Source organism: Platalea leucorodia (assembly GCF_965183815.1).
Source record: "Platalea leucorodia genome assembly, chromosome: 24".
Classification (NCBI taxonomy): domain Eukaryota; kingdom Metazoa; phylum Chordata; class Aves; order Pelecaniformes; family Threskiornithidae; genus Platalea; species Platalea leucorodia.
In genome coordinates this window covers 3,025,451-3,162,523 of record NC_138846.1, presented here as the reverse complement: position 1 = coordinate 3,162,523, position 137,073 = coordinate 3,025,451, and the positions used below count along the sequence as shown (strand labels likewise).

Below are 137,073 nucleotides of genomic sequence, written 5' to 3'. Positions count from 1 at the left end.
GCAGTTTTCCTCTTCAGGGAGATTTCGCTCTCGCTGCTCCTGAGGGCGTCAGAGGGGGGGAAGCGTTTGGGGACGGGGGAACAGAGCGGGGGGACGGCCGAGCCTGGGGTGCGGGAACACCCCCAGCACTTTGCCGCTCACTCCCCCAAAATCCCGAGCACCGGCTGGCTACAGGGGCACCCCCGCACCCAAATCACCCCGCAGCATCCCACCCGCAGCTGCCGGTGCTTCGGGGAAGGGGCAGGGAGCGACGGGGGCACGCGGGGGCCTTGGGGGCTCACCCCTCCTTCAGGATGCTGTAGATGAGCTCCTTGGGGTGCTCGCTGCTGCCGGGCTGGGTGACCTCCCGCTGGTCACGCAGCAGGTCCGGGGTGGATTTGAGCTGCTGTGAGAGATGAAAAAGCTCAGCTCCGGCAAGGACACGAGCCGTCCCGCAGGTCCCACCGCTCCGGAGGACGCTGGCGCTCGCCTTGGTGCCGGTGCCCCCCTCGCTTACGGAGCTGGTGACCCTTGTGATCCCAGCAGGATCCGGTCCCCCGGTACCTGCAGCTCCGCCCGGGCTTTGCTCTGCAGCCGCTCAGTCGCGGGCTCCTCCACACCCCGGTTCGCCCGCTGGCTCCTCGTCCCCCCGTCCTCCATCCCTCCGGCTCCACTTGGGCGGCTCAGGCTGCCGGTGGGCACCGAGGGCTGGGGGCGAACGCCGCTGGCCCGGCGCTGGACACCGCTCAGCTCCCTGGCATCTGGCACGTCACGGTGGGAGACGCGGCCGTCCAGGCTCTGCGAGCGTTTTCTCTCCTCCGAGGGGATCCGGCCCCTCCTGGCCGCCCGGCCTCGCTGCTGCACCTTCCCGTCGAACTTGCTGATGAGCGAATCCACCGAGGAGAGGGGTTTGGTGTCCACATCGCAGCCGCCGGCGTCCACTGTGGCCTCCGTGTCCGAGCAGGGGTCCTTGGCCATGGCCCTCGAGCTGGAGGCTTTGCTCCGCTCCGGTGCGATGTTCAACGTGCTGCTGCTTTTGCCGCCGGCCAGAGCCCGGTGCTGCCGGCTGCCGCTGGCCCGGGGAGCGCCAGCGGCAAAGGGCTCGTCCACGGCGGCACCGAGCAGATCCCCATGGGACTGTGTCCTCCGCAGCTCCTCCCCGAGCGGCCGCTTGCCCGGCAGAGGTTTGGGCTCATGCCGAGAGGTCGCCGGGACGCCGCTCACCTCCTCGTCCGAGGTGCTGTAGGACGAGCCATGCCGGGGCTGCCGGCTGGCGTAGGGGTTTTCTGGCAGGTCCGAGTCGGAGCTGACAGAGCCGGAGGGCTGGGGGCCGGTGGGGGCGTTCGGGTAGGAGCCCTCGCTCTTGATCTGCACCCCGAAGGAGTCGCCGCCCTTCTCGCCGCTGTTGAGGACGACGAAGGGCTGCCCGGCGATGCCCTGCACCCGCACCGCCACCCCGTAGGAGCTGGGCTTGCCCCGCGCCTTGGGGGGTCTCCGGGGCTCCTGCAGGTCGTTGATGAAGCGGATCTGGACGCCGTAGTCCACGGGGCTCTGCTTCTCCGCCATGGCCGTGCTCACCGGCCACTCCATCCCCGGGGCTCAGCGCCGTGGTCCTGAGGGAGGGAGAAAGGGGGGAGAGTCATCCTCCGATCAGAGGGGGTGCTCGGTGAAGGTCCGGCAGCGCTTTCCCGCGAGGACGGGTGCCAGAGGACAGCCGGTGCCAGTGCTGCAGCGTCCCCAGGACAGGACGGGGACGAGGCTTTGCTGCGCCAGCACCGGCATCGCCCGGCTGCTCCTGGGGGGACGCTGGGGAGGGCAGGGGGAGCAAAGCCCCCCCACCCTGCATGCAGCATCGGCAGCCGGACCCTCACCGCGTCTCCTGCCGCTCGCGGGACCCAGGGATGCGGAGAGCAGGCAGAGATCCCAGCTGGGCTCCGCAGCTGGGCTGCGCTCCCGCTGCCTCCCAGACGCCTGCGGAACGCCGCAGCCTCGCTGCAGCCGGAGCTCCGGCGTCCCTCAGCATCACCCCCAGCGCCCGGCGTCCCCGCGGCCGGGGCAGCTGCCCGGGTCCTTTGGGGAGGGGACAGATATGAGCAGTGACATATTGGGAACAGCGTGATGCAACCCTCCCCCTCGGTCCCGCGGCACCCGGGGCGATGCTGCCTGGCAGGAGACTGGCAGGAGCGGAGGACACGGCGGGGGCCGAGCTCCCCGATGGGCACCTCGGGGGCGAAGTGACAGAAAAGCCCCGCATCAGCCCCTGAGCCCCGCGGCATCGGGCTTTCACCCCCCAGCGCACCGGGAGCGGCAGCGGCTTCTTTCTCTGCTGTAAATAAACTGGATGCCGGGAGCGACGCGAGGTGCCGAGCGCTCAGCTTGCGCCCGCGTCCCCGGGAGGGCGACCCTGGGGGACCCCGGGACCCAAGGGGACCCCGAGCCAGGTGGGGGGGTGCTTAAACACCTCCACCATGGAGGAAACCAAAAAAGCAAACCCAAACCCCCATGCTTTCAGCTCAGGTGCAGACATCGCTCCCAGAGCTGCCCCGGCCCGGAGCGGGGGCAGGCGGGGATGGAGCACGGATGCGGATGGAGCAGCGGGACGCCCGGCACAGCTGGGCTCTCCCACGTCCTCGCATCAACCCTGAGCCCACGTCTCATCCCGTGCCCACCCCAGGGAAGAAGCCGGAGCCCCGCTGCCGTGGGACCCAGCTCTCTGCAGAGAGACGGGGGGCACCGGAGATGCCGGGCCCGGAGCAGCAGCGTGGGCCGGAGGCGGCAGCGGGCACCGTGCAGACCCGGCCGGGCAGTGCCAGGAAGGACGAGCCGTTTGCTTCCCCTGGCCCTGCCAGCTCCCCACCGCCGCCGTCTGCTCCCGTCCCCCGGCCAAACTCGGCAGGGGCGGCTCCTGCAGCTCCTCCGTTTTGCCGGAGTCCCGACGAGCCCTTCGGGTCTCCTGCACCCCTCCCCAGACCCAGCGGCGAGGGCAGCAACCAGGAGCTGCAGGCAGCAGCAGGCAAGGGACTGGCTCGTTACTTCGCAGGTGAAGGAGCCCGGGAGCCAGCACAGGGGATGGGAGAAGAGCCCTCGTCTCATGAGCTCGTTATCCCTGCACGGCGTACAGCTAACGAGATCAGCGGCAGACACCAGCCTCTGTAAATACTCCCCGAGCCCAACGCCTGCGGCGAGAGCCCCTACAGCAAATCCCATCAGTCCGGTCCCTCGGGTGCCGCAGCGTCCCCTCCAAGCCGCGGGGACGGGGGCCTGGGGGGAGCAGGACGGCCACCAACCTGCAGCAGCGAAGCGAGGGAGGGCAACCAGCTTCGGCAGCAAAATTCAGAATTTTCCACAGCTGCCAGTGTCCAAAGTGCGGCCGGTGATGAGGCACGGCCCGGGCAGGGAGAGGGCTTGGCCCTGGCTGCTATCGGGGTGGGAACCACGGGCCCTGGGCGCAGCACCCGCCTCGGCAAGACCTTTGGATGGGTGGCAAGGGGGGGTGCAGCATTGTGGCTTCATGGCGGCACGGCATCCTCCACGGCATTGCCAGCGGGGCAGGGGCTCGCCGAGCAAAGCGCCGGCTGTGCCGGCATCACCGCCGCCGGCAAAGGACACGGCTCTGCCGCACCACCTGCCCCCGCCCTGGCAAAGCGGGAACCAGGTGGCGGATAACCGCGGGGGTCGGATGCGGTTGGGGACATGGCTGGGCTCAAACCCAGCTGGCACAGGACCGGACCGGGGAGAGGAGGGTTTGCTCTTCCCAAGGGAGCGCCGGCTGGAGATGCACGGCTTCGCTCCCGGCGTTGGGGGGCTCCGGCGCACGAGCCGGCGTTTGGGGAGCAGGTGAGGCAGGCCCGGTAAGCTCCCAGGAATGCCTCCCTCCTCCTGGAAGGGCTCCAGCTCGCAGATAAAGGGCTGGAGCCGGATCGCATTCCTGTGTGGGAGAGCAACACCCAGCCCCGGGCTGGAAACAGCCCCAGGAGGGGATTTCACTGGAGAGGCAGGGAAGGAGCCTGGAAGCAGGAGGGATGGAGAATCAGGGCTAAGAATAGGCTGGCTGCTGTCCCCGGGGCGCGCGTTGTGCTCCAACACACCTTAACCCTGCCCCGGCTCGGGCTGGCAGCGGCGGCACCGAGCGGCGGGGGTCCTGCGCCCGGCCAAGGCGAGAGCGGAGCGGGCAGGAGCGGGCAGGCAGCGAACCGGCAGGAGAGGTCTCTTGCCGGTGGTCACGCACCTCCGGCATCATGCTGCCGGCCGGCAGTGCTGGGATGGCGGGCGGCCAGCTCCGCTCGCCCGTATCAGCGGCACAATAAGCCCTTTGTGCCGACGACGTTAACCCAGAAAGTTGTTTTGCAATTTGCAGGCGGTGCTGGAAAAGGCTCCTACGCCGAGCGGGGCTCTGCGCCGCCGCGGCTCCCAGCTCCCAGCACCAAAAACGCCTGGGTGGGAAAGGCGAAGGCTGCCAGGTCGGGCTGATCCTCCTCCGCCAAGGTCAGCCAGGTAATCTGACCGCAGGCAGTCGCACACCAGGACGCCGGCGAGGAGCCGGCACCGTTTTGCGGCGAAGCCGGAGCCTATCTCCGAGCCGCCTCGGTGCGAACCAAGCGGGTCGGGTCGTGCGGCTGCAACCCCGAGCACGGCGAGCAAAAGCTGTCCGATTATCCCAGAGCACTTCGTGTCCAGACCGACGCCGCGGGGAAGGGGCCAGCAGAGATACACGAGCCTGGCAGTTCTCCCATCCCCTGTTTTGTGGCTCCCGGCGCGGTTTAGGCCATTTCCACCCAGGGTTTCCCCAAAGCTTTGCTCACCTGCAAGGCTGCTTGCTCAACCGTGTTTGTACACAGCCCTGGTTTTGCTCGGGGCCAAAGTCCGGGCCTGATTTCAGGCGCAGGCAGCACACGCCGTGCCTGCGCCCTGCCTGTCACCGGGCCAGCCCGCGCCGACACCGGTGGAGACCGGCTGTTCCTGCTCTCCCGCAAACTCCGGAGCACGAAACCCCGATAAATCCTCAGCCGAGCACGTGAACCACGCGCTGCCGGCCAGGTCAGAGGAACCCGAAACCGGGGCACCCGCGGCTGCGTCACGCAACAGGGACGGGCTCATCACGACGCTGGCCGGCATCGCGCCGGGGGGCTGGAAGAGGAACGATGCCGGGGGGATGAGGGTCGCCCTGCAGGCGATGTCCCCTGGGGCTCCCACCAGAGCTGATAAGAACCGAATTCCTTCGCGCCCCAGCCCGGCGGCGGGCAGAGCCCTCAGGTTAATCATCAACCCAGATACTGGAAAATCCCGTTCCCTGCCGCTCCCAGGGCTCCGTTTCGGAAACCGAAAGCCCCGTCCCCTCCTGCGGGACCCCGCGTAGGGTCAGACCCGTAACCAAACCGCTCTCTCCGTCGTCACGCCGAGGGCAGCGCTCCACCGCGGCGCCCCGAGACCACCGGCACGGCACAAGCCAGGCCATAAGGTGTTTACCGCAGCACCGATCAGATCGGTTTACTGGTTTCCAAGCAAGTCATGCCTTTGAAACCAGAATTATTTCGATCCACATGCTCGTGGGGATAAATATTTCCCGGGGGACGCTGGCAGGGAGCGAGGAAGAGCTCCGGGGGCATAATGCAGATCCGCACAAGCCGGCGGGTCTCCAGGGCTGCCCGGGTCGGATGCTCTGGTCTCACCCCAAAGCGGGGACCCCCGTCTGCTCCCCCCCATCGCTGGGATCCCCCGGGCAGGACGGGCAGCGCCAACACGAGACCCAGCGTGCAAACACAGGGACATCGCGCTAACCCCCGGGGACGGCAAAGCCTCCAGCCCGGGCAGCGCCCTCGGGGGCGACGCTGCAGCCCCCACCCCCCAAAAGGAAGGCGCTGAGGGGAGATGCCGCGAGTGCCGCAGCGGCAAACGGCACCGTATCTCGGGGATGGAGAGGGAAACCCAGCCCGACTCCAAACCAGCCCGACTGGTCGGAAAGCCAGCCCCGAGCAAGCCGCAAACGCCCTCCCCAACAGCAGCTTGCGACAGCGGGCAGGGGACGGGGGTGGGCTAGCGAGGCCCGCGCAGCCGGGACCTCGGCAAGTCTCGAGGCAGCGATAAGTCAGATGGCAGCAGGGACGGCACCCAAGCCCTAGATTTTTCTTTCTTATTTACACAGGCTGCTAAAAATACCGCCCCGGAGCCCGGCGAAGTAGGGCAGCTCCACGCAGTCAAGTTTCAGGAGGCGCGGCGTTACGGAGGGCAGGGCCCCGGCCCGCAGCACCGCATCGCCGCCGCGCCGGCACGACGCTTCCCGCGAACCGCCGGGTCCAAAGGCTCCCCCCCCCCGGTACCTCGCCCTCCCCGACTCGCGGCCCCGGGCGGGACAAGGCTGGGGGTCGTTACCTCAATATTAACGAGAAGCAGCGGCAGCCGCCCCTATAGAGGGCCCTATGGAGGGATGCTATAGGGTCCCTGTATGGGACCCCTCCTCAAAGGGCAAGAGCACCTGCAGATGCAGCTTCCATAGGGAAGCGCAGATCCCTTATGGAACAAGGGGGCAGGTAAAGGCAGCTCCCATAGGGGCTATAGGGGACAGCAGATCCCTGACGGAGGAGAGCCGGTGGAACGGGGACAACCCCGGTCCCTCACCGGGGGAGCAGCCCGCGGCTCCCTATGGGATCTGCTATAGGGCAGGTCACACCCTGGGGAGAGGAACGCCTATGGGGACTGCTATAGGGTGGAGCACACACCAAGGACAAGGACCCCGTAGAGGCAGCCCCTATGGGATCTTCTGCAGGGCAAGGCTCCCCCCACAAAGGAAAGCCCCCAGAGGCCCAGCCCCTATAGCTTCCACCATAGGGCAGGGCATGCCCCAGAAGGACAGCCCCTACAGCCCAACCCCTATAGGCTCTGCCATAGGGCAGGGCACACGCCAGAAAAGTCAGCACCTACAGCCCAACCCCTATAGGCTTTGCCATAGGGCAGGGCACACGCCAGAGATAACAGCCCCTATAGCGCCAGCCCCCATAGGCTCTGCCAGAGGGCAGGGCACACGCCAGGAAGGACAACACCTACAGACCCAGCCCCTATAGGCGCTGCCGTAGGGCAGGACATGCTCCTGGGACAGCAGCCCCTATGGCCCCGGCCCCTATAGGTGCTGCCATAGGGTGGGACACCCTCCCGGAACAGGGGCCCCTATAGCCCCAGCCCCTATAGGCGCTGCCCTAAGGCAGGACATGCTCCCAAGACAGCAGCCCCTATGGCCCCGGCCCCTATAGGCGCTGCCATAGGGTGGGACAGCCTCCCAGGACAGCAGCCCCTATAGCCGCAGCCCCTATAGGCGCTGCCCTGGGGCAGGACCCCCTCCCGGGACAGCAGCCCCTATAGCCGCAGCCCCTATAGGCGCTGCCCTGGGGCAGGACCCCCTCCCGGGACAGCAGCCCCTATGGCCCCGGCCCCTATAGGCGCTGCCCTGGGGCAGGACCCCCTCCCGGGACAGCAGCCCCTATGGCCCCGGCCCCTATAGGCGCTGCCCTGGGGCAGGACCCCCTCCCGGGACAGCAGCCCCTATGGCCCCGGCCCCTATAGGCGCTGCCCTGGGGCAGGACCCCCTCCCGGGACAGCAGCCCCTATAGCCCCGGCCCCTATAGGCGCTGCCCTGGGGCAGGACCCCCTCCCGGGACAGCAGCCCCTATGGCCCCGGCCCCTATAGGCGCTGCCATAGGGTGGGACAGCCTCCCAGGACAGCAGCCCCTATAGCCGCAGCCCCTATAGGCGCTGCCCTGGGGCAGGACCCCCTCCCGGGACAGCAGCCCCTATGGCCCCGGCCCCTATAGGCGCTGCCCTGGGGCAGGACCCCCTCCCGGGACAGCCGCCCCTATGGCCCCGGCCCCTATAGGCGCTGCCCTGGGGCAGGACCCCCTCCCGGGACAGCAGCCCCTATGGCCCCGGCCCCTATAGGCGCTGCCCTGGGGCAGGACCCCCTCCCGGGACAGCCGCCCCTATGGCCCCGGCCCCTATAGGCGCTGCCCTGGGGCAGGACCCCCTCCCGGGACAGCAGCCCCCGCGGCCCCGGGCAGAGCCCCCCGCGCTCGCCGCTCGCCACTCGCCGCTCACCGCTCGCCGCCGGCTCCGCTCCCGCCGCTGCCCACCGCAACCTGTTACCTTCGCCAGGCCCCGCCCCCGGCGCCGCCCATTGGACCGCGCCGCGCCCTGCCCCGCCCCGGGGCGGGGACTGAGCCGTTCCGCCCCGCCCACTGACCACGCCCCTCCGAGTGGCGGCCCGCCCCGGGAGGGCGGGCACGTGACGCAGGTGCCGCCGCGGGCAGGGCGCCGCCATCTTGGGGAGGGAGCCGCGTCCGTGGCGGCGGCACCCTCGTGCTGCTGAGCCCGCCCCCAGCGCACGGTGCGGCGGGGACGGGCCCGGGCCCCCGCGGCCCCCGCCCCTCCAGGGGCAGCGGAGGGGCCCCCGGGCCTGCGGCGGGGCGCGGGGCGGGGCCATACCCAGCCCCCGCGGCAGAGTTCCGCCACGCACAAGATGGCGCCCGGCCCCGCCCTCCCACGCGCAAGGTGGTGCCGCCTCGGCTCGGCCTACGGCGGCCGGGAGCGGCCGGGCTTCCGCCGCGCCTGCGCAGCGCGGGCCGCACCGTGACTAAGATGGAGGCCGCGGGAGCGCGGGCGCCGCCGCCGTTCTGGGCCGGGGGCCCGGCGCCGGGGCAGGCCTACATCCCCGGCGGGCCCGGCCCCGCCGCCGGCCTCCTGCCCTTCACCCGGACGCTGTGAGGGCGGGAGGGGCTGAGGGGACCGGGGACGGAGGGGATGCGGGGGCCGGGGCGGGGAGGGCCCGGGGCGGCTGGAGACCCTGGGGAGCGGAGCGGGGCCGGGCGTGGGGAGCGGAGAGGGGCTGGGGTGGAAGGGGTGGGGCCGGGGGTGTCGGGGGCCCGGGGGAGGCCGGGGCCGCGCTGAGGTTTCCCCCCTCAGGACCCCGATGGTGACGGGCACCTCGGTGCTGGGAGCCAAGTTCGACGGCGGGGTGATCATCGCCGCGGACATGGTGGGCTCCTACGGCTCCCTCGCCCGCTTCCGCAGCATCTCCAGGCTGCTGAAGGTGAACGACACCACCATGCTGGGCGCCTCCGGCGACTACGCCGACTTCCAGTACCTCAAGCAGATCATCGACCAGATGGTGTAAGTTCTGCCCCGGGCTGAGGCCGGGCAAGCCCTGACCGTGCCGCGGTTCCTGCTGCGCTGCTCTCTTCTCCCAGTCCTCAAAGGACCGAAGCGTAATTAAACGCATTCGCTGAGCAGGGACAAAACTGAGCTGAAATGCCCCTTGTCCTTTGACAATCCCTTTGGTACAAGTGTCTTGTCCACATCCTCTGCCGAGCGCTGCAGAGAGCCGGTTTCAGGTGTTCTTTGTGGCCTTTGGCTGATTCACCGCTTGTAAGGTTTTCTTTCAAAACGGCCTGCGGGAGGGCGCGCTGTCCCGCTGGCGCTGCAGCTGGAGCGGGGCTGCTGCTCTCTTCCCCGGGGGGTTTCCAGCTTTTCTTAGTTGGGTGGAATTTCTGCCTGATTTAGAATCGACGAGGAGCTGTTGGGAGACGGTCACAGTTACAGCCCGAAAGCCATCCACTCCTGGCTGACAAGAGTCATGTACAACCGGAGGTCCAAGATAAATCCGCTCTGGAACACCGTTGTCATTGGAGGCTACTACAACGGCGAGAGGTGAGCGCGGACGAGCGACGCGGAGCGCGCGATGGGTGCTGCGCGTCCCTCCCTGGGGCTGTTTCTCGCGGCGGGGGATGCAGAGGGGTCTCTGGCTGGGTGTAGCTGCTCAAAGCCCGAGCCCCTCCCTGCCGCGGCCCTGCCTGTGCAGCCGCCGCGCTCACGGATCCCTCCCTTCAGCTTCCTAGGTTACGTGGACATGCTCGGCGTGGCCTACGAAGCCCCTACGCTTGCTACGGGTTACGGAGCGTACCTAGCTCAGGTGAGCGTTCGCGTGGAGTGCGCTCTTGCTCAGCCGCCGCAGGGACCTCAGCGCGGGCGGCTGAGCCGTCGAGCTGTTGGACTTTGTTTTTTCCCCAGCCACTGATGAGAGAAGTCTTGGATAAGAAGCCCAGCCTGACGAAGGAGGAGGCCCGTGACCTGATTGAGCGTTGCATGAAAATTTTGTATTACAGAGATGCTCGATCGTTCAACAGGGTGAGCGCCCAGCTTCCGCTTCTCCCCTTGACTTGGGGCTGGGGTTCCGGGTCCCCCCGGGCCGTCCTCTGTCTCTGGTCTCGGGACGCCTCGCAGTAACCCCTGCTTTGGCAGAGGGATCCCCTTAGCAAAGCTCCTCCAGGGCCAGTCTCCCCTTGTGTCCTGCGCCTCAGGAGAGCGGTTGGAGCCTGAGCGCTGCTCTCATCTGGCGTTTTCTTAGACCTGGTGGTACTTCTCCCGTCGCTGCAGCTGTAGCATCCAGAGGCTGCAATCTTTTAGCTCTGGAAGCGTTTCTTTTTACCACTGCTGTCTCAACTTGCCCACCAAGGAAAAAGTAAAAACGTTACTGAAAGCAAAGCGACGTTAAAACAAACGTGTTTAAAGGACAGCTCTTCCTCCTGGCTCTCACTGATGAGAGCTTTCACAGGGCCCATCTTAGATTCAGGTCTGGAAGCCGGGCTTTATCGAGAATTCCGATGTTTTCTCTCCTCAGTATGAAGTAGCTATCGCAACGGAGAAAGGCGTGGAGGTGGAAGGACCCCTGACCCTGGAAGCCAACTGGGAGATCGCGCACCTGGTCAGGTAACGCCCGTGGACTACGCACGCGTTGAGCTTGGCCCGCGAGTCGGCGGCCCGGCAGAGCCCGGAGGCACAAATAAAGGGCTTTTGCGGGCAGGGGGACGCGCGGCCCCCGCGGGGTAAGGGCCCTGCCCCGTGTTCGGATGTGGGGGATCGCGGCCAGCAGGAGGAAGCACCGGCCCCGTGTTCTGCCTGGCCGCTCTCCCCGTTGGAGCCGAGGCCGGGAGGCGTTGGCGCGCGTCCCTTCGGGAACGGGAGAGCGCTTTGTCGACGCGCCGTCTGCTTTGCTGCCGCCGTGCTTCCCCGGGGCGGGCGTCCCTGACGGGCAGCGCCTGATAGAAGCGAAAACGCCGACGTTGTTAGCGCAGATGTTGGCCGCGTCCGGGCCGCGTGGTATCCTCACCTCGTCAAAATGTCTTCTTGCAGTGGCTTTGAATGATCTCCGAAGAGCTGCTCCAGGCTGTCGTGTCCAGGTTACCGCCCTTTGTACGTGCTGTAAATCCGCTACTCCTTTTGAAGCTCCGACCTGACTTGTTTTGGAAACGAAATAAACCTGTTCAGAGGAGCCTGTGTCTTTGTGCTAGGGCTGGGATTGAGCCTGGGGGGTGCTCCAGGCCTGCCCGCTCGGGAAGCCTCCCGCTTTCAGCGCGTGAAGGTTTTAACACCTGCAAGTCCTTATTTTCGCTGGAGAAAGGGCAGCAAAAAAACCAAAAAATTGCTTTTTTTGTGTTCTTGCCTGGGGTTCTGGTACATTAAACGTGTCAATACCCCGTCGGGCTCGCGGCAGCCCCTGGGGCAGCGGGGGCTGGAGCGTGGGTGCGGGACTTCACCCTGGGACTCCAGGATCAGCGCTGGTCCTGGCCGGTGCCCGTTGCGAAGCCTTGAGGTAAACACGCAGTTAAGGTTTGCCCTGACGAAAGAAAAATCTGCTGAACCGTGACGTCCGCGCCGGGAGCCCGGGGGGCGTTTCGGCAACCCAGACGCGCGTGCGGCACCTCCCGCCTTCCTCCTGCGAGCGCGTGTAATCCAGGCAACCGAGAATTCCCATCCGGATGGGTAAAAAGCCTCCGTTAACCTTTCGGAGCCACCTGCGGACAGAAGGAAAACGCATCTTTTAAGATGTTTTCTGTTTAAAAAAAAAAAAGCCTTTGTGAGCAGCGCACTGCGTAAGGGAAGAATCGGCCGAGCGCTGGGTCGCGGGCACGCGGAGGGGGAGCAGCGCGGCGCTCCCTCGGCCCCTCGGCCTGCGCCGCGGGCGAGCGCCGGCGCAGGGCAGCGCTTCCAGGCTGGGATTTCGGATCGATCCAGCCGCTGGTTCCTGCGCCGCTCTCCTCGCAGGCCACAAGCGTTGGGCGGCCGCGGGGGCTCCTCCGGCTCCGGGATCCCCTCGGGTGCCGCGCGCCGGGTCGCTCCGGCAGCGCGTTCTCAGGGTTTGGTTATCCTCCGCTCTCGGCGCCTATTACGTGCTCGCTGGAAAGCACAGAGGGGAAAAACGGGATTTCAGTTTCTTTAGTTGTCTCTCGTCACCAAGAGCAGAGTAACGACGCTCTCCCCATTTAAACCCCTACCGACGGCGGGGATGCTGGGCTACGAGGGCTCCGCTCAGCCCACGGCTCCCCGCGCGCGGCCGGAGACGCTGCGCCGCCGGCACGACCCCGGCTGCCGCAGGGTGGTAACAGGAGGGGCGCGGCGGCCGCGCTAGGGCCCAAGCGGGCAGTTCTTAACCTCATAGGAAATAAATATAATATCGAGTGGTATTTACTACTACCCGAGATAAACAACAGCAAAAATACTTATTCAGGAGAGTATTTTATTAATGATTTTTCAGACTTTTATTTAAAAAAAACCCAAAACGTCGCGGGGCGAGCAGGCCGCTCGGCCGAGCCTCCTGCATCCTCGGGGGGCAGGGAGGGGCTGCAGGAGGGCGGACGGGGCAGAGCCCGGCCCCACGCGGGCTCCTGGGCGCGCGCCCCGGTACCCGAGCCCAGCCCGCGCGGGGCGAGTTCATGCTGCGCTTCCCATCGGGCGTTACGAGATCACAAGACTTAAATAGTTCTTCGTAATAAAAACACATGTTTATAAATCCATTTCCCTGGTTTTATTAAATGTTCCACTTATGTACATTTTAAAGATGAACCATTTACAGGTCTGCACATGCTGCCTCCTGCTTTCCTTCGGTAATAGGGAAGGTTCACAAAACCTCTATGGAAACAGAAAGGTGCAGGTGCTTCTGAATTCTGTATGTCAAAATGCTTTCCGTTTATACCATAATACATACAATTAAAAAACCCTCAAACATGCAAATTGTAGAAAAATTTAAGCTGGCAGTGAAAAATAAAAACAAACGTCTTCTTTTTGTGCACGTCACAGTTTGTTTCATTAAATCAGATTTCTAATTCTAAGGAACGTAGTGTCTGATGCCACTGGTTAAAGCAGGTTTATCAACTACTAGTAGTTAAAAGGTCAACGTTTAATGGTCCGTACAGTCTTAACTCCCACCTACTGCACAGGAAGATCAAGACAGACTTGACGTTCCTCTTCCACCGGGTACCCTCTGTCAGTAACTCTTTGGAGCAAGGTGGGTGCCGGGGGGTTCCCGGCTGGAGGAGAGGAACCACCGCACCGCGCCGGGAAGTCAACGGGAAACCGAGGCCTGGGTCGGCACCGCCCCGGCTCCCCGACCGCGGCCTCGCTTCAGCCCCGGCTCAGCGGCGTGGCTCCCCAGAAGCGCTGCTGGCACTGAACAGGCAAAATGCTTTCGCTCGTGTTTCTACTCCGTGTCCAAATTCACAAGCAAAATAATGACTCTTCTTTAAAAAAAAAAAAAAAAAAGAAACAAAACAAAAAACCCAAACCAAACCCAAATCTTAATGGCCAATTATAGAAGGTTCACACATTAAAGCAGTAACTCATATCTAAATTTTCCACAGAAACCTAAATCTCTGGGTCAAGTGTTAAAAAACGGGGGGGAAAATCTGTGTTAAGACAACCAAAAGGATTTATATACTGGTTCATTAGCTACATATTTTTTTCTTTTCTTTAGAAATGGTCACATTGACAATGTATAATTCAAAACATTTCTGCACAATAAAAACAGAAAACTATGATACAGTGAGGTAAAGAAAACGCAAAAATATTCACCCACAATATATTTTCAGAAAATACCAACACAGTGATTTTTCTTTTAAAAAAGCACAAAACTTATAAATGAACAGCATAAATGGCTATTTATCTGAGTGATCGCCTACGAATTTCCTAAACCCACAAATCCACAGGGAAGTGTAATGGTCTCATCCAACATTTATTTAAAAAATAACCCTTTCCGGATCACGATTCGCAGATCAGTGCTCAGATTTCCATCAGATCCAAATCAGCATCTTCAAAGCCATAAAACGATTCAGTCTCACTTTCCCCTTCGAAGAGCTGATGGAGGATTTCCGGGTCTGCAGATTCCTCGGCCTGGGTCCGATCCTGGGCCTCGGCCGCCGCCGCCTCCTGCTGCTCATCGCTCAGCTTCAGCTGCTCCTCCAGGGAGGCAATCAGCTCCTCCTGCATGTCGGCGTTGCGCGTGGGCGAGTTGGCCGTGCCGTCCGGACCGGGCAGCACGCTGGCCACCAGGAAGGACTGCTGCACAAGTTCAGGAGAGTCACTAATGACCTCCAGGACCTCCGCCAGCCAGCATAAAACCAGCTGGAGGAGAATGTCCGAGTCGCACGTGGAGTCCGCCATCTCCTTGGCTTGCTCTTTCCATTTTTTATGCAAGAAATTTTTCACAGTCCTTTTTATACAAACATCTAGAGGTTGGATTTTGGAGCTGCAGCCAGCAGGGACGACGGCCGGCAGAGTGCTGGACGCACTCAGCAAGGAAAGTACTTCTTCCGATAGGTGTGTTCGGTGACAATCCAGCACGAGCATGCCCTTGCTGTTCTGACACTCCGTGTGCTTCTGCCACACTCTGGACGACCACAACTCCATGACTTCGTCGTCGCTGTATCCGTTCTCCTTTGCTTCCAACATGATCGATTCCGGCACGTTGGCGGGCTGCTGTACGTGACCCCTGTAGAAGACCAGCGTTGGGAGAACGCTGCCGTCGGCGAGGATCGTGAGGACAACGTCGCACCAGGGCTCCCCGGTTCCCACCGTCTGCAAAGCGTTCTCCTTCCTGTCATCGCTGCTCAGCACCTCCACGTCGAGGAAGAGAGAGATTTCGTCGATGGCCGCGATCATGGAGAGAGGCAGGTCTTGAGTGTGGATTTGCCGCTGCACAAACTCGATGAAGCAGCTGGCGTTGTCCTCTACGTCTTTGGGGAGGGGGTGAGCCACCGCCCTTCGAGTATGCGTGCTGAGGTTGTGCCGCAGCATGAACCGCACCGCCCACTCGTAGGAGATCTTGAAGCCACCTTCGAGGGATCGGCCGATCTTGGTGGCTTTCTGGAAGAGAGTCTCCTCGTTCACAGGCAGCTGCTGCTCCCTCTGCGTGAGGACCCATTCCGCTAGTTTCTCTTCAGCCTCTAAGCTGAGGTACTTGCCCTCCGACAGGGACGCCAAGTTCTCTTCTTGGAAAGCTTGAAACCTTCGTAGCCAGCGCTTGATCCGCCTCTGAGGATTTCGGAAGTGCTCTGCAGCCTGTTCAGTGTTGCAGCACAAAGCAAACAGTACGACTCGCAGCTTTTTTACCGACAGCTGCTCCTTTTTGCTTGCAGGTTCAGGCTCCTTCACTGGCTGCTCGTCTTCTTGAGCATCAATATTTAAGCACTCTTCCTCCTGGCAGACCAGAGCTCTGTTGTAGGCTGCTGGTGCCAGTTCAGGCTCCAGGTCATCTTTCGCAGGTAACATAGACTTTGTTTTCACAGTAGCAGCTTTACTTGGGGAATAGGTAGGGCATGTATTCTTCATGCTTTTGTCCTGGGGCTGAATGTGCCTTGAAGGGAGAGAACACAGGACCTTCTTAAAACCGAGAAAATAAAGCTGTGGAGGGAAAACAAACAAAGGAAACGACAAAAACCAACCCCAAACAGAACCAGATGATGGCAGATAGGAGTTTACAAACAGTTTACCTGGAATGTGATATCCAAGTAGGCCCTGTTAAGAAAAACAAAACAACAAAACCATTTGTAGCTTAACAAACAAACACACACACACTAAGTCAGTGCAAACAAACCAGCTCTCCTACAGAGAGGAGGAGCAGTGTCCCTCTGCTGCCTGTGACTCCGAAGCATCCCAATACACCGTAGGCACGGCTAATACTCAGCCATCCCTTCAAACTCCCACCTCCTCCCACATCCAAGGCCACATCCAGACTAACTAGTGAGGACTGCTCAGCGGGGAGAGCCGCTCAGCAGCAATTGTTAGAGACCAACAGCAAACACCCTGTGTCCGGCTGAAATAACAAAAAGCGTTTGGTTAGGAAAGCTGGCTTCGGCCAGATCCCTGCAGGCAACGCCCCTAAGTTTTGCAAGTTGGGGTAATTCACAGCGAAGGGCTGGAATGCCACTTTTAGGCTCTATTCAAATCCCAGCATCAGCAGCTGCTGAAGGCCTCCTGGTGTCATGGAGGTACAATGATGTCTCAGAGGAACAGAGGAACCCGCTGAAGCCCTCGGCATTGTCTCTCCCTGGGAAGATCTCATGAGAACAGCATTACCAGCGACACAGCTGAGCTCCAGGCAGAGCTGCCTCACTTAAAGCTTAACTCTCCGATCTCCATAACAATGACGACTCATTCAGGCAGTTACAGAAGGTCCCTAACGCCACATCTTGGACTCGGTAAGTGCTCAGCCCAATGCTAAACAAAGATGTATTTGACCTGGCATCTATGAACTGACATATTACGTCCCGCATTAATTTTTTTTGCAACTTTTCTGCTCCTTTTCAAACTCTTACCTCGGAAAATAATGTTACTAAACTCGTGGGATGGATTGAAGACCAGATGTTTGGCCATCGCATCACCCTCAGATGTTACAAAGAGACAAGAGGAACAGGACAGCTTTACACCACTGGAAGGGGGGAAAGAAAAAGAACAAAGAGACGTGAGCTTAGCATCAGTATCAGATATGAAAATACGTACATCCCCTCACTAACAATTAGGAAAAAAAGTCACCCTCCAGTGCACACAGGCAGTGTCCCTGCCCCGAAACATTAACTCCCGCTAGAAGGCGATGGGAGTCACAACATATCGCCCTTAATTCAACGTATTTTCCTGCGTGGCAAAAAATAAACAGAGCTTCTTCAGAAGATCATGAAAGAACAGAACTGGAGGACCAGAAAGTGAATGCACATTGGAGTCCCAGGTGATGAAAACAAGACGACAAGTTTTCCCTTACCAGGCAGTGTAGTTTTTAAACAAAGCCAAGTATTTTGGACTCTTCCGAGGAACATGGTTACTGTAAGACAAAAGAGTTTATTAAATGTCAGAATTATTCTGGGTATTTAAAGAGCTATAAAGCCATGCGAAATAAAGCACATTTACAAAGACAGACCCAATCCTGAGTTTAATAAGATTTTGTCTGCCAGTCTTGTATTCAAGGAAACGAAAACTCTGCGTCTAAATAAAAAACCCTGTACAATAACATTTAAAAATGCCCAGATTCTGGAGTAACCGTTCTGCCATCCTGTTCTGCGGTCTATCCATGACCCTGTACAGACCACAGGCTTGTAGAAGCATGGCTTTTTTTTTTTTTTTTTTTTTTTTTTAAATTTTAAATTATTAAATCTGAGACTTTTGCAAGAAATCCCAGGAGCACTTTGAGTTTTCTGCAGCAGCGTGCAGTACACGTCCTTAGCCACAGTACTGACAGTTCGGAATGAATCTCCACTCTTGCGCTCTTTTCTCAGCTCATTTGAAAGCCGTCACCCATGCCTGTGCTGATACAGAACACACGTCCAGGGTCCTACAAACCACTGCGCTGAACTGGAACTTCCCGATACCCCTTTCTCACAGGGCAGACAGACAGACAGACAGAGGTGCTACGGCATTCGGGCAGGAGGTATTTCTACTACAGCGTTCACAGAACCGCACGTACTTGATCATGTGGTTGGCGTAAGCTCTGGAGCAGCAAGTGCTGTAGCGACATAGCGAACAGTGCACATAGGTGGGAAAGTGGTTTGGGAAGTCGGGGATTTCGAAGCTGCACTCCAGACAAGTCTGCCTCCCCAAGACGCTCCTGAAGGGAAGAGGGATGTTTTCATCAGTGCCTGAACAGGTATCTCTGGAGTTGTAACAATCATCAGGACAGAGAAGAATTTAACGACAGGTAAACTTTCAGAAGTCTGCAGTCAAACTAGTCTCATCTTGCACCCTAGCTTCCCAGGGTGCCTCAGTGCCAGGCTAAACATTTCCCACTTGCTGCAGTCGGGAGTGTACAATTTAAGAGTGGATAATAAATAAATAAATACATAAATATTTTTAAAAACGCACAAAAATTGAAGACAAGGTAGCAGGACACAGGATGGGCAGAAAGCCCTTATGCTGATGAAATGCCACTGTTTCTATAAAAGCGCCTAGCTGATTCTGTATTTCGCAGTTTCACCTTAAGGGCTTTCATAACATGACTTAATCCTGGTTTTGTGGGAAGCTGGATTCTCCTGGCATAAAGTTTCCTTGGCAACTGGTAAGACAGAGCTGTCCAGTGCCGAGGATCGCATTACCCATCACTGTGGCATTAAAAAGCTAACTACATTTCCTTTCAAAATCTTTTTTAATCTGCAATTTAGCAAAACGTTCTGACATTTTTTTGACCGCTCTCTTCTGGACGTTCCTCTGGACAGGCGGGTACAGGAAGATGGGCTGGGGATCGGTAGAAGACGACAGCGCAGTGGTTTCCTGCCCGGTGCCCTGCGGCATGTCATTTGAAGATATTGGCACTGTCCGTGGCTGTCCTCTAGACGCCCTGATTGTAACCTGCAGCAAAGAGAGACACCCATAGCTCCTAAAACACCAGGATCTATCCAAATTCAGGCTCCTCTGTTTGGAGCAGTCTTTCAGGCTCTTAGCAGAGAACACGGGTGCTCCTAGGACACGACTGTCCTCCCCCCAGGGCAGCAGTAGCCTAAAAGAGGGCACAGGACTTGAGCCCCAGAAGTGCCCGTTTGTCCCCAGTGACTACAGAGGGCGTCCAGATGGCTAGTGCAGACACCCGAGTCAGGAGAGTTTAACCTCTGGCGTGCCACTTTCACCTCTCCCTTATCGTTTCTATGAAGTATCTGATTAACTGAACACACACAACAGGGACAGAATACAAAGTGTTTTTCCGCCCCAGTGAGTGTGGTTTAAGCGATGCAGACGAAGCAAACATCAGTCTTGCAGCACTTAATAAATACACACCAATACAGACGCTATGGGTGTTTCCTGAGGAAACGGAGGGCAGAGGCCTGCTGTTAACTTGGATTTCTTACCTTCGTTCCAGGTTTCAATCCTTCTAACTGTTTGGGCTTCCGGAAAGTTTTGTGGTGCTGCAGCTTGTGTTCAATTTTATCCTTGGCAAATAGGAACTGGAGTCTGCACTTGTTGCAATGATAAACACTCTTCTTCTAAAGCAAATGCAAATGAAATATATTTCATTTTAGAGAAATAGAAGTCACAACACAGCAGGGTTTTTTGTTTAAAAAAAGAAAAAGAAAACCACACTTTTCCCCTCTTTGGAACCAAATGCAGCCCCATTTTTCTTTAGCATCTGGAAGTCCCTCCCCGCCAAACCCCCGTATCTTGTGCGTTTTGGTTTTAAATTTTTTTGTTTGTTTTGTTGTTGTTGTTTTGTTTGTTTGTTTGTTTTGGTTTTTTTTAATTAAAATCATCAGGCTCTGCAGACACCAGACCTGGAAGTGCCATGGAACAAGTCTTACCTAGCTTGTTTAAGCCAAAGTAAGGCAGACTAGCAGAGCAGCGTGGGGCAACATTATCTGAAAAGTTGCCTTGCCTCTGCCTCTTACAGGAGTCAGCGAAGGACTTCGGGGCAAATCAATTCAGGCGCTGGGTAAGAGCGCTACATTTCTATATTCTGAAAGTACACTTCAGCTACACCCACATAAAATATGTTGTCAATACAGCCAACATATATGGAAACAGAACAGTGAGCTACAGAAATTACATTCGTGTGCATACAGTATTATTTACTTATTTATTACCTGGAGACAAAAAATTTAAACCCCAAATGAACATAGAGCCCACTGCTGGTTAATCATCACGAGGCACACACAGTCCAGCCAAACATGCTTTTTTCTGCTAAGTTACAACAATCTGTGCCGCTCCCAAAGGAGCACTGCCTCTTGTCTTCAGCACAATCCCTACGAAAGGTCTGGAATGACAGCATGCAAATTGCATTTGTTATGGACTGCGTACAACATCTCCTAAAACCCTTCTTTCAACCGAGTTTTCTTCCTTGCTGTTTTTATTCCGAGCAAATGCTCAACTAATCACATGCTTACTGTCCTCTGAATCTCTGCGGAGAGGGAACCGCCCTAAACAGAGAGAGGCTACAGCCCTGACATAGTACCTGATGCCTCATGAAGTGCTGTTGGAACGCATTGCCGTTCTTGAAGACTTTGAGACAGTAAGGACAGAGCAGGTGCCGCGTGTCTTCGTGGATCATTCGGAAATGGCTGTCCACTTCAGAATAGAGCGATGAACGATACTGACAGACCTACAGGAGCGGACGGAAACAATTAACAGTGGAATAACATCGGATTCTATCTCACATCCGCCACTGCAACATGGGGATCTTAACAGCAATGCCCAGATTCCCAAAGATACTTATCAGTGGAGTTTAGGAACCAGGTCCTGAAGAACCTGCTAGCTTATTCCAACTGTGAGATACTAAATCGAGCAGTGTGTGTTCAGAATAGTTTGGAGAAACAGATTTGAAGTACTTGTATAAAAAGAAAGGAGTGACAATTCAAGCTCCAGGTCCAAAGGAAAAAAAAAAAAAGAAAAAAAAAAAAAAAAAGGGAGAGACAGTCAATGCAAAGCAGTTGGAATATATTAAAGAGCAGTTTCTTCAGGGTCTATGTAAAATGCAGGATTTGGAACATAATCTGTTTTAACATGACATATTTTAGAAGGTTCTTCTCTGTTTTTTCTTTTTGGAGGGACAGTGTTAGGACCTCTGGGTGGAGATGACACGTTCAGAATCGATGCAAGCACAAATCTCATGGCAACAGAGTGTCAAGAAAAGGTATCACACAAGCAACATAATCTCATCTGCTCCAGAGTGACAACTTCTCTTTATGGCACAGCAATTTGCCTGCAGGCCCTGGGAGGAAAAAAAAAATTAGGCTCTGAATGCCACTGGGCCTAAACAAACGTCTATCAAGCTGATCCAGCTTCAGAGTGCTGGGAACCGGTGGCAAGTGTTCAGCTACTCGTGCTGCCCTAAAAGCCACCGGACTTCTCTAAGTCCACACCTGGAAAAAAACGCAATGGGCTCCACAGCACCGTTCCATCGCCCAAGTCTGGTTTGGACCCCTAGGAGCCACACACTTTGCTGGAAAGTGCCAGATCTCCTCTCATTCTCTAGTATGCATTTACAAAGTCCAGCCCCTAAACCACTCTTAATACCTGACAAACATAGGGCATCTCCCCAGGCTTGTGAGTGTCCTTCATGTGCTGCAGGAACATTGGCTCGCTCTCGAATGCCCATTCGCAAATCTTGCACTTTGCTGCAAAAGAAAGGCAAAGCAGGTAACAGCTGGGGGACAAAAAAACCCTGTTAAAACATACCAAAGAAACTTGTAACTGGTAGCGTAACAACTTAAAACAAAAGAAAATCAACCAACCCAACAGAGAAACCCCCCAAAACCTAGCGCTCAACTCTCTGAATTGGGTAGACAACAAAATATATTCTGAGAGGCTTCCAAAAGGCAGCAAAAATTCTGTTAAACAAAACGGTGGGTACAACAAGTAGGAAGGTGTCCTAACAAGGAAACGGCAAGTGATTTTAAATCAGATGTCAACCTACTGGTAAAAATTAAATTCTACCGTGACATTATTATTGAACTTGATCTTTACAATACTCTCGACAGTAAGTTTGCAGAAACGTAATTTAGATGGATTTTTCTGCTGGCCTACAAAACCAACGCACCAAGGGGCAAGGCAGAACAGACACTCCTTTCTCAACAGATCTGCAAGTTAATTAAGTCACACCTCTTAAACCTAAACAAATGACAAAGCAAAATCAACCTACTTGTTGACTCATAGGGACTGTGGACGTTCTCTAAGTGACACTGCAGCTGAAACGGAGTGGAGAACTGTCTGTAACAATGCTGGCAGATGGTGTGGACATCTACCTCTCCATTCTGCTGATCCAGTTCAACGTGGTGCTTCATGTGATTCATGAACCTTATGGAGGCGAAGAGGAAGTGTGTGAACGGAAACCCAAACATTTTGCACCTCTAACCCTGAAAGCATTATGAATGCTACACCAGACGTTTTTTTTAACAGCATTAAGGTGTTTCCTTCTTGCTCTTCCCATCAAAAGCAAGCAAAATCTCCTTCCATCCAGCAACCTCCCGCTCCCTAAGCCTAGGGGAAGTGAGAGAACAGATTTTGCAGTACAGAGGCTGTACTACTTGCCTCTGAGCACTTCTGACCCCAACCAGGCATTCCACTGATGATGACAAAGCACTTCAACTTATCACAATAGAACAACATAGTGGCTGGCTCAGACGAATACACTATTTCATAAAAATATTTTCTCCCTCTGTTGAAAAAGCATTGAAATAAAGATGAGAAGAGCGGTTCTTCAAGAACTTTCCTATTATCTAGTAAGACCAGTGATGAGCAAGTGAGACTTCTCTGCTGAAGAACGGAAATGCAATTATTCTAACCACACAATCTTCTTACAGCTTTTGCCCTGACCGAACTGTGTGGCGACGGGCAAATCTCTCCCTTTTGTGCTTCAGTGCTGGTCTGAAGCTACGATATGGGAAAGCTTACTGATGCTTACAACTCATTTTTACTTCTGCAGACCAGAGGTATTCAAAGCACTATAGACTGTTTTTGTGGCACATTGCATTCGTCTTACCGTATGTTGTTCTTTAGCCTCTTGGTGCAGTGCGGACACCTGAAGGAAGTTGGAACCTTGGGGAAGTTCAGTAGCTGGCTCACTTTGCCGCCATCTCTGCCATAGTAGAAGTCATCTACTAACATAATGAGCTTACTTTGGGACGAGTCAACTACGTTTTCACTTGGCTCTGGAGCTTTAGCAGGTGGGGACAGGGCAGGGATAGGAGTAGAAGAGGGTGGTGAAGCAACAGCTGTAGTTTTTTCTGGAGATGGAGGCTTTGCAGATTGAATATTTGGTTCAGATTCTAGAGATTTTCTTTTCTTGAGGAACTCAACCATTTCAGGGCAGCAGTACTAAAAGGAAAAAAAAAAAAAGACACAAAAAAACCCCACACATTAAACTGTATCTAGGTAGAACTATGTGTACTATTAAACAGACAAAGAGTAACCAGTACTAAGAAAAGACAGAGGAACTCTAGGAAACTCTTGAAGAAAGAGTAATGCAGAGTCAATATCCAATTTTCTGTTTTGATTGTTTACTGATATGCAAGATTAGAAAACAAATGCATCTCCTGGCCCCAATGGGACATAAAACTGAGGTCCTGCCTACTTCCAAGTGAGAGACGCTGGGGAAGGTCTTCCAAAGGCCTCTCCTTTGCCTCTCACTTTCTCCTAGTCACATTCTTCCTTTTCACAGGAGTCCCTGATCTAGGGAGAACTGTTCTTTGCTCTCCACAATCACGAGCAATTACCCATTAACTGCTCATCTCAGAACGGTTACTTACACACATATGTCCTCTTAAAGCTTCAGTGACTCGAAACTGAGCATCACATCTCGGGCAGACCTTCCTGCCACCATCTTGCAAATCAAAGGTGGGAATAGGAGATGAACTGACTGTAACAGGAAAAACACAAAACGAAACAAGAAAAATAGAATCTTTGCACTTCATCTTAAACCTAGGCAATCTTCAGCATACTGAAATACTTTAGTTTCAAGAGCCGTAGTTTTAACTACTAGCTAGACTGGAAGAGGCATGAAAAAGGCAAAAGTATGCAAACTTCTGACAATCTGTATGACAAAACATACCCCCCAGTAGCTAGAATAACAATAGGAGTGTCTCAAAATTAGACTTAATAAACTGGGGGAAAAAAAAAAGGAAGAAAGATCAACTCAACTCATCTCCTCTTTCTCTTTAATCATTTGTTTGGTTTCTTTACTCATTTGTTTGCTTTGGTTTTCCATCAGATTAAAATGCCTCATCTTCACCTCCAGCTGTAGTAAGAAACTCAGAAAACAGATGACATGAAATGCACCTTAAACCAACTTCTGGACTCCCAAACACCTTAGGAAGGTGCTTTTTTGGAAGAAGAGAAGCAAAGATTTTATCCTTTTGCCTCCTTGCGTAGAGCATTTCAGGTGTGTGTATTCTCAAGATGGCAGCATGCACACCAACAATTTTGAATGCAAAATAATGTATGCAAGCCAATATCCACAAACAAAAATAATCACTGGATAAAAATGTACAGATAAAGATGAAGAAATTAATAGCAAAGCTTTTCAAGTGTTTCGCCCTATTATGAAATCTCAGCAGTGACGGGTTAGCATTTTTTTACTCCCGAAGATAAACTTCTGAATTCTCAGCAGAATCAATCGAGTTAAGATAGCTCCTACAAACCATACCTTTTAATGATGACGACGATGACGACGACTCCGAAACACTAGACCTCTGGGAACCATGCACAGGGCTGCTGTTGGAAACCACCAGCGGGCCAGGGCTCTGTCCTAACGAAGGAACGGTGTTCAGGGTGTTCACTAGCTTAGCAACCTCATTGCTGTTCTCACCAGTCACTCCAGGTCTCTTTACAGTCACAAAGCTTGCGATACTCACTGCCAAGGGAACGGATAATACAACACCACTAATAAGGAATCAGTAAGATCTGATCCACTGTGTGAATCCCGCCCCCATCTAGTATGCCTTGTCTCTTGCTCCTCTACCTTGAGTCTTCACCAAAGATGACTAAGCCATCAATTATCCTGTCCAGTAATGCGAAGGCTGGCAAGACTGGGAAAGTAAATTTCCCTAACCTTCCAGATCACGCTCCAAGATACGAGCCAAGTCCCACAGCGAACTAAACAGGATACTGATGGTCACAGAAATTATTTGCATTTCTTTTCTAATTGCAGCTGTATATGATTATGGCCACTTAAAGCTAAAAATAACCTGACTACTTGCTATGTGAAGAAGTATTTTTTTCCTTTTCAAATTGTTTTTCACTATTCTTGAGGAATCATTTCACTTATGAATTCAGCCAACGTTAAAAAAGCAACATGGTTAGTTTCTGCTCGTGTTCATCACCTATTTAATTTCACCTTTCAAAAAATACAAGTGATTAACAAATAGTATTTTTCACTTTTGGGGACTTCTAACTGATGGTCTCAGAACATTCTACAAAACAAAATTTAACTGGTTCTCAAACCAAACTGGACACGATGGCGGGATTATCCTCATTTTCCAGGTTGGTAAGAGAGATGAAGCGTGAGTCAGTGAGAGAGGCAAAAATAGAACCCAGGAGTTCTGACTCAACTTCTGTCTTTTAGCTGCTACGCCGTATGTTTGAAGATCAAATCATAGACAGTGTTATACGCTCGAGTCCCCTGGCTTTTCCGTGGCAAGTCTTACCTAATTTGGGGTTAGTAGCTTGACTGGACTGCCCTGGCTGCTGCACAGTTAACTGTCCAAGTGTTGTTGGCTGCGTTGCAGTAGGAGTTGTGGAGGTGCTGGGAGTGGACTTACTTTGCTGTTGTGCCTGGGACTGCGGAACAGTGCTCCTGATGGTAAGCGTGGCCGGAATGACCGTAGTGAAAGTGTTGGTGGTGGGTCGGACCGGCATGGTTGTACCTGGTCTCACCTGGGCCATTTGAGAGAACACCTGAGGAACTCCAACCGTTGGTTTAACAAACTGGGTACCTGGGGCTTCAAAAACAAATGAACAAATGAGGTAGGTCGAGTAATCGAATTCCATTCCTTGCACAGTAATAACTGAGTGCAACCTGTTTTCCGATACTGCTGAGCTCCCCAAATTCCCAGCAATTTCAGTGGAAGTTTTAGGAGTTCAGCACCTTAACTTGACTTCCCAAGCAGACTAAAACTGAACATGGATGCAGACAGAGCAAAGACTGTATTTACAACTTTTTTCAGGTGGAATTTTCCAAAAGGCCCAAGTAGCTTATGAGCATAAATCCTGCCGACTTTCATGGGGCTCATAGTCCTGGTCACTAGGCCCAGTGGAAACTCATGGAAGGCTTCTTAGGGCAGGACAAGGGTGATCCTACTGTTGCAAATTAGTCTGCGATACCAGGCTTTGGAGATTCATTTTGGGGAGAGTGAAAGGCGACTCATCACTAGCACGGTTGCTTTGTTATAAGGCAGGTGTCCGGTGACACACGAGTTCTTAGTCTTTCTGATGGTGCATGACAGGATCCGGTAGCAGAAATGAGCGTTAGAAAAATCACCCTGGGGGTGAGGCTTGATTTCCAGGCAGTCCCCCAGCACTAGCATGGCATGGGGAGATTTTGAAAGGAAGGAAGAGGGGTGCTCGTGGGCTGGGACTTTGGAATCAAGGACTTTCCAGCTTCTCCTACTGCCCTGCCAGCGAGGCGGCTGGGGGTGCACAAGAAGCCGGGAGGGGACACAGCCCGGACAGCTGACCCCAGCTGGCCAAAGGGCTGTTCCACACCATACGATGTCATGTCGAACAAAAAACCTGGGCAGAGTTGGCCGGCGGGGCATGGCCACTGCTCGGGAACTGGCTGGGCATCGGTCAGCGGGTGGTGAGCCATTGCATTGTGCATCGCTTGTTTTATATATTCTTTTATCAGTATTATTATTTTCCCTTCCTTTTCTGTCCTGTTAGATTGTCTTTACCTCAGCCCACGAGTTTTACCTTTTCTCCGATTCTCTCCCCGATCCCACTGCGGGAGGGGTGAGGCTGTGTGGTGTTTAGCTGCCTGCTGGGTTAAACCACGACAAGGAGAAATACAGATTTCAAATCTAGAAATATAGTTTGTTTTTTTTTTTTTTAAACCCTTGGTACTCTAAAAAGGAACACGACAGCGGCTTTGGCTTGTTTCAGTCCTTACCTGGGACGAGGGTGATGGGTCTAACTGTTTGACCTTGCTGTACATTCAGAACGATTCCAACTTGGTTCATTGTGTTCTGTACAGGCCGCACATTCCTCACGGGAAATCCCTGCAGTCAAACAGTGCCGTTACCATTAACATACAGAGCATACTCAAAGCACTTTCAGTATGAGCTTTCTACCCCAAAAATCAAACAAACAAATAAAAAAACCCCACCCCACAGCACTATCACCTATAGATCAACTGAACTATGAGTCCATACTGTTCTCAGCCAGCACCTTACCCAACAGTAGGGCCACCTTCCTTACACTTCACAACATGCTGATACACAGCCTCCGCTCTCCATCTCTCCTTCCCTAAGCACCTACGGAAATCTTCTCCCAGGTCTTAGCAAATGCTCAAAGAAGCCAGTGGATGTTTAAAAAAAAAATTTACCTGCACATTTCCCAGGGAAATAAAAAAAAGTAGTTAAGTGTTCAGCCAGGTCAAACGCACGCCGAGCGGACAGACCCACCTACAGCAAGGAGTCAGGTAAGGCTACAAGTGAGAGGGAGCGTGAAGTCCCATCAGACCTGTGCTGGCTCCACAGGACTTGCTGAGGGGTGGAACGTGGCCAATTTTCTCAAGTGAAATTCAACCGCAAAATGACTAGGGACACGAGCGATTTCCAAACAGAGCTATTTCTAAATCTACATAAATTAAAAAACAAAACCCCAACAGGTTCCAGTTCCAGTGTAACATGCACTAAAGCACGCAAGAAAAACTGAAACAGGCATCTGATTATTTCTTAACAGGGCACAGCCTTCCACGGACAAGTGCACCAGAGCTTCTGTCTCAGCCACCCTGGCTGGACGGGCACTCACCTGGGTTGTTATGAAGATGGGCTGGCTGGTCACTGGAGAATTTGTGACATGGTTGGCATTCTGCATGATCTGTACAGGCCGCAATACTGGCTGAGTTACCATTGTGCCCAGACCCGAGGTCGGGTTCTGGGTAAGGATGAGCGGCTGTCCGCTTTGCTGCACAAGAGGATTGCCGGCTGGAAGAAAAACAGAAACGTAGCAAAAGTCACATCTGCCAGGCAAAAAGGCTGCTGCTTCTCACACACACTCAGTTGGCAATTTTAGTCTTCAGAATTTGAATGAGTTTTCCAGAGCATGTCTTCAAAGTAAATTTGTGAAACTATCCAACCCTTCTATATATTGTTTTAATATTCATATTTAGACTAGGATTTTCCAAGCTGCCTAGGAACCAGGTGTTCAAATCCCTTAGCCTTGAGCAACCCCAGAGACTGATTATTCTGGCTCCTATGTGCCCTTTGAACACAGCCACAGCAGCTAAAGAAAATATTTTTTTCTAGTCTCATTAACCATTAAGTAAAAAGTCACCTGCTGGCAGATACTGGGAAAACTTATGCTGAACCACGACAACCCCTGGCATAGGATGTGTACCAGAGGCAGAGCTACACTGAAAAGTTTCTGAACAGCATCGCAATCACAAGCTGTCGGAGACACCGGAGTCTGCCGAAGGCTTCAATTAACCAGGACCAGGAGGTCACAAGAGTTCTGGAGTAACCCAAAGTTATCTTCAGCATCCTCGGCTAGCAAGAGGACTAGAGGACTGAACCTTTGCAAAGTGGCAGACAAACTTTAACAAAAGAAGGAAGAAAAAAAAAAAAAAAAAAAGAAAAGATTGCAAACATCTGGATCACACTTAAGTCATGACATGCATGCAGCCTGTGCCATAAGAACATCTTATGATGGTTCAAAGTGTTTATTCTCTTGATTCAAGGGTGAAGCATCCTGCTTGGAAATAAGTTATGACAGGGAAGAGACAGTAGTTCTACCTGCTAAACGCAACATCCTTAACACCACACAATACATGAACTATTTCGCACAAGTTCTTTGGTACGAGAGCAGGCTGACGTGATTTCAACCAGCCAGGTTAGCGCAGCTTAGCCCGACACACCCGTCAGCCCAGACCCCGGCTGCGCGGGTGCTCCTAGCCTGCTTCGTTTGGGAGTAAAACCACTCAGCTTAAAACGTCTTCCCCGTGTTTTACACGAATGGATTTTATTTAGTATTTGCTTTTTTGACAATAACTTGCACTTTACGCTAAGCGGCAGTAACTTGATTCCTTGCAATTGTGCCAACGTACCTGTCAGGGAGCTCCAACGCTGGCGTTACCCACCATCACGCCCAGGGGCATCTCCCTGATCGATTTTCCCTGCACAGCTCTAATACGGACTTGCTGCTTATAGATACAGCTGCCCAATCACTCTGCCATGAGGTCCTGTCCTCAAACGCACACCACTTTGTGAAGTTCTGACGGCTAACATCCCATGACCGCTGCTAGAGTTACCTAATGCTTTCCGTTACCTGCAGATGAAAAAGGTATCCTGTCGCTTTGTGAACCGCCAACTGCACAGACCAAGGTTTCTACGACGGAGGCCTGCCTCGGTGACTTGCCGACCACAGCAGACTTGCAATATTTGCACAGAACAAGGCAATTCAAACCCAGGAATATTGCTCAATTCCTCCTGGCAACTTGGGGGCCAATGTCACACCAAAGCAAAGATCGGAAGAGTCTCCCATCTACTGGCAGTTTGCCGGCACCCGGGAGATGAGGAAGGAATTAAAAGGAAGAGAAGAATGGAGGAGGCTGTGAAGAAACGTGCTAGTAAAAGATGGGATGAAATGGTCTACAGCCACCAAGGTACTGGTTCAGAGAACACAGAACAAACCTTTGCCACCGACGAACACCAACGATGCTCAGCAGAGCACTTTTGATGTTGTTCCCTTTCAGTGGCCAGTCCACTGGCAGATGGACGCGATTTTCTGCTCCCACGCACTGTGTTTTCATACGCCCTCTGACAACACCAACTTTAACTCATGGCCAGACTCACGTTGTCTTTTCCACAGAAATCCGCCTCACTTTGTGCACAGCACGGACGATGCTCAGGTAATAAATCAAAGCTACGCAGGAAACGAGGCGATGTCTGTACACACCTGACTCTCGCACGGTAAACGATGGAAATATGATGGGAGCAAGGGACCATCAAAGAGAGGGTGTTTTGGTATCTAAGGCTGTTGACCATCATCTGGAAAAAAATGAATCTTATCCCATTAAGCAGTTTAGCAAAAACTTTACTTTTTACTCTGATGGTCACTGTATCTTCATCTCCCAAATGCCTATTACAGGTGACATGTGGCCAGGTCTAAAGACAGCGAGGAGCTTACCACAGCAAGTGATCTGCACGTATGAAATGCGTTACCTTTTCCAAATATCACGGGGGAGCGGAAAACATTTAAAAAAAAAAAAAAAAATCAGGCCACAAATATTTCAAACTCAATTCCAGAAAACGAGCAGGATACTTCTTTGGGTTTCAGTTCCTTCTTCCTCACAAAGTTCAGCTCATTCATGTATTTGTGTTTACGCACTACTCGGTCCCGCTATTACTATAATCCGTGCCTTGAGGACAGAGGGCTTCCAAATCGGCAGGGGGAGGCGCGATAGAGGAAGCCCCAGAGGAACCTTCCCACCGTGGATTTGCAGCACGCTGACACGAGGCTGACAGATCAGCCAGGGTGTTTCAGGGTTACAAAATGGTCCAACATTACTGAAACTGCTGATGTTAGAGGAAAGGGTTGCTGTACCCGAACAGCAAATGTTTCCTATGTAACTGTGTAAATCCAGGAAAAGACCTGCTGCATGCCAAAATCTTCTGACCCACAGCCAAAACAGCTTCTTTTAATGGAAGATGCTTTACGCTGACAGTCTGGATGCTGCCTGGCTGGCAATCCTCAGGCTGCACGATCCAAATGTGTTCATGAAGATTACAGTAGGCAGAAACAGTAGGGTAATGGAAGGCTACACCAGAAGGTTCAGATCCAAGGCACACAACTGCATCTTGCCTCACTTTTTCAAGAACCTTAGCTGGCAGGGGGACTGCTGGAAAAGAGACACCAGTTCCCACTCCCAGAGCACGGGAGGAGGAAAACAAACAAACAAACAAACAAAAAAAGGCAGCATCAGCAAACATAACCTCAAACCGAGGCAGAGGATGGAGACGCGGAGATGTCACGAAGGCTAGCAGCCTACCTTTGACCATTTTCTTCTTTAGGATCAAAACCAATGAGCACAAACCCACTACTGTCTGACCTCAGTGCACGCTGCCTCCAATCCCAAATGAAAAGAGGACACGCTTCTAGCCTCTGCTGTTTTATAAAGCAAGGTCTCCAAAAAGGGACAGGAAAAAGATGGAAGGAGTGAATGGAAACTAGAGACAAACAGACTGGATTTGCAATCTTAAAAAAAATTCAGAGAGGTAATCCCTTCACAACACTCCTGAAAATAAGGTGATTATCAAAGAGAAGTGACAGAGCAGTTGAGGAAAAGACAAAAAAAGAATCTTTGGATAGTTCTATCAGGTTCTGAACGTTTACATCCCACCTAGTATCTGGTGAAGGCCCAAATCCAGAGCATCAGCAGGTCATTTTCTCCTCAGTGTCTCAAGGATCTTACTTGGCTGGCAAGGAGCACACAGTCATCCCCAAATCTTTCAAGGAGCGGAGACCTTGCCAAGCGCTGAAAGTCTGTGACTGCAGATGAGAGGTCCGACAGTGCCGCTCGACCTTCCGTGAGAAATCCTGAAGGCTGAAGCTGTGGTGACCTCGTGGTTAGTACAGAGGCCACCGGGCAACCTCAAGCGGAGTGTGACAGTCAGGCTTCCAGCTCCTTCTGGCACTCCTCTGGAGTTTACGAATAATCTGGGAAGACTTGTACTAGTTTAACAAACAAAAGATGACTTTGGGTTTAAGTCCATTTTAAAGCAGAGACCAGCTGTACAAAGATCTTCTGCTCAAATCAGTCCAATGGTTTTGACTCTTTTCTCTCAGTGTGGACTTGGCAGGCTCCTGCCACCGTGCTCTCTCCTGAAACGCTATCATTACTAGACAAAACAATAGCAGAAGCATATATAAATACTCTAATTCCTTACCAGAAACTGCAGGTTCTTTTCATTGTGGCCAGGATGGACACAGTTGTATGCCCAATTTTTTTTTTCAGGCTTTGGTAGACTTTCGTAAGTGGCAATGACAAGCCTTCTGCAGTAGCATGTCCAAGAGCGTGCAGTACTTCTCTTAGATTGTTTCCAAGGAGGTTTGTAAGGTTTCCACTGGTCCTGGAGCGCTTTAAACTCACCGGCCAAGACAGATGTGCATAGATTCACTACTTCATCTAGGGAGAATGAGGAGACCATGGCAGAAATCAGCTGCTGGGAAAGAACAAATTATGTTCTTCTCTCTTCTCCTCCTGCCTCTCAAGTGTACGATTTTCCAAGTAGCTCGCTGGAAATGGCTTAATTGGCTTCTTGGAGGAGGGCGATTTAGACCTAAATGCCAGTTGATGACGCAAGCCTCCTGAACAGCCCATCTAGTCCAGCGATCCTTGCAAATCCTAGGCCTCTTCCTATGCTTCTTGAACTCCTCCTTGACTTCCAGCACACTACCAGGAAGGCAGAATGTAGACATGGAGAAGGGGAGTTTCTTTATCCTCCCTCTCAACTAAGCACAGCAGAGACGCTCTCCTCTAAAGGAGAAGCCACTCTTGTCGGATGTGCCCTGCGTGTTCACAGGAGAGGTTGGACTGACAAAGCCTCTTTAATCTGATACTCCAGAAACCCCATACAGATGATCCGCACTTCACAACAGCGCGACCTTCCTAGAGAAGAACGCTAGTGCTGAGCCCATCCATAAGTTACTCTGCACCGTGAACAAGCGAGGTGCAGAGATAGGGACCTCAAAGGTAGAGCACACCACGCCATTGCTAAGGAGGCCGCCAGTGCCAAGGCTCCTACCACTGACACCGTCCACATCAAAATCAGTGATAAATGGGTAGGACTGGCGTCAGCACGTCATGATTTAGAGGTTACCATACACGCAGACTTTGAATTCAACACTTGGGCATCAATAAAGGTCCTCTCAGGCTTAGGAAGGGTAGACTCCTAAGCCTGGGATGACTCAATTCCTTGATGACTTTGTTCTCCGACGAATGGCCCTCGGCAGCCGGCACCGACAGCTGTGGGGCAAAACGGAGCAACGCAGGGACACACCGGTAAGGCTTTAACGGCAGGTGATTTGGGTTCCAAGTGGAGCCAGCTCACCAGGACGCTCCCTGAGAAGTAAGGGATTACTGGGGCCTGGGAACAGACTCGTAGGTATCTGAGGAGCCTTCCATCATTCTTAGGAGAAGCAACTTCAGGCGGCTCCTGTGCTCTCTGAATCCACTTCCAGAAAGCACGGCAGGTCGAGCACTGCTCCAAGACATAGCCTTCAAGACATGGGAAGCGCAGGGAGCAAAGCTAAGAGGAGCTTCTGCCGTAACACCACTCCCTAGATGACAGGCTAGCTGAGCTTGATGTAAACAAACGTATAATTTTTGTCAACAAGTCTAAGAGAGGAAAATGATACTAAATACTATATACGGTTTAGGGGAGAGAGGGCTCACAGGGCAGTATGCAGAGCAAGCATGCACCGCAAGCGTCCTCTCACACTGATGCAGGCAGTAATTTCAACTAGAGTAATTTCTCACTTCCCATCCTAACCTGACTTAACCATATACTGTTACGCGTTTGCTGCGTATTAAATGTAAGTGCAGTGTTTTCTTCTATAGTTTCTGTATTTCCAGGACAAGAAGCACTTTGCAATTCTTGTGGTGAAAAGAATTATAGGAAGGCAAGTTACATTTTTATCTGATGGTGGAATTATTAAAAAGGAGTCAAGCTGTCAGGCTGATGTGCCGCATGGCACCCATTTTCTGGTCAACAACAACAGTGCTTTTTTGGATACGAGGACTCTGTGCAAACGGACAGACATATATATATTATACCAGCTAGCTATGCACGTATAAGTAATATAAGAACGAACTGGTTTGAGTAGGATACAGGTATAGCTAAAAGCAATCAAAGAAAATTAAGGAAAGAAAAAAATTAGGCCAAGCATCACTTCAAATATATTTAGCTTTCAGTAATTTTTCCTTTTATGTCCCAGTAATGAGACATTTTAAAACTAACCTGCAGGGAAAAATTTGGATCCAGCAGAAAGATGGAAAAAAGATAAGCTAAAAGGTATTTCCATCTTTAGCTTGGAAATCCTGTTTCTTGATTTTTGGACATGGGGTCATTTCTGTCCAGTCCAGTACGCGCTTCTGCTCTGTTCATTCAAGGGAGAACTTGTGGTTTGCGTACATCCACGTTAAGAAGGACAGTAGGCCTCACAAGAGGTTCGAGCACACGTTTGTTAAGGCATGATCTTGAAAGTTAGGTAATATCAACATGGATGCTGTTATTTAAGAAAAGGACAAATTTTAGGTCTCCAGGCTTGCTTATAAGTGAATTACATCCTAGAGGGGAAAAAACCAAAACAAAATCCAACAAAACCTTACACTGGGAGAACGGATAGATTTAATGGGTCTTTTTCAGCCCTAGCTTGTAAGTCTTTTTAATTAATGTAAAACAAAATGCGAGACGACAGCCATGAGCATAAAAAACAGATTGCTGAAAGCTGGGATGGCTCCAGACATGGCTCATTTCGTGAGCGTTCCACATAGTCACAACTTAAACTGGGATGTGACCCTCAGTTACTGGGCCAGCAGAGACTGCAGGGACTGAAGAGGTGACAGATGTCCCTGTGGCACTTTGCCACTCAAAATCCTCGCTGGCAACAAGCCAAAAAGGATTCCCCTGCAAGTCAAAGTCATGTCATACGAGCTGGGAGTGACTCGACAAACACAGCACTCGGGGAAGAAAAGGCCATGCTGTAGGCTGAAGAATTTTGCTTGTATTGGACCTGAAGTTAACGGGCCAAGCTATCTTCTGCCGCATCAACGCGAGCAAGAGGAGAATTTACTCCACCATAAAAACTGAAGCGCTCCAGAGATATGCAAAACCAAGCACGTTTCCGTATTTTTCACCTAACAGCATCCATCCCGAAGCATCTGAAAGTCCGCCACTCAATGAAGGAGAAAGGCCCCGTGACGGTGACCAGGAACACCCGGCACTACCAGCAGCATCTTCCTCACACCCATACAGATCAGCAAAACACAAACACAACCCACATCATCAAGCTTACCCTGAAACATACAGCCCTCACCCTGATGTTGAATACTTTGATGCTGAATACTTTCTTTTGACAGCGCTAACAGAGCTGACCAAGCTGCCAAGTCATAAATTCTGCCTATCTGGAAAGTAACTGTGTCTTGTGGCTGTAAAGGTCGTTTCCCTCCTCCTCTCCTCCAAAGCAGACCAACACACACCTCCGAGATTTTCAGCAGTCTAAGAACAGTTCTCTGATTAAACATGATTTAAATTCTACAAACCCTCCTTAGCATGCGGACTCGCCCTGTGGGGCAGAAGCAGATCCCAACACGCAACACCGCAGCACGAGAAGAGGGCAAATCCGAGGCGGTTCCTGCAGGGGTACAAGATGCCAACAGCCCATCGGGCCGGGCAATTCCTGCGCGAGCAGGCAGCCCGGCAAACTGCACTCACTGCTCAAGCCACTTCCACAGCAGTGATTTATGGTTAGATGACATACTACAAGAGAGACACAAAAGAAAAAGGGCTATGGAAAGTGATAGATGGAGTCACAGCACATAACATCCCTACCTGACTGCAGCTTTTAACGCATGGAGTAAAATCTGAAGGTGGTGGTTCCCCAATGGCTACCACTAATTCTGTGTGCAAACCAGAATAAAAGAATGAGCACCTACAAGACGACAATCATCGGTAGCTGTGCCTGTGACTTCATTCCCCTAGTACAGACCAGAGTGATTAAGGTCTAGAAACACAATACCGGCTTTTCAGGGAAAGGTTTCTCCAAAGCCTGCAAGGAACTAGGCCATGAGGAAAACCGTTCTGCGTGCCTCTGAACTGTACCTCACATACTAAAAAATATTTCCAGCTAGCCCAGAGCAGCAGTACGTGCAATCCTCCGAAACCTCTAACGCTCCCGCAGCCCAGAGAGGATGCAGGGCACAATCGGACCACGCACTAAGGGACCGAGAAGGGAAGGCAAAACCATCACGATCTGGTTTCTTTTTCAACCTTCCTCGCTACATTTCCAAGTCAGATGCTGCAGCTCTGGATTAGTTTGCAGAGCTTACCGTGACCCTTATTTTTGAGATGAACACACAAACAAATAAGAGGAACAAAGAAGAAAGTTTCTCAGACTGTTGTGATTCTGCACAATCCTTTCAAATTTAAGATGTGACCGCGGACTATCCCAATTAGATTCCTGTGCAAATCCCACTGCTTTTATAGGATCTGGGAATCATTTGGGTATCAGATTCTAAGGAGGTATATTTGAACTTGCCAGAAGAACATATAAATATTTTACTGATAAATACATTACTATTAGCAGATTATTTTTTTCAGTAGTCACGCTCGTTTTTCTTTTTTTTTAACCATTCATCTAATTATAGCACACTGATATCACCAAGCCTTTATTAATTTCTCGTAATTGATTTAGAACATCTGTCTCAATTTACTTTTATTAGTAAAGCTATGAAATATTTATCACAACTGTATTATGTAGTGATATCTAATACATCTGGAGTTCAAGATACTTTTAAGACACTCCCAACAAAGATACCAGTTTCAAATAACGTACAGAATTTTGCTCGTTACTTGTGTGTCTGATCAAATTTTACTAAAAACGATGCAATGACTTTTAGGTGCGTTTGACAAACATATTGTTACAGCTCCTTAGTGCCAAGAATCCTAAACCCACTTTATATTTCAGCATATTAAGTTACTCGGAGAGATTGCTTAAGCTATCTCCAAAATGAAGCACAAACACCCTTTAATAGCAAAAACCCCCAGAAATATTCACCTTGGAATTTGGCCAACACACCAGTTTAACACATCTACTCTTGCAAAACACATCACGACGCACCAGGGCGACCCCGAGTAGTCAGGGCCTTCACTTTGTACCTTACCTGGAGGGCAACACTACCAATGGTAACTTCCACTGATGTCTAAGGACCCTGGATTCACTTTCGAGTCGAAGACGACCAGCTGCTACTCCCTGTAGTCCCTGCAAGTTTTGGCACAACTCCCATCCAAGTTCTGCCCTGACACCTCCCTGTTCAGCCTGTGAAGTCTCAGGTGCTCACAGCACACGGCAGCGTGACCGCAAGCGAGCCTCACATTTCCCCTCTGCACCCCAAACCGTTCTAAATCCTGAAGGCACTTCTGCTTACCATTGCTGTTCACAAATACTGTCACTAGCGTCTTCTTCGCACTGTCACTATTCTGAGCCCCACTGCTACTGACTGACGTGGCTGCAGAGAGATTAGCACCTACGGATGCATGGGCAACAGCTGGCAGAGGGGCAGAAACGGGCTGCAGACTCACTGACCCTGCTAGAAAGGAATGGCATAATTGTATTGAGAAAAAAATAGAGAAAGCACAATTTGTTTGTAGAGACACCGTACTAGCACGCTGCTTGGCTGTACTGCCGTACCGCCACACTAGGTAACATTTTTAGCTTTGTACAATAGTCCATACTCACTTCCAGCTTCTTTAGTTCTGCGTTTTCTTTCAAATGGCACAAGCAAGAGAAATTCAACTTGAACTCAAGACCACTGTTAGTTTTCTGTCCATTCCAAGCCGTCTATAACTGAATCACTTTGTCCTTCCCAACACCCTCCTACCTTGACGCCTCTAAATACTGTTCAAAGGAAGCTCCTTGTAAACCTTCCCTGGGAGGAAGGCCAGGGGAAGCAGGCGACAGCAGTCAGCAGCAGAAGCGTCCCCTTCCCGAAGCAGAGACAGCCTCATTCTCCTCCCTTCCAAATATCGACGAGCCTCCCAAAGCCCCCAGTGTGGAATACTTCCACAAACACCCTGCGTATAACCACGAGCGGTGTGGAACAGCTCCTGCCAAGGAGCTCGCAGCACCACCAAGAACGCTCCCGCAGCACTTCACACTAGGGCAGAGCTTAGGATGGCACAGTCAGAAATGCGAGATGTTGAATCACCACCATTAGTTATTCCTGGCCTACAACAAGACGCAGACCCATCTCTATTCCAGATATTAAGCTGCTGCTTTGCTTGATCTTGACCAAGAAAAAGGTAATTGAAATGGCTGAACAAAAGCCTAACTTATTAAACATGCCAGTCTACTTCACCCACACACATAACTGGGGTAAGAATTCTTCTTTCCACACACCAGACTCAAGCGTGCGGCAAGAACCAAAGGGACCACGAATAAAAGGTTTTTCTTAGTATAGTTGTGTTTCATTTACTCCCAAATTGTGAAACGCTCATCACCAAGGTTCAATCTGGGTAAGACAGGTATACGCACAACGGCCCAACTCCCTGTCTTGACGCCAACAGAAACCAACAGTCAGCAAGCACCATCCTTGGGTCTTTCCTTACTTGGGGCTCCATTACCAATGGAATGATTATACAGAATCTGAAAAACATGAAGCCTCCCATCTGGCAATTACTGCTTTTTTGAGTCCAAATTTCTCATTATTTGAGACAATTAGCGGATAACAACATACTCTGACCTGCGCATTGAACACAAACACTGAACATCAAGGTTACACATCTTTCCATTTGCAGAAAACAGGTGAAACAAACAAACAAACCCACAAAAACCCAACTGAAACTGATTATATCAAATCACAGGTTAAATAAGTACTAATAAACGAGTTTTAATCTCACTAGTTTGACTACGTAAGTTAAGTCACAGGAAATACAATTCACCAATCAAGTACCCGACTTCCTCACTCATTTCAGAACTGCTAGAAGGATCAAAAGTCACTCACCACTGAACGCTAATACATACCGAAGCCCTTTGTAAAAGAAAAAGCATCATGTTCTATGTAAATTATCCATTCTCCACTTTTAAGAAACCACTACTTTGGCTGTAGAACGCGAATAACTTAGCCAAATTTCCCTTCTCATTTTTCAAACAGGCCACCCTTTCCAACACCTGCAAAAATCTTACTTCTCTTGCACAGAGACAAAAAAAGCAGTTTCCTGCCTCCTAAACTACTTATTCACAGGACAGCTGGCCTTGTGCAGCAGCACCACCGTGTCAGCTCTACCCAGCACCCAAAGCGCTGTGCACAAACGGAGAAATTGAAATTGGTTACGTGACTCATTAACAGGTTTTTTAGCTATCAAATAAGACTGCTTACTGGCTAGGATGTAAGCAATCACTGCCATTTCCCTTTAATTTTAACACCGATAACAGGAATAATTCTAGACTAAAATAGTTAATTACCCGTAGCAGTTTTATCAACTGAATTATAATCCTCAACAACAGAATCTTCAATCACATCACTGATTTTCTGCCATGGTTCCAGCTCCTCCTCCTCACATTCCATAAAAAGGTCCGTGTCCGCCATCCTGCAAAGGGAAAAGAAGAGAAACCTTTATTGGAAAACTGTGTTTTGTCGGACAGCAAAAGTCTCATTATAAGAAAAATTCTAACGCCAGAAATATGAACAATGTTCTTATTTCCTAGTATTCCAAAGAAAAAAAATCGACTCCACATCCTACTTTAATAGGCTGTGTTTCCTTTTCAGATAAATTGGTGAAGCTGGTGCTGAAACCCCTTGGTTTTGACTTAAAATTGCAGTGGTTTTGCCTCCCCTGCATAAGAAAGCCAACCTAACAGCTCTGAAATCAGAAGTCACCGCCCCAAAACCCCAGTACGTTTAAATAAATTAATAACTGCAACTGAAAGAAGGAAGAACCATGTTTTTTGTTCTGTTCGTGGTTTTGAATATTCTAGGATTACTGCCAACACACGTGACAGAGGTTGAATATCCAAGCTTAAACGAGTAAAAAATGCGTGCACAAACGTGCGAGCAGTCCTCAGCTAACCTCAGCCGCCCCCTCCGATCAAACCCCTGCCCGCTCCCCCAGCCCCAGCTCCTAATCTTCCTTGTAGCAGGGAATGTGACAGCCAATTATCAACTAGTTCAAGGGGAGAAAAAACCAAAAAAAACGAAGGGATTTTCTGCAATTAGATCCATAGTTATTGTCTTTCAACTCAAGCGAATGTTCTCTTGATCTCCGGAGTAAAGCACCCGATTTACCTTCTCCACACTGCTCGTTACTGGGTATAACCATTGCCATATTTTTCAGAGAAAAGACACAACAGCCAATTCCAGCCTGTTTTGCCTCTCCTCGTGAAGAAGTCTCTCCTGTTCTTGCCACCGATCTCCAAAACTTCTATTTTGGCTACGTCTTTGTGAGACAGGGAAGCAGAAACAAAGGCAATCGCAAAGCAGGGGGTGCGTCACTGCTAATATAACGACCTTACAACATTATAATTCACAGTGGTACTTTTTGCTCCACTATTTACATATCTTTCCACTTGTTCGCCTTTCTGAGCGCCACTGCACACAGAACACAAGTTTTTATGGATCTGCCTACAGCGAAAGTGAAGTATTTTATCCTGGGACTGCATCTAATCTAGACCTCAATGACGTATAAATCTGGATGTGTTTAAAGTTACGAGTTCAATTAAACACTCAGACCACCAAGCCAGAATTAAAACCAAGATGATTCACAATTATCAACAGTGTCTCAAGTGTCCTACAGGAGATCTCTTCTCAGAAGGCGGGAGAGTTGCCACCAAAGGTCTCCAAAAACCTGATTTTCACTGCTCTTATTGAGATCTAACCAACAGGCACACATTTCCAATCACGCTTTGACAACTTACAGGCCACGAAGCCAAGGTGCTGACACGAGCTTTCTCCCAGACCTACTCTTGCCTTGTTTCAGGATTTGGCTGTTTCTAAACTTCACTTATAAATTACGCTTATGCAAAATTTTAATTCTCCTTAATAAGACATTTAGGAGTCTTTAACCACTATGACCAATTCTAGAAGCTCAATGGCATTTTTAAAGGAAATAAGGATTATTATAGGAAATAAGACACGACAAAACCTGAATTTCCTAATTTCCCACCTGGGTTACAGTAAAAGAAGAGTTGATTCTTCCCCTGTACTGACAACCACTAGAAAGGCTGGCGAGCAGAACAAGTGGCAGTTCTGTACTGTAAGTGAACGGGGATCAAGGTGTCTAGAAGGGATTTTGCTCTTGATTACATTTGGGTGGCAAAAGAGACTGTTACGATTGCGTTTTGTCATCTCTACTACCGCTTGACAGCCATAAAAATCTGATGAGAAATGTTCTGAGACAAACTGGCCAAAATAAACAGCTTATAATAGGGGACAAGCAAGAAAATAATCCAACTCATGTGCAGGCAATCTGTGTTTTCAATAGCCACAGAAAACAGTGATGACCAGGAGGCTTAAGCACAGAGTAACATTTATTAGCTCACTGTTGAAAAACTAGAGGAGATGTAGCTTTAAAATATAAGCTGGATTAAGTAACCACAGAGCAATTAAATTATGAGTCTTATATCATTACGCTATGTCTACCCTTCTTATCCTAACACAGTCATAATTCTGGCCAAACAAATGCTCAATCTGCTATAAACTTCAGTTTGTAAATCAGCCTACAGCCAGGATTTACAGGAGTGGCTGCTAAGGCTGTGGGTGCAACCACCTTCTGCAAACGCAGCCTTTAATTTGTGTTTGCCACACTAGCTGTGAAATGCAAAAGCACGATCGTCAGGAATTTCCTGTAATACAACATGAAGCCAAAACAAAATTTCGACAAATGCCGATCCGAAGTATCTGTCTTAACCAGGTAAGCCTCAAAAAAACCACCCAAACCCTGAAAACTTGTTATTGTTTGCCAAATCCAAATTGCCAGCCCTTTTTTTGAAGCAACACATAGCATTGCTTTCCCCTAGATACAGACAGCCTCTCAGACTCTCATTTTTCTGTGTTGCGTTTGTCTAAAAAGCATTCTCAGAGCTCATACTGCGATGCTGTAGTCGCATGATGGTGTTTTACTAAGAAATACTCGTTTTAGCTCTATGCTTGGTTATACTAATACATGTAATTCTCACTTCCCAATTATGCTTTTGAAGCACAGTAACATTCATTTTAAGAATAACATAAAAAATGACATTCAAAGGCAGCCCGTCGTGCCACTCATGTTTGGTAGCTGATCTTCTTTTGTTCCCCACTTCCGTCACATTCATATCGATAAGAGAGTAAAAAAGTCATTTGTCTTCTCCTGCACGCAGCTCTGAAGGGCTAGTCCTGCCATCGCTCCTACGAGGACACAGAGCAGCAGCACTTTGAGCTAAGCTGGTTTACACCTAGTCACACATACTGCCAACTTGAAATATTTGTTTAATATCGCCATCCCCGTGCCTCAAAATGTTGTGTATTTACAATGCAGAATCTCAAACAATACAGTAAATGAAAACATTCCTGTGTAATTCCACTTTCGATCTCTACAAAATTGGATGTGCCCTTCTTTTATGAAGGCCTTTGAAAGACGAAGAGTCCTCAAAGTCCAACCCAGCTCTCAAATAACTCACTCCTACCAAGACTACCTCTTTTAGTCTCTTTTTAGCGGGGACCTAAATAGATGGCTTAAATCGAGGGTGGTTGTGGGCTCGTTCAGCTATCAGGAAAAACTCTTGGTGGAGAAATATTATCCAGTATGGGGATTTTACAAGGGAAGCATAAAGAATCCTGTCTCTCTGAACACAAGTAGAACAAGAGAGAATTTCGAGTCCTTCTCAGTCAACTTTTAGCCTAAAAAGTACGCTTGCTGGAACTTTAAGTGACCTTGCCTCTTGCAGCTGGCCCCCAAGCTGCTCTGGTGTTCTGTCCAGAGACGCAAGCGCGTCTCCACGGCCGCCGTCTCCTCACTCTCAGCCCACCCTCCCGGCGCGCGCTTTGAGCCGAGTAACAGCTCGGGCTTGCCGAGTCGGCCAGCGGATCCACCAGCCGGTTATCAGCAAGCAAAGGGACATTTAATGGCTCCGCACGCAACACGACGAGGCCGTGCTTTGCACGCTGTAACACTGCCTGGAGCACAACTCAGAGAGACTTAAACCAACCAGAGAGTCCAAGAGAGCTAGAAAGTGGGATCTTCAAGAGAAGATGGAATGACCCGGAGTTTTCCATCTGTAGAGGAGATTACCGAAGCACAACGATCTTCAGATACGTAAAAGGCTATTGCAAAGCGGAAGGAAGCGGTCTGTTCTCCACATCTGCGATGGAAACAAGAAACGAAGGGCTCGAACTGAAGAACAGAAGATTCCAACTTAAACGCCAAAAAACCTTCTAGGAATAAGGATGAAGGACTGCAACAGGCTGTCCGAGGAACTCCTGAGACTGCCAGGTCTGGGTGCCCCTGGAACGGACAGATCTGTAGGAGAAGGTATACATACTGCAGGGAAGCAAGGCAGATTGCATGTCTTGCTGGGGACATCTGAGGCTCCAAAAATACTACCAGATATTTTTGCACTACTACAAAACAGCAAGCATACTTTCGTTGTTGACACCGAGGCTTTTGCCATAGGAAGCAATTAAATACTCCCGTAACAGTTAATTCTTTTCATCTGGCTGAATACAAAAAACATTACTAATAAATACAGCACATAAACCAAATTACCCCAACTTAACGCATCCAAATTCCTGCTCATAAATACTGTATAAAGCAGCAGTTGTTCAAATATGTCCATTAAACTTTTCAGAAACGTGTGCCTGAAACTAGTCTTAGTAAAATGTCTTCTAATCAATGAGAAAAAATAGCCAACTGATTTAAAAAAAAAAAAAATCAAGCCTCTTACTTGTCAAACAAAATTACATTAGTATATTTAAAAAAAAAAAAAGAAATCAGAGTATTGTAATAATCCTAATATACAATTAACGAAGTGTATTACGTTAAGCATGAAAAAGCTCACATTCTCCATAGCACCCATTACCTGCACGCTTCAAAGACATTACTCGCTTCCTCATTTACATAAAACCTGCAGTGTGTAAAAAATTTTATTAACCTTATCTCGAAGGTGGGAAACAGAGTTCAGCGAAATTAAGTGACTTGCCAAAGATTCTACTAGCAGTGAGTGGCCTAGTCAGAAATAAAACTCAAGATGCCCAGCCCTTGTTCACATAACTGAACACAAACTTCCTCCTGTTCTGTTAAAGAAAAAAAAAAGGGGGGGGGGGGGGGGGAGACGACAAAAATAATCTCTAAATGACACAGGGCAAGAAAATAGGTTCCAAGAAATGAAGCTCTGAAGTACAGGTTTATGCTAGAGATCTGCTTAGCAAGGGAAAGCAGGAATCAAAGAGCCTTAAATATTATTTTCTCTGCCTGTTAACATAAACTTTTTTATAATGACAAGATCTTAGTGAAAACAAGCAAAATCTCATACGAGAGAGACACTAAGATCTTGAATGGATAGCCATTACAACTGGTCAATAACTACATATCTATGATTTTCAATATTCATCCTTCACAGAAGCATCTAGAAAAAAATCCTCCGTGAAGCTTCTAGGACAAAGCTTCTCTTCGCTGGCAAAACCGGTGACGCTCACAACAGTAACTGTTTGTCTGGAATCATATTACTCCACGCCGGACAAGCAACAGTGCCTTAATGCTATAGCGATGGGCAGTCTATAAATAGTCAGGACAAATAACCTGCTCTATTAATTAAAGCACGCACACACGTCTACCCAGGAAGGTTAGAACTACAGAGGAAGTCTTTGCACACATTGTTAAAAAAAAATAAAATTATTCAACACCTCATAATTATTCAAAAGATGCAAAGACAAAATGCTAAAGAGACTGTACTTACAAGCTTCTTTTGACACTAACTTACATTATGCGCATAGTATTTCATCTGTTCATATCAACTGAACTAAGAAAATGTCTCCTCTCTTCTATAATGTAACAGCTTTGTTTTTCAAAGCTTTGATCTTGAATATTTTTGTATGTAGGAAGCCTTTGCTCAATAAAATGATTAATCCCAATGATAAATACTCTACATTTAGCTTTTCAGCACATAGTTGGCAGATGCTTGGTTGAAAAAATATGGATGCCAAAAAAATGTACAAAAAAAAAATAAATTACAAGAGTGTTCTAGACACACTGCAAGAAATAAAGCCTTTCAGACCGAAAGGTATTTTCTCTCCCCTTTAGCTGGAAAATGGGAGAAGACCTTCAGGGGAAGAGCCAACCTATATTAGCTTTACACAAATAACTGGCACGACTGCAAGACACAGACCCTTCATTTTTTGTCCGCTGATGTGGTTCATACTCATTGCTGCCATACAGGGGAAAAAAGCCAACAGCCCTGTAACTCTTCAATTCAAAGGCTGGCCACCTGATTACATTCTCTGATCAACGTGACCACCATTACCGGGGGAAATCCAACGACAAAGATTTTTTATTTGCATACAACTAGACAGGCTACCCGGTCACGAGAAAAGGAGAAATCCTTTTCTTTTCTCCTGTTTCACCCGGGGGGGGGAATTCTCCCTTGTAATTTCAACTGAAATTTGGAATCCAGGATCCAAATGCATTTATCAACGAGCCACTTTCACACAGTTAAAGAGATCAGATATAATCCCTCCAGCCTGTCATTATTTTCTCAAGAGCAAATGACGGAACAGGTAGAAAGGACAAAACGCTGTACTCCGGTTTAAAAGATCTCCGGCACTTTCGGTCTTCAAAACCATCTCAATAAACAAAATAAACACTTAGCCCAGTTTCTCCACCTAAATGAGGTGGCAAACAAAGGACTCGGCTACCACAATGCAAGTTTTAACTCAGTAAATTCACCGGCTTCGAGTGATGCAAGCAGAGGGAATCGGGTCCCAAGTGTTTTCCATTATCTAAAGCACCTGTGGATAGCAGGTTTTACGTGACAGCTGCAGAATAAGGCAGCTGCATCTCATTGAAGTGATCTCTAAAAGATGTGTGGTTATATATTTACAGTTTCATTCACAGCTTGATATTATTTGACACAAAGCAAACAAGTTATGACATACATATGCTGTATATACACACGCACTCTTCTTTTTAAAAAGGACTTCAAATTAATGACTTGTTCACAGTGTTCTTCAAAATTCAGATGATGGGATGCGCTACTCTTGCTATATGAGCTTCACTTTCTAAGGCTTTTAATTAAAAAAATGTATAAATAAATCGTTACTTGTCAGGGCACCGCTGGTGGCCCAATTTCTGCCTACTGGGTGAAATCATCTGCAACACAATCAGTCTTAAGGGCATACTAGCAGGTCAGAAATAAATACGTACTCCGTGACACAGGTGACTTGGTAAAGCAAAAAGCGGAATTTTGTTTGAAGAGGGAACGAAGAGGAGGGACGGAGACTACTACTACCACCTGGAATTTCAGGAGGGACGGAGACAATTACCCGGAATTTCACACCGTCCTCCCTCCAACACGATGTCACCTAGAGAGGCACGAACACAGCCACGTACTTTGCTGATGGAAAACCAAGGCAGAACTCGTCAGCCTCGCGTGGCTCAACTGCGGGAAGCTCCGACAGCGCAGCGAAGGACCCGGGAACCTCCGCTCCCACCCCCCGCTCCCCCGGACCCGAGCTGCCCGTACTGCCTTTCTCCAGGCAGGAACGAGCTCCAGGGGCAAACGCATTCACGCTCTGACCATCGCAAAATGGGTAGCAAATTCAGTAATTTTAAGTAACAGATATCCTAATCTTAAAAGATATCACCAAGCCTTCACGAATCCCAATTTAAAGCTTTATTCACATTTTCAAAAGAGAATATGCATCTTCGTGCAAATTTACAACACAAAAAACCCCAAGTGAATATGCAGTGAGAATCAACCCAAGTGTTAGCACCCAGCATTCACATACCAGTATTTTTTTTTCTTTTTTAAAGAAAAAAGTCCTGACTGACTCCAGTGGGGAACTCATGCTTACAGCTGACTGGTAGCGATGAAGGACTGAATAAAGTTGAGGGAATGATGAGGGGATAGTTTACGAACTTTAAAGATGGGCCTTGCATCTTCCAAAAGTCTACAGCTAACAAATTTTAGTGCAAAGGTGACTTCTGCAAGTTCTCGCACAGAGCTTCCACCTCAGTCGCCGATGCCACCACACCTGGCAGCAGAGCAGTTGGGCCAGCGCTGGCACAAAGCAGCCCCAGAACAAGGAGTAAGTCCCTGCAGCGGATCTGCGTAGGGAACCTCTGCAACAGCTCCCGGAGAGAAGAGGCTGTGGGCTGGCAATCGGGCTTTGGGGAAGGAGGAAACACACCCGGGGCGCACTGCGTCCTACCGACCCCACCGAAACGAGGGAACGCGGCTGCTCTGCCCCGCAACGAGAGGCAGAGGTAGGCTGTGCGCAAACCACATCCCAGAAGATGACATTTTTAGCACCGAGCACATAAACTTTCTTCATCCTTCTTGCCAAAGGTTTGTCACTTCTTATGCCGGTCTAGATTTGCCACTGAAGATTTAATCGCAGCATGGTTATAATGTTATCCATACCTTTCCCCCAACTATAAAACAACCTTCTCCCCTCCTGTCAGTCCAGAAAAGAAAATCTAAAATCTAAGATTGAGGGTCTATCTTTAAGAGACCTACAAATAAGCTTGAGGAGATGATTCGACACGTGCTTTAGGACGGAAATAAATGCATTAATCAACTTCTCTTGTCCAAGTTCTCCTTCTCAATGGCCACTTCTTCTCTCCATCGCGTCTTCCCCGGGTGAACGCGCAGCCTCAACACAACTGCTGTCTTGTTAGTTATTTTCTCACTTACTTTCAAGAACGTGTACTTAACAGCAAGGAACGTATCTTAACTTTTTAAGAACCTAGAAACCTGATGAGGTTACATTAAATGCAAATGAATCCTACGATAAAGGTTTCTGCTGTCAAGACATGCTGCAATCCCTGCCCTGAAAAAAAGATAATGCTCTTCAGTGGCTTTTAATGACTAACCGGCACAGCCTAAAGCTGATATAATCTAAGCGATGAAAATACATATCGGATGATGTTTTCATTACTGTTTATGTGGCTGCTCCTCACGAGCAACACCTCCGAAAGAGAGGGGAGGCGAAAGGTGCTGCGCAAGCTGAATGCCAGAGCTCAACAGTTACATCCTTCGGGCCAAGGTAAATTTACTTTTTGTTGACTGATGTGGTTGACTTGACTTTGCGGGGTACTGAAATGATTTCAAAAAGCATTTCCTATGAATGCTATCATTTAAAGTCCTATATGTTTTATTAAAGGCTTTGAAGTGTGTGATGCCTACTAATTAAAATGTATTATTACACACTCAATTATAACGATTGTTATCTACCTTAAAGTTTGAGCTGCAGAGTGATGAAAACAAACGGCTTTCTGATTAGTTGTGTCTACAGGCTGGCTTAACACCGCTGGCGTGTTTTGGGAGCACGGGACTACCTTGAAGCTTCTAGCGTCCAAGAGCGTGTCTGCAGCTAACGTTTCTGCAACGGGCTCCTTTGTGAGGAGACAGCATGGAGCACCCCCCTCATGTCAACGTGGATGCAGGTCTACTCGCAGAAGACAGTCGGAGGTTCTCTGACAGCATCTAAGCAGCTGTGGGGATGGTGCACACAAACAACGTAACCGTGTAGATCCACAAACACAAGACCAGCTGTAAGCAACGTGTGCAGAACCCCGCACCCAGACAGAGCTTAAAGCGGCAAGGGAGAGCAGGCTCTCTGGGCAGGCAGCCCTGCAGGACAGCCTTAGGCACGCTAATAATTATGGGACTGAAAAAAAGATGTGCATCCAGTAAGCTTGGCTTCACATTCACGGATAAAAATTAACAACTGCAGCAACCTGAAGCTATGAAACAGTGTACACGGAGAACCAGAGCAGGGAAGATGCGCAATTTGTATATCCTTGCAAAGTATTTCCTAAAAGAAGCAACAGATCCCCCCGACCCTCTACCCCCACTTTCGATCACTCACTCCTGCCCCATTTGGTATGTCTTGGTGACAGCTGCAACTGCTGCCAAGTTAATAAAAATAAAGCTGTGTGTGTTGTCATGTGTTGCGTGTTTTCTGCAAGGGTGTTGGGCAGCAGGCTTCATGCCTCTCCGTCATCTCCACACATGCTTCGTGTCGCATCCCAGCCAAGGGGAAGGAGCAGAGAGCGAGGATGCCCTAGCGCAGCAGCCCGGGTTCCCCAGACAGGCGGAGGAGCAGGACCACAGCAAGGGCCAGGCAAACGTCTTGATGACGCCAAACATCTGATTTTTAATATCTGTAGCCAGAAGAATCAGCCACGGGGTATTCCGTTTAAGTCTTTCAGTGAGCCCAGTCCTGCTCCAGAAGAACCTGCTAAGCTGAATTCCTGGCCCAGCAATGGGGCGGGCGAGCAGGTATGCCAGGGGCACGCTGCCTACCGGGGGGAAGGCGCTGGCCAAGGGTGGCGAGCGATCCAAGGTTTCGTGTCAGTGTAAGGGAACGGGGCAGGTGAGGAAGCAAAGGGAGAGGGCCTGCAAGCTCAGGGAAACAAATAAAAAGAACATTTCCCCCTCTACACCGAGGCAGACGTGCTGGGGAAGAGCCCCTTGACCGGGGCCGCGGGCAGGGAGCCCGGCACTGAGGCCGCTCGTGTCACCAGAGGACGACACCGAAGGGAGAAGCGAGCGGCCGGGCAAGGAGACCCCCGGGCCAGGGGAAGCCGCTGGGGAGAGGGGCAGGCCGGCAGGGCCAGCTCCCCCCGGCCTCGGACCAGGCGGCAAGGCCGAGGGGGAACCGCTCCGTGGAGGCGGAGAAGGCGCAGGCCGAGGGGGCTCTCGCCCTCTGAAGGGGTGGGCAGAGGCTCCCCCCACCGTCACCCTCCCTTACAAAGGGGCAGAAAGGACATTTCTCCAGAGGAGCCCAGCAAAACCCACCCTCAGCGTATTGTGGCGGCTAAGAAAGAGACAGAAAAATAATCCCCGTGCCCAACATGGCCGCCCACCCAGCACCAGCCCCGGGAAAAGGAGGAGGGGGAGGCACGACGGGGAGGAGGCGGCCGCCCCCTCCCCCGGGCACGGCGACCCCGCCAGCGGCGGGGGGCGGCCCCGCTCGGCGGCGGGGGGGGTGTGCGGCGGCGGGGGGGTGAGCGGAGGGAGCTGCCGGTGCCGCTTCACCGCGCCCCCCCCCCCCCCCACCGGCGGAGGGGGGTGTGCGCGGATCCCTCCGCCTCCCCTCAGCGCCCCGGCGAGCGGCGGCGGGGCGGCATTCCGCCGCCCAGCGGGAACCGCCGCCGCCGCGGCTCCTCCCCGTCCCCCGCCTCGGCAGCCCCGAGCCCTCCCTCCTCCTCCCGCCGCCGCCGCTTTGTGTACGGCGCGCTCCGGCCCGGCCGCCACCCCCCCCCCCTTCTCCCCCAGACCCGGGCGGTTCGAACCGGTTCCAACGGTCACCCACCGGCGGCGGCGCCGCCCCCCCTCCCCGCACGCCCCCCCGCCCCCACATAACGGGCTCGCAGCGCCTCACCTTCCTCCGCCGCCGCCGCGCTCTGCCGCCGCCGCCGCCGCGGCCGCTCGCTCTTAAAGGGCTCCGCCGCTCTCCGGGCGAGGCGACCGGCAGGGGAGGGCAGGTGGCATGAGCCCGCGGGAGCCCCGAGCGCGATGCTGAGGAGGAGGAGGAGGAGGAGGAGGAATTATCTCTGTTTCTGCGCTCCCTCCGTACGTTCTGGCGGGGGGCGGCTCCGTGCTTTGCGTGTGTCTCCCCCCCGCCACCCCCCGTCAGAGCAGAGAGGGGGAAGGGAAAAAACAAAAAAAAAAGCCCGCCCGGCGGGCTGATACACGCGCGAAGCGCCCGCAGACACACGGACACACACACACACACACACACATACACACACACACACAAAAAGGGGACCTGGCCGGCGGAGGGATACGGTGACGTCATTTCCTTCTGGGCCGCGGGGCGGCGGGGGGATTGGCGCGCGGCGCGGTGACGTCACCGGGAGGCCGGCGCAGCCGCTGCCCTGGCCCTGACGAAGTTTGTCAGAAGCACAAATGACGCGGGGGGGTCCGCGCCCCCCCCCCCCCCCCCCGCGCCCTCCCCTCAGCGGCGGCCGCCCCGGGCGGCGGCGAGCGCGCGGGGCCGGGGCAGGCGGCGGGAGCGGCGCCCTGCGCGAGGCGCCCGCCGCCATCTCCTCAGCGGGCCCCGAGGGGCCCCCGCCCCGCCGCCCCGGGAGGCGCCCCCGCCCCGCACCGGCCCCCGTCAGAGCTGGCCCGCAGCGAGGCTCCGCCGCCCCGCCAGGCCCCTCGGGGCCGGGGGGAATGCAGCCCCCCGCGCCGCGGCCGAGCGAGGAGGCGGCTGGCCTTGGCGTCGGCGGTCTCCAGCCAAAATCCCCCACCTGTGGCCCGCGTTGCCGTTGGCTTCACCTGTAGCTGTGGAATTGGCCGCCTTCGGTGGCGCTCGTGGCGTCTTAGACCCACCAGGCGCCGTAGGTTGGCAGTATGGCGAGGATTCAATGCCACTATCTAGGGGTGTAGGGGTAATTAGGTTATTGATCTTGTAATTAGCTCTGATGTCTTAACCGCAAGATTATTTTGGTGGCTAGCAGTGTTGTCCAGAGTCGAGCCTGCTGCCTTTGCCCAGCAGCCTTTCGTTTTCCTGGGGAAAGTGGGGAGAACCTGATGTGGTCACGGGGCTGGAACCCATCACCCATAAAAAGTAACGTGTTCGTGACGTTGCTGCGATTCAAACACGTTTTTGGTGGCTGTGTTTCCAAACGAGATACATTTAGTGATGGAAGAGACTTCCAAGGTCCAAAAATCGTTAAGCCGCCTTTTTGAGGAAACTATTCCTTACCTTGACGTCGTACGTCTCTCTGTGAGACTGGTAATCGCGTCAGAAGTTGGCACAGGTCCCGTCCCTCGGGGACGGCGTCGAGGGGGAGGCTGAGGATTCGATCGCCGTGAAGTTCTCCACCGCGTCTGTGGAGGCTTCCCCGCCGTCGGGACGGGCGGGCGCGGCAGCGCGACGGCACCCGGCGCTGTCCGCCTGGCTGCCGGGGCTCTGCCTCGGCGGGTACCTAAGCCTGTACCTAACTTTGTGTACGTAAACGATCCAAATGCAATCAAAGCAACTACATAAATGCTTAAAATTGTGCGTTTGCTTAAGTACCTTGCTGGATCGGTGCCATCTAAGTTCTCCTGCGCTGTCAAGCCAGCGTATCATCAGTGACTACATTTCTCCCTAGCATAAATTCAGATGGTTTATATCTTTAATAATGAACTTCTTATCGTGATTATATCTTTAATAATGAACTTATTGTGATTATATCTTTAGTAATGAACTTCTTATTGTGAATAATTCAGCAACGATGGAACATACAGCTTTTAACTACGTACAGTACGGACCGAGTACTGAAGATTGTATGGTTAAAATGGATAATGCATGTTTTTTATTAATAGTTAACGTATTTAACAAAAATATAAGTATATATTTTACAACTCTGTTAACATTTATGTCTTCGGCATACTTTGAAATGTCATTTTATTTATTAATCTTAAAACACTCTTATGAATTTGGTAAGTAGTGTGCTTCCCAAAGGGACCCCCTTGCTGTGATACCCGTGTGTTGCTAGAATGTGATTTATTATTCTGCAGTTCATTAAACAAGCACATTCATTTTCTTCTGATGGTCTTCATGAGTTACCAGTCGTTCTTCCTGCTCTACACAATGCACCAGGCTGCTTCACCTCACGCTGGAGGGAAGTGCTTCCATTTAACTGTCTCTCTGTCACCTATAAATCCTATACATACGCAATACAAAGGGCTGCGTTCTCTTCTGTGGTTATGCCGCTGATAATAATAACAAACATCATTATGGCTAGTTATGCATTTGTATTCCTGATTGCACTTCGCAGCCTCTGCCTTAGATGAAGCATTATTTAATTATTTAATATAATAATAGCAATTTTCACTTGCTTTTTCAGAAAATGTAATCTGGAAGCTATGAATAAAAAGTGATTTTTTCCTTAAATGAAGGAGAAAACAGCCAGCCGCGCTGACATTGCTAGCGATGGGAAAAATTAAGTTTGTAAATGGAATTCAGATGTCGATAGCAGCAAGGGTTTACCAAGGAAGTTTTATATTACTGACTGATGACTAATGATTGTGTTTACCGCTGGAAAAATTATCATCTGCTAATCCCAAACTTGATTTCTTCCTTCCTTGTGAATGCAATGTTTCTTAGACCTAAGAAACCATAAAAATTCACCAGGGTGGTTTTGTCTTTATCCAGCCTATGTTCTGCAGATACCACAGCCAAATGGAATTAATGACGGGGAGAAGGCAGCTGCTTTACACCACATCACCGTTGGTGAGTTATTTTTTATTTTTGCCACGTCCAGCTGGGACAGAAGGAAAGCCCTCTATTTGGGGAGTGTGGTAGGATGAGAAGTTTTTAGTTGCTATTGAAATGCATAAATTCAGGAGGGTAGAACGATAGGAGACTGATATTCTTGCTCCAGAAAGAAAATTCCTGTTTCTTTAGGAATACAGATAATTGTGAATGATGTATGTTTCAAAACACAACACACAGGTGGGCTTCTGTGTTTCATCTGGTCAATACCAGCTGTATGCGTTTGGGGCAAGCCAGGAGGGGCCTTGCACTGCAGGTGTTTACCTTGATGATCCCTGGCTGAAAGACGCCGGAAACTAACCAGTCTTGAAGGAGAGGGAAGGCAAATACCTGTGCAGACATCGAAACGCTGTTTTCCTCAGGGCTCATTCACCCGAGGAAAACGAGCCACGTTGAGATCGGCACGCGCCAGCCAACCTAAGCATGACGGTCAAGCAGGTCCAGCTGTGCGCCTCAGCTGAACGAGCCCTAAAACGTTTTCCTAATCTCATGTAGGTTTCAGTAAAAAGTTTGACTTCCTACTGAAAAGTAGGAAAACTCAACTGATAAATTATGTGTTCCGAAGAGAGTGAGTTGGAATATCGGATTTTGCTTCTGCAGCTAGGCAGGGGTTTGGACACTTGCCATGTAAGGGTTTCTGCCAGGGGTCTAAGATTGGAACCACCTGCAGCAAAGAGTGAAGAAGTTTCAGCATGTGGTTTTAGAACAACCGAAAAATCCTTGGAAGGATGTATTTCAGCTCTGAAAGTGGAACAGGTCGTAGTAGACTTTCTCCATTTCTTAAGTATACTCAAAAAATAGCGTGGGGCTGGCCAGAAAAATAAAGATTTTGAGGGAGCAGAAATTTCCACTAGAATATGTTTGAATGAAATAAGCTTTGAGAATGCCACTAACAATTTGAAAAGAAAATTATATCTGTAACTGCTTTTTTTCCTCTGGCAGACGGGCTGCGTCAGGTGCATCAAGGTAGACGGACGTTTGCGCAGCAAGGCGTGCTGGCTGCCCAAAATACCCAAGCTTGCTACAGTTAAGTGACCTTTTTCCCTGATTTTTTGCAGTTCCTTTATTACATTCATTTGTTGCTTTAAGTGCAGGTCATTTCCCTGTTTCCTTTTGGTTACAGAACTGTCTCTCCGTTTCATTTATCCCACTGAATTAATACTTAGGTTCAGTTTGTATTGTTTGTGATGAATTTAAAGTTAACTGGTATTCTTTAGATTCGAATGTTTAAAACATCCACATGTTCTATATTTTAACTGACATATACAATTTTGAACTTTGTTTTTCATTTTTTCAAACAAACATTGAAAGAAATGTCTCTAGCTCTTCCTGAAATGCTTTTCCCAACCTCCTCATGAAGCAGAAGTCAAATGTGTTGTTTTACCTCAAAAGACTGGATTTGGGGAATCCTCCATTAAATGTTTTTCCATAATACTTTGCACAAATGGGTCACTGTGATGCCTGAGGATGCTTATTAATTGGTTACACGCTCAATTTAATTCTCAAATATGTTGTAACTCATTTACATTTACAAGGTGTAGCACAGAGCACAAATTTTCAGTAGTTTATAGCTATAAATTTCTCCCTTCTCTCCAAAATTTATCTATGATAACTAAATGTGTAGAAAATTTCCTCCCCTCTCCACTGCCGTTTCTGTACAACCTGGTGGATAGCGTAAGGATAGGAATGGGTGACCAGGAGCTACTTAAGCTGTTTGAAACCACATAGCCACTGAATGCGTAAGCCTCAGTCACCACTTGTGTCTTTGAAAAGATTGCTAAAAATCATTAAAAAGCCCTTACATTTCTATTTTTAGGGTAGAAATCCGCCGAGCTGTTTTAGTATGTTGCAGAGAGGTAAGGAGTACTTTCTTCTTTTTTTTCCCCTTTTTTTCCCTGTCCTTTTTTACTTAAATGAGCTATTACAATATGAGGTCCTGGGGGACTTGATTAACTGTTGGAGGTACGCACTTGGAGTTACATTTATAAAGATACGCCCTCTGAAAAGAAACCGCCCTCTGAACGAAGGATATCCCCAGAGTTCACACCGAAGTTTTGGACCCGTTTGGCCAAGAGCATAGTCACAATTACAGGCTCTTCTTTGAATGCAGATTTGTGTAACAGGGGAAATACTGAGGTAGGTCAAACCTCAGCCTTTCTTTTTAGAGGGGACACTAAAGCGCATTACGGCCCAGCTCTTGGCCAACACAGGTCTTGAGAGAGCCTAATTGAGCAACAAAGGTACGAAAAAGGAGCGGGATTCCTTTCCTTAAAAAGCTGCTAAGACGTGGCAATGTTTTACTGACAGCTGATAATACTAGTCCTGAAATAATGACAATATTATCCGCAAAATATGAGCTAATTACTTAGGCAAATAACCTACCACTGCAGAAGAAACCTGCTCAAGGGAAGTCTTAATAAAAATAGAGTTAGAGGCCTCTAGCCTACAGGACTCTGGGATTTGGCCCAGGATCAAGATATTTCTCTGCAGGAAGCTGTTGTGGCTATAAAAATGTCTGTCTTTTTAATCGTTGGGTTTGTTTGTCTTGTCAAGTCCCAGCTGAGATTTCCCTTTGCAGTTTCTCTAAACATCTGGTTGTTGTCATTTCATGATTATCATCCTTGAAGTAAAAGATTGGGCTCTTCAAGATGATGCAATTTCTTTAAACATTATGAAATTATTAAAAATAATAAATGTATGGGATTTTGTACTTGTTTCAGCTTCAAGCCGTGCGCTCTCCATAAACATGAGGCTTAGCATATTGCCTCTTAGAAAGAAAAACTGTGATTCCTTCAGATAGCACGACTGCGGGACTTAACAGAAATCTCTATTGTAAGATTGGTGACAAAATTTGAAAGTTGTCAAAAGCATCATTTATTATTACACGTGTAGATATTTAACTCTGGTTGCCAATGGAATTGCCATATAGATGTAGTGTTTTATATAACAATTAAAGAACAATAATGTGGTTTGCAAGTATCAATGAAGTTCAAAGAACGCTGTCAACATTTGTGTTGCAGATGATCACTTTGCCATCCTGACATCAATTAATGCATCGAGACCTGCTTCCATGCTGTTTTAAGACAAATTCACGCTAATGCTGCTCAGCCTGCCTCCGAGTCCACATAAGGTTGCGTCGCGGTTTAACCCCAGCTGGCAGCTGAGCCCCGCGCAGCCGCTCCCTCGCTCCCCGCAGTGGGACGGGGGAGAGAATCAGAAGGGTAAAAGTGAGAAAACTCGTGGGTTGAGATAAAGACAGCTTAATAGGTGAAGCAAAAGCCGCGTGCGCAAGCAAAGCAAAACCAGGAATTCCTTCACTGCCTCCCATCGGCAGGCGGGTGCTCAGCCGTCCCCAGGAAAGCAGGGCTCCGACACGCCTAACGGTGACTTGGGAAGAGAAACGCCATCGCTCCCAACGTCCCCCCCTTCCTCCTTCTTCCCCCGGCTTTATATGCTGAGCGGGACGCCGTACGGTGTGGAACAGCCCGGTGGCCAGTCTGGGTCAGCCGTCCTGGCTGTGCCCCCCACCTCCTCGCTGGCAGGGCGGGAGGAGAAGCTGGAAGGTCCCTGACGCTGTGTAAGCACTGCTCAGCAACAGCTGAAACATCCCTGTGTTACAACTGTGTTTCCAGCGCGCGTCCCAAACACAGCTAGCCCCAGGCTAAGAAGAAAATTAACTCTATCCCAGCCAAAACCAGCACAGGTTGGGAACAAATATCCGGATAAAGAAACTGAGAAAGGAATTCCGAAAACTTTGTTTAAGATGCCTTAGACATTTCTAGCTTCCAGGCTAATTCTGATAACGATGGTATTCTTTCAGGAAAAGCACCCCTCCACTTCCAAATTTCTCCATGTTTTCATAATCCCTTCTCTTTCATAATCCCGTAATCCATAATCCTTGATACTCCTCCTTTGCTGCTGTTTGTAGATCTGATGCGCCTATCCTCTGTTTCACGTGTGGTACGGTGCTGAAATTACTTGTTAATATGGATCCAGAGTAGACTTCTGGAGAGCTACAGTGGAAACATCCTTCCGATTTGTCAGTGAATCATTACATGGCTATTTTTTTCATTTGATAGTTTTGTAGATATTTTTACACCAAACTTAGAGTTGTTTTATATAAGCTATATGTTTAGTTAGGAGAAAGTTGTGGGGCACAACATCAAACTTCCCACTCGAACCAAGATACACGCTCTTCTCTACTTCTCCCCTTTTGATCAGTCTTCTCTTATCGTAGAAAGAAACCGGTGTGCTGTGATTTGTTCTCGATAATTACAGGCTAGTTCTCTCCAAGTTATTTTAAGATTCTAACAAATTGTTGAACAATTTTCCAGGGAGTGAAGACGACGAATGGTGTATATTTCCTGGTCTCTTCTTTTGAAGGTAGGCTGCGATGGACTCTTTTTTTGTCTTCTGCAACCTAATTTATCCTCCACGAATTCCCCCAGATAAATTCTGGTGTCTCCATTGACTCCAAAGTTGTTGTGGATAAGTCACTTAAACTGCAAATTGGGCCAGTAATTGGGTAGTTTTCATTTTTGGGTGCTCAGCATGAAACATCTGCGGCCAAATTTGCAGAAGGGACAAGTGAGTTGCCTATGTTGTTATAAATAAGCTAAACGCTTGTGCTTTTTTTAAAGAGGGTATTGAAATTTAGTAATTGTTTTTGGCCAATGGAGTTATAATTCTCCTCCCTCTCAAGTCAGCAATTGTCAAATAAACTAAATGATGCCACCTACTGTAGTGGGTGTTGCGCAGCTGAATTCAATAGTGTTTATAGAATACGGGTGTGGCAAGGTTCCTATACAGCAATTAGAAAAATTGCAGTTTGTGCTTGGTTGGAATGTGTTGGGGTTTTTGTGATAACCTTGTGGTTATGCACTAAATATTAATGGTTAAATGTATTAACTACTCATGAATTGCATTAGGCGTATATCTTATGAAAAAATAATGCTGGGTTATTTCACAATGTAGGATTTACAATGCGCATTTAAAAGGCAATTGAATTTAATTTATGTCAGCATAAAAGGGGATTGAATTTAATTTATATTGACACCCTTAACTGTAGCTTTTATTAAAGAACGCTTGACTTTGCAAACACGATGGCCTCTTAATGTTTTTTCCTGATCGTAATTCTTCCCCAGGCCTTACTCTGCCCTCACCTTTGTGGTGTTTGCAGGTTTTTCCAGCTGTCCACTGGATGAGCTGACTCTGGCTCGTCACGTGGGGGGTTTTTCCTTTCCCATCCCCTTTAGAGGTGAAGGAGTCTGTCTCCAGTGGATTGCTCTGTTTTGCTGGGCTTTTTGTTTTGGGGGTTCATTTTTGTGTTGCGTTTGTTTGGATTTCTTTTCTTTTTTCCTTTGCTTTAATACTTTCTGCACAATCAAGAGAAGAAAGAAATAACATTGCTCATCTAAATGCAATAGTCTTTACTCAAGCAACATTCTCTATGTCGATTTTGCCTGAGGTTTGCAAGGTTTTCCCTGGTTTATAAAGATTCGTTTAAATTGACACAATGTTTTCATAAACATTAAAAGGATAAATCCTTGGTATTAAACTGTCTACCAAGGCAAACGCACAACAGGGAATTCTTAGTTGCTGTACTCTTTGACAATGACATTTAGATTTTTGTTCTCATATTCTTGTTTTGAAGAGAGGATTGAGATGCTTGGAGATGTTGCTTGTATTAGTTATGCAACTAGAATGAAAATATGAGTGCAATGTAAAGGTCCCGATCCTACTCTTGAAGAGGCTTTGCACTTTGTGTGATTGCGGGACGAATTATACAAACAAATCACATAACTTTTGGTTGCTTAATTCTGTAAACACGTTACTGAGTTCAAAAAGTCACCAGTAGTAAGGCAGACAGAAAGGTTAACAGCTGGCCGGTTTGAGACTTGTCCAGGGCATTGAAGAAAAGAAATAATTTCTAACCCAGACTGTAGCTATTTCACATCGGTTTATATGAACTTTCTGATATATGCTCGATCCAGTTTGTAATGGTTAATAATTATAATTCATTCTTTTTACGGTGCTTTTGTACAAGGACTCTCAACGAAAGACAAGGGACCCAATATTCCACACGCTATGCGTACGTAATCCACAGGACATCGGTTAAACTAGAGAGCTGACGGTTCATTTTTCCATTCTACTCGTAATTGAAAGAATCGGCATAATTGTTGGTAGATCCCATGCAGAATCTAAAGATTGAAACTAAAGAGTTTTCACATTATATCCACCTTGGAAGAATCCAAATCAAACATCTGAAAAACAGTCTGTTAAAACACAAGGACGAGCACCATGCTGTATCAGCTGAGAATGAGCTATACAAAATCCCCCAGAGAAGAATAAAAGTAAGAGCATTTGAAATCCTGGCCTTCCTACCTGGACTCATTCCATATTGCTCATGAAACGCGATGAAAACGTCGTGAGAAGTCGGGATGGGTCAGGTGCTGTGTCGTCCCGTGTTTCCAGGCTTGCTTTGAGAAGAAAACCGAGTTCTCTGTCCCGTGCAGCACTACTGAATGGCACGCAGAACAGGGGAGTGAGGCTTTTGGGGAACCTTTGGTACGTGAAGCAATGGGCTAGATAAACCATCTAGTCAGATTGTTTTGAACCGAATCAGAATTTACCTCAAGCATAATTTGGAGTTTGGATGCCATTAAAAGGCACGGGCCAGAAACACGTCTGTTTGGCCCTACCTACGTGTGTTTTGGTGCTGCCATCAATGTAATGATATATTATAACCATCTCTCAAGACAAGGCATGCCCATGTGGTGATAAAAGTATTCTACTTTGATAAAGTATGTTTGCGAATCTCAACGATGATACTTCAATGGGATTAATTTCTGGATGCAGGCTACAAAAATCAGGCCTGCGCTTGCCAGAAGCGTTGCAGGAGCCTGAGCTGCAACACGGGGTGTCACAGCAGCGAGAGCTGTATAGAAACCGGAGAAAGGTGGTGCGGTGCGGCTTCGCCTGTGAAGGGCTAGATGAAAGTATTTGTGGCTGCTGGTGTGGGTTGGTTTTTAACACAGCCCTGTTTCACTCAATGGGTTTTATCTCACGAGCTGTTTGTAATATTTTCACCAAGCTGTTCCCGACCGCCCCTTTGGCACCCACTTCTTTCAATCTCTAGCGTCTCTTCTGCAACTTCCCTGCTCCCGGCTGCCTCCGAGGCTGTTCCAAAGCCTCCGGGTGCGTACGAAGTCATCTGGGCCTTTCTCTGGTTTTGTGTTTGTGATAGGCACATCCCGAGGCGTGCAGCACATCCCGCTGCCTCCACAGCGGCATGAGGTGTGAGCCAAGGCTACTCGTGAGTTAATACACTGCGATCCTCATCCTGAGCAGTAACGCGTTCCTTGTTGGTCAGATAATTTAAAAAGAAGTAAACTGTTGCCTGATCGGTTTGCACATTTTTGTGTTGTTTGTATTTTGTGCTTCCCCTGCTCTCCGGCAGTATTACTTCTTGCACGGGACCAGTGGGTGTGTGGAGCTGGCCTGACCGTCCTCCTGCTCACCTCGAGGGCTAGCGCTGGTGATTTTGAGGGAGTCAGAAGTAGGTCATTGCTGAGAATGACTGAATTCCCACCCACTCGGCCTAAAATTCAGGTCATAGATCTTGTAACTGAAGTGATGTTTGTGAACTGCTGCCCGTCCTTGCAGTCCCTGTAGCGTCCGTGGGGTTCTTCGGGAGCACCCGGGTCTGATGCCTTCAGGTGGATCTGCAGGTAGCGTGCCATGGTGTCTCCTGAGAACATAGTCTCCCGGGTTTATGAAATAAATTGCTCGCATTTTTTAGTAGCGGCTTAAAAACCCACTGAATCAAGCTTATGCATAGTAAAGTAGTGTTTTAAAATGAAAGGTTAAGAAGGGAAGGAACTGTTGGACAGACAAGGCCGTATCTGAGGAGGAAAAGACCAGAAAGAGTGATAGATGTGCAAGGAACTCTTAATGAAAGAGGAACAGTCCAACGGACACTAAGGATTTGTGGGCAAAAATAATACCTTTTTTTTTAAAAAAAATTATCTTCTTTTTGAATCGGTTAGCAGAAGTAAGCCCATCAAATGAGATGAGAGAGCCAGGACTTGGATGGCCCATCACACTGTTCAAACACCTAACTACAGCTGGGGAGCACTGGAAACAAAATTTACAGAAAAGCATTTTTGAGCAATGTTTTGTTTGCACAAAATATTTAGCTAGCACCCTGGGGCAGTAAACAGGTTAACAGACTGCCTTTGTCTAATTTGCGATCAGGGAAAAAAGGCTCAGTTCATTAAATAAATCTAAAGAAATGGTTAGTTACAGGTTGGTTGTCAGCTCTCCCTGACACTCTCTGGGCTTCACGGAGGGAATTGCTTAAATAGTTCTAGCGTTTCCAGCACCGTTTACTTTTTCTGCTGGTGGCTTGTGTAAAAGGCAGAGGAGAGGTGGGACAGGGTTGTAAAATGCAGTAGCCTCTCTGGAGAATGCTTTGGAAATGGCAGAGGTAACGTTGTCTGGGAAAAAGTACCGTCCTTTAAAGACTCCATGGGAAATAACAGACTAATTCTTATTAGGGACAGTTTAGCAGAATCCCAGGTGGAATAAAGAGTGAAATCCAGATTTTCCAGTGCTGTGGGGCAGCTGTCAGTCGTGAAAGACTCTTCTTTAAGAAGTAATTCTGTGAAGTTTTCAGCAGGCAAGTTGTCTTTTTGTAGCCGCCTTGTTTAAGGGACTGAAGGGCCGCGAACTGTTAAAACCATTGCTGCCTGCCAAACCAGACGCAGTTGGGACCTGTGATCCGGTCTGGCACGCATTGACTCCTGGAGAACTTGAAACGTTGCCCAAAATTAAGAGTTGTAATGCACAGCTCTTTCCCCCGTTGCTGTTAGAAAGCGTGCAGACGCTCTCTGCGTGAGGGCGGTTCCTTGGGTCCAAAATACCCAGATAAACGTAGCTGGGATATAAACGGGGGCAGGCGGAGAGCGCAGCAGCGTCGGAGCCAGCTGCAGCAGGGGACGCGGGCTCCCGCAGAGCTTTGAAAGCTGCCATTACTCTGTCCCGGGAAGCAGAAGCTGAATTTCTGTCCCCGTCCTCCGACACTCCCAGCGGCGCTGGATCCTCCCCTTGGCAGTTTCTCTCCCCGCTCCTGCCCGCCCCTTTATTCCTCTATATAGGACCCTCTCCAGGCAGCTTTGGCTTCACAAAAATCCAGTCCGGGCAGCTGTGCCTCCTCTCGCGCGCACCCAGCAGCCGCAACGCCGGAGCCGACATGGGTAAGAGATGCAGCCTGCGGGTCCAGCCGGGCTCCGCTGCCTTTGGCTGAGCTTCTGCCCTCGGTTCGCGTGGTGGGCTGGTGAGGAGGGTGGTGGGCTGGTGAGGAGCGTGGTGGGGCTGGTGAGGAGCGTGGTGGGCTGGTGAGGAGCGTGGTGGGGCTGGTGAGGAGGGTGGTGGGGCTGGTGAGGAGGGTGGTGGGCTGGTGAGGAGGGTGGTGGGCTGGTGAGGAGCGTGGTGGGCTGGTGAGGAGCGTGGTGGGCTGGTGAGGAGCGTGGTGGGGCTGGTGAGGAGCGTGGTGGGGCTGGTGAGGAGCGTGGTGGGCTGGTGAGGAGCGTGGTGGGCTGGTGAGGAGGGTGGTGGGCTGGTGAGGAGCGTGGTGGGGCTGGTGAGGAGGGTGGTGGGCTGGCGAGGAGGGTGGTGGGCTGGTGAGGAGGGTGGTGGGCTGGTGAGGAGGGTGGTGGGGCTGCTGAGGAGGGTGGTGGGGCTGGTGAGGAGGGTGGTGGGCTGCTGAGGAGGGTGGTGGGGCTGGTGAGGAGCGTGGTGGGCTGGTGAGGAGCGTGGTGGGGCTGGTGAGGAGCGTGGTGGGCTGGTGAGGAGCGTGGTGGGGCTGGTGAGGAGCGTGGTGGGCTGGTGAGGAGCGTGGTGGGGCTGGTGAGGAGGGTGGTGGGGCTGGTGAGGAGCGTGGTGGGGCTGGTGAGGAGCGTGGTGGGGCTGGTGAGGAGGGTGGTGGGCTGGTGAGGAGCGTGGTGGGGCTGGTGAGGAGGGTGGTGGGCTGCTGAGGAGGGTGGTGGGGCTGGTGAGGAGCGTGGTGGGGCTGGTGAGGAGCGTGGTGGGCTGGTGAGGAGCGTGGTGGGCTGGTGAGGAGGGTGGTGGGCTGGTGAGGAGGGTGGTGGGGCTGGTGAGGAGCGTGGTGGGCTGGTGAGGAGGGTGGTGGGCTGGTGAGGAGGGTGGTGGGCTGGTGAGGAGCGTGGCGGGCTGGCGAGGAGCGTGGCGGGCTGGCGAGGAGGGTGGCGGGCTGGCGAGGAGCGTGGTGGGGCTGGTGAGGAGGGTGGTGGGCTGGTGAGGAGGGTGGTGGGCTGGTGAGGAGCGTGGTGGGCTGGTGAGGAGCGTGGTGGGCTGGTGAGGAGCGTGGTGGGCTGGTGAGGAAGGACGCGGGGCCGAAGCACAGCGTTTCCTCCAACTATTAAAAGGTTTACTTCTTTAAGCTGTTGAAACCCTCCTGTGGTTTTAAATAAGTAGCTTTAATGCTATCAGTAAATGCCTTTTATGGTACCATTAACGTCTCTTTTAGTACCTCAGCATTTAGAAACTGAAATAAGCGTTTAGACTTGCACCTCTGGTTGATTGTGAACGTGAATGACTCTTAGGAAGATTGTCGGGAAACTGAGGACCAGAATTTAACTTTTTGCTTATATTTTTGTGATAGACCATATAATTTTTATGGACTTTCATTTTTGGGTGCATGGACAGGAAGTGCAGGGAGGGGACTAAAACAGATGGCAGGTTTTTTGCACGCGAATGTATTATTGTGTCTTTTGCACGGGGGACGCTGTTACATTGCGATGTGACAGAACAGGGTAAGGTTGTCGACTTTAGTAAAAAAGGCCTGTATTTCACACACAAAAACAATGATGCTGACTCAGCAAAAGTGTCTGGTTTATCTGCCTAGGGTGACTGTTTATCTTTCTGTGCTTTTGTAGGGACTAATAGTGCAGTTCTATTTGTTTTGCTTTGCTTTCTAACAAACTGTAAGTTTCCGTGTGTAACCTGCGGTAACGACGGTTTTGTCGTGGCAGTCTGTAGGAAGTTGCTAGGCAGTGTGTGAACACTGTAAGTTAAATTAACAGTAAGTTAAAAACTGCACCTTAAAGCTTAAAGTAGCGTGATGGTGACTGATGGGTCACAGGCTTTCTTGGCGGTGTAGAACAAGTCTTGGACTGCTCTTCGAAAATTGGACAGATGATTAAAGTCTGCTTGCATGATTTGTTACTTGGAAAAGGACTTGTATTCCAGAAAGAATGTGCTGCTTTCGTCTCTGCTGTTCCGTAAGGCCTGTGTCTTGTCGTGTATATAGTACAGCTGGCATACTCAGTTCTTTTCTCCCCTTTGTGTGTTTATTTCAGCAGTTTAGCGCAGTCATACCAGAACCCAGATTTGCCTGCCTTCATTTTTTAAGACTTAAATGTTTAACCCAGGCATACACCTTAACTTCAGAGGACTTTCTGTTTACCCAGGCTCTGCAAAAAGCCCAGTTTGGCCCAGATTTATTCCACCCAACTTAAAGCTCTCAACAGAGGTGCCTAATTTATTGCCCCATTTCTCCTAACCTCCCTCTATAGAGTAACGAGTCTTAGGCACCTTCACAGGTTGTTTTAAGTGAGCTGAAGAACTCTGCTGCCACAAAATAGTGCATACAAAAAGACAACGTCTTTCCTGCTCCTTTCCTTTATTTCACGCTGTTAAACCCAAACTACCAAAGAACACTTCTTTCTTGTGTTAATAATTACTGAATTTACTATGCAGCTGCGCTTTATCGGGTGGGATATTTTTTTACAACGCTGTTACGCGTTGTTGTAAATCTATAAACCTCATTATCCAGACTACCGGTGACTCCAGGTTAATCTGAGTGTAGTTTGCTCGTGCTGCGGCTTCCTCAGAGGCTTTGCACATTGCTTCAAAACTTTTAACACGCTGATTAGGTAAGTAGAAATGGATTGGCCTTTTATTATAAAAAAAAAAAAAGCTACTTTCAGAAGTTTTTCATGAAACAATCTCCTAAATCTTGCTTTTCTAATGTTTTGTGGTATTTGTTGTCCTTTGGGATGATCTGTATTCCCCAACGTTTCTTTGTCCTGAGGAGCTCAGCATTTCTGAAGACTTTACAGCCCTTGGCAAGGCAAGAGGCGGCTCTGTCACCTGCCTGGCAAAGGAGGCGCTTGTACTCCGAGATGCGGAGCAACGCCGTGACTTGGCTCACCCAGTAACAGGGACGAAGGAACCCGGAGGTGTCTGGGCCGTTTCCCTGTGCTGCGACTGCTAGACTGGCGCATCCAGTCGTCATTCTTTGACCTTGCTCAGGATGCGATTTCACTCGGCGCTGTGGTACACCTTGGTGCCCAAAAAATGAGGGAAATGAAACATTTATTCTTTCCTGCCACCCAAAAGAGCGCGGTGTCTTTGCCACCATCAGAGAAGCTCCTTTAACATTTATGACATTGAGAACTGCCTCCTTTTTGTCTACAACTTACTGAGTGGATGGAAAGCTGCAGGCAGTCCCTCGTTATGCTTTATGAGGGAAATTATGGCTTACATATTTTCAGCTGTTGTAAGTGTAGCAAAATATCCCCAAACTGTGTTGTTGATTTGTACGGCGTTTTCCAGAGTGGCCCGTGGATCGTTGGTGGTGGCTCCTAAAGGATTGGGCAGCTGCCTTTGGTTTACTGTCCCTCCTGTTCTCCAAAAAGAGGAACAGAACAGATGGAAAGAGATGAAAAAATACAGAGCAAAAGGAAACTAGACTGCATTCCTCAACTCCCTTTGCTCTCCACAAGAGAGAATTGCTGTAGACAGCGGTTACAAAAGGAATAGTGATATTTTTACCAGCTTTTGGTGTGTATGTACAAATAACTGCACAGGAGTAAGGAGGAATCGCGCTTACTGTAACTTGTGAAAAAAGGAAAATGGTACAGTGAAGCAGTTAAAGCTCAATGCATGTGTTCTTCATGCCAAATTCCCACGCGAGCCGTCGGCGGTAGAGAAGGTGGGCTCTGTGGATGGGAAGCGACCCGTAAGAGAATTTGCCTGTGAAGGTGTAACGTACACTCCAGACAAAAAAATCTCCGTGCTTTTGTCCTCGCCGGAGTTTGCAGACCACGTGCGTGTGATAGAGCGTCCAGCTTCCTGGTATTCAAATCACTTGGTCAGCTGCCAGATTAATGGGGGATCTGGAACGTAACAAGTAGTATTGACATGTTTAACCATGGATTATTAACATAGAAATGTAAATATTATTGTTAACGTGTTGCTACAAGATGGTACAAATCATGGTTTCATGACAAAAACCTTATTTTGTATTCACAAATGAGCTTGGCATCGTATAACACGGAAGGGCTTGCGTCATCCGGGGATGTCTTCAGGCGGCGAGATACAATGGTTCAGAACAAAAGGGTGTTTGAACAAGATCAGAGGGAAAGGAGAAAAAAAAGTGTATGAGAAGAAGGAAGACAAAACGTTCATCATCTCGCTATATGTTTTCTCTGGAAAACAATTTGGCACAAATAATCTTTTTCTCAAAGTAATCTGCAGAAAACCGCATTTGCAATGCTAATTAAGCTGTGGTCGAACGCATACTGAGTTCCTGCTAATTTAGGTGATTGAGAAAATTGGAATAAAGTTTAAATTATGGCTTAGGCATAAATGGAACAAAGCAAACTTTATATTTTGTGTTTCCAGATAAAAATATTTCACAAAGAATGTGAAATTAAACCTAAAGTACTAAATTACTCCTTTTGAGAAGATCCGGTTTTTAAAGTTATGAGCCTCCACGTGCAGGGAGTGGATTGCTTGAAGCATTTTGCCTTCCAAGAAAGGCTCCAAAATGAAATGGGCGCTGGAGCCGTCACTACCCCTGGATTTGAAATCTGAGATCCGTGGCATTCGGAACAGAACTTGCTATGAACTTCTCTTTTTAAGTATCGGAGAATGGCAAGTAATTAGCGGCTTTGCTTGGTTGTATTACAGACACTTGCGGTACGGAGGGAGGCAACTATACTTTGTTTTTGCTTTTGTCAACCTGTATTTCACTTCATGTCACATTGAAAAAACATGTTGGCATCCTGCCGCACAGCACTTTTGTATTTTTGTGTTTTAAACAGCTGATTATATACTCCTTCCATTCAGGAACGGAGCAGAAGCTTCCCGGGTTGCGTTCAGGGGGCCTGCAGCTCCGTGACTCGAGAAGGGTAGAGGTTTATGGTGTCAGTTAAGCCTATAAACTTACAACATGTTGTAACTGCCCCTTAAAGCAATATTTCAGGGTAATATCGTCTTAATTCTAGCCAACAGTTTATTGCTGCAATCCTGAGCGTATATGTTCTGTTGACTGTGTTAGAGCAGAAATCACTGTGTACGAGGCTGTTTTAATGTAATTTTCACTTAGATCCAAACTGATACAGAAGGAGCTAAGAAATGTTTTAGAACTAAGCTGAAACGCTTATGAAGTATTACGGGTTAGTATGAGCCGTGCTTTATGCTTGCTGAGGATCAAGCTCTCAATTCTGGAAAATCCTAATACAGGAGTCCTGTCTGTTTGGGAGCGAACACCGCGCTTTCCAGACAGAGAAGCTGTAGGTAACAACTGCTGCAGCGCCCGTTCTCCGTGGAAGCGTTGAGGGTTTGTGCCCAGAGACACCCAGGTGCCTGGGCTGCCTTTGGCTCTCGGCGCGGGAGAGCCTTGCTTCTGTCTTCTGCCCCTGTAAAAGGAGACGTTCCTCCTGACGCAGAGCCCGGCCGTGAACCAGACGTGGTCCTTCTGCTTTTGCGGGGGTCTCTTCTCTGGGGGACGTTTAGATTCCCTTTCTAGCTTCCTAAAACTAGAGTTTCCCCCGCTAAGTTGTCTGAGTTGTGATGTAGCTGCCGTGCTGGAAGCGGTGAATGAGGAACGCCGGCTGACGGAGGGTTTCTGGCAGCTCTCACGGGGGCGTGGGAGCCGAGGTGGGGAGCTGAGGCTTTAATGGAGAGAAGGCAGAATCGTTCATAATTCCCCTTCCTCTCGTCCTTTCTGGTCACCTGCAGCATCACCTCTTACCCAGGCTGTAAATCCTCAAAAATAACCACTTCTTCAGCATTTATACGCAGAGAAAGACTGGAGGCTTTCCAGTAATAATAAAATGGGTTGTTCAAATTGGGCAATCTGTCTACTTACTCATCTGGCAGTGATTCAGCAGCTCTCTGTAAAACATTTAACACAATTTTCTTAAATCCCAGACCCTTGTCATATATGAATGTGCTTTAAAATTGTGAGGCTGAACTCACTGAAATGAACGCCCAAATTTCCCATTATTTTTGAGCGTGGAGTGTCATATTGTGTATATATTCAGAAATTCAAGTAACCTCAGCACTGACTGGAGTCAGCGAGACTTACAGGTGTTTGGCAATGTAGAAACTGGATCTAAGATTTGTCAATCTCTGAATGCAAAGCCAATGTCCTCTTAGAGATACACTTTAAAATAATTTGGAGATTAACAGAACTTCTTTTTTTTTTTTCTTCAATCAGCAAAATGCGGAGCCTGTGGTCCAGGATATGCAACTCCTCTGGATGCCATGAAAGGCAAGTACTCTAACATCTTTTCTAAAAGCAGGCCATCAGTAAAGGAATTGTTTTCAAATTAGATGAAGACTAGGTAGATGCCTTCCAGACCGGCTCATTAATTAGCAAGGCCAAGGAGACTTTCAATATCAGAAGAGATTTTATTTCATTTTGCACCCAGCTCTGGGCAAAACATGCAAGCTCTGTTACCGTGAGTTCACTAACTCACAGCACTGAAACCAGCTGGGTCTGGGTTTGGATGTATGCATGGCTATAAGATGTTAACATTCAACAAACCATTCTGTTTTTCTATGCTGCAAAATAGAGCTTTGCTTAAAGAATATTGGGGGCAAGTGTTTAACCCCCCAGAAGAAAGTTTCATTGGTGTTTTTGGATGGAGACCTTAACAGACTGCCCTCAGACGCTCTCGTAAAAACAAGTGCCTGTCTAGGACAGAAGAAGGGAGAAGAGGAGAAAGGATGGGGTATGCTGTGTGACACAGTTCGATGGCAAGCTTCTCATCCACCTGTAGCTGTGCGAAAGTTGTGTTCTGTTCTTCCCAGCAGCGTCTGCCTGAATCCTGAACCTCACGAAAGCCCTTGAGGCGTTTTGCTGTAGCTTTTAATAGTGTCAGAACTTCACCTTGAGACCTTTAATATATTTTAAAAGCCTCAATTTTATAGATTGTAGTAAGTAGGCTTTTGGCATAGGTGGATTGAAATCTGGGCCCTGGCAGCAGGGAGTCATCACTTGTGTAACTGGGGAAAGCAGAGGCTTGACGTGGCTTTGCAGATGGGAAGGTGGTCTCCAGTACCGTCCTTTTCCAGGGAAATAATTGCGTCCCCAGGGCCTCTTACAGCGGGAGGGCAAGGGAGTGGGAAGGCCCCACAGCTGAACGAGCACCTTCTGGCGATTTCTGGCTGCTCAAACCATACCCTACTGGTGTTTCTCCATAAAATGGCAATACGGGGGTTCAGCTTCCTAGGAAGAATCGCAATTGACAGTTGGAGAGATTAAATCCAGAGAAGATTCTCTTAAAGTTAACCACAGCTTTTTGTAAAAATGGTTTCTTCTGATGCGTTAAACAAGACTCCTACCTTGAAAGGTCCCCGGGAGGAGATTGTGTACCTGCCTTGTATCTACAGAAACACCGGGACGGAGAAACCTGACTACCTGGCCACTGTGGATGTTGACCCCAAATCTCCACACTACTGTCAGGTACCCGTGTGTAGAATGGCTCCGGTGCTCCGTTTTCTAGGGTGGTGAACATTTGGGTTCACATAATCATTTTCCAGTGGATATTTGTGTTGAGAACCAATCAAATCCTCTGCTGCTTTTCTTACTAGGTTACTCAAAGCTAACATTTGTCTTGTTAGTCGCAAGACACTTTCAGAGCATTTTTGTGCTTGGTATTTGAATAGCTCTTTTTGTAACACAATTGCTGATTTGTACTGAGCATGAGTATTGAGCTCTGGAAGGTGATATTTCCTCGGGGTGCGTCAGTAGCATAGACAGAGCTTATAATGTGGGCTGTCTGGTACCCTGGGAAATCCGACACACTAGGCCTTATAAATCCAAACCATTTACTCCATAACTGGCAAGCTGTGGGTAGGTAGCTACCAACATACCAGATCCAAACTACTGCTTAGGGTTTTATTGTGGAGCAGTGGAGGAAACAAATCTCCTAAAACTTGGACAAAACGTAGCTGTAATCTTTCAACTTGTCTTAGTTATGCGGTGGGGAAGTAAAAATCAGAAGCAAGAGTGCAAATTAACATGTCAGCTTGCTACAGTCGGCCCCAGTCGTAATCAGGTAAATCTTGTAAAGTCAGAGACTTGCAGCACGTGGACAAGTGATGGTTTTTCTGTTGCTTCTTCCATATCATTATTACATGTCTCCTTAATTAGAGTCTTTTAATTAATTTAATAGCATGCAACATTTAACAAATGCTGTGCAATCATGATGTCCAACTTTCTTCTCCCACTTCACAGCTTCAGCTCTGCATATCTCAAGCTGAATCTGCTTCCTGAATAACAAATAGCAGTTTCCTTCTGCTCTTTATTAATTTATGCTTTGACATAAAGACCCATTTCTTTGCCTAGGGGAAGAACTATGCCCGACTGAATCTTAAGCCTGTCTCTGTGTTTGTAGGTGATCCATCGCCTGCCCATGCCGAATCTTAAGGATGAGCTCCATCATTCAGGGTGGAATGCCTGTAGCAGCTGCTTTGGGGATGCCACAAAGAGAAGAAATCGTCTGATTCTACCGAGTCTGATCTCTTCTCGCATTTACGTGGTGGATGTGGGAACAGACTTGCGAGCTCCTAGAATCCATAAGGTATATTTAGATAACTTTAAGCTGGGGTTTTATTGCTCGTATTTTGACCAAGAGACACTGATTTTATGAATTCCAACTTCAAATTAGAGAGTCAGAACAGTTATGGAAGCTTTTGTCAAATATTAGGAACCTGTGGGAGTTTCGAAACTCCTACAATTTATTGATAAACTACACACAAAAATCTCGCACTAAAGAAATAGGAGTAAATGTGGTGTCAAACACTCAAAAATTAGGCAGTTCCAGAATTCAACCTGCCTCTGCAGTGTGAATTTCAGTCGAAGCAGTTGCACAGTGTTATTGGTTTTGGCTACAGGGTCACGAGGCAAACTCCTACCTGACACATTCAGCTGGGCATACGCAGATTGTATGGCTTTCAGAGATGAGTTCAAATTTGATTGGATTTTCACTGAGCAAAACCAGATCTCTTCCGTAAAGGACACCTCCTCCTTGATTCGTAATCCTTGGTTCCTAAATGTATGATAAGAAGATTTTTTAAAAGAAAAAATTAAGAAAATATTTTAATGTGGGGAAATGAACATTATTTTAAATCTCTTGTTTATGGAAACGACTGAAATTTTTCCAGAATAAAACTTCCACTGCAATAGAATTCATTTGGCAGAGATACAGATAGTGGCATAGATACAGGTTCGGACATAGACTTGCACTTTTCCATGTCTGCCTGTTTAGATTCTCTTTACAGTCAATGAAAAAAAATAGGCATTGTTGGAGTCAGATTTGTCTAACCTAGTTTAGAAAACTGTTTTAGGGTAAAGGAATTGTGTCTTACGCGTGTTTGTTTCTTTTCACTGACTACAAAGTAAGCATAGAGGATTAGCTTGGATGTAAACGTATACACTGTCAGCTCTGTACTTGGTCAGGTGAATCCCGCAGCAATGTGGGAAACTTCAGTACAAAGCTGCAGGTTTGGCAGAGACAAATTAAGTGATCAAAACCATATTTTGAAGGCAGGTCATAACGTGGAAGGTAAGGAAACTTGTAAGTGGTCTTTTGTCCCACCCCACCTGCCTGCGAATACTCATTCATAGTCTTTCAGTTCTGAGTTCTTTAGAACCTTGCCAGCCTTTAACTGTTAATGCAGTGGAATAAAACCCCCAAAGGTCTCTTCTCGTACAGTGAATTTGGTTTCAAACTGAGTCTCTGGCACGCCTCAAAGATTTTTTTTTCCCCTCTGAACTGCTAGTACTCCAGTGAGAGCGGATGTCTGAACGCACACAAGTGGTGTTTCTGCCACTGATACTAATTAAAACAAACGCAGATGTCAGTGTTTCACTGATGCAGGAATTAGGCTGATTCTAACCATTCAACTCTTGCTGTTTCTGTTTTTGAGAAGAACAAATAAATGTCAGGGATGATACTGTATTACTGGGCAGAGTAGAAAGCGGGAGGTGGCAGGTACTCAAAAAATGAAGTAGCAAAAGAAACAATCCCCCTCACGTATGCCATTCCCACTCCTTCCTCACTCTTTGAGACTTGAACTCTTGGAGGTGAGCTGGTATTCTGTAGCCATCGCAGAGAAGGTGACTGTGACTCTGTGTGCGCTCATTTTAGGTTGTTGAGCCAGTGGAGTTGTTCTGGAAGGGTAACGTGGCTAATCCTCACACCTCTCACTGTCTGGGCAGTGGCGACATCTTAATCAGCTGCTTGGGAGACCCTTCTGGCAACGGAAAAGGTATTAATCCCCTTCCTTACTCTAGAAAAGTATTTGTGGTACTGAAGTATCACACTCCCAAAGTACAGGCTGCAAAGCTAGAAGCATTGTGAAGAGCTTACGGTCCTTTTGTGCACCTAACCATTCAGCGCTTGCTTCTGTAGCTATCGAGTAAATACTTCGGTTACCAGGTAAGCTGTTCGGACATGGCTCTGCCACAGCAGCTCAGACCTGGCGTGGAGGAACCTCTGTGGGACTGCTGATGAGTTCAGCTTCCGTGTCTCAGTCTTTCAAATATATTGCTAAAGACGACCAACTCTAGTGGTTATAATATGAGCAAGAAACCCATTAACATTTCTCTTGGGCCCCTTCAGCACAGAGCGAGGGAGAATTGCTTTTGAGCATAATCTCTATCAGCTCACTATTTGTGGCTTGGCCTTGAAAGATTCTGTTGCCAACCTAAATCCTCTTGTCTCATTGTCTAATGAAAATTAAACCTTTCAAGCTATTCTAGATTGCATTTCCTATTGAAAACTTCTGAAGGATTCTTGCGTATAAATTTTGTTACCTATTCAGATGTAAAACACCTGACATTTAAAGAGAAATACTAGCTATTAGGAGAAATGTACTTCAGATGGTAAGTGGTGAACCCTGCTCCTTTTCGCAGGGTTTGTCTCTTCTGGATCGTGGGCAAACATGTCCTTGAATAGATGCGTATTATGCACGTAATTCAAGGGTATTGGTGGCAAGCAAAGAAAAACAGAGGTGGCTCCTCCAGGATCTTCTTTAAGCTATCTCTTAATTGAAATGTACTCTAGGAGGCTAACTGATTTATTGAAACGACTTGAGTGGAAATAGAGCCAACTGGAGCTTAAAAAATTCATGACAACATGATGAAGTTCTTTAAAAATCCAGCTTTCATTTCCTTTAGTCCATAAAAGCAATAGCAACAGAATCACAAAATTTTCCTTAAGCACAAGAGTTGCATTTTACAGCGTGTTTAGAAAACAGACATTTATATATTAATATATTATTTATCTTATTTAAAGCTGTGAATCTGTGTGAATGTCTTCAAGCAATTTTCTTTGGTTTTTATATCAGGTGGCTTTATTTTGCTGGACGGAGAGACCTTTGAAGTGAAAGGAAATTGGGAGAATGGGGAAAAGGTCCCCGCCCTGGGTTATGACTTCTGGTATCAGCCACGACACAACGTCCTCATGAGCACCGAATGGGGAACCCCAAAAGTCTTGGCAGATGGGTTTAACCCAGCTGACGTAGAGAGAGGTGAGGGAGCATTTGTTTAAACTCTCAGAAGTAAAAGTGATTCTTTGTTAAACTAATACTTTCTCTGCTTATTTTTGTCTGACCTGATCCATTAGGGCATTATGGCCGCCGGATTAATGTGTGGGACTGGAGCACTCACACCTACATTCAGGCAATTGACTTGGGGGAGGGCTCCATACCTTTGGAGATCCGATTCCTCCACAGTCCGGATGCTGCAGAAGGCTTCGTTGGGTGTGCTCTGAGTGGTACAGTGCATCGCTTCTACAAGACGGAGGTAAGTGATGAAAGCCATGGCAAACGCAGAAACTCAAACCTGGTTGTTTCAAAAATCCACCAACGGCTTAGGAAAAGTAGAATTCTGATTAAAAAAAATAGGGCTCCTAATTGCAGTCTAATTCTAGGCAAGCTGTAACGTTGTGTCAGAGGGCAAACCTGCACGCATACGAGCCAATGCGTGGCTTTCTGGAGCTGCCGTGTAGTCCCTCATCTTTGAGCAATTGCAGCTGGTAGGCGTTTTGAGTATCTCTGCAGCCCCGTTGCTGATGTGCAGCGTGCAGATCTTCAGCAGCCTGATCCTGAAGGGAAGCGAAGTTTAAGAGGTCGTGGTGCTGGGCTGTCAGCCCCATTCCGACTCCTCTGCCCTCCACAGTAACTTGTTGATCATTTTAATCACAGTTAATGAATTGTGAAAGTCTCAGAGAGGGAAAGGTCTTGTCAATGACAGGAACATTAGTGATCGCTTGAACACGGGACAATCTAATGAACACGTGCGCTGAGGAAACAGCTGCAGCATTAGCTCGAGAGCTTGCTTTCTGGCCTGCAAGCTGGTCAACAAACATGTGTCAGTTGGACAGGTAACGAGAACATGGGAAACCTGTCACCAGTGTCAGTGTGTGCTGCCTGCTGCTCAGCCAGTGTTTGGAAGCAGAGGGAAGACCTGAAGGCAGAGGAGGGAGGGAAAGCAATGGGATCACGGACAGGGGAGTGGAGCTACTGCCATTTCAGAGGGCAAGCTGGAGACGGATAGGACACCAAACTGTAGGAGATTAGTGGTCTTTAGTTCTGCTACTGTTACAGCAATCCGTTCGAGACGTTGCAGGGTATAATCATTAACATTCTCGCTGGCACTATAGTTACCATCCTCACCCCTTGGTAACACTTATTTGCAGTGTGCATATCGCCTCTTTACAGGCCCTGTTAAATAAATAGCACTATTTGCTTCTCCTGCCTCTGTCGTGCATAGCTGAGCCCTCTTGGCTGACATCAAGGCAGTAATGATGCTGTGTTCTCTCCTGTGCCTTCTGCAGAAAGGAGACTGGGCAGCCGAGAAGGTGATCGAAGTACCCAGCAAGAAGGTGCAAGGATGGCTTCTCCCTGACATGCCTGGTCAGTGTGAGCATGTTTGGAAAAGAAATGGGGTGTTGTCCTTTTCAGTTCCCTTGTACAGCGCAGGTTTTTTGCAAAATCTTATCCTTAAATGACAGAGACTTCCCTTGTAAAATACTAAATTTCTGTTTGGGTCCTTTGTGTAACACTTCTGATGTAACCAAATTAGCCTTGCTTATGCGCCACCAATAGCAGATTGTCAGACCTCTGCTCCCGCGCTGCGCAGTGCCTGAGGTCAGTTTCTCTAGAAAAATACTTGGAGTTTGGGTCTTTCAGCATGAGCTCGCAGTATCCAGGAATGGTCCTGGGAATGCTGGTAGAGCCTGAACTGCCTTTGAGTAGGCGCTGGGTTTCCAAGGATGATTGTGTTTGTTCAACCCATGTCTTAACATGTTGTCCTGAGGCTATTATGACTAGAATTTTGAAAGATAATAGGCTTGTGGTCTTGTTTGTTGCTGGTCCTGTCCGTTTCCTGACTTTGTTACTGAATATTTTCTTGAAGGTCTTATTACTGATATCCTCATCTCGCTGGATGACAGGTTCCTGTATTTCAGCAACTGGCTGCACGGAGACATCCGCCAGTACGACATCTCCAACACCCGCAAGCCCAAGCTGGTGGGACAGGTAAGCCAGCATCAGAAAAGCTGTCGTGTGCAAGGGCAGTACAGTCGTCTTCTTTCCTTCTTTTTTAAAAGGAGAAAAAGTCAATTTACTTTTGCTTGAGAATTGTCACTGTATTGCTTTCATGTCCCTTTGAGAGTCGTCACCTGTTCTCACACATTCCCTCGGTTCCAGGTGTTTCTGGGAGGCAGTATCACAAAAGGTGGGCCTGTAACTGTAGTGGAGGACAAGGAATTGCAGTGCCAGCCAGAGCCATTTGTGATCAAAGTAAGTTTTCCTAACATGCATGTTGTCAGTGCTCAGCTAATCGTAATCCATTTTGAAATATCTCTACACCTCCGCCCAATGTACAACATATAAAGCCATATCTGGGGTAGTGTGTATCTTCGCTTACAGCCTGGGCAGGGATCACATTTCAGCATGGGCTGGAGCTTGGAAATCCTGGAGAGTGTTCTGGGTCCCTGGTGGAATTGGACAAGCTGTTCAGCTGTACTGAAGCCTGTGTAATTACATCTTCCCTGCTGTTGTTAGCTAGCTAATTTAAAGCTAATGCAGTGTGTATTCATCACACTGCCGTCGTTGCCTCTGATGATCTTGCAACGACTGATGGTCAGAGCACTAAAGGAGCTCATTCTGCAGTGGGGGGCGGTGCGTGCGTGTGTGTAAAGAGTTCGATGGCACCTGGCATCGTGACAGAAAAATGAAAGAGCGTTAATTGTCTCTGGTCGTTATCAATGTGCATTAATATTATCACTGTCAAGGCAGCTACCTATGGAAAGTCTCGTGGGACGTGCAAGAACCGAATGTGGTCATGGCTGAGATCCGTTGGCCGCTGAAGGCAGTTTCAGGAAGCTCCACGTACTCCTTTTCTTCATAGCGCAGATCGTGACCTAGCTGCAGGGCAGACATGTTCTTATTTGCAGCTGTGTTATGCGACCCATCTCTTGATTTTTGACGCTTCCATCCAAGTACAGCAACCTGAACACTTCAGCCCTTACTTTCTTAGGTTACTGGTTCTGTGAATTAAGTGGAACTCATCTGGATGGGCCTTGAGGCTCCCCATTAATAAGGAATAAGACTCCCAATAAAAACTGTTCTCTCTCCAAAACAGGGGATTTGGTGCTCTTGTGTCAAGGATTTGAGTGCTGGATGGTCCCCTGAGTAGCAGAACTGCCGTGCTGTTTTGTTTCTCCTTGCTGTTGCATTTCTTCTGTTCAACCTCCGTGGCAGCTTGTCTTGAGCACCTTGTTCTCCATTATAATTTTAGGGGAAGAGAGTGCCGGGTGGGCCTCAGATGATTCAGCTTAGCTTGGACGGGAAGAGATTGTATGTCACCAGCTCTCTCTACAGTGGATGGGACAAGCAGTTCTACCCAGATCTTGTCAGGTAAGAAAACTTTGGTAAACAAGGATGACTGTACAAGCCCATGTTCAAGATTTCTTTCTTAAATAGTGATACGTGTGTACCAGCTGGTGTACAGAGCAAAGCTTCCCCGCAGAATCAAGTAACTTTTTACACACAGCCTGCCAACCTAGATGTTTCCCCCCCTAGCCAGAATCCATCCCTGCTCAACAGGCACACAAAAGTTGGGGTCTGCACACACTATGTGTTGAAATTGTGATCTGTTTGGAAGTAGATGAGAATGGGAAGAAGCCAGTGACGTGACCCAGCCTCCTGGAATCCCTAGTACTTCCAGGCTGCCTTTGAGTGTATCAGCACGACTCTGGTTTTTGAAATTAAAGAAAGGAGAAGATGATCTTCCAGATGGCCACAGGAGGGCACAGTGCAGCTTGCCTATTCCTTTATAAGTAACAACAGCTATTAATTTTCCCTCATTCATTGCTAACTTGAGGTTGCAGGTTTCACTGAGGCGATGTAACTCACTTCTGAGGCTTGCTAAGCCCCAGTTTAAATCTGGGGTTCTTCCCATTTATAGTAAACGAAGACAAATCCTGCCCACATATGGAAGAGAAGAGCAACAGACATGAATCCTTTTCCCAATATCTGTTTTCTTGTCCCTTTTTCAGGGAAGGCTCTGTTATGCTGCAGATTGATGTGGATACTGAAAGAGGTGGATTGAAAGTGAATAAAAACTTCCTAGTGGATTTTGGGAAGGAACCTGATGGGCCTGTCCTAGCTCATGAGATTCGTTACCCTGGTGGAGACTGTACCTCTGATATCTGGATGTAATTGTTGTGTGGAGCCGTTTTCTTTTTTTTTCTTTCAGTCTTTTTTTCTCTTTCTCCCTGTCTCCTCCCTACCCTCCGCTTCCCTTTGGTGTAGGTGACTTGGTTCAGCTGGAACTTTGTTCGCTATCTAAATTTAGACTTCCATTAGGGTGAGCCACAGAAGCTCCACTTTCTTCTCATTCTGAGGCAGCCAAGTGAATCTCTCTGGAACGTGATACACACCTCATTTTCTCTGCTCCTTCCCCTTTCCTAAGGTCCTGTGTAATCACTGTTGACTGTAGGTTTCAAGGCCGAGGTCACCAGTCTTTTAAGGACTGTTTGCCGTGCTTGGTGCCACTTTGCCTTGCCACTGTTTGCCCTCCCACTGTTTGTTGGTGGAGAAGCTGTTCCTAAATAACTCCGTAAGAAGGATACATTCCATGGGCTTGCCCCAGAGCAAGAGCGTCCTGTCCGTGCCAAGTTTAATGTGCTCATAAAGTCATCAGTGCTTTACAGCAGACACAGCACAAGAATCACGCGTATCTAATCTGAAGCCACGTGTTTCCGGAGCTGGGTTATAGTTTAACGTTTGTGCTCTGATGTTATAAAAAATAAACAATAAAATTGTTCTTCAAGACAGGTGGAACTGCACATTTTTTTTTCTTTTTAGCATTTCAGCATTTTCTATTTCAAAGAACACAAATGTAAGGTCATTTCAGAAAGTAACAATGCCTTTTGTCTAAAAATTCTTTGGTGAGGAATTTATTCTTGCTGAAGCCACCTTTGTTCCCATTATTGCAAGCAAAGATTCTCTTCCATTTTCTAAGACTGGAGAAAACTGCAGAAGACTTTTCTGCGCGCTGCCGAAGCGAGGTGATGCTAGCAGCAGGTGTCTTACAGGTGCCTTTCAGGTGCCTTGCAACTTCTTGAACAGACACGCACTGACAAACCCACCCTTTCTTCTCTTGCCAGTTCCTGATGCATCTTCCCGAAGCTGTTCCTTGGGTCTGATTCTCTTTTCTGCCTCTCTGGATCTGTTGCTTTCCCATCTGTGTCCATTGCTGGCCTCTGCCGTTTCCTGCTGGGCTTTAGCGTTGCCAGTTGTAACGCTGGAATCACATCAGCAGTGTCGGAGGAGCGGCGTGTTTATGGGGCTTCCCGCTGGAGCCTTTTGGCTGGGCTTTTTCCGACTTTTACTGTGCTTCCATGGCAAAATCCTCATCTAGCTGACAGATCTTACTTTATAGTCAAGACTTCATTCTGTACGTAGCTGCTTGCTGTCTTGCCTAACATATTTGGAACCAGGCTTTGAGAGTTCAATTCTGTGTTTTTAACGTAGGGCAGCCGGACTGCGGCCACTCTTTGAAACCTGCGACAAGCAGTCCCGTTAGCACCTTGTGAAGCCAGGTCTAACTGACACGGCGTTGCAGCCACCTGTGTCTGATGTAAAAGCCCATTTTCAGCAGCTTCTTGTTAGAAACGGGTGATGTTTAAACCATCTTGCTGCAAGGACCCAGAACAGAAGTACAGCTCGGAGTTTCTCTGTGCTAGCTATTTTAGGCCATGATTTTCCACAGATCACAAACCTGATGGTGAGGGGGCCCTTGGGTCTCTTCTCAGCCCGTCAATGTGTTGCAGGGTGACCGAGGTCTCTCATTCCAGTGGCAGTGAGCGCTCCAGTCTGAGTCCCGTCCTGAAATCTCACTTGGAAATGCCCCTGAATACAAGTGTGTACAACTGCTGAAGCGCAACTTGCTTCTATTCCTTGTAAAAGCCAAATGTTAATGCAAAAAGGTGCTTAGAGAAGGAAGAGAAAAGCAAAGTGTGGGACTCATTTGAATTAAAATATTTCCTTTTTTCCTAACATCTGCTAATCCGGGTACTGCAAAAGGTAAGCTGCGAGTGGAGAGTTTCTCGTGGTTCTGGGAGGAAACCGCTGGGTCTCACCATGCTTATGGGATCCACGTCCATAGCAGAGCTTCTGCTTTTGGCATGTGTGCCTGTCTGGGTCTACTTTATTGCAAGGTGAGCTTTACCAGGGACTCCCCTGGCTGTACTGGCACCACCGTCACTAGCTGTAAGGAGGTTTCTGAGGGGACGCTGTCACGGTAAATACCTGCAGTCAGTCAGAGGCCATTGGAAAGGGACCCCAGAATTTCAGACAGTAGCCAAATGCCTGCTGTTTGGAGAATCTCTGAAGGTGGTGGGAAACCTTACCCTGATGACTGACCGCCGTCTCTCTCACGCTTGTCGAAGTGGGAGAAACAAATGCAGCGAAACAAAGTAAGTTGGTGAATGCAGAGTAGGTCCAGATATGTGGCGGGTCAAAGAAAGATACGTGTTCATTCAGCAGTGTTGTAGAGGTTTGACCCACTGGCCAAGATCCGTCCTCACTCACAAGCACACAAAAGTGGGACTGCCCGCACTGTTCGGTACTGTTTGCTGAAATCGCGATCTCTTGGGAAGTCGGTGAGAATGCGAAGAAGCCAGTGAACATCACCTTCTGCAGTTCATGGTACTTCCAAACCGCCTCCGAGTGCATCAGCGTAACTTCGGTTTTTGGCGTTAAAGGAAGTAGATGATCTTCCAGATGGCCACAGGAGGGCATAGTGCAGCTTCCCTGTTCCTTCAGAAGTAGCTATTTCCCAGTTTTCACTCATTCATTGTTAATTTGAGGTTGCAGATTCATTTATATTTCTGCTGCCAGGTCATATCCAAGACAAGCAGATGTGTTTATACCAGAAAGAGAGCCTATTTGTAGTAGTTTCAACAAGTGCAGGAGGACAGCAAGATATATTATATCCCAGTTCCTAGCTGGGAAGGTTATAAAATGGAGAACAGATTCTGCTTAAGTGAAGCCAGAGCAGTGGTGATGAGAGGTGCCATTAAAAAAATAACAGTTTTTTGGTCTGCTACCTTGAGCTCTCTACTTCTCTGGTGAAGACTGACCTCCTATTTTTGGGTTTCAGAGTGTAGGGAAGTGCCTTGTTATGTCCAGAGAAGTGTAAATGAGTCCTTGGAGTGGAACCTGAAATGTTTGGGTAAACTGCTCAGCACGTGCATTCCTGGTTTGCATTTGCATCTCCATCAGCGGAGGAAAGACAACCCTTCTTGCTTCCATTGGTTGCAAGCTCGGAGTCTGATTTGCAGTGCTCGCAGGGACTTCTAAGGAAGGTTGTAATGCCTGTCTTTAGGCAGAGGCACGGAAGAGGGGGAAAAGCAGGTCCTGCTCGTCCGTCCTCCCCAGCTGCGCGGTGCTGCCACTCCTCTTGTGTCAGATGGAGCGATTGTGCGGTTGTGGGAGGAGTCGGCCGGAGGAGCTGATCCGGCAGAAAACTGCGCTGCCAAAAAAGCGACTGGCCGCCCGGCTCCCTCGGCGGCACACGGCAGGGCCCTTCAGCGCCAGCCTGGCGTCACTTCTCATTGCACGGGGGCTGAAATCACAGCCCAAGGTGTGGGTTTCGGATGGGTTTGGCCGTAGCTGCGGGCTGTAGTGGGGAAGGGTGATGCCGCTGCCGCCCTGCTGCTGGCCAGCCCTTTCCGCCCCCTCCCCGTGACTCCTGCTCCAGCAGCAAACCACTCGTCGGGAGGGGAAGGGGCGGCCGCAATCGTGGTGGGAAAAAGGCAGAGAGGTGCCTTGAGCTGTGCTACGCTGATGCTCCCTGCAGCAAACCTTGCAGCCCGTGCCCGGCAGCGATCTTGAAGCGATGTGCCGCAGGGCACCGCGTGCACCGGGCGCGAGCGCGGTGGCCCTGGGACGTTTGGTTTGTCGCTGCTCCGTGAGGTGATCAGGATCCAGGGCGGTGGAGCTTAGCTTTGCATAGTCTGCCCGCTTTTAACAACATTTGCCTTTTCTCTTAAGTGTGCCTCTGCCCTTCTGGCTGTTGGCATTACCGCTGCACCAAAGTTTTGGGCACTGGGTCTTTCTGTCTCACCAGCCTCTGGTCGACGGCTCTTCCGTGCTGCCCCAGGAGCTCTTTGTGTCTTGCCGCTGCCTGCGTGCGGTGAGCTGTGCCGCCGGCCATCGGCTTCTTGCTGCTCCGCTGGGGATCTGCAGTCAGCAGGGACGTTGTCTGCCCGGAGTCTCCCCTTCCTGCTCCCCTTCTGCCTCTCCCCTCTGCCCTGGCAGGAGGTGAGCTCAGCTGCCTTTGCTCTGTGTTCCCCTGCGCCATGAATTTACAGTTTGCCAGCAAAGCTCTGTTTCACAACGTCTTCGAGGGCTTGATGGTGTGGTTTTCCTTCTGCTCCCAAAGAGGGGAATGGCCTGGAACACAGTGAAACCCTTGAGAGACATGGAGCCTGGGAAGGGCTGGGACAGCGTACCTCTGCTGGCATTTTTTGCTGGGACACTGGCACTGGCTAAAGTCTTTGCAAACTCTGCTGCTCTCATGGCGCTTAGTGCCTCGCTGACCTGTTTGAATGTGGCAGAGGGCTGTGAAGAGAGCATGGAGGCCAGGCCAGAAGTGTAGGAGAGGGGGATTTCAGAATGCAAGAGGATGAGCAACACTTCGGCAGGGTGAGGTGGGAAGCGAGGGAACGTCGTCCCTGGAGAAGAGGGGAAGGTTGGAGACTGCTCCCGTAGCCGGGGGAGTTCTTGCTTGGGTGCTCAGAGCAGCCCTGGCGCCCTTGGCGAAGCAAGGTCTTCTCCCGACGCGTTTAATGTGCTGTGCCAGCCTGCATCAGATTGCATCACCTGGTCTTGGCCGTGATCAAAATTACAGCGTGCTCTTCCCTACCAGGGTTGGAAGAGATGGCCGGGAGGAGGGGAGCGGCTGCCGCCTCAGTGTGGGCTCTCCAGCGAAGCCCCTGGTTGCTCTGCCGTGCCATGGCTTCCCATCTCCGCCTGCCACGGGGAGCTCCTCTTGGGCCGAGAGCAGACCACGCCGATCGTGTTCTCCGCTAACCATCGCCTGCTCGCTGGCTGGTGTTGCTGAGCCTGCTCTTATCCTTCCTCCTATCAGTTTTAATTAGGAAACTCTACGCCCCACAGCTTGGTTTGGTGAGGGATGCCAAAGACGTCACCGAGGAAAGCCAAAGAGGATGGCCAGCAAACTTTGCTAATGAGTGGAAGAAGACTAATGAACTGTTTAATTAGCAGGTGTGCAGGTGCAGGAAGAAGGTGCAGCGAGACATGCACATTGTGGCAGCAGAAGCATGCAAGGAGGCATCAGCCGAGCACCTGACATTGCCTCTGATGGAGCAGGAGCGTCTCGTGCGTCCTTGGGCCTGGTTGTGCCTCCTGCCAGCCCGGCAAACGAGGACGGCAGCGAGTCGGGTCCAAGGCCTTGAAGCTCCCTTTCGGTTTTGACTGGAGAGGGATGGGCAGTCGTGGCCAGCTCAGAGCAGCGTGGGAGAGCAATGGTGAGCTCTGCGCAGGCAAGGAGAGGAGGGGGAAAGGCCGTCTGGAGTTGCTCTGAGGAGCACAGCTCCGGCTATGGAGCTGCTCCTGGACTGAGGGCTTCCTTCTGAGGTTAGGAAAATGCCAGCCAGCCCCTCGTTTCCCCCCGATCCCTGCTGGCCTTTCGGCCCTTTGGCCCCAGCTCAGCTCATGCTTCTGCGTGCTGAGTTCTGCTCTGCCTTTTGCCTGTCTCGGCTGCTGGACCAGAGCTGCGGCCGCATCCTCCCATCAGGCCTGAGTGTCCTTCAGTGGGCGGCATCCTCTGGTCCGCCCTGCCTGGAGCAACGTTCAGGCCATGCATCCTGCCAGCCTGGAAACTGAAACCCACTCTTTGTGGAAGGATTGAGAATGAGCCTGCGTGAATAAGAAATTTTTTCCTTTTCTACTGCCTGAAAGAAACCATTTGGCAAGCTGGGCCCACCTGCCTCTGGGGAGTGCACTAATTATTTGAGAAATTGCTGAAAGCTGGGCACTGGTGCCAGGCGTTAGGCTGCTCCCATGTCCGCCTGTCGCACGATTAAAGTGCTGTTCTGGAACCAGAGAGCCATTAATTACAGCCCTAGTGAGATGGGCTATCTCTTCTGATAGAGATCTCCTGAGGGCTCTTTAATGGCGCTGTCAGATGTTTCTGCATTCCTACGTGCAGCAATTACTTATCCTTTGCAAATTGCCCACGGATTGAGGGAGGTCTTCCACAAGATAGGATGCTCGCTCACGTTCCACAGCGCTTGGTGTTTTCTTCCTGCTTTAGCTGGGCAGCTGGTGGCAGCCAGGCTGACGGTGATCTCAGGAGGGGCCCCTTCTTCCAAAGTTCTCCTCTCCGGCACCTCAGTCCCTTTATCGGAGGTCTCTGCTGTTCCCGTGGGAGTTCTGCGGCACTTTAGTCCAGCTGGCCTGTAATTCAGCCACGCGGGTGCCAGGCGCTTTCAGTGTTGGTGCCTGCCATGGAGCCGTGGGTGCTCATTGACCGCAGCGGTGGGCAGAGGAAGCGGCTACTGCTCAGGCGCTGTTTCCCTCTGCTGAATCGCCCTGAATCCTAAAGGTTCCTCTTTTCCAGCGGTGGGCTGGCTTTCCCACATGGAGATACAGAGCTGAGAGGCAGCAGGCACGTCTAGGCCTTGCAAGTGCTGCCTCAAGGAGGGCACAGATCGTCTTTCCCTAGGCACCCATGTCTAGCCTGGTGCCTCTCTAGCTGCGTGGGAGATGGCGACGTTACTCGAGTCTCTTCTGATTTCGGTGCTGGTGGAGCCCCCTCCATCCCCTGAGCCCTGTAGCCCGGTCGGCAGTCCTTGGGGCTCAGAAAGTCTTCTTTCTGGTAGAGGCGCCTCTGGGCCTGGCTTGCTGAGCTGCCGCCGTGTCTTCAGCTCGGCCCTCCGACAGAGACGTGCCTTCTGTCAGGGTCCAGATTTCAGCGGTGCCTTTGGTGGCCTCCGTATGTCCAAACCTTGCAATCTCCAGGAGGCTGCTGGTGGGGCCGGTTATCTAGCTGGACTCCTCATCCCTCCCGTGGAATGTGCAGCCGCTGCACATTTGTATGGCAGCAGCCTGGGGACGGGGGACGGCGCTAATTAGCTCGTGCCTCGGCTGGGACACGGAGGCCTCCGGAACCAAAGAAGTCCCATTGGAAATGAGCAGAGCCCCAGGATCAGATACGGGCGGTTGTGTTGAAGGAAAAGACCTGCATGGAGCAGCAGATTTTTCCTCTAGATTGGTGCTTAGCAAGGCGGAAACAAGCCGCAGCGCTGGTCTGGCACCTCCCAAACGCCGGGGAGCGATGGCTCCTCCCTTGGCAGCTTGCTTTCTCCCCCCACCCCTTTGCCTTGCATATAAGGCACCCTCGGAGCAGCCGTGGCACAACACAACCCACTCCGGCGAGGCAGACGGCAAGCTGCACCTCCAGTTCCAGCACCTCTGCTCTTGAGGAGAGTGAGCCAGGCGGCCTTCAGCATGGGTAAGAGAGACTCTGCAGCCTCCCCGCAGCCCACGGCAGCTCCAGGGCTGGTAGCTCCATCCTGGAGCTGGCCCCAGCCGCTGCCTGGAGGCTGCAGACGTCCCACCTTGAAACCGAGCCCAGCTGGCAGCTGGCAGGCAGCTGGGGTGGGAGCAGGTCCGTCGGGTGGGACAGAGTCTTCTGCACAGGCACCTTTTAAGGACGTGGACGTTTCTCATTTTATTCTTCTCTTCTTCTCCAATCAGACAGATGCAGAGTTCAGTGCTACGAGTACCCCAGCTGCCCGGACGTTGTGAAAGGCAAGTCCTCTTGGGCGTCTTTGGGAACGGGCGGCGTGTGGGAAAGAGCTCCGTGTCACTGGAGACCACCGTTAGTAACTGCGTGTGCCGAGTCCCTTCCCCAAAGGGAGAAAACTGTAACGATACCGAGATGGGCTTTAGTTGTTCTCTTACCCCTGGGTCAGTAATGGAACCAGGGTTCAGGGAGCAAGGAGCATGGAATGGAATAGAAATAGAATAGAAATGGAATGGAATGGAATGGAATGGAATAGAAATAGAATAGAAATGGAATGGAATGGAATGGAATGGAATGGAATGGAATGGAATGGAATAGAAATGGAATGGAATGGAATGGAATGGAATGGAATGGAATAGAAATAGAATAGAAATAGAATAGAAATGGAATGGAATGGAATGGAATGGAATGGAATGGAACGGAACGGAACGGAACGGAACAGCATAGCGTAGTGTAGCATAGTTGCAGCTGGAAGGGACCTACAACGACCATCCAGTTCAACTGCCTGTAGGAAGGTCGCGACGTCCAGAAAAATAAGCTCAGTCCTATCTGCGAGGCTGTTGAAGCCTTCCTTCTCCTTCCTGGCCGGTTCATGGCACGTTTTAACGCAAGCTTTCTGTATCCCCAGCTCCTAGGGAGGAGGTTGCCTACGTGACCTGTACCTACAGGGAAACATGCATCGACCAACCCGACTTCCTGGCCACCATCGATCTTGACCCCCGATCTCCATGTTATGGCCAGGTACCTGTGTCTCGACTGTGCTTTCATTGGGCTGGGGACTTGCTGCTGGCTCTGTGCTTCACAGTGTCCCCAGGTTCAAGACATTGACTCGTTTTTGCTGGGGAACATCAGATTGCTTGATCGCCACTCTCTCATGCAGGCTGTCTGCTTATGCCGTGCACCTTCTTGCCTTCCTGCGTCTTTCTCTCTCATCCACCCTTGACTCTTGCCCCCTGCCAGGACCTGCCTGGGCAACTCCATGTGAGTTTTGTCATGGCAGGTCTACTTCTTGCTTCTCCCCGGTGTTATGCGTGAGACAGGGACGTTGTCTGCTAGGAATCTCACCTTCCTGCTCTCTTTCCACGGTCCTCTGTAGGCCTGGCTCTAGTTCAGCCATCTCCGTCTCTGTGTCCTGGGGACAAGTCGGCTCTGACTCACTTCCCAACTCACTTCCAGAGCATCTCGGTGCTGCTAGTGAGCTTTTGAGCGCGTGCTCGGCATCACCCTGCCAGTGGCTGCTCAGCATGGAAAATGGTCTCTGGTGACCCAGGTGGTTTAGGGTGTGCAGCACTTTTGCAGAGTTAGGCACGTTTCTGTTGCGCTGCAATGTCGGAGATGTCCTGTTGTGCACTGTGCCAACCTGCCTGCTGCCTTCCTCCACGGGAAATCGGCATTTCCCTCTCTCTGAAGGCTGCAAAGGCAGGTTATCTACATCAAGGGTGTACATATGACCCGGTTAGTCCATTACCGCAAGAGCTTAGAAAAAAATGCACTTAAAAGCCAATATAGGCTTCTGCAAGTCTTTAACACATCTTGAACGCCATTCTTAGGAGGAGTTTGCAGAGCCATGCACCAGTTTGGTCAAGTTGATACTCATCATTTCTTCCTAGAGGTGATTTTCTGAATTTTCCTGGCATGGGGTGAGGAATTCTTGAAAGAATCTCCACATTTCTCAGCTGCACGCAGTACCCTGACAAAGAGCAGCGGCCAGCGCAAGGGGCAGCGTGCTCCTCCCTGAGTCTCTGCAGGCAGTCCCAGCTACAGTCAAGTGGAGGCTACCAAGACAGAAGTATCTGCCAGCGTTAGGGTCCCCATTTCTCCGGGCCTCCCTGAGTGACCCCTAACTCTGCCTTGACTGCCTAGGTGATCCACCGCCTGCCCATGCCCAACCTCAAAGACGAGCTGCATTCCTCGGGGTGGAGCACGGGCTGCACCTGCTTTGACAATATCACAACGAAAAGGACCAAGCTGATTCTGCCCTGTTTGATTTCTTCCCGCATTTACGTGGTGGATGTGGGTTCACAGTGCCGGGCTCCCAAGCTGTGTAAGGTATGCCTGAGGCGGTTCAAAGACAAGTTTCTGGGAAGGAGTTGGGAACTGGTGCTTCTGGAATAATACCCGGGGAAGAAGGGCTCTCTCTTCATCTTCTCTTGCGCCCTGGTGTTAGAGAGCTGGGTGACGTTTCCCTCTCGGCTCTCTGCTTTTCAGACCGAGGCAGGCTCCCATCATCATCGCGGTCCTTTCCCTGTACACGTTGCGTTCAGAGGGTGCCTAGGAACTGGAGGCCGTGCAACACCCCATGCCTGCCCCCCCCAAACAGGGAAGCTGCTCGGAGTTAGGCGTTGCTGCGGTCTTGTGTGCGTAGAGGGGAGCTCAGCGGTTTGTGCTCCTCTCCAAGGAGGAGCGGGGCCTAGCGAGTGTGAGTTCTTGGGGAGAAAGCTCCTGCAAGCGCCAGAGATTTTCAGAAGCCTCCGATGGCCAAGGGCCCTGCCAGGGAGCGTGAAGTGAGCTGCGCAGTCGGAGGCTGAAGTGTCCCCCCCCGCTTTTTTCAGATGATCGAGCCAGTGGATGTCTTCTGGAAGTGCAACAAGGGATACCTCAACGTACCTCGCAGCCTGCCTAATGGCGATATTCTGATTGCCAACATCGGGGATCCGGCTGGCAATGCGAAAGGTACTTTGCCCTGAAACAACTCCGTGAACGAACCGACTGGTTTGGAAGCGGAGCGTGTGGTTTGTCACGCATCCCCTTTGCATGACAGGTGGATTTATTGTGCTGGATGGGAAGACCTATGAGCTGAAGGGGAACTGGGAAAACGAGTGTGAGACCCCCCAGAGTGGATACGACTTCTGGTTCCAGCCACGCCACAATGTGCTGATCAGCTCTGCCGGACCGGTCCTAAAACGTGCGGGGTACGGATTTAATCCTGACGACCTGAAGAAAGGTGAGGGAATACGGATGCAGGTGCTGAGGCGGCACTTACCGGGGTGGTGGGAGGGCGTGGATGGGGTCGGAGGGAGGGGACAGGCAGAGTCGTCCCCGAACGGCCCATTTTCCAGGCACTGCTACTGCTAAGTCAGGCTGGTCCCTGTCTTTTCCCGCTCTTCCCTAAATCTCTGCAGTTCCTCTGCTATTCCGGCTCGTCGCTGCCATGGCTGCCCCTGTCTGTGAGCGTCTTGGGGGGGATGAGCCTGCATGGGTAGCCCCCCCTCTTCTGACTTGGTTTTCCTTGTCCTCAGGGGTCTTTGGGCGCCACCTGAACGTGTGGAACTTGTCCTGCCGCAGCCTCACCCAGTGCTTCGACCTGGGGGAGGACTCTCTGCCCCTGAGCGTTAAATTCCTCCACAACCCCGATGCTGCCGAGGGATACGTCAGCTGCGCCCTGAGCGGCATCGTCTACCGCTTCTACAAGTGCGAGGCAAGTGTTGTGGCAGCGGCCGGGGGGGACGGGGCCGCGGTGAGCTACAGGGTGATGGAGAAACGTGCAGAAGAAGTTTGGGGCGGCGGCGAGAAAGGAGGAGGCGTGTGGAGAGGGCGGTATCCAGCGCCTGCTTTGGCTAGCTAGAATGCGAGGAGCCTGTTCCTCCGCTGAGCGTCACGGGAGCCCATGGCGACCAGCTGGGACCAACGTCTGGGGGCTTAATTTGAGGGATGAAGCCCAGCCTCGCTGTTGGTGTCAGCCGGTGCCGTCCCTCACGGCGTGCTCGTGGTAGCCGGGGGCGGTGGTAGCCTTCCTCGGGCAGCTTTGCCCGGCTGTGCAGGCGTGTGCGTGCAGGGCAGCGCTCTTGCCTGAGCAGCCAGGAAGGCTCACGGCGCGGTGCCTGCGTTTCTTGTGCAGAGAGACAACTGGGCAGTAGAAGAGGTGATTCGGATACCGGCCAAGGACGTGACGGGATGGATTATGCCCAAGATGCCAGGTTCGCGTGCCCCGAGGCGGCGTTCCCTTTTCCTCCCCGAGCGTTGTGCTGCGCAGCTTGGCAAAGGCCGCTGCTGCCCCTCAGAGCCTCGCTGCGTGAACAGGACGGAAGGCTTGTCGGGGGGCTGAGGGGCTGGGCGCACCCCCAGGGAGACGCCGCTGCCCCAGCGGGAGCCTGTGCGCTTGGGCCGGGCGGGGAGAGACGCGCGCCGGGGCTCGATGCGAGGCACGTTTTCTGTTGGTGCTGCCTTCTCTGGAGCTCTTGGTTTCTGTGCCCTAGCCTTCACAGTTGACCTCGTCATCTCAATGGATGACAAGTACCTGTATCTCAGCAACTGGCTGCACGGCGACATCCGCCAGTACGAGCTCTCCAAAACCTGCAAGCCCAGGCTGGTGGGACAGGTAAGGCAGGAGCAGACGGGCTCGCGCTGGCGGGTTCCTTCGCCGGACGCGGTGGTGGTTGGATGAGAAGGCAACGTGTCTGCCCCTGCCTCGCTCACAGGTGTTTGTGGGAGGCAGCATCCTCAGAGGCGGACCCGTGACCGTGTGTAGAGACGAAGAGCTGAAGTGCCAGCCGGAGCCCTTGGTGATCAAGGTGAGTTCTGCGTCCGCTTTGCCCCCTGGCGTCCTTTGGACTTGGGCTCGGCTCTGCTAATTCCCTGCCCAGGCTTTCTGGGGCGGGTCTCCATTGCGGCGGCCCGTGTGTCTGCAGCTCGGGCAGCTTGCCCGTGCGAGGAGGGGAGGCGGCCGCTCTGCTCTGCTCTGCTCTGCTCTGCTCCCCCGCCCCTGCTTGCGCTTGCGCTCGGCTGCTGCGAGAACGAAGCCGGTAACATCGCTGCTGTCTGTTGCGCCTTAGTGCAAGAGAGTGTACGGCGGCCCTAGCAAAATGCAGCTCAGCTTGGATGGCAAGAGGCTGTACGTCACCAACTCCTTCTACAGCACATGGGACAAGCAGTTCTACCCGAACATGGTCAAGTAAGAAAACTCGGGGGGAAAGGGGCCTCTTTTGCACGGCCTCTCTGCTAGAGAGGGGAAGGGCGCCTCAGCCGGGGGGCTGCAGGGATGCGTTTGTGCTTGCAGCGGGACGGGTCCTCCTAACGTCGTCCCCGCAGCTTCCTCGCCTTGAATCTCCCGTGCAGTTGACTCGCAGACGTCTCTGGCTGGGCAGGGTGCAGCCGCTGCCTGTGCGGAGCTGCGGTGCCAGGGTTTTCTTGGGAGAGCATAAGTGTTTAGGCCTGAAAGGTGGAGTGGAGCCACGTGTGGAGCTCTGAGAGGCAGGCCAGGTCTCTGCTACAGCACCTCGCGGTGTATCCCCCAGAGGTGTTTTGATTTAGCAGCGCAGACGGTGATCGGCAGGACAAAGGCCAGCTCCAGGCCGCCTGTCACACCGTGCCTAGCGGTTTGCTCACGTCCGTTGAGGATTCAGGAGGACAACGTGGGCGCTGGTGATGCCCTCACGAAACCGGGCCGCTGCCGCCTTTGCCCCGTAGAAGGCAAGATGTTTAGGAGAAAGCCTCTTCCTCGACGCGGGACGGGAGGGCGAAGGGCAGGATCTCTCGAGCGGGAGCACGGTTTGCTTGTCTGTAATAGCTGCGCTCTCGTCCCCTGGCAGGGAAGGCTCTGTCATGCTGCAGATTGATGTGGACACGGAGAAGGGAGGCCTGACCGTGAACAAGAACTTCCTGGTGGATTTTGGAAAGGAGCCCAACGGGCCTTGCCTGGCCCACGACATCCACTTCCCTTGCGGGGATTCCACCTCCGATATCCTGGCCTAGGCGCCCTGCGAAAGACTCCCTTCTTCTCTCTCTCCTGTAGTGCAGCCGTTCAGAAAGAGCGTCGGGTGCTGGGCTTGGGGTCCCCGTTCATTGCTGGAGTCTAGGTTTTTGCTAAGCTGAGCTACGGAAGCTCTGCCTTTGCGCGAGGGTTTGGTTCAGGCAGACCAGTGAGCAAAGGCACGCGGCCTGGGATTCACCTTGCCAGCCGCGTGTCTGAGCCGTCGGCCCAGGCACCCTTTGTTTCCAGTGCAAAGCGAGCCCTGGGCAGGGCTCACCCAGCAGAGCCCCGGGCAGTCGCCGCTACGCAGAGCTGTGCGGTACGCACAGCGCCTTTCGGCAGAGATCTGCACGCCCGCCGTGCCTCGCCTCGTTGCCACAGGCCCGTCGGGCGCTGCCTTGACGTCCCCAGCCTCTGCGCCATCGCTGTCTCGTACCGGGGCCGCTAACAGGGCGTCGAACTCTCGGTTACGATTCGGAGCTTGTTCAGCCTTGAAAACGAAGGCAAGAGAAAGCGAAGCGCCCGGTTCGTCTGAGCTGCTGTTCTTCAGCCAGGCCGTTGCTGGATAGCCTTCCCCGGGCACGAGAGCCCCTCGGCTCGCTTGTCGCGTCCTGGGGCCGCTGCGCGCCACAGCTGAAGGGGTGCGAAGTGCGTTACTGTGAAAAGAGGTGCCTGTCTCCTGACACTGGTTTGCTCTTCTGTTCTGCTTTAAACACGAATAAAATTGTTTCTCGCATCAGCTAGATCTTCACGTGCCTTATTTCATTGAAGCCTTTCTATATTTTTTCCAGCAGTGGTTAATGATTAGGTCAGGGTTTTAGAAATCCCTGCAACAAAACCACTGGTTGGTCGGGAATGTCTGGAGGTCTTCCTGAAACCCAAAGGTTGCAAAAACCTGCATGTCATGAGGACCCTTATAAATTTTAGCTTTTTACATATTTACCTTGGAAGAAAAGATCTTCACTTTCTTCCTTCACGCTTCCCGTGGCCAAACACATTGCTGCAGCGCTGGCGTGCACCCTTCATGTTCCCAGGAGAAAAACAGTCCCTTCTGGAGAGCAGTTCCATAGCTTCAGTGAGGTGTCCAAGAGGTCTGGGAGAAATTGAAGATGACATTAGACAAGGTCTTGAGTTTCGGGAGGTGAGAGGCGTCCCTGGGTGCTGCTTCAGCGTGGCGCCCCGCTCTGATCCTCCAGAGCTGCCGCCTTTGAGGGCCTTCTCAGGGGACGGCCCTGCTGTGGCGGGGGCGTGGAAGGAGCCGTCTCTCACCCGCCTTCAGACCCTGCGAAGCACGGCTCTCCCTAGCGCTGCCTCCTGCTCTCCGCTGGCTGGGGCGCGGGTCTGGCCGGCAGCCGTGCCCAGGCCAGCGGGAGGTCCCGGTGCTGGAGGCAGCTGAGCTGAGTCCACCCTGGAAGCCCCTCCTTGTGACGGGCCGGGCACCGTCCACGTGAAGGCAGGGAAGAGCTCCCTTCCCTCGCGGCCACGTTTACGGGCTTGATCGGGGAGTCTGCCGTCCCTCCCGCCGCCCACTGACCACCCTCTCCGACTTGCAGGTGGCCGCACAGCGCGGCGAGGACTCGCCCCGGGCTCTGAGCTGCAGCTGAGCCACGAAGATCAACGGGCGACGCCGCGGGGGTGACCCAGCTCCTCGCTGCACCATCAGGCCACGCTCTGCCCGAGCCGGATGGATGTGGACGTGTTTCTGCTGGTACGAGCAAACTCTTCCATCCCCTCCGAGGCCGGTGCCCAGGCCTTTGGGTCCCGATTGCCGTGTTTCGGGGAGCGTGGGCCTTTCCTCACCCTCGCGCGGGAGTTACCCTGAGGAGTGGGGAAGGCGGTGCCCCTGCGGTGGCTGAATGTGCCGTACCTGGGGAGGCGGCGAGTTGGGGTGGGTGAATGTGCCGTACCTGGGGCGGCGGCGAGTTGGGGTGGCTGAATGTGCCGTACCTGGGGAGGCGGCGAGTTGGGGTGGCTGAATGTGCCGTACCTGGGGAGGCGGCGAGTTGGGGTGGCTGAATGTGCCGTACCTGGGGAGGCGGCGAGTTGGGGTGGGTGAATGTGCCGTACCTGGGGAGGCGGCGAGTTGGGGTGGCTGAATGTGCCGTACCTGGGGAGGCGGCGAGTTGGGGTGGCTGAAGCTGGACGCTTCGTCTGTTCCCTCTAGTGGTTATTTGGAAGATAGGCTTCTCCCTGGTGCCAGCGCCCGTCGAGCCCTTCGCAGCGTCCCGCAGCTCCCCAGAAGTGCTTTGTTCCGGGGCACAAGCTCAGAGGGAGGATGGCGTTTTGTGAGTAGCTGAGGGCCTCCTTAGACTGCACTACTCGGTAACGCGCCACCACGTTAAGATGAGGCTTGTAGCTACAGGACTGGAAACCAGTGTCCTGAGAAACCATGTTGACAGTGCCGCCCTTGTGCGTGCTCCATTCTGCCCTGGGTCTTCTTTTCAGAGGAACCTTCGATTTTACCTCCCCTTCCAGACAGCAGCAGGGGCAAGAAATAATCCCAGCCTACGTTCAGCTCTTAGCATCAGAAGACCCACACCTTGGGTCTCCTCCCCTCTAGTCTGCAAACTGCAGCAGATGAATATTGAGATCTCCTGACCCTCCCGAATGTTTTTGCTGCTTTTGTAGCGTTTGCTCCTTTCAGTGTTTAGAAGCTGGGCAGAATATGTGGAAACAGCAGCGAGTGTGAATGTGACCTTTCTTTTGTGTAAGGGACGTTACCGGGGGATGAGGATGCAACTGGAACTTTCTGGCTGTTTCTTAAAGTATTTTGCAGAGGGATCACAGATATTGCAGAGAGTGGAAAAGGGTCAATTAGGTTGTTTTACCATAGATAAAGATATTCTCTTCTGTAATAGGTGGACAAACCACTGATACATATTCTGCCTTCACGTTCATAGTAGGATGAGTAGAGACTGACCAGAGACTCCTGCAGAGAAGTGTAAATGAGTCCTTGGAGTGGAACCTGAAATGTTTGGGTAAACTGCTCAGCACGTGCATTCCTGGTTTGCATTTGCATCTCCATCAGCGGAGGAAAGACAACCCTTCTTGCTTCCATTGGTTGCAAGCTCGGAGTCTGATTTGCAGTGCTCGCAGGGACTTCTAAGGAAGGTTGTAATGCCTGTCTTTAGGCAGAGGCACGGAAGAGGGGGAAAAGCAGGTCCTGCTCGTCCGTCCTCCCCAGCTGCGCGGTGCTGCCACTCCTCTTGTGTCAGATGGAGCGATTGTGCGGTTGTGGGAGGAGTCGGCCGGAGGAGCTGATCCGGCAGAAAACTGCGCTGCCAAACAAGCGACTGGCCGCCCGGCTCCCTCGGCGGCACACGGCAGGGCCCTTCAGCGCCAGCCTGGCGTCACTTCTCATTGCACGGGGGCTGAAATCACAGCCCAAGGTGTGGGTTTCGGATGGGTTTGGCCGTAGCTGCGGGCTGTAGTGGGGAAGGGTGATGCCGCTGCCGCCCTGCTGCTGGCCAGCCCTTTCCGCCCCCTCCCCGTGACTCCTGCTCCAGCAGCAAACCACTCGTCGGGAGGGGAAGGGGCGGCCGCAATCGTGGTGGGAAAAAGGCAGAGAGGTGCCTTGAGCTGTGCTACGCTGATGCTCCCTGCAGCAAACCTTGCAGCCCGTGCCCGGCAGCGATCTTGAAGCGATGTGCCGCAGGGCACCGCGTGCACCGGGCGCGAGCGCGGTGGCCCTGGGACGTTTGGTTTGTCGCTGCTCCGTGAGGTGATCGGGATCCAGGGCGGTGGAGCTTAGCTTTGCATAGCCTGCCCGCTTTTAACAACATTTGCCTTTTGTCTTAAGCGTGCCTCTGCCCCTGTGGCTGTTGGCATTACCGCTGCACCAAAGTTTTGGGCACTGGGTCTTTCTGTCTCACCAGCCTCTGGTCGACGGCTCTTCCGTGCTGCCCCAGGAGCTCTTTGTGTCTTGCCGCTGCCTGCGTGCGGTGAGCTGTGCCGCCGGCCATCGGCTTCTTGCTGCTCCGCTGGGGATCCGCAGTCAGCAGGGACGTTGTCTGCCCGGAGTCTCCCCTTCCTGCTCCCCTTCTGCCTCTCCCCTCTGCCCTGGCAGGAGGTGAGCTCAGCTGCCTTTGCTCTGTGTTCCCCTGCGCCATGAATTTACAGTTTGCCAGCAAAGCTCTGTTTCACGACGTCTTCGAGGGCTTGATGGTGTGGTTTTCCTTCTGCTCCCAAAGAGGGGAATGGCCTGGAACACAGTGAAACCCTTGAGAGACATGGAGCCTGGGAAGGGCTGGGACAGCGTACCTCTGCTGGCATTTTTTGCTGGGACACTGGCACTGGCTAAAGTCTTTGCAAACTCTGCTGCTCTCATGGCGCTTAGTGCCTCGCTGACCTGTTTGAATGTGGCAGGGGGCTGTGAAGAGAGCATGGAGGCCAGGCCAGAAGTGTAGGAGAGGGGGATTTCAGAATGCAAGAGGATGAGCAACACTTCGGCAGGGTGAGGTGGGAAGCGAGGGAACGTCGTCCCTGGAGAAGAGGGGAAGGTTGGAGACTGCTCCCGTAGCCGGGGGAGTTCTTGCTTGGGTGCTCAGAGCAGCCCTGGCGCCCTTGGCGAAGCAAGGTCTTCTCCCGACGCGTTTAATGTGCTGTGCCAGCCTGCATCAGATTGCATCACCTGGTCTTGGCCGTGATCAAAATTACAGCGTGCTCTTCCCTACCAGGGTTGGAAGAGATGGCCGGGAGGAGGGGAGCGGCTGCCGCCTCAGTGTGGGCTCTCCAGCGAAGCCCCTGGTTGCTCTGCCGTGCCATGGCTTCCCATCTCCGCCTGCCACGGGGAGCTTCTCTTGGGCCGAGAGCAGACCACGCCGATCGTGTTCTCCGCTAACCATCGCCTGCTCGCTGGCTGGTGTTGCTGAGCCTGCTCTTATCCTTCCTCCTATCAGTTTTAATTAGGAAACTCTACGCCCCACAGCTTGGTTTGGTGAGGGATGCCAAAGACGTCACCGAGGAAAGCCAAAGAGGATGGCCAGCAAACTTTGCTAATGAGTGGAAGAAGACTAATGAACTGTTTAATTAGCAGGTGTGCAGGTGCAGGAAGAAGGTGCAGCGAGACATGCACATTGTGGCAGCAGAAGCATGCAAGGAGGCATCAGCCGAGCACCTGACATTGCCTCTGATGGAGCAGGAGCGTCTCGTGCGTCCTTGGGCCTGGTTGTGCCTCCTGCCAGCCCGGCAAACGAGGACGGCAGCGAGTCGGGTCCAAGGCCTTGAAGCTCCCTTTCGGTTTTGACTGGAGAGGGATGGGCAGTCGTGGCCAGCTCAGAGCAGCGTGGGAGAGCAATGGTGAGCTCTGCGCAGGCAAGGAGAGGAGGGGGAAAGGCCGTCTGGAGTTGCTCTGAGGAGCACAGCTCCGGCTATGGAGCTGCTCCTGGACTGAGGGCTTCCTTCTGATTCTTGAGGTGTGAGCCCTTGAAACCTGCCCAGCGATGATCAGACGCCAGGCTGGTGCCCAACTCTGGCACCTCTCTGTGAGCCCAAGACAAGCTCGCTGCCCTTCGGAGGTAAGGAAGAGTTTGCCTCCGAGAACTGGAGATGGAGACAGATTCTTTGCTTCCACTTGCGCAAGTGTGGCCCCAAACTCATGGCATGTTGTGAACGTGTGTGGGCTGCAGGGTGACGAACCAGAGCGTTGGCAGGCTACAGGCGCTGCAACAGGCAGACCCAGGCTGAAAGCTGTCCCAGGCAAGCAACACCGAAAGTCTCTGTGCTGCGTATTACAGAAAAGGTTGTACCAGCTACTTCCACATCTCTCTGCCGTCGGAGTTTGCTGTTGAAGGCTGGGATGTGCGAGCTCCTGCAAAAGCAGTGCTGCAAGTCCTGTTTGGAAGCAGATGCCTAGAAACTAAACTCCTTGGAGAATTAGTGTAAAAGGGCTGTGACTGTTCTTAACCCAGAAGGAGAAATCTGGGGATATCCTGCTGGGCTTAGAATGCGCTGCACAGCCCCAGGAGGCATCACTGTGCCTTCAGAGTGCTGCTGGCTTCACACAGCGAAAACAGAAGTGTTTAGCATTCGTGTAGCCACGGGAGGGAAGGACAGGCAGCGTGCAGCACTCTGGGTCTTCTGGCATTGGCCTGTCGGTCTTCGTTTTGTCCAGTGTGGACGTACAGCGGTCTTTCGTTGGGTCTCCCTACCATTTGGAGATGGTGACACCCTGTACACATTAAACCCGGTACTACACCTACCCCCTGAAGCCCAGTGTGGAGCCCAGTCCCTTAACCCAGTTTGGCCTGATGCAGCTGAACTACCCCATGGGCAGCGTAGCTCGTTGATGCCTCTTTCTTCTGGCATCCTTGGCAGTCCCTCCTTAGGTTTGCTAGTTTTCCTGACGCCCAGGAAAAGTTCCTCTGCTGGGGTCCTCGGTGGGTACCGTGCTCAGGTAAATGGGCTGCCCTAATGCTGTGCAAAAGCCATCCAGCAGTGTCTCCATCACATGTCTGACTTGATATGAGGATACAATTTCTTCCTGTGTCGCTACTCTTGCCCAGGATCTCAACTTCTTTCATAGTCAATAACATAAGGCTTTGAGCCATTACTTTGCATGCTTTCTCCTTTCGTCCGTGATATTATTTTAACACCTCCTCGTTGCCTTGTAGTGAACCTTGACGTACCTGGGACGCAGCTTGTCAGCACATCGTACGTCGGCTGGGCCATGGAAGCGTCTGGCTGTAGCAGGTAACGATCCCTCTCCCGGCTGCCTTTGCCGCTTGCACTGAAAGTGCCGAGATGGATTTCTGCTGAACAAATCACGAGTTCTTCCCATGGCAGCACTTTGATGCTCCTTGCTTACAGAAAAGACCAAGTGTTTGGCTGCTGCCGTGTCCGCCTGCCGCATGTCTAAAGTGCTGTTGGGAAGCCATTTAATTACAGCCCTAATGAGATGGGCTAAGCTGTCCTCTCTTCTGATAGAGATCTCCTGAGGGCTCTTTAATGGCGCTGTCAGATGTTTCTGCATTCCTACGTGCAGCAATTACTTATCCTTTGCAATTTGCCCACGGATTGAGGGAGGTCTTCCACAAGATAGGATGCTCGTTCACGTTCCACAGCGCTTGGTGTTTTCTTCCTGCTTTAGCTGGGCAGCTGGTGGCAGCCAGGCTGACGGTGATCTCAGGAGGGGCCCCTTCTTCCAAAGTTCTCCTCTCCGGCACCTCAGTCCCTTTATCGGAGGTCTCTGCTGTTCCCGTGGGAGTTCTGCGGCACTTTAGTCCAGCTGGCCTGTAATTCAGCCACGCGGGTGCCAGGCGCTTTCAGTGTTGGTGCCTGCCATGGAGCCGTGGGTGCTCATTGACCGCAGCGGTGGGCAGAGGAAGCGGCTACTGCTCAGGCGCTGTTTCCCTCTGCTGAATCGCCCTGAATCCTAAAGGTTCCTCTTTTCCAGCGGTGGGCTGGCTTTCCCACATGGAGATACAGAGCTGAGAGGCAGCAGGCACGTCTAGGCCTTGCAAGTGCTGCCTCAAGGAGGGCACAGATCGTCTTTCCCTAGGCACCCATGTCTAGCCTGGTGCCTCTCTAGCTGCGTGGGAGATGGCGACGCTACTCGAGTCTCTTCTGATTTCGGTGCTGGTGGAGCCCCCTCCATCCCCTGAGCCCTGTAGCCCGGTCGGCAGTCCTTGGGGCTCAGAAAGTCTTCTTTCTGGTAGAGGCGCCTCTGGGCCTGGCTTGCTGAGCTGCCGCCGTGTCTTCAGCTCGGCCCTCCGACAGAGACGTGCCTTCTGTCAGGGTCCAGATTTCAGCGGTGCCTTTGGTGGCCTCCGTATGTTCAAACCTTGCAATCTCCAGGAGGCTGCTGGTGGGGCCGGTTATCTAGCTGGACTCCTCATCCCTCCCGTGGAATGTGCAGCCGCTGCACATTTGTATGGCAGCAGCCTGGGGACGGGGGACGGCGCTAATTAGCTCGTGCCTCGGCTGGGACACGGAGGCCTCCGGAACCAAAGAAGTCCCATTGGAAATGAGCAGAGCCCCAGGATCAGATACGGGCGGTTGTGTTGAAGGAAAAGACCTGCATGGAGCAGCAGATTTTTCCTCTAGATTGGTGCTTAGCAAGGCGGAAACAAGCCGCAGCGCTGGTCTGGCACCTCCCAAACGCCGGGGAGCGATGGCTCCTCCCTTGGCAGCTTGCTTTCTCCCCCCACCCCTTTGCCTTGCATATAAGGCGCCCTCGGAGCAGCCGTGGCACAACACAACCCACTCCAGCGAGGCAGACGGCAAGCTGCACCTCCAGTTCCAGCACCTCTGCTCTTGAGGAGAGTGAGCCAGGCGGCCTTCAGCATGGGTAAGAGAGACTCTGCAGCCTCCCCGCAGCCCACGGCAGCTCCAGGGCTGGTAGCTCCATCCTGGAGCTGGCCCCAGCCGCTGCCTGGAGGCTGCAGACGTCCCACCTTGAAACCGAGCCCAGCTGGCAGCTGGCAGGCAGCTGGGGTGGGAGCAGGTCCGTCGGGTGGGACAGAGTCTTCTGCACAGGCACCTTTTAAGGACGTGGACGTTTCTCATTTTATTCTTCTCTTCTTCTCCGATCAGACAGATGCAGAGTTCAGTGCTACGAGTACCCCAGCTGCCCGGACGTTGTGAAAGGCAAGTCCTCTTGGGCGTCTTTGGGAACGGGCGGCGTGTGGGAAAGAGCTCCGTGTCACTGGAGACCACCGTTAGTAACTGCGTGTGCCGAGTGCCTTCCCCAAAGGGAGAAAACTGTAACGATACCGAGATGGGCTTTAGTTGTTCTCTTACCCCTGGGTCAGTAATGGAACCAGGGTTCAGGGAGCAAGGAGCATGGAATGGAATAGAAATGGAATAGAAATGGAATGGAATGGAATGGAATGGAATAGAAATGGAATGGAATGGAATAGAAATGGAATGGAATGGAATGGAATGGAATGGAATGGAATGGAATGGAATGGAATGGAACAGCATAGCGTAGCGTAGCATAGTTGCAGCTGGAAGGGACCTACAACGACCATCCAGTTCAACTGCCTGTAGGAAGGTCGCGACGTCCAGAAAAATAAGCTCAGTCCTATCTGCGAGGCTGTTGAAGCCTTCCTTCTCCTTCCTGGCCGGTTCATGGCACGTTTTAACGCAAGCTTTCTGTATCCCCAGCTCCTAGGGAGGAGGTTGCCTACGTGACCTGTACCTACAGGGAAACATGCATCGACCAACCCGACTTCCTGGCCACCATCGATCTTGACCCCCGATCTCCATGTTATGGCCAGGTACCTGTGTCTCGACTGTGCTTTCATTGGGCTGGGGACTTGCTGCTGGCTCTGTGCTTCACAGTGTCCCCAGGTTCAAGACATTGACTCGTTTTTGCTGGGGAACATCAGATTGCTTGATCGCCACTCTCTCATGCAGGCTGTCTGCTTATGCCGTGCACCTTCTTGCCTTCCTGCGTCTTTCTCTCTCATCCACCCTTGACTCTTGCCCCCTGCCAGGACCTGCCTGGGAAACTCCATGTGAGTTTTGTCATGGCAGGTCTACTTCTTGCTTCTCCCCGGTGTTATGCGTGAGACAGGGACGTTGTCTGCTAGGAATCTCACCTTCCTGCTCTCTTTCCACGGTCCTCTGTAGGCCTGGCTCTAGTTCAGCCATCTCCGTCTCTGTGTCCTGGGGACAAGTCGGCTCTGACTCACTTCCCAACTCACTTCCAGAGCATCTCGGTGCTGCTAGTGAGCTTTTGAGCGCGTGCTCGGCATCACCCTGCCAGTGGCTGCTCAGCATGGAAAATGGTCTCTGGTGACCCAGGTGGTTTAGGGTGTGCAGCACTTTTGCAGAGTTGAGCACGTTTCTGTTGCGCTGCAACGTCGGAGATGTCCTGTTGTGCACTGTGCCAACCTGCCTGCTGCCTTCCTCCACGGGAAATCGGCATTTCCCTCTCTCTGAAGGCTGCAAAGGCAGGTTATCTACATCAAGGGTGTACATATGACCCGGTTAGTCCATTACCGCAAGAGCTTAGAAAAAAATGCACTTAAAAGCCAATATAGGCTTCTGCAAGTCTTTAACACATCTTGAACGCCATTCTTAGGAGGAGTTTGCAGAGCCATGCACCAGTTTGGTCAAGTTGATACTCATCATTTCTTCCTAGAGGTGATTTTCTGAATTTTCCTGGCATGGGGTGAGGAATTCTTGAAAGAATCTCCACATTTCTCAGCTGCACGCAGTACCCTGACAAAGAGCAGCGGCCAGCGCAAGGGGCAGCGTGCTCCTCCCTGAGTCTCTGCAGGCAGTCCCAGCTACAGTCAAGTGGAGGCTACCAAGACAGAAGTATCTGCCAGCGTTAGGGTCCCCATTTCTCCGGGCCTCCCTGAGTGACCCCTAACTCTGCCTTGACTGCCTAGGTGATCCACCGCCTGCCCATGCCCAACCTCAAAGACGAGCTGCATTCCTCGGGGTGGAGCACGGGCTGCACCTGCTTTGACAATATCACAACGAAAAGGACCAAGCTGATTCTGCCCTGTTTGATTTCTTCCCGCATTTACGTGGTGGATGTGGGTTCACAGTGCCGGGCTCCCAAGCTGTGTAAGGTATGCCTGAGGCGGTTCAAAGACAAGTTTCTGGGAAGGAGTTGGGAACTGGTGCTTCTGGAATAATACCCGGGGAAGAAGGGCTCTCTCTTCATCTTCTCTTGCGCCCTGGTGTTAGAGAGCTGGGTGACGTTTCCCTCTCGGCTCTCTGCTTTTCAGACCGAGGCAGGCTCCCATCATCATCGCGGTCCTTTCCCTGTACACGTTGCGTTCAGAGGGTGCCTAGGAACTGGAGGCCGTGCAACACCCCATGCCTGCCCCCCCCAAACAGGGAAGCTGCTCGGAGTTAGGCGTTGCTGCGGTCTTGTGTGCGTAGAGGGGAGCTCAGCGGTTTGTGCTCCTCTCCAAGGAGGAGCGGGGCCTAGCGAGTGTGAGTTCTTGGGGAGAAAGCTCCTGCAAGCGCCAGAGATTTTCAGAAGCCTCCGATGGCCAAGGGCCCTGCCAGGGAGCGTGAAGTGAGCTGCGCAGTCGGAGGCTGAAGTGTGTCCCCCCGCTTTTTTCAGATGATCGAGCCAGTGGATGTCTTCTGGAAGTGCAACAAGGGATACCTCAACGTACCTCGCAGCCTGCCTAATGGCGATATTCTGATTGCCAACATCGGGGACCCGGCTGGCAATGCGAAAGGTACTTTGCCCTGAAACAACTCCGTGAACGAACCGACTGGTTTGGAAGCGGAGCGTGTGGTTTGTCACGCATCCCCTTTGCATGACAGGTGGATTTATTGTGCTGGATGGGAAGACCTATGAGCTGAAGGGGAACTGGGAAAACGAGTGTGAGACCCCCCAGAGTGGATACGACTTCTGGTTCCAGCCACGCCACAATGTGCTGATCAGCTCTGCCGGACCGGTCCTAAAACGTGCGGGGTACGGATTTAATCCTGACGACCTGAAGAAAGGTGAGGGAATACGGATGCAGGTGCTGAGGCGGCACTTACCGGGGTGGTGGGAGGGCGTGGATGGGGTCGGAGGGAGGGGACAGGCAGAGTCGTCCCCGAACGGCCCATTTTCCAGGCACTGCTACTGCTAAGTCAGGCTGGTCCCTGTCTTTTCCCGCTCTTCCCTAAATCTCTGCAGTTCCTCTGCTATTCCGGCTCGTCGCTGCCATGGCTGCCCCTGTCTGTGAGCGTCTTGGGGGGGATGAGCCTGCATGGGTAGCCCCCCCTCTTCTGACTTGGTTTTCCTTGTCCTCAGGGGTCTTTGGGCGCCACCTGAACGTGTGGAACTTGTCCTGCCGCAGCCTCACCCAGTGCTTCGACCTGGGGGAGGACTCTCTGCCCCTGAGCGTTAAATTCCTCCACAACCCCGATGCTGCCGAGGGATACGTCAGCTGCGCCCTGAGCGGCATCGTCTACCGCTTCTACAAGTGCGAGGCAAGTGTTGTGGCAGCGGCCGGGGGGGACGGGGCCGCGGTGAGCTACAGGGTGATGGAGAAACGTGCAGAAGAAGTTTGGGGCGGCGGCGAGAAAGGAGCAGGCGTGTGGAGAGGGCGGTATCCAGCGCCTGCTTTGGCTAGCTAGAATGCGAGGAGCCTGTTCCTCCGCTGAGCGTCACGGGAGCCCATGGCGACCAGCTGGGACCAACGTCTGGGGGCTTAATTTGAGGGATGAAGCCCAGCCTCGCTGTTGGTGTCAGCCGGTGCCGTCCCTCACGGTGTGCTCGTGGTGGCCGGGGGCGGTGGTAGCCTTCCTCGGGCAGCTTTGCCCGGCTGTGCAGGCGTGTGCGTGCAGGGCAGCGCTCTTGCCTGAGCAGCCAGGAAGGCTCACGGCGCGGTGCCTGCGTTTCTTGTGCAGAGAGACAACTGGGCAGTAGAAGAGGTGATTCGGATACCGGCCAAGGACGTGACGGGATGGATTATGCCCAAGATGCCAGGTTCGCGTGCCCCGAGGCGGCGTTCCCTTTTCCTCCCCGAGCGTTGTGCTGCGCAGCTTGGCAAAGGCCGCTGCTGCCCCTCAGAGCCTCGCTGCGTGAACAGGACGGAAGGCTTGTCGGGGGGCTGAGGGGCTGGGCGCACCCCCAGGGAGACGCCGCTGCCCCAGCGGAAGCCTGTGCGCTTGGGCCGGGCGGGGAGAGACGCGCGCCGGGGCTCGATGCGAGGCGCGTTTTCTGTTGGTGCTGCCTTCTCTGGAGCTCTTGGTTTCTGTGCCCTAGCCTTCACAGTTGACCTCGTCATCTCAATGGATGACAAGTACCTGTATCTCAGCAACTGGCTGCACGGCGACATCCGCCAGTACGAGCTCTCCAAAACCTGCAAGCCCAGGCTGGTGGGACAGGTAAGGCAGGAGCAGACGGGCTCGCGCTGGCGGGTTCCTTCGCCGGACGCGGTGGTGGTTGGATGAGAAGGCAACGTGTCTGCCCCTGCCTCGCTCACAGGTGTTTGTGGGAGGCAGCATCCTCAGAGGCGGACCCGTGACCGTGTGTAGAGACGAAGAGCTGAAGTGCCAGCCGGAGCCCTTGGTGATCAAGGTGAGTTCTGCGTCCGCTTTGCCCCCTGGCGTCCTTTGGACTTGGGCTCGGCTCTGCTAATTCCCTGCCCAGGCTTTCTGGGGCGGGTCTCCATTGCGGCGGCCCGTGTGTCTGCAGCTCGGGCAGCTTGCCCGTGCGAGGAGGGGAGGCGGCCGCTCTGCTCTGCTCTGCTCTGCTCCGCTCCCCCACCCCTGCTTGCGCTTGCGCTCGGCTGCTGCGAGAACGAAGCCGGTAACATCGCTGCTGTCTGTTGCGCCTTAGTGCAAGAGAGTGTACGGCGGCCCTAGCAAAATGCAGCTCAGCTTGGATGGCAAGAGGCTGTACGTCACCAACTCCTTCTACAGCACATGGGACAAGCAGTTCTACCCGAACATGGTCAAGTAAGAAAACTCGGGGGGAAAGGGGCCTCTTTTGCACGGCCTCTCTGCTAGAGAGGGGAAGGGCGCCTCAGCCGGGGGGCTGCAGGGATGCGTTTGTGCTTGCAGCGGGACGGATCCTCCTAACGTCGTCCCCGCAGCTTCCTCGCCTTGAATCTCCCGTGCAGTTGACTCGCAGACGTCTCTGGCTGGGCAGGGTGCAGCCGCTGCCTGTGCGGAGCTGCGGTGCCAGGGTTTTCTTGGGAGAGCATAAGTGTTTAGGCCTGAAAGGTGGAGTGGAGCCACGTGTGGAGCTCTGAGAGGCAGGCCAGGTCTCTGCTACAGCACCTCGCGGTGTATCCCCCAGAGGTGTTTTGATTTAGCAGCGCAGACGGTGATCGGCAGGACAAAGGCCAGCTCCAGGCCGCCTGTCACACCGTGCCTAGCGGTTTGCTCACGTCCGTTGAGGATTCAGGAGGACAACGTGGGCGCTGGTGATGCCCTCACGAAACCGGGCCGCTGCCGCCTTTGCCCCGTAGAAGGCAAGATGTTTAGGAGAAAGCCTCTTCCTCGACGCGGGACGGGAGGGCGAAGGGCAGGATCTCTCGAGCGGGAGCACGGTTTGCTTGTCTGTAATAGCTGCGCTCTCGTCCCCTGGCAGGGAAGGCTCTGTCATGCTGCAGATTGATGTGGACACGGAGAAGGGAGGCCTGACCGTGAACAAGAACTTCCTGGTGGATTTTGGAAAGGAGCCCAACGGGCCTTGCCTGGCCCATGACATCCACTTCCCTTGCGGGGATTCCACCTCCGATATCCTGGCCTAGGCGCCCTGCGAAAGACTCCCTTCTTCTCTCTCTCCTGTAGTGCAGCCGTTCAGAAAGAGCGTCGGGTGCTGGGCTTGGGGTCCCCGTTCATTGCTGGAGTCTAGGTTTTTGCTAAGCTGAGCTACGGAAGCTCTGCCTTTGCGCGAGGGTTTGGTTCAGGCAGACCAGTGAGCAAAGGCACGCGGCCTGGGATTCACCTTGCCAGCCGCGTGTCTGAGCCGTCGGCCCAGGCACCCTTTGTTTCCAGTGCAAAGCGAGCCCTGGGCAGGGCTCACCCAGCAGAGCCCCGGGCAGTCGCCGCTACGCAGAGCTGTGCGGTACGCACAGCGCCTTTCGGCAGAGATCTGCACACCCGCCGTGCCTCGCCTCGTCGCCACAGGCCCGTCGGGCGCTGCCTTGACGTCCCCAGCCTCTGCGCCATCGCTGTCTCGTACCGGGGCCGCTAGCAGGGCGTCGAACTCTCGGTTACGATTCGGAGCTTGTTCAGCCTTGAAAACGAAGGCAAGAGAAAGCGAAGCGCCCGGTTCGTCTGAGCTGCTGTTCTTCAGCCAGGCCGTTGCTGGATAGCCTTCCCCGGGCACGAGAGCCCCTCGGCTCGCTTGTCGCGTCCTGGGGCCGCTGCGCGCCACAGCTGAAGGGGTGCGAAGTGCGTTACTGTGAAAAGAGGTGCCTGTCTCCTGACACTGGTTTGCTCTTCTGTTCTGCTTTAAACACGAATAAAATTGTTTCTCGCATCAGCTAGATCTTCACGTGCCTTATTTCATTGAAGCCTTTCAAACTTATTTCAGGGGAAATCAAATGCCAGCAGTGGTTAATGATAAGACCAGGGTTTTGAAAATCCCGAAGGCAGGACACTGATTGTGCAAGAGTGCCTCTTGGTCTTCCTGGAAGTTTCTGGTAGAAATTGTCCTTGCTTGTTCTTTTTCTTTTGTGCATTCTTGCAGGCACACGTTTTATAGGGAAGCTTGGCAAGCATTTGTTCTTTCTCTGCCCCAGCCAAACGTACCTTGTCAAAGCGACGTGGTGGTGTCATCACCCAAACCAACCCTTTGGTTTTAGTAGGGCTTGCGTTAAGGTACGTGAAGGAGTGAAAGAACACATTTGGTAGGCGCTCCAGTGCAATCCCTTGTGTTTGTTACGTGGCTGGCTGGTTGCTGGTGAGAATATTGGTTTCAGCTTGAGCAGTTCACACGGACAGCGTAGTCTTAACACCGTTGAGGCAGAGTAGTTAGGGTTTTCACCCAGAGTACTCTGCACAGAGTTAATATGATGTTGGCAAAATGACCTTAGTCCCGTAAAAATTCTCCATAGGGTGCCCTCTCTCAGAAGATGTAGCCACTGGAGTTGTAGATCGTTCTCCTGTTTATCCTCTGCTGTGTAGGACGTCAGATCCCGCTCGCACGATGTGAGCCTGTTTGCTACGCAGGACAGCAACCGCTGGCCTCCGAAACGCGGCTGCACACCCACACCTCTTCCCATCGGTCCCGTTTGCCTCGAGCACCTCCACAAGGGCGCAATTTGCAGCCAAAACCATAATTAGTGTGGAGGTTGCAAAAATTAGGGTATAAGGAGGATCCTTCTAAGTTTCAGCCTTTTATGTATTTACCTTGGAAGAGCCCAACTTCATTTACTTCCTTCGCACTTCTCATGGGCAGACATACTGCTACAGCCCTCTTGTGCACCCTGGGCTGCTGCTGTTCAGCATCGCGATCGCTCGAGCGTGGCGCCCCGCTCTGATCCTCCAGAGCTGCCGCCTTTGAGGGCCTTCTCAGGGGACGGCCCTGCTGTGGCGGGGGCGTGGAAGGAGCCGTCTCTCACCCGCCTTCAGACCCTGCGAAGCACGGCTCTCCCTAGCGCTGCCTCCTGCTCTCCGCTGGCTGGGGCGCGGGTCTGGCCGGCAGCCGTGCCCAGGCCAGCGGGAGGTCCCGGTGCTGGAGGCAGCTGAGCTGAGTCCACCCTGGAAGCCCCTCCTTGTGACGGGGCCGGGCACCGTCCACGTGAAGGCAGGGAAGAGCTCCCTTCCCTCGCGGCCACGTTTACGGGCTTGATCGGGGAGTCTGCCGTCCCTCCCGCCGCCCACTGACCACCCTCTCCGACTTGCAGGTGGCCGCACAGCGCGGCGAGGACTCGCCCCGGGCTCTGAGCTGCAGCTGAGCCACGAAGATCAACGGGCGACGCCGCGGGGGTGACCCAGCTCCTCGCTGCACCATCAGGCCACGCTCTGCCCGAGCCGGATGGATGTGGACGTGCTTCTGCTGGTACGAGCAAACTCTTCCATCCCCTCCGAGGCCGGTGCCCAGGCCTTTGGGTCCCGATTGCCGTGTTTCGGGGAGCGTGGGCCTTTCCTCACCCTCGCGCGGGAGTTACCCTGAGGAGTGGGGAAGGCGGTGCCCCTGCGGTGGCTGAATGTGCCGTACCTGGGGCGGCGGCGAGTTGGGGTGGGTGAATGTGCCGTACCTGGGGAGGCGGCGAGTTGGGGTGGGTGAATGTGCCGTACCTGGGGAGGCGGCGAGTTGGGGTGGCTGAATGTGCCGTACCTGGGGAGGCGGCGAGTTGGGGTGGGTGAATGTGCCGTACCTGGGGAGGCGGCGAGTTGGGGTGGCTGAATGTGCCGTACCTGGGGAGGCGGCGAGTTGGGGTGGCTGAATGTGCCGTACCTGGGGCGGCGGCGAGTTGGGGTGGCTGAAGCTGGACGCTTCGTCTGTTCCCTCTAGTGGTTATTTGGAAGATAGGCTTCTCCCTGGTGCCAGCGCCCGTCGAGCCCTTCGCAGCGTCCCGCAGCTCCCCAGAAGTGCTTTGTTCCGGGGCACAAGCTCAGAGGGAGGATGGCGTTTTGTGAGTAGCTGAGGGCCTCCTTAGACTGCACTACTCGGTAACGCGCCACCAAGTTAAGATGAGGCTTGTAGCTACAGGACTGGAAACCAGTGTCCTGAGAAACCATGTTGACAGTGCCGCCCTTGTGCGTGCTCCATTCTGCCCTGGGTCTTCTTTTCAGAGGAACCTTCGATTTTACCTCCCCTTCCAGACAGCAGCAGGGGCAAGAAATAATCCCAGCCTACGTTCAGCTCTTAGCATCAGAAGACCCACACCTTGGGTCTCCTCCCCTCTAGTCTGCAAACTGCAGCAGATGAATATTGAGATCTCCTGACCCTCCCGAATGTTTTTGCTGCTTTTGTAGCGTTTGCTCCTTTCAGTGTTTAGAAGCTGGGCAGAATATGTGGAAACAGCAGCGAGTGCGAATGTGACCTTTCTTTTGTGTAAGGGACGTTACCGGGGGGATGAGGATGCAACTGGAACTTTCTGGCTGTTTCTTAAAGTATTTTGCAGAGGGATCACAGATATTGCAGAGAGTGGAAAAGGGTCAGTTAGGTTGTTTTACCATAGATAAAGATATTCTCTTCTGTAATAGGTGGACAAACCACTGATACATATTCTGCCTTCACGTTCATAGTAGGATGAGTAGAGACTGACCAGAGACTCCTGCAGAGAAGTGTAAATGAGTCCTTGGAGTGGAACCTGAAATGTTTGGGTAAACTGCTCAGCACGTGCATTCCTGGTTTGCATTTGCATCTCCATCAGCGGAGGAAAGACAACCCTTCTTGCTTCCATTGGTTGCAAGCTCGGAGTCTGATTTGCAGTGCTCGCAGGGACTTCTAAGGAAGGTTGTAATGCCTGTCTTTAGGCAGAGGCACGGAAGAGGGGGAAAAGCAGGTCCTGCTCGTCCGTCCTCCCCAGCTGCGCGGTGCTGCCACTCCTCTTGTGTCAGATGGAGCGATTGTGCGGTTGTGGGAGGAGTCGGCCGGAGGAGCTGATCCGGCAGAAAACTGCGCTGCCAAAAAAGCGACTGGCCGCCCGGCTCCCTCGGCGGCACACGGCAGGGCCCTTCAGCGCCAGCCTGGCGTCACTTCTCATTGCACGGGGGCTGAAATCACAGCCCAAGGTGTGGGTTTCGGATGGGTTTGGCCGTAGCTGCGGGCTGTAGTGGGGAAGGGTGATGCCGCTGCCGCCCTGCTGCTGGCCAGCCCTTTCCGCCCCCTCCCCGTGACTCCTGCTCCAGCAGCAAACCACTCGTCGGGAGGGGAAGGGGCGGCCGCAATCGTGGTGGGAAAAAGGCAGAGAGGTGCCTTGAGCTGTGCTACGCTGATGCTCCCTGCAGCAAACCCTGCAGCCCGTGCCCGGCAGCGATCTTGAAGCGATGTGCCGCAGGGCACCGCGTGCACCGGGCGCGAGCGCGGTGGCCCTGGGACGTTTGGTTTGTCGCTGCTCCGTGAGGTGATCGGGATCCAGGGCGGTGGAGCTTAGCTTTGCATAGTCTGCCCGCTTTTAACGACATTTGCCTTTTGTCTTAAGCGTGCCTCTGCCCCTGTGGCTGTTGGCATTAACCGCTGCACCAAAGTTTTGGGCACTGGGTCTTTCTGTCTCACCAGCCTCTGGTCGACGGCTCTTCCGTGCTGCCCCAGGAGCTCTTTGTGTCTTGCCGCTGCCTGCGTGCGGTGAGCTGTGCCGCCGGCCATCGGCTTCTTGCTGCTCCGCTGGGGATCCGCAGTCAGCAGGGACGTTGTCTGCCCGGAGTCTCCCCTTCCTGCTCCCCTTCTGCCTCTCCCCTCTGCCCTGGCAGGAGGTGAGCTCAGCTGCCTTTGCTCTGTGTTCCCCTGCGCCATGAATTTACAGTTTGCCAGCAAAGCTCTGTTTCACAACGTCTTCGAGGGCTTGATGGTGTGGTTTTCCTTCTGCTCCCAAAGAGGGGAATGGCCTGGAACACAGTGAAACCCTTGAGAGACATGGAGCCTGGGAAGGGCTGAGACAGCGTACCTCTGCTGGCATTTTTTGCTGGGACACTGGCACTGGCTAAAGTCTTTGCAAACTCTGCTGCTCTCATGGCGCTTAGTGCCTCGCTGACCTGTTTGAATGTGGCAGGGGGCTGTGAAGAGAGCATGGAGGCCAGGCCAGAAGTGTAGGAGAGGGGGATTTCAGAATGCAAGAGGATGAGCAACACTTCGGCAGGGTGAGGTGGGAAGCGAGGGAACGTCGTCCCTGGAGAAGAGGGGAAGGTTGGAGACTGCTCCCGTAGCCGGGGGAGTTCTTGCTTGGGTGCTCAGAGCAGCCCTGGCGCCCGTGGCGAAGCAAGGTCTTCTCCCGACGCGTTTAATGTGCTGTGCCAGCCTGCATCAGATTGCATCACCTGGTCTTGGCCGTGATCAAAATTACAGCGTGCTCTTCCCTATCAGGGTTGGAAGAGATGGCCGGGAGGAGGGGAGCGGCTGCCGCCTCAGTGTGGGCTCTCCAGCGAAGCCCCTGGTTGCTCTGCCGTGCCATGGCTTCCCATCTCCGCCTGCCACGGGGAGCTCCTCTTGGGCCGAGAGCAGACCACGCCGATCGTGTTCTCCGCTAACCATCGCCTGCTCGCTGGCTGGTGTTGCTGAGCCTGCTCTTATCCTTCCTCCTATCAGTTTTAATTAGGAAACTCTACGCCCCACAGCTTGGTTTGGTGAGGGATGCCAAAGACGTCACCGAGGAAAGCCAAAGAGGATGGCCAGCAAACTTTGCTAATGAGTGGAAGAAGACTAATGAACTGTTTAATTAGCAGGTGTGCAGGTGCAGGAAGAAGGTGCAGCGAGACATGCACATTGTGGCAGCAGAAGCATGCAAGGAGGCATCAGCCGAGCACCTGACATTGCCTCTGATGGAGCAGGAGCGTCTCGTGCGTCCTTGGGCCTGGTTGTGCCTCCTGCCAGCCCGGCAAACGAGGACGGCAGCGAGTCGGGTCCAAGGCCTTGAAGCTCCCTTTCGGTTTTGACTGGAGAGGGATGGGCAGTCGTGGCCAGCTCAGAGCAGCGTGGGAGAGCAATGGTGAGCTCTGCGCAGGCAAGGAGAGGAGGGGGAAAGGCCGTCTGGAGTTGCTCTGAGGAGCACAGCTCCGGCTATGGAGCTGCTCCTGGACTGAGGGCTTCCTTCTGATTCTTGAGGTGTGAGCCCTTGAAACCTGCCCAGCGATGATCAGACGCCAGGCTGGTGCCCAACTCTGGCACCTCTCTGTGAGCCCAAGACAAGCTCGCTGCCCTTCGGAGGTAAGGAAGAGTTTGCCTCCGAGAACTGGAGATGGAGACAGATTCTTTGCTTCCGCTTGCGCAAGTGTGGCCCCAAACTCATGGCATGTTGTGAACGTGTGTGGGCTGCAGGGTGACGAACCAGAGCGTTGGCAGGCTACAGGCGCTGCAACAGGCAGACCCAGGCTGAAAGCTGTCCCAGGCAAGCAACACCGAAAGTCTCTGTGCTGCGTATTACAGAAAAGGTTGTACCAGCTACTTCCACATCTCTCTGCCGTCGGAGTTTGCTGTTGAAGGCTGGGATGTGCGAGCTCCTGCAAAAGCAGTGCTGCAAGTCCTGTTTGGAAGCAGATGCCTAGAAACTAAACTCCTTGGAGAATTAGTGTAAAAGGGCTGTGACTGTTCTTAACCCAGAAGGAGAAATCTGGGGATATCCTGCTGGGCTTAGAATGCGCTGCACAGCCCCAGGAGGCATCACTGTGCCTTCAGAGTGCTGCTGGCTTCACACAGCGAAAACAGAAGTGTTTAGCATTCGTGTAGCCACGGGAGGGAAGGACAGGCAGCGTGCAGCACTCTGGGTCTTCTGGCATTGGCCTGTCGGTCTTCGTTTTGTCCAGTGTGGACGTACAGCGGTCTTTCGTTGGGTCTCCCTACCATTTGGAGATGGTGACACCCTGTACACATTAAACCCGGTACTACACCTACCCCCTGAAGCCCAGTGTGGAGCCCAGTCCCTTAACCCAGTTTGGCCTGATGCAGCTGAACTACCCCATGGGCAGCGTAGCTCGTTGATGCCTCTTTCTTCTGGCATCCTTGGCAGTCCCTCCTTAGGTTTGCTAGTTTTCCTGACGCCCAGGAAAAGTTCCTCTGCTGGGGTCCTCGGTGGGTACCGTGCTCAGGTAAATGGGCTGCCCTAATGCTGTGGAAAAGCCATCCAGCAGTGTCTCCATCACATGTCTGACTTGATATGAGGATACAATTTCTTCCTGTGTCGCTACTCTTGCCCAGGATCTCAACTTCTTTCATAGTCAATAACATAAGGCTTTGAGCCATTACTTTGCATGCTTTCTCCTTTCGTCCGTGATATTATTTTAACACCTCCTCGTTGCCTTGTAGTGAACCTTGACGTACCTGGGACGCAGCTTGTCAGCACATCGTACGTCGGCTGGGCCATGGAAGCGTCTGGCTGTAGCAGGTAACGATCCCTCTCCCGGCTGCCTTTGCCGCTAGCACTGAAAGTGCCGAGATGGATTTCTGCTGAACAAATCACGAGTTCTTCCCATGGCAGCACTTTGATGCTCCTTGCTTACAGAAAAGACCAAGTGTTTGGCTGCTGCCGTGTCCGCCTGCCGCATGTCTAAAGTGCTGTTGGGAAGCCATTTAATTACAGCCCTAATGAGATGGGCTAAGCTGTCCTCTCTTCTGATAGAGATCTCCTGAGGGCTCTTTAATGGCGCTGTCAGATGTTTCTGCATTCCTACGTGCAGCAATTACTTATCCTTTGCAATTTGCCCACGGATTGAGGGAGGTCTTCCACAAGATAGGATGCTCGCTCACGTTCCACAGCGCTTGGTGTTTTCTTCCTGCTTTAGCTGGGCAGCTGGTGGCAGCCAGGCTGACGGTGATCTCAGGAGGGGCCCCTTCTTCCAAAGTTCTCCTCTCCGGCACCTCAGTCCCTTTATCGGAGGTCTCTGCTGTTCCCGTGGGAGTTCTGCGGCACTTTAGTCCAGCTGGCCTGTAATTCAGCCACGCGGGTGCCAGGCGCTTTCAGTGTTGGTGCCTGCCATGGAGCCGTGGGTGCTCATTGACCGCAGCGGTGGGCAGAGGAAGCGGCTACTGCTCAGGCGCTGTTTCCCTCTGCTGAATCGCCCTGAATCCTAAAGGTTCCTCTTTTCCAGCGGTGGGCTGGCTTTCCCACATGGAGATACAGAGCTGAGAGGCAGCAGGCACGTCTAGGCCTTGCAAGTGCTGCCTCAAGGAGGGCACAGATCGTCTTTCCCTAGGCACCCATGTCTAGCCTGGTGCCTCTCTAGCTGCGTGGGAGATGGCGACGCTACTCGAGTCTCTTCTGATTTCGGTGCTGGTGGAGCCCCCTCCATCCCCTGAGCCCTGTAGCCCGGTCGGCAGTCCTTGGGGCTCAGAAAGTCTTCTTTCTGGTAGAGGCGCCTCTGGGCCTGGCTTGCTGAGCTGCCGCCGTGTCTTCAGCTCGGCCCTCCGACAGAGACGTGCCTTCTGTCAGGGTCCAGATTTCAGCGGTGCCTTTGGTGGCCTCCGTATGTTCAAACCTTGCAATCTCCAGGAGGCTGCTGGTGGGGCCGGTTATCTAGCTGGACTCCTCATCCCTCCCGTGGAATGTGCAGCCGCTGCACATTTGTATGGCAGCAGCCTGGGGACGGGGGACGGCGCTAATTAGCTCGTGCCTCGGCTGGGACACGGAGGCCTCCGGAACCAAAGAAGTCCCATTGGAAATGAGCAGAGCCCCAGGATCAGATACGGGCGGTTGTGTTGAAGGAAAAGACCTGCATGGAGCAGCAGATTTTTCCTCTAGATTGGTGCTTAGCAAGGCGGAAACAAGCCGCAGCGCTGGTCTGGCACCTCCCAAACGCCGGGGAGCGATGGCTCCTCCCTTGGCAGCTTGCTTTCTCCCCCCACCCCTTTGCCTTGCATATAAGGCGCCCTCGGAGCAGCCGTGGCACAACCCAACCCACTCCGGCGAGGCAGACGGCAAGCTGCACCTCCAGTTCCAGCACCTCTGCTCTTGAGGAGAGTGAGCCAGGCGGCCTTCAGCATGGGTAAGAGAGACTCTGCAGCCTCCCCGCAGCCCACGGCAGCTCCAGGGCTGGTAGCTCCATCCTGGAGCTGGCCCCAGCCGCTGCCTGGAGGCTGCAGACGTCCCACCTTGAAACCGAGCCCAGCTGGCAGCTGGCAGGCAGCTGGGGTGGGAGCAGGTCCGTCGGGTGGGACAGAGTCTTCTGCACAGGCACCTTTTAAGGACGTGGACGTTTCTCATTTTATTCTTCTCTTCTTCTCCGATCAGACAGATGCAGAGTTCAGTGCTACGAGTACCCCAGCTGCCCGGACGTTGTGAAAGGCAAGTCCTCTTGGGCGTCTTTGGGAACGGGCGGCGTGTGGGAAAGAGCTCCGTGTCACTGGAGACCACCGTTAGTAACTGCGTGTGCCGAGTGCCTTCCCCAAAGGGAGAAAACTGTAACGATACCGAGATGGGCTTTAGTTGTTCTCTTACCCCTGGGTCAGTAATGGAACCAGGGTTCAGGGAGCAAGCAGCATGGAATGGAATAGAAATAGAATAGAAATGGAATGGAATGGAATGGAATGGAATAGAAATAGAATAGAAATGGAATGGAATGGAATGGAATGGAATGGAATGGAATGGAATGGAACGGAACAGCATAGCGTAGCGTAGCATAGTTGCAGCTGGAAGGGACCTACAACGACCATCCAGTTCAACTGCCTGTAGGAAGGTCGCGACGTCCAGAAAAATAAGCTCAGTCCTATCTGCGAGGCTGTTGAAGCCTTCCTTCTCCTTCCTGGCCGGTTCATGGCACGTTTTAACGCAAGCTTTCTGTATCCCCAGCTCCTAGGGAGGAGGTTGCCTACGTGACCTGTACCTACAGGGAAACATGCATCGACCAACCCGACTTCCTGGCCACCATCGATCTTGACCCCCGATCTCCATGTTATGGCCAGGTACCTGTGTCTCGACTGTGCTTTCATTGGGCTGGGGACTTGCTGCTGGCTCTGTGCTTCACAGTGTCCCCAGGTTCAAGACATTGACTCGTTTTTGCTGGGGAACATCAGATTGCTTGATCGCCACTCTCTCATGCAGGCTGTCTGCTTATGCCGTGCACCTTCTTGCCTTCCTGCGTCTTTCTCTCTCATCCACCCTTGACTCTTGCCCCCTGCCAGGACCTGCCTGGGAAACTCCATGTGAGTTTTGTCATGGCAGGTCTACTTCTTGCTTCTCCCCGGTGTTATGCGTGAGACAGGGACGTTGTCTGCTAGGAATCTCACCTTCCTGCTCTCTTTCCACGGTCCTCTGTAGGCCTGGCTCTAGTTCAGCCATCTCCGTCTCTGTGTCCTGGGGACAAGTCGGCTCTGACTCACTTCCCAACTCACTTCCAGAGCATCTCGGTGCTGCTAGTGAGCTTTTGAGCGCGTGCTCGGCATCACCCTGCCAGTGGCTGCTCAGCATGGAAAATGGTCTCTGGTGACCCAGGTGGTTTAGGGTGTGCAGCACTTTTGCAGAGTTAGGCACGTTTCTGTTGCGCTGCAACGTCGGAGATGTCCTGTTGTGCACTGTGCCAACCTGCCTGCTGCCTTCCTCCACGGGAAATCGGCATTTCCCTCTCTCTGAAGGCTGCAAAGGCAGGTTATCTACATCAAGGGTGTACATATGACCCGGTTAGTCCATTACCGCAAGAGCTTAGAAAAAAATGCACTTAAAAGCCAATATAGGCTTCTGCAAGTCTTTAACACATCTTGAACGCCATTCTTAGGAGGAGTTTGCAGAGCCATGCACCAGTTTGGTCAAGTTGATACTCATCATTTCTTCCTAGAGGTGATTTTCTGAATTTTCCTGGCATGGGGTGAGGAATTCTTGAAAGAATCTCCACATTTCTCAGCTGCACGCAGTACCCTGACAAAGAGCAGCGGCCAGCGCAAGGGGCAGCGTGCTCCTCCCTGAGTCTCTGCAGGCAGTCCCAGCTACAGTCAAGTGGAGGCTACCAAGACAGAAGTATCTGCCAGCGTTAGGGTCCCCATTTCTCCGGGCCTCCCTGAGTGACCCCTAACTCTGCCTTGACTGCCTAGGTGATCCACCGCCTGCCCATGCCCAACCTCAAAGACGAGCTGCATTCCTCGGGGTGGAGCACGGGCTGCACCTGCTTTGACAATATCACAACGAAAAGGACCAAGCTGATTCTGCCCTGTTTGATTTCTTCCCGCATTTACGTGGTGGATGTGGGTTCACAGTGCCGGGCTCCCAAGCTGTGTAAGGTATGCCTGAGGCGGTTCAAAGACAAGTTTCTGGGAAGGAGTTGGGAACTGGTGCTTCTGGAATAATACCCGGGGAAGAAGGGCTCTCTCTTCATCTTCTCTTGCGCCCTGGTGTTAGAGAGCTGGGTGACGTTTCCCTCTCGGCTCTCTGCTTTTCAGACCGAGGCAGGCTCCCATCATCATCGCGGTCCTTTCCCTGTACACGTTGCGTTCAGAGGGTGCCTAGGAACTGGAGGCCGTGCAACACCCCATGCCTGCCCCCCCCAAACAGGGAAGCTGCTCGGAGTTAGGCGTTGCTGCAGTCTTGTGTGCGTAGAGGGGAGCTCAGCGGTTTGTGCTCCTCTCCAAGGAGGAGCGGGGCCTAGCGAGTGTGAGTTCTTGGGGAGAAAGCTCCTGCAAGCGCCAGAGATTTTCAGAAGCCTCCGATGGCCAAGGGCCCTGCCAGGGAGCGTGAAGTGAGCTGCGCAGTCGGAGGCTGAAGTGTGTCCCCCCGCTTTTTTCAGATGATCGAGCCAGTGGATGTCTTCTGGAAGTGCAACAAGGGATACCTCAACGTACCTCGCAGCCTGCCTAATGGCGATATTCTGATTGCCAACATCGGGGACCCGGCTGGCAATGCGAAAGGTACTTTGCCCTGAAACAACTCCGTGAACGAACCGACTGGTTTGGAAGCGGAGCGTGTGGTTTGTCACGCATCCCCTTTGCATGACAGGTGGATTTATTGTGCTGGATGGGAAGACCTATGAGCTGAAGGGGAACTGGGAAAACGAGTGTGAGACCCCCCAGAGTGGATACGACTTCTGGTTCCAGCCACGCCACAATGTGCTGATCAGCTCTGCCGGACCGGTCCTAAAACGTGCGGGGTACGGATTTAATCCTGACGACCTGAAGAAAGGTGAGGGAATACGGATGCAGGTGCTGAGGCGGCACTTACCGGGGTGGTGGGAGGGCGTGGATGGGGTCGGAGGGAGGGGACAGGCAGAGTCGTCCCCGAACGGCCCATTTTCCAGGCACTGCTACTGCTAAGTCAGGCTGGTCCCTGTCTTTTCCCGCTCTTCCCTAAATCTCTGCAGTTCCTCTGCTATTCCGGCTCGTCGCTGCCATGGCTGCCCCTGTCTGTGAGCGTCTTGGGGGGGATGAGCCTGCATGGGTAGCCCCCCCTCTTCTGACTTGGTTTTCCTTGTCCTCAGGGGTCTTTGGGCGCCACCTGAACGTGTGGAACTTGTCCTGCCGCAGCCTCACCCAGTGCTTCGACCTGGGGGAGGACTCTCTGCCCCTGAGCGTTAAATTCCTCCACAACCCCGATGCTGCCGAGGGATACGTCAGCTGCGCCCTGAGCGGCATCGTCTACCGCTTCTACAAGTGCGAGGCAAGTGTTGTGGCAGCGGCCGGGGGGGACGGGGCCGCGGTGAGCTACAGGGTGATGGAGAAACGTGCAGAAGAAGTTTGGGGCGGCGGCGAGAAAGGAGGAGGCGTGTGGAGAGGGCGGTATCCAGCGCCTGCTTTGGCTAGCTAGAATGCGAGGAGCCTGTTCCTCCGCTGAGCGTCACGGGAGCCCATGGCGACCAGCTGGGACCAACGTCTGGGGGCTTAATTTGAGGGATGAAGCCCAGCCTCGCTGTTGGTGTCAGCCGGTGCCGTCCCTCACGGTGTGCTCGTGGTGGCCGGGGGCGGTGGTAGCCTTCCTCGGGCAGCTTTGCCCGGCTGTGCAGGCGTGTGCGTGCAGGGCAGCGCTCTTGCCTGAGCAGCCAGGAAGGCTCACGGCGCGGTGCCTGCGTTTCTTGTGCAGAGAGACAACTGGGCAGTAGAAGAGGTGATTCGGATACCGGCCAAGGACGTGACGGGATGGATTATGCCCAAGATGCCAGGTTCGCGTGCCCCGAGGCGGCGTTCCCTTTTCCTCCCCGAGCGTTGTGCTGCGCAGCTTGGCAAAGGCCGCTGCTGCCCCTCAGAGCCTCGCTGCGTGAACAGGACGGAAGGCTTGTCGGGGGGCTGAGGGGCTGGGCGCACCCCCAGGGAGACGCCGCTGCCCCAGCGGGAGCCTGTGCGCTTGGGCCGGGCGGGGAGAGACGCGCGCCGGGGCTCGATGCGAGGCGCGTTTTCTGTTGGTGCTGCCTTCTCTGGAGCTCTTGGTTTCTGTGCCCTAGCCTTCACAGTTGACCTCGTCATCTCAATGGATGACAAGTACCTGTATCTCAGCAACTGGCTGCACGGCGACATCCGCCAGTACGAGCTCTCCAAAACCTGCAAGCCCAGGCTGGTGGGACAGGTAAGGCAGGAGCAGACGGGCTCGCGCTGGCGGGTTCCTTCGCCGGACGCGGTGGTGGTTGGATGAGAAGGCAACGTGTCTGCCCCTGCCTCGCTCACAGGTGTTTGTGGGAGGCAGCATCCTCAGAGGCGGACCCGTGACCGTGTGTAGAGACGAAGAGCTGAAGTGCCAGCCGGAGCCCTTGGTGATCAAGGTGAGTTCTGCGTCCGCTTTGCCCCCTGGCGTCCTTTGGACTTGGGCTCGGCTCTGCTAATTCCCTGCCCAGGCTTTCTGGGGCGGGTCTCCATTGCGGCGGCCCGTGTGTCTGCAGCTCGGGCAGCTTGCCCGTGCGAGGAGGGGAGGCGGCCGCTCTGCTCTGCTCTGCTCTGCTCTGCTCCCCCGCCCCTGCTTGCGCTTGCGCTCGGCTGCTGCGAGAACGAAGCCGGTAACATCGCTGCTGTCTGTTGCGCCTTAGTGCAAGAGAGTGTACGGCGGCCCTAGCAAAATGCAGCTCAGCTTGGATGGCAAGAGGCTGTACGTCACCAACTCCTTCTACAGCACATGGGACAAGCAGTTCTACCCGAACATGGTCAAGTAAGAAAACTCGGGGGGAAAGGGGCCTCTTTTGCACGGCCTCTCTGCTAGAGAGGGGAAGGGCGCCTCAGCCGGGGGGCTGCAGGGATGCGTTTGTGCTTGCAGCGGGACGGGTCCTCCTAACGTCGTCCCCGCAGCTTCCTCGCCTTGAATCTCCCGTGCAGTTGACTCGCAGACGTCTCTGGCTGGGCAGGGTGCAGCCGCTGCCTGTGCGGAGCTGCGGTGCCAGGGTTTTCTTGGGAGAGCATAAGTGTTTAGGCCTGAAAGGTGGAGTGGAGCCACGTGTGGAGCTCTGAGAGGCAGGCCAGGTCTCTGCTACAGCACCTCGCGGTGTATCCCCCAGAGGTGTTTTGATTTAGCAGCGCAGACGGTGATCGGCAGGACAAAGGCCAGCTCCAGGCCGCCTGTCACACCGTGCCTAGCGGTTTGCTCACGTCCGTTGAGGATTCAGGAGGACAACGTGGGCGCTGGTGATGCCCTCACGAAACCGGGCCGCTGCCGCCTTTGCCCCGTAGAAGGCAAGATGTTTAGGAGAAAGCCTCTTCCTCGACGCGGGACGGGAGGGCGAAGGGCAGGATCTCTCGAGCGGGAGCACGGTTTGCTTGTCTGTAATAGCTGCGCTCTCGTCCCCTGGCAGGGAAGGCTCTGTCATGCTGCAGATTGATGTGGACACGGAGAAGGGAGGCCTGACCGTGAACAAGAACTTCCTGGTGGATTTTGGAAAGGAGCCCAACGGGCCTTGCCTGGCCCACGACATCCACTTCCCTTGCGGGGATTCCACCTCCGATATCCTGGCCTAGGCGCCCTGCGAAAGACTCCCTTCTTCTCTCTCTCCTGTAGTGCAGCCGTTCAGAAAGAGCGTCGGGTGCTGGGCTTGGGGTCCCCGTTCATTGCTGGAGTCTAGGTTTTTGCTAAGCTGAGCTACGGAAGCTCTGCCTTTGCGCGAGGGTTTGGTTCAGGCAGACCAGTGAGCAAAGGCACGCGGCCTGGGATTCACCTTGCCAGCCGCGTGTCTGAGCCGTCGGCCCAGGCACCCTTTGTTTCCAGTGCAAAGCGAGCCCTGGGCAGGGCTCACCCAGCAGAGCCCCGGGCAGTCGCCGCTACGCAGAGCTGTGCGGTACGCACAGCGCCTTTCGGCAGAGATCTGCACGCCCGCCGTGCCTCGCCTCGTCGCCACAGGCCCGTCGGGCGCTGCCTTGACGTCCCCAGCCTCTGCGCCATCACGGTCTCGTACCGGGGCCGCTAGCAGGGCGTCGAACTCTCGGTTACGATTCGGAGCTTGTTCAGCCTTGAAAACGAAGGCAAGAGAAAGCGAAGCGCCCGGTTCGTCTGAGCTGCTGTTCTTCAGCCAGGCCGTTGCTGGATAGCCTTCCCCGGGCACGAGAGCCCCTCGGCTCGCTTGTCGCGTCCTGGGGCCGCTGCGCGCCACAGCTGAAGGGGTGCGAAGTGCGTTACTGTGAAAAGAGGTGCCTGTCTCCTGACACTGGTTTGCTCTTCTGTTCTGCTTTAAACACGAATAAAATTGTTTCTCGCATCAGCTAGATCTTCACGTGCCTTATTTCATTGAAGCCTTTCAAACTTATTTCAGGGGAAATCAAATGCCAGCAGTGGTTAATGATAAGACCAGGGTTTTGAAAATCCCGAAGGCAGGACACTGATTGTGCAAGAGTGCCTCTTGGTCTTCCTGGAAGTTTCTGGTAGAAATTGTCCTTGCTTGTTCTTTTTCTTTTGTGCATTCTTGCAGGCACACGTTTTATAGGGAAGCTTGGCAAGCATTTGTTCTTTCTCTGCCCCAGCCAAACGTACCTTGTCAAAGCGACGTGGTGGTGTCATCACCCAAACCAACCCTTTGGTTTTAGTAGGGCTTGCGTTAAGGTACGTGAAGGAGTGAAAGAACACATTTGGTAGGCGCTCCAGTGCAATCCCTTGTGTTTGTTACGTGGCTGGCTGGTTGCTGGTGAGAATATTGGTTTCAGCTTGAGCAGTTCACACGGACAGCGTAGTCTTAACACCGTTGAGGCAGAGTAGTTAGGGTTTTCACCCAGAGTACTCTGCACAGAGTTAATATGATGTTGGCAAAATGACCTTAGTCCCGTAAAAATTCTCCATAGGGTGCCCTCTCTCAGAAGATGTAGCCACTGGAGTTGTAGATCGTTCTCCTGTTTATCCTCTGCTGTGTAGGACGTCAGATCCCGCTCGCACGATGTGAGCCTGTTTGCTACGCAGGACAGCAACCGCTGGCCTCCGAAACGCGGCTGCACACCCACACCTCTTCCCATCGGTCCCGTTTGCCTCGAGCACCTCCACAAGGGCGCAATTTGCAGCCAAAACCATAATTAGTGTGGAGGTTGCAAAAATTAGGGTATAAGGAGGATCCTTCTAAGTTTCAGCCTTTTATGTATTTACCTTGGAAGAGCCCAACTTCATTTACTTCCTTCGCACTTCTCATGGGCAGACATACTGCTACAGCCCTCTTGTGCACCCTGGGCTGCTGCTGTTCAGCATCGCGATCGCTCGAGCGTGGCGCCCCGCTCTGATCCTCCAGAGCTGCCGCCTTTGAGGGCCTTCTCAGGGGACGGCCCTGCTGTGGCGGGGGCGTGGAAGGAGCCGTCTCTCACCCGCCTTCAGACCCTGCGAAGCACGGCTCTCCCTAGCGCTGCCTCCTGCTCTCCGCTGGCTGGGGCGCGGGTCTGGCCGGCAGCCGTGCCCAGGCCAGCGGGAGGTCCCGGTGCTGGAGGCAGCTGAGCTGAGTCCACCCTGGAAGCCCCTCCTTGTGACGGGGCCGGGCACCGTCCACGTGAAGGCAGGGAAGAGCTCCCTTCCCTCGCGGCCACGTTTACGGGCTTGATCGGGGAGTCTGCCGTCCCTCCCGCCGCCCACTGACCACCCTCTCCGACTTGCAGGTGGCCGCACAGCGCGGCGAGGACTCGCCCCGGGCTCTGAGCTGCAGCTGAGCCACGAAGATCAACGGGCGACGCCGCGGGGGTGACCCAGCTCCTCGCTGCACCATCAGGCCACGCTCTGCCCGAGCCGGATGGATGTGGACGTGTTTCTGCTGGTACGAGCAAACTCTTCCATCCCCCCCGAGGCCGGTGCCCAGGCCTTTGGGTCCCGATTGCCGTGTTTCGGGGAGCGTGGGCCTTTCCTCACCCTCGCGCGGGAGTTACCCTGAGGAGTGGGGAAGGCGGTGCCCCTGCGGTGGCTGAATGTGCCGTACCTGGGGAGGCGGCGAGTTGGGGTGGCTGAATGTGCCGTACCTGGGGAGGCGGCGAGTTGGGGTGGCTGAATGTGCCGTACCTGGGGCGGCGGCGAGTTGGGGTGGCTGAATGTGCCGTACCTGGGGAGGCGGCGAGTTGGGGTGGCTGAAGCTGGACGCTTCGTCTGTTCCCTCTAGTGGTTATTTGGAAGATAGGCCTCTCCCTGGTGCCAGCGCCCGTCGAGCCCTTCGCAGCGTCCTGCAGATCTCCTAGACCTTGAGGACAGACGTGTCCCCTCTTCCCTAAGGGGGGGAACACTCTTACGGCAATCTTGCTGGACTGCAGCAGAGACATTTCTGCGGAGAATGACTGGAAGGTGCGTGTGAGGTCCAGATGAAGCTGGGCTGCTGCTTATACCTGCCTTGTCCTTTGCAGTTAGGCCCTGGGGCCTCCTGGAGAAGCTTTCCTTGGTCTGCGGCAAGGTGGGACACGGGGGGACGTGCTGACCACCGCAGCGTGGATCTGCATTTGCTCCGTAGCGTGGTGTTGAGCATCCAGTACAAAGACGAGCCCCAGCAGGTGAGCGTGGGAGAGGCTGAGCCAAGGCCACCGGTCTTTCGCTGGCAGGCGAAACGGGCTGAGCAGCTCTGTGGCAGAGTGCTTGACTGTTTGAGCTTGCTGCTTCCAGAGCCTACATCTGGGGCGAGCACTGGAGCGGCCGAGGCAGCAACCTGCCAGCAGAGATGTGCCTGTGAAGGCTGGGCATCCACTGCTCAGCCCTTACAAGCCAGGCCAGCTGACGCCCAACTCTGCAGCCCGGAGCAGCAGCAGACTCTGACTAAGTCAGATGTGTCATGGGGAGAACTGTTAGATTGCCTCTGCCTCCTCCCAGCCAGCAAATTAACATCCCACAGTGAACACTCATCCTGCAATTAAAAGAAACCCAGTCCTCACTTTTCATTTTCACTTGTGATTAACATCTGCAACCTCATAAAATGATTTCTGTGGTTGGGAACGCAGCGCTTGCCCTTCTCTCATCAGGGGCACCCCGTCAGCCCCGTGGGGAGACTCGAGACACTGCTTCTAGCAGGGAATCGGCGGAGAGGAGCCGCCTGCTTTCCCGTCCCGGCTGAAAGCCCGTGTTTCTCCAGCGTGCGAGATGGGTGCCCTATGCAGCACAGTCACAGCCGCGTCCCCTGCCCCTCCGGCAGGGGAGGAGGTTCTGGGAGCACCGAAATAGCTTCCCTGCACGTTTCCAGTGCTGTAAGACGCTAAAGGCTGCCCCGGTACCTCCCACACCCCGAGTCGTGTGGATCCTCCCCTCGGCGTCCTTTTACCAAGCCCTCCTTCTCCCCATCCCGCTCCCTATATATTTGAACCCCCACGGAGATGCATCTTCCCTTTTGACTTCTCCTTGCAGGCAGAATGCAGGCGGGATCGTCTGCTCCCACTGCTCCGCAGCAGGCGAGATCCAGCCCGGCCTCCAGCACAGGTAAGAGAGCTCTCCGTTGACTGCAGCTTGCTCTCGAGAGGAGAAGGCTTGGGACTGCTGGTGCCTGGCTGCCTTCTGGCCGGGGGCTCTGCTCCGGGGTCCTCCCGAACTCAGGCGGAGCTGGGTCTCGTGGGTTTGTTACTGTGACGCCCAGAAAACATGAAGTAAAAAGAAACGTGGGGAGGAACACGGTGTTTTCTCTGGCCAGGAAAGGGTTTCCTTTCTCAAACTACTAAAAGCGCCAGGAAACATTTAGGTAGGCTGGTGATTAAAAGCCTTGTAACTATTCTCTCATTTATTCATCTGCAACTTGCCCAGGCTGTGCTCGCCGCAGTCAGATGCACCATGGCAGGGAGTCCCCGGTGCAAAGTCTGGCTTTGATGGGGCTGGTTTTGCAGGACTAATCTAAGGAGGAGGGAGAAGCAAGCTGGAGGGGCGATTTCTCAGTGCTCCAGGTAGGAGCTGCTTCCCTGGAAGAGCAGGGACACGAGTGATAAAACGAATAAGAATAAAAACAAATAAGAAGCTGACGCAGCAAAGCCGAGTCACACAATTTAGCTGGGGTTTTCCTCCCTCTCCCCAGGCTTGCTGTCCTCAGTGGGGAACGGGCCTCCTTTTGGTGGTGGCCCTTCTTTCCTAACGAGCTCTCGTTCAGCTGCGTGAAGGACGATGTTCTCCGCAGTTACGAAGAGAGCGAGGCTGGCGGGGTTCAAAGCCCCCGGGGACCCGCAGCAGCCCGACGGACTCCCGGGAGGATGCGAGGGGCTGGCCCGGAGGCCGACACCTCCAGCGCTGAAGTCCCGGGGGGAAACGGGGCTTTCTGTGCGAAAGCTTCCCGTTGCTGGCCCCGCACCAAGGCACAGCGAAGTGCGGCCATGCCAGAGAGGGTCAGGAGGAGCCGCAGAGCAGGCTCAGCTCATCCTCCTCCTCACCCTGCGGCGAGGGGATGCTCTCTCCCCACTCGGCTCCCGGGAGAATCCTCTCCCCTCCCTCTGCCCCTGGCACCCGCAGAGGCTCCTCCGGGGCGGCAGCCCAGCCATGCCGCCTTTCCTCCTCGCTGCCTCCCCTCCTCCTCCTCCTCCTCCTCGCAGAAGAATCACAAGAGCTCTTGGGGTCTCCTTGAGGCCATGCGAGCCTGGCATTGCCCCTACCCGTGTCGAGCAACCCTTCCTCTCCGCCACAGGGACACGATGGGAGGCAGAGACACGGCTCTGAGCCTTGTACCTTTCTGCACTAGAAATATTTCACTGGCCTTTTTGGCTGCCCGCAGCCCCGGACCTTTCTGGGGGTCATTTGGATGGACGTGGGCATCCTGGTTCACCGCGGACGTTGCCATAGAGTGGGAGCGTGCGCAGCCACTCCGGCGAGCGGTTCCTTCATGAAGAGGGCGTTAAAAGAACTCGCTGCTGTCTGATTTCTGTTTGTTTCTGTTCTTCTCAATGCAGAGAAGTGTGGAGCGTGTGGTCCTGGCTTCGCCTCGCCTCTGGATGCGATGAAAGGCAAGTCTGAAACCCAGGGCAGGCAGGGAAGAGCCCTGCGTTGTCTGTGATTTAGGTGAAGATTAAAACAAGGCTTTCAAGCAGGCATTATCAATTAACTCCATTCTCCGAGGAGGTTCCCAGCAAGTGTTAGGGAAGCGATGGTTTTGCATCCGGCCTGTTCTGAGGCCAAACATCAATTGCATAATGACAGCTTGGTGGCAGAACAAACCTCTTCAGGTTTCACGATGGCTTGGGATGGGTCACAGCCTGCTGCAAAGTCACCTGTGGCTTCCCTGTGCAAAACCAAATGGGATTTTTAAGTTTCCCGGGGCAATTGTATTGCTATAGCCCACACCACCACCACTGGAGCTAAACCTGGGGAGGGAGAGGGGACCGTCCTGATTTTTCATTGCGCTCTGCTTCTGATGGCTGGGATCACAACATGGCAAAACCTCCGTGTATAAAAACCAGCCTCACGGGCTGCTTCCTTACGTGTCTGGACGCTTTGCCTGGGAATCCTTGCTGCATTGCTGAAACAGTAGTGCTCTAATGTGAAGAGACGGATGAATGCATCATTTCTGGCTATCCCTCCCTTAATCCTCTTCTCTAGCGCTTTGCAAACACGTCCTTGAAACCTTACAGAGCTCTGGAGCTTGCTCATGATCTGTGATTCCTACCCCGAAACGGCTTTGACCCAAGAGAACAACAATGGAGAGATGAGTCTTTAAAACATCCCCGTGTGTTGGCAGGGCTGGACAGTGATTTAAGTTAATAGCGAATAGCACAAATCCCACGGACTCTGCTACTCTGGCAAGTTCCCTTGGGAACCTTCTGGTTACTTCAGCGGTGCCGGTAACTCTGGCAGCCCCAAGCTCTTGCATGCAGGCCCCTGGCAGGGCGGGCGCCGAGCGGGCGGCGAGAAGCTCCTCGCTCGCCTTTGGGCACCTCGGGATGAGCTCTGCGGCTGCGTCCGTACCCGGACTCGTGGTGCCACTGCAGCTGCAGGGATGGGATCCCTCGGCGCTGGGCAGCGGCTCTCGAACCCAAGGCTGACCCAGGCACCGTTGTATAAAGCTTTATAAAGGCACCATGTTGCAAAGCCAGCTGTTACCTGTCTCGGATCAAATCCAAAGGTCCCAAATCACCTCTCTGTCTCTCTTTCCCACCGCGCTCTCTTCCTCAGCATTTCCTAAACCAGCTCTTCCCCGCGAGCCCTCGCTTTGGCAGTACTTTACCCTGGCACCACCTCCGCAGTGATACGGAGACTCGGTGGGGTCTGAGTACCCTTGTTTGAGGGCTGGGCTGGGCTCGGGTCCCGGAGCAAAGCCATTTCCCAGCAAAGCTGATCACGCTTGCTATCAGGAGCAGCGCGTGCCCCGCAGGGCAGCCCCCTGCAAACAGAGCCCAGCCTGGTGCCCCTGCTACGGCAGAGAGCTGGAGATCCAGCCACCCCGTACGCACGGGAACGCACCGGCGCCCGGGAGGGAGATCGAGGCTGACCAGAGACTCCTGCAAGGTTTCTGTTCTGTCAAAGGTGGTTTCTGCTGATGCTCATGCAACGTTTCTGTCTTGAAAGGTCCGCGGGAGGAGATTGTGTATGTGCCCTGCATCTACAGGAACACTGGGAGGAAGAAACCCGACTTTCTGGCCACTGTGGATGTCAACCCCAAATCTCCGCACTATTGCCAGGTACCAAACGCTTCATCTCGGTACTAAACTGGCCTGGGAAAGAGCTCGGTGCTTGTCCTCACGCTCCCCAAAGCTGCTGACTCCGTACCGAAGGCTGATGCCTGTCTGCTTCTTCCCAAGGCTCTGAGCCTTCCTGCGCTTACGAAATGCATCTCAAATCCGCCTCCCACCCCGTCCTTAGCATCCCCTGTGCACCATCGCTCCCCGCTGCGGGGTGAGGCGTGCGTGAGGCATCCTGACCCCGTGGCGGGGTCTGCAATGCACCGAGCCCCCCGGTCTGCCTGGGGTCCTGCACCTGGCAGGGGCAAGACCAGGGCTGGGGCTTTGCAGGTGATCCACCGCCTGCCCATGCCCAACCTGGGGGACGAGCTGCACCACTCGGGGTGGAACACCTGCAGCAGCTGCTTCGGGGATGCCACCAAGAAGCGGAACCGCCTGATCCTCCCCAGCTTCATCTCCTCCCGCATCTATGTGGTGGATGTGGGAACCGACCTGCGAGCTCCCAGGCTTTTCAAGGTACCTCGGAGGTGGCGCTGATACCCGTTAAAGGCTAAAGGTCTGGGATCGTGGCTCCTGGCTGTGGGAACAGCTTGGCAAAGAGCCTTCGGGGTACAGCTAAGAGCTCAGCAGGACCCTGATGTCTGGGTGACCGTACGGGAAGGCTGTGGAAGGTGGTTGTTCCCCTGCTGATGTGCAAATACTGAGCTCTCCATCCAGCTCCGTGCAGGAGGGGACCGGGGCATGCGGGGTGCCAGGCACAGTGCTGCCCGTCACGTTCGCAGTCCATGTCTCACCCGCGGTGCGTGTCTCCAAGGGAGCCCCGGGCACCTGCCTGCAGTTTGCCCCACGCCTGGCTGTGCAGCCAGCCTCTCGGGGCGAGCGCAGCAGCCGCCCCGTGTGCCGGCATGCCTGGGGACGCAGGACCATGCACGCTCTGCCCCAGCTCACGCGCCCAGCCCCTCTGCCTGCACGGCAAGTCCCATCTTGAGGTCAGGCAGGAGCTGCCCGGCCGCGCCACGGGGTAACACCGGGCTCGTGAACCCGCATTCAGCGCAGGAACGAACGCCCTCCTCGCCTGGGACAGCCCGGCGCAGAGGAGGCGACAGCGCCTGTGAACTCTCGGCAGGTTGTCAACTCAGAGGACGTCTTCTGGAAGTGCAACCTGGGCTACCCCCACACCTCCCACTGCCTGGGCAGCGGCGAAATCATGATCAGCGCCCTGGGAGACCCGGCCGGCGGCGGGAAAGGTACCCCAGTCCCCACCAGTCTTCCAGGGAGAGGGTGCTGGGACGGGAGGAACAGGCCCCACATCCAGAGCTGTCCTGGAGGCTTTGTCCAGGACTCCCAGCCCGTTCAGCAGCCTGGTCTGCAACGGGTTCATCTGTCTGTCGCTGCTTGTTTTGTAACACGTAAACTGTTAATCCGGATGATTTCCTCACTACTGATGTCGTTTTGTTTCTCCATTAGGCGGATTTATTCTGCTGGATGGAGAGACCTTCGAGATCAAGGGGAACTGGGAGACAGGGGACAAGATCCCCGCAATGGGGTATGACTTCTGGTACCAGCCACGCCATAACGTCCTGATCAGCACTGAATGGGGAATCCCAAAATGCCTGGGATATGGGTTTGACCCAAATGACCTGAAGAAAGGTGAGAACGCTGCTGTTTAAATACTCTGGGAGAGGGATGCTGAGCAGGACTGCGAGAAGGCCAAATTGCAACCTCTTCTGGTGCTAGTGAGAGCTGGCAGTCTAATGGACGTAGATAAAATGGTCCAAGACAGATTGCTTGCAAAATGTATGTCACACCAATTCCCAGAGATCACATGGACTTAAAGAGACGAGCCCAGCCCATTTACTGTGAACACACTTTAGCTGCAAGCACCAGAAGTTCAGCCCAAGACAGTCCATAAACTCTGGGCGTGAGCTGTACCTGGGGCTGGATTTCGGCTGTAGGGATGAAGGATGAAGCCGCCTCTCAGCCCAGCTCCCCCCAGAGGTTACACTGCCCTTCCCAGCCCCGTCCTAGCGAGATGGTCCCTGCTGGATGCCCGTGGCTCTTGCCAAGGCCCAAAGCACCCGGCGCGTGCTGGTGCAGAGACCACGGCGTTGTCCCTGCGGGGACGTAATGGGGCTGAGGACTCGCCCGAACCCGTAGCACATCTCCCCGAGACCCCGCGCCTCGCAGCATCCCCTCTCACCCTCCCTCCCAGGGCGCTACGGACGCCACCTCAACGTGTGGGACTGGACCGCTCACACCTACATCCAGGCCATCGACGTGGGCGAGGACGCGGCCCCCCTGGAGATCCGCTTCCTCCACAACCCCGACGCAGCCGAGGGCTACGTGGGCTGCACCATCAGCAGCGCCATCCACCGCTTCTACAAGACCGAGGTACGCGCTTGCCCAGGGCTGGTGGAAGAGGGGTGCTGCCCCTTGGCTGGACCAGCCGCACGACTCCGCGCAGCGTCCCGCTTCCCGCATCCCCCACCGGCCTCCCAGCCCGGCTCCAGTCCCTCCCGATGCCACGCCACCTCCCCGTGCTGTGCAGCCGCCTCTCTGCACCCAGAATGTGAGCTGGCTTGGGCTTTTCTCAGCAGAGGACTTGTTCTGACTGGCAGCAGTTTAGGCTGAAATGACTTAATTTAAAGGAGATTTATTTACACCTTTGTTGTGGATTTACAACAGCCCAAGCAATATTCTTCTCGGTGTCTGTTGTTGTGCTAATGACGAACTGGGTGAGGAGAGAGAACATCTTTCACCAAACCGGCTCATCTAGCTGGACAATTAGACACGTTTTTGGCCCCAAAGCCCTTCCTCAGGTCCCAGAGCCCATCCTCCCCGTGGCTCTGCAGAGGCAGAGATGGCTGGCAAAGTAGCTGAGCTACAGCCAGGTGGTGCACGCAGCACCCGCCCCGGCATCGGGTCTTATCCTGCCTCTGCCGCGCACGCTGAGCCCCCCCGGGGCCGTGCTCTGTCCCGCACCTCCTGCAGCAGGGAGACTGGGCGGCCGAGAAGGTGATCCAAGTCCCCAGCAAGAAGGTGGAGGGATGGCTCCTCCCGGACATGCCAGGTCAGTGCATCCCCGGGCCGGGTGCCGAGGTGCTCCCCAGCTTCCCCGGGCGCTGCCGGTGCTGCCGCCTCCTTGTGCAGCTCTGTCGTACCCTCCCCAAGGCTTCATCACCGACATCCTCATCTCGCTGGACGACAGGTTCCTGTACTTCAGCAACTGGCTGCACGGAGACATCCGCCAGTACGACATCTCCAACACCCGCAGGCCCAAGCTGGTGGGACAGGTGAGGCTGCAGCAGGCTCCCAGTCGCATCCGACGCTTTTCCTCCATCTCTTGGGGACGGCTGGGATCAGCCCCATCCTCGCTGTCTCGGCCACCCGGACCTTTGGTCTCTTGCAGGTCTTCGTGGGTGGCAGCATCACCAAGGGAGGACCCGTGACCGTGTGCAGGGACGAAGAGCTGCCGAGCCAGCCAGAGCCATTTTTCATCCAGGTGAGCTCGGCCGTCTCCCCAAAATCCCACGGGATCGCCCCCACCATCTGCTCGGTCCCACCTCCGCCTTGAGCGATGCTGGTGGGGGCACGGTGACGGCTCTGCCGCGGAGCACGCCGGGTGGTGGCGGCAAGGCCGGGGAGCCGGTCCTTGGGCTCCTGCTCCGCTGCATCCCGTGGGATGGGCACGGCAGCCCGCACCGCCGGGCTGGGGGAGGCGGAGGCGTCCCCCGGTCCAGCGCGCTCCCGCAGCACGTCTGCTCCTCCGCCCGCTCCCAGGGGACGCGGGTGCAGGGGGGTCCCCAGATGATCCAGCTCAGCCTGGACGGGAAGAGGCTGTACGTCACCACCTCCCTCTACAGCGCCTGGGACAGGCAGTTCTACCCCGACCTCGTCAAGTAAGAGAACTTTGTCAGATAACGAGGGTGTCGTAGGCGCTCGTCAGGCGGGGGCGCGGGCCCTGCGCCTCGGGGACCGCGTTGCGGCAGCTCCTCGGAGGCAGGGACGGCGGGGACGCGCAGCTCCCCCCAGCCTCCCCGCTCTCGCCCCTCCGCAGGGACGGCTCCGTCATGCTGCAGCTGGACGTGGACACGGAGCGGGGCGGCCTGACGGTCAACAGCAGCTTCCTGGTGGATTTCGGGAAGGAGCCCGACGGGCCCTGCCTGGCGCACGAGATCCGCTACCCCGGCGGGGACTGCACCTCCGATATCTGGGTTTAGCCACCCAAAGCCTCTCCGCGCCCCAAAATCCCAGTGCACGAGGCCTTCAGGAGTTTCACGCGCTCAGCAACCCACCGGTGACCCGCGCAGCCCGCGCTTGCTTAAATAAAACCGAGAGGTTGTCCGCAGCAGCCGCAGCAGCAGCAGCCGCAGCTCTCCTCGCCTCCAGTCTTGTTTCGAAGCCGTTTTCAGGAGCCGCAGAACGAACACGCGGCCGAACCAGAGGCACGGCACCGCCAGCCTCGCCCCAGCGGACGGGATTTTCCCGGCGGGAGCGTCTTCTCCCGAAAAAGCAAACCTGGTTCGTGCACCGGGAGCCTCTGGCTCGCACGGACACCGACAGCACAAACACGGGCTGCACGCACGCTGCACGCACGCTGCATGCACACGCTGCGCACACGCTGCACGCACACGCTGCACGCGCGCTGCATGCACGCTGCACACACGCTGCACGCACATGGTGCACACACACTGCACATGCGCTGCACGAACACGCTGCACGCACACGCTGCACACGCACTGCACGCACACGCTGCACACACGCTGCACACGTGCTGCACGAACACGCTGCACACGCGCTGCACGCACACGCTGCACACGCGCTGCACGCACGCTGCACGCACACGCTGCACACGCGCTGCACGCACACGCTGCACACGCGCTGCACACACGCTGCACGCACACGCTGCACACGCGCTGCACACACACGCTGCACACACGCTGCACGCACGCTGCACACGCGCTGCACACACGCTGCACGCACGCGCTGCACACGCGCTGCACACACGCGCTGCATGCACACGCTGCACGCACGCTGCACGCACACGCTGCACGCACGCTGCACGCACACGCTGCACACGCGCTGCACGCGCAGTGCCCGGCACCGACGCCAACGCGTGCCGCGCGCATCAACGCGTCGCACGCATCGCAAACACGCGCTGCGCGCCCACGCTCCGCGCACACGCGCGTGCCGCACGCCCGCACGCTACATGCACGCACACGCCTCGCACACGCGCGCCGCACGCGCACACGTTGCACGCACGCAGGCTCGTTTACACTCGTGGTGCCTCCTCCAGCCCCACCAATCAGAAGCCTGTTACTAGGCAGACTTCAGCTCGCGCGCGGCCACGCAGGAGAGCGACCCCGCTTGTATCCGGGTAGGAAAGCCAGAGCAGCCAATCGCATTAAAGGAAAGCGCAGTATCCGGGCAGACCGGCGGTGCGGCAGCCAATCGGAAAAAAGCGGCCGGCGGGGTCCGCGGGCGCGTCCCGGTGGGGCGCAGCACTTTCGGTTCCTGTTGCGCGCAGGGCAGCGGCACGTGGCGGGGACCGGGCCGGACCGGGGGAACCGGAGGGACCGGGGGAACCGGAGGGACCGGGGGAACGGCCCGGGCCCGGGGCCCGGCTGTAGCCGCCCGCAGGTGGGTGCGGGGCGGGGCGGGGGCGGGCCGGGCCCGGTGCGACCCCAGCCCCGCTCCTCCCCGGCCCCGGGCGCGGCCGTCGCTGTCACCCGGCCCCTCCCCGGCGGCCGGCACCGGTGGGGCTGCGCTGTCACGGAGCCCCCGGCCCCGGGGACCTGCCCGGCTGCTGCCCCCGCCCCGCGCCCCCGGGGGCCGCATCCCGGCCCCGCGGCTGTCGGGGCCCCCTCGGCACCCCCGGCCTGGGCCACACCGGGCCTGCGGGACCGGCCCGACTGGTGCCCTCTGGGCACGCTGGGCCGGGGCCGCTCGCCGGCGGCCCCCAGCACCCCTGGCCCCTGCCCAGGAGCGGGGCACCCGGCGCCGGTCGCCGTCCCTGCTGCTGGAGTCCCCGCTCCGGGGACCCCCGGGGCCATTCCCACGTCCACCGGTGGCCCGCGTCCCGCCGGTTCCCGGCCCTCGCCCCTCGCCGGGCGGCCGGAGGTCAGCCCGCGGGCACCCGCTGGGGCTTTACAACTCCAAAAGGTTTTTCTTCCCTTTTTTTTTAGTTGAATTTTTGGTTTTCCCCTCCCAACAGGAACCAAATGTCATGGCTGACGAAGCGCTGAGCGCCCGAGCTGCCAAAAAGGGAAGTTTGTCGCCCGGCAGCTCCCGGGGCAGCACGACCGAGTCGAGCACGCTGCTGCAGGAGCTGAAGAGCACCATCTCGTAAGGGCAGCGCCCGCTCTTCCCCGGGCAGCTCTTCCAGTTAATCTGACTGTTATCAAATGTGGGCTAATTTAATAAGGTTGATTAATTCGCAGCCCCAGGGACCGAAGGGATAAGCGTTGCGGCGCCTTGCAGCTTCTTGCGTTGGCGCTGGCGCGGCAGAGCGGCACGGCCTCAGGTGTGCCCTGCTCGGCCCCGCGCCGGGCGCTGTACGCAGAGCGCGGCCTGTTTTGGGCGCAGAATGAATGCAGGGGTTCGCGGTAGCACAGACCGGTCTGCCGCGACCCCGAGGGACGTGGTTTCACGCCTGCTCTGCTCTCCGTGGGCTTAGGGCAGAGCACGCAGCTCTGGAGCGGGGGTGTGGGCGCACAGGGAAGCCCGGAGCATGGGGAGAACGGGCTGCGCGGACCCCTGGGTGCGGGCAGCCTTCGGCTCTTGGTGCCCCGGCGTCCCCATCCTGGCGTTGCCGCTCACCGCGGGGCGCGGGTAGGGTCTGGCAGGGCCCGGGGCAGCGCTGTCCTCGGGAGCCCCAGAGAATGGGCGGGTTGAGGGGTGCCCCGGGTGCTGCGGCGCCGTCCTGCTCTGCGCTAACGCCTTTCGTCTCTGTCCCGCACAGCAAATCCGTGCAGAACAAAGTCGACTCCATCCTGGTGAGTGCCTCCGTTGTGCGGAGGGTGCGGGAACCACGCGTCTCCACCTCTCTCCTTTCCCAGCTAAACCGAACCCTGGGTTTTCCCTGATCCCGTTTCCCGTTGGGTCAGGATCCAGCTGCGGGGATTTGCCCCGAGCAGCCCCTGGGTGGTACCCACTCGCCCAGCCCCCTGCGGGCCACCCCTTTCCAGTCCCCTCGAGGGGCAGCTCCTGCGACTTCGCTTGCCCGGTTCCCTCGCGCGCGGGCTGCGTTCGTGCTGGTGAAACGCCCTGGTTTCAGTGCCCCATCCGTTACTGCTGTTGAGAGCGTAACGAGAGCGCTGCCTGCCCCGGCTCTTCTTATTTTGGATCCTTAACCTTTCTTTGTCTCTGGTCCGTTCTCCCCCTCCCTGTGGACCCTTTCACCGTAGCAAGATGTCCAGAAGTTTTCAGACAACGACAAGCTCTACCTCTACCTCCAGCTGCCGTCGGGGCCGAGCCTCGGGGAGAAGAGGTGGGTGCCGGAGCGAGCCGGGGCCGCGTCTGGGAGAGCAGGGGCTGTCAGCGTGGCGGCGGGGGACGCAGATTGCAAGAGGCCAGGAGGGAGATGGCCACGGCTCTGCCTTCTCCTGTCCTGCTTGTGCCGCTTCTCCGCTAATTAAATGTTTGTCTCGGGCTCTCACGGGAGCAGTGGTAGCCTGGACCTGAGCTCGCTGAGCGCGGCCGAGTACATGCACGCCTGCAACTGGATCCGGAACCACCTGGAGGAGCACACGGACACCTGCCTGCCCAAGCAGGACGTCTACGATGCCTACAAGTGAGCGCAGGGGCTGGGCTGGCGCGGGGAGCCTCTCTCCTGGGGCCCGGCTTGTCCGGCGAAGCCCGGCGGGGAGGTCGGTTCGGAGGGCCGGGAGCGCCTGGGTTGTTTTGGGAATGGCGCTGCCCAGCCCCGGGCTCTTGACGCGAGCCCCGGCGGTGGGGAGGAGCGGCTGCGTCCGGAGGGCGGCGAGGAGGGCTCGACGGCTTTAACCTGCAGCTCCCCCCCGCAGGCGATACTGCGATAACCTCTGCTGTCGCCCCCTGAGCGCCGCCAATTTCGGCAAGATCATCCGGGAGATCTTCCCAAACATCAAAGCCCGAAGGCTGGGAGGCCGAGGACAGTCGAAATATCCTTCCGCGTGCCCGGCTGGCCAGGGGGGCCCGGGGAGCGGCGGGGCTGGGGCGACAGCCGCTGCTCCTCCGTTTTTTCCCATTTATAGGTCTGTGCGCGAGGTGGTATTGTGTAGCTTCTGGGAGGGCCTGGTTCCTGGTTTTTCGGCTGCTGAAGGTTCAGCTCGGTTGTCTGAGAGGGGCTTGGAGCTGCCCTGTCCTTGCCGTACCCTCGGGGCAGCCTGGGGGGAGCTCGTGGCGGGCAGGGGGCCGGCTGCTGTCACAAGCCCATCGCAAGCCCCGCGGCCGCTCCCCTTTGAGTTGTAACCTGTCGCGGCCGCGTTCGTGTGACAGCGAAACGCCTTAACCCTGCAAACGTACTGCTACAGCGGGATCCGGAGGAAGACGGTGGTCAGCCTGCCGCCCCTGCCCAGCCTGGACCTCAAAGTGACGGAGACCGTAAGTCCTCTGCTGCCTCCGCGGCTTGGCTTTCGCTGTCCTTTTGGCGGGGTAGCGAACCTCCTCGCTCGTTAGATCTGACGAAGGCAGGGGGTGGAGGCACGGCCTCCCTGGGAGCAGGTTCTGCTCTGTCCCCTGAGCCTCCCCAAGGGTGGATGAGGACCCGCGCGCCCGGGCAGGCTTGTGACCTGCCGGGGCGTCGGGATCGGGCCCTGTTCGCAGCCGGGGCGTCCTGTCCCGCGCCGTGGGGCTCACGGCTTCTCCCGCCGGCAGCAGTCGGAGCTGACGGACCTGGTGCAGTCCTACAACAGCGAGGTGATGGAGGCGGCCTGCGCCCTGACCTGCGACTGGGCCGAGAAGATCCTCAAACGCTCCTTCAACAACATCGTGGAGGTGGCCCAGTTCCTCATCCAGCAGCACATCATCAGCTCCCGCTCGGCCCGCGCCGACCTGGTCATGGCCATGGTGGTCTCAGGTGGGTGGGGTGGAGCCCCCCAAGGGGCACAGCGGGTTTGGGAGATGGGGTCCCCCCGAGATGCAGTGTCCCCTCCAGCTGCCCACGGCCTGGCTGAGCGCAGAGGTGCCAGGGGCCGGTCCCCCCTTCGTCACCTTCTGCGCACCCACAGAGAGCACGGAGAAGATCCACCGCGAGAGTCGGACCCCGTCGGCGGCGAAGAAGAACGGCCTGGACGCCTCCGAGAGCGGCGACAGGAGCCAGGGGCAGGTGAGACCCCGCCGGAGCTGGGTGGGGAGCCGGGCCCCCCGGGTCCCCCTCTCAGCATGGGGGGCACGCTCGGGCAGGCAGCCCGGCTCCACCCTGGTGTCCCCCCTGCCAACACCTCCCTCTGTCTGCAGATCAAGAAGGAGAGCGGCCCCAAGCCCCCCGTCCCGCCGCGGCCTGAGAAGAAGAAGCCCCCGGAGCCCCCCAAGGCGGCCAGCAGCCCCCAGGTGAACGCCCTGGTCGCCCGCCTGCCCCTGCTCCTGCCCCGCATCCCGCCGGGGGAGCGACCGACAGTGCCCGGTGCCGCGGCCGTCCG

At 53.3% G+C, this 137,073-nt stretch overlaps 9 protein-coding genes across 21 annotated transcripts in view; 7 read left to right on the top strand and 2 right to left on the bottom strand.

Moving 5' to 3' along the window:
• CGN (cingulin) overlaps nt 1-8,102 on the bottom strand; it is a 16,265-nt gene extending 8,163 nt beyond the window's left edge. The window contains exons 1-4 of one of the 2 annotated variants that reach the window (XM_082332871.1): nt 8,062-8,102; nt 544-1,592; nt 282-385; nt 1-39 (exon numbers count right to left, since the gene is read on the bottom strand). The exon at nt 1-39 is cut by the window's left edge and continues 31 nt beyond it. In XM_082332871.1, the coding sequence (XP_082188997.1) occupies nt 1-39; nt 282-385; nt 544-1,569 (1,169 nt within the window). In that variant the 5' untranslated portion in view covers nt 1,570-1,592; nt 8,062-8,102. The remainder of the gene's footprint in view (nt 40-281; nt 386-543; nt 1,593-8,061) is intronic. The other variant, XM_082332872.1, reaches the window with a different exon arrangement.
• Nucleotides 8,103-8,559: 457 nt separating this feature from the next.
• PSMB4 (proteasome 20S subunit beta 4) lies at nt 8,560-11,290 on the top strand. Its single transcript, XM_082332859.1, has 7 exons — nt 8,560-8,723; nt 8,926-9,132; nt 9,523-9,669; nt 9,850-9,931; nt 10,030-10,146; nt 10,640-10,728; nt 11,152-11,290. Exons 1-7 carry the CDS (start codon nt 8,602-8,604, stop codon nt 11,162-11,164), a joined length of 777 nt encoding a protein of 258 aa, XP_082188985.1. The 5' UTR covers nt 8,560-8,601; the 3' UTR covers nt 11,165-11,290.
• A 1,518-nt stretch (nt 11,291-12,808) lies between these two features.
• On the bottom strand, nt 12,809-50,673 carry POGZ (pogo transposable element derived with ZNF domain). 12 transcript variants are annotated; one of them, XM_082332842.1, is made up of 19 exons: nt 50,273-50,673; nt 48,118-48,377; nt 39,160-39,284; nt 27,727-27,902; nt 26,864-26,972; nt 25,404-25,697; nt 24,404-24,610; nt 23,508-23,617; nt 22,742-23,076; nt 21,902-22,056; nt 21,277-21,377; nt 20,216-20,362; nt 19,119-19,253; nt 18,452-18,624; nt 17,747-17,887; nt 17,048-17,107; nt 16,608-16,720; nt 15,783-15,807; nt 12,809-15,646 (listed from the first exon to the last, which is right to left on the bottom strand). In XM_082332842.1, exons 3-19 carry the CDS (start codon nt 39,281-39,283, stop codon nt 14,074-14,076), a joined length of 3,978 nt encoding a protein of 1,325 aa, XP_082188968.1. In that variant the 5' UTR covers nt 39,284; nt 48,118-48,377; nt 50,273-50,673; the 3' UTR covers nt 12,809-14,073. The 12 variants fall into 12 exon arrangements, with proteins under 12 accessions (XP_082188968.1, XP_082188974.1, XP_082188969.1 ...); XM_082332848.1 differs by having other exon boundaries at nt 19,119-19,250; XM_082332843.1 differs by having other exon boundaries at nt 25,518-25,697.
• An 11,473-nt stretch (nt 50,674-62,146) lies between these two features.
• Nucleotides 62,147-78,809, top strand: LOC309600608 (methanethiol oxidase-like). Its single transcript, XM_082333026.1, has 12 exons — nt 62,147-62,415; nt 68,691-68,744; nt 69,829-69,941; nt 70,876-71,061; nt 72,631-72,751; nt 73,832-74,014; nt 74,110-74,288; nt 75,322-75,400; nt 75,903-76,024; nt 76,196-76,288; nt 77,289-77,407; nt 78,049-78,809. Exons 1-12 carry the CDS (start codon nt 62,412-62,414, stop codon nt 78,209-78,211), a joined length of 1,416 nt encoding a protein of 471 aa, XP_082189152.1. The 5' UTR covers nt 62,147-62,411; the 3' UTR covers nt 78,212-78,809.
• Nucleotides 78,810-82,359: 3,550 nt separating this feature from the next.
• LOC309600436 (methanethiol oxidase-like) lies at nt 82,360-91,523 on the top strand (the record flags this gene model as incomplete). The annotated part of the gene is given in 13 exon segments (XM_082332775.1): nt 82,360-82,416; nt 85,662-85,736; nt 85,738-85,837; nt 86,461-86,573; nt 87,696-87,881; nt 88,385-88,505; nt 88,594-88,776; nt 89,072-89,250; nt 89,671-89,749; nt 90,029-90,150; nt 90,251-90,343; nt 90,605-90,723; nt 91,361-91,523. Coding segments are annotated over 13 exon segments (1,590 nt in total).
• A 4,105-nt stretch (nt 91,524-95,628) lies between these two features.
• LOC309600435 (methanethiol oxidase-like) lies at nt 95,629-105,689 on the top strand (the record flags this gene model as incomplete). Its single annotated transcript, XM_082332774.1, is given in 13 exon segments — nt 95,629-95,685; nt 99,932-100,006; nt 100,008-100,107; nt 100,627-100,739; nt 101,862-102,047; nt 102,551-102,671; nt 102,760-102,942; nt 103,238-103,416; nt 103,837-103,915; nt 104,195-104,316; nt 104,417-104,509; nt 104,771-104,889; nt 105,527-105,689. Coding segments are annotated over 13 exon segments (1,590 nt in total).
• A 4,659-nt stretch (nt 105,690-110,348) lies between these two features.
• LOC309600434 (methanethiol oxidase-like) lies at nt 110,349-120,394 on the top strand (the record flags this gene model as incomplete). The annotated part of the gene is given in 13 exon segments (XM_082332773.1): nt 110,349-110,405; nt 114,652-114,726; nt 114,728-114,827; nt 115,332-115,444; nt 116,567-116,752; nt 117,256-117,376; nt 117,465-117,647; nt 117,943-118,121; nt 118,542-118,620; nt 118,900-119,021; nt 119,122-119,214; nt 119,476-119,594; nt 120,232-120,394. Coding segments are annotated over 13 exon segments (1,590 nt in total).
• Nucleotides 120,395-125,736: 5,342 nt separating this feature from the next.
• On the top strand, nt 125,737-131,673 carry LOC309600394 (methanethiol oxidase-like; the record flags this gene model as incomplete). Its single annotated transcript, XM_082332731.1, has 11 exons — nt 125,737-125,782; nt 127,341-127,453; nt 127,784-127,969; nt 128,580-128,700; nt 128,921-129,103; nt 129,666-129,844; nt 130,445-130,523; nt 130,625-130,746; nt 130,863-130,955; nt 131,234-131,352; nt 131,511-131,673. The coding sequence occupies exons 1-11, from the start codon at nt 125,776-125,778 to the stop codon at nt 131,671-131,673; spliced, it is 1,365 nt and encodes a 454-aa protein (XP_082188857.1). The 5' UTR covers nt 125,737-125,775.
• A 1,328-nt stretch (nt 131,674-133,001) lies between these two features.
• Nucleotides 133,002-137,073, top strand: part of RFX5 (regulatory factor X5) — a gene marked incomplete at its 3' end in the record, with an annotated part of 4,872 nt that continues 800 nt past the window's right edge. Inside the window, 10 exon segments of the mRNA XM_082332881.1 lie at nt 133,002-133,093; nt 133,668-133,798; nt 134,415-134,448; nt 134,860-134,942; nt 135,120-135,245; nt 135,478-135,594; nt 135,955-136,036; nt 136,310-136,511; nt 136,663-136,760; nt 136,892-137,073. The exon segment at nt 136,892-137,073 is cut by the window's right edge and continues 642 nt beyond it. Coding sequence (XP_082189007.1) covers nt 133,680-133,798; nt 134,415-134,448; nt 134,860-134,942; nt 135,120-135,245; nt 135,478-135,594; nt 135,955-136,036; nt 136,310-136,511; nt 136,663-136,760; nt 136,892-137,073 — 1,043 coding nt within the window. The 5' untranslated portion in view covers nt 133,002-133,093; nt 133,668-133,679.

Bases quoted from the DNA above. Each gene is read 5' to 3' on its own strand.
- POGZ (XM_082332842.1), bottom strand. From the start codon at position 39,283: ATGGCGGACACGGACCTTTTTATGGAATGTGAGGAGGAGGAGCTGGAA. The intron at 24,611-25,403 runs GTAAGACTTGCC...TTCCCTTGGCAG, and splicing joins AGCTACTAACCCCAAATTAG to TGAGTATCGCAAGCTTTGTG. The intron at 23,077-23,507 runs GTAAGTAACCGT...TTTTCCTTTTAG, and splicing joins CTTTAAGAGGACATATGTGT to TACTGCTGCCCTGAAATGGT.
- PSMB4 (XM_082332859.1), top strand. From the start codon at position 8,602: ATGGAGGCCGCGGGAGCGCGGGCGCCGCCGCCGTTCTGGGCCGGGGGC. The intron at 9,133-9,522 runs GTAAGTTCTGCC...TGCCTGATTTAG, and splicing joins CAGATCATCGACCAGATGGT to AATCGACGAGGAGCTGTTGG. The intron at 10,147-10,639 runs GTGAGCGCCCAG...TTCTCTCCTCAG, and splicing joins ATGCTCGATCGTTCAACAGG to TATGAAGTAGCTATCGCAAC.
- LOC309600608 (XM_082333026.1), top strand. The intron at 69,942-70,875 runs GTACCCGTGTGT...CTGTGTTTGTAG, and splicing joins AATCTCCACACTACTGTCAG to GTGATCCATCGCCTGCCCAT. The intron at 76,289-77,288 runs GTAAGTTTTCCT...TTATAATTTTAG, and splicing joins CAGAGCCATTTGTGATCAAA to GGGAAGAGAGTGCCGGGTGG.